This window comes from Eucalyptus grandis, chromosome 10, assembly GCF_016545825.1.
Source record: "Eucalyptus grandis isolate ANBG69807.140 chromosome 10, ASM1654582v1, whole genome shotgun sequence".
NCBI classification, from domain to species: domain Eukaryota; kingdom Viridiplantae; phylum Streptophyta; class Magnoliopsida; order Myrtales; family Myrtaceae; genus Eucalyptus; species Eucalyptus grandis.
Genome location: NC_052621.1, coordinates 31,175,594 through 31,319,772, shown reverse-complemented (window position 1 = coordinate 31,319,772; position 144,179 = coordinate 31,175,594). Strand labels below are relative to the sequence as shown.

At 40.3% G+C, this 144,179-nt stretch overlaps 1 protein-coding gene, 1 long non-coding RNA gene, 1 other non-coding gene and 3 pseudogenes across 3 annotated transcripts; all 6 read right to left on the bottom strand.

Annotated features, from left to right (window-relative positions):
* Positions 1 to 5,205: 5,205 nt before the first annotated feature.
* On the bottom strand, positions 5,206 to 20,027 carry LOC104429496. The gene is made up of 31 exons (XR_005546788.1): positions 19,956 to 20,027; positions 19,844 to 19,882; positions 18,595 to 18,921; positions 18,392 to 18,475; positions 17,193 to 17,281; positions 16,934 to 17,109; positions 16,545 to 16,664; positions 16,371 to 16,454; positions 12,707 to 12,778; positions 12,452 to 12,565; positions 12,038 to 12,138; positions 11,844 to 11,937; positions 11,339 to 11,506; positions 11,153 to 11,242; positions 10,914 to 10,979; positions 10,784 to 10,840; positions 10,462 to 10,685; positions 9,983 to 10,118; positions 8,948 to 9,016; positions 8,766 to 8,825; positions 8,543 to 8,614; positions 7,788 to 7,835; positions 7,466 to 7,585; positions 7,005 to 7,070; positions 6,745 to 6,857; positions 6,572 to 6,653; positions 6,387 to 6,497; positions 6,219 to 6,314; positions 6,088 to 6,135; positions 5,672 to 5,740; positions 5,206 to 5,549 (listed from the first exon to the last, which is right to left on the bottom strand). It is a non-coding gene; the product is annotated as an alpha-mannosidase (transcript).
* A 61,047-nt stretch (positions 20,028 to 81,074) lies between these two features.
* LOC120289026 lies at positions 81,075 to 81,360 on the bottom strand. Its single transcript, XR_005546964.1, has 3 exons — positions 81,340 to 81,360; positions 81,169 to 81,264; positions 81,075 to 81,091 (listed from the first exon to the last, which is right to left on the bottom strand). It is a non-coding gene; the product is annotated as an uncharacterized LOC120289026 (long non-coding RNA).
* A 3-nt stretch (positions 81,361 to 81,363) lies between these two features.
* On the bottom strand, positions 81,364 to 86,924 carry LOC104429495 (annotated as a pseudogene).
* A 3,992-nt stretch (positions 86,925 to 90,916) lies between these two features.
* LOC104423988 lies at positions 90,917 to 101,082 on the bottom strand (annotated as a pseudogene).
* Positions 101,083 to 102,371: 1,289 nt separating this feature from the next.
* LOC104423986 (alpha-mannosidase) lies at positions 102,372 to 121,847 on the bottom strand. Its single transcript, XM_039303887.1, is given in 30 exon segments — positions 102,372 to 102,705; positions 102,816 to 102,884; positions 103,231 to 103,278; positions 103,356 to 103,451; positions 103,527 to 103,637; positions 103,717 to 103,807; positions 103,899 to 104,011; positions 104,159 to 104,224; positions 104,643 to 104,762; positions 114,312 to 114,359; positions 115,039 to 115,110; positions 115,261 to 115,320; positions 115,443 to 115,511; positions 116,492 to 116,556; positions 116,559 to 116,624; positions 117,039 to 117,258; positions 117,350 to 117,406; positions 117,479 to 117,544; positions 117,718 to 117,807; positions 117,906 to 118,073; positions 118,411 to 118,504; positions 118,602 to 118,702; positions 118,983 to 119,096; positions 119,238 to 119,309; positions 119,400 to 119,483; positions 119,569 to 119,688; positions 119,963 to 120,137; positions 120,221 to 120,309; positions 121,398 to 121,481; positions 121,602 to 121,847. Coding segments are annotated over 30 exon segments (3,030 nt in total). The 5' UTR covers positions 121,815 to 121,847; the 3' UTR covers positions 102,372 to 102,516.
* Positions 121,848 to 123,273: 1,426 nt separating this feature from the next.
* Positions 123,274 to 136,085, bottom strand: LOC108955633 (annotated as a pseudogene).
* Between the last annotated feature and the right edge of the window lie 8,094 nt (positions 136,086 to 144,179).

Below are 144,179 nucleotides of genomic sequence, written 5' to 3'. Positions count from 1 at the left end.
AATGTCGGCAAATTTGCACCTGCAAATTCAAGAAACAGAGCATGAGATCAAAAAGCCAAGTCGAAAGCACCTAAAATTTTTGGAGCGTTAAACTCAGAACCAACTGCAATTTATGTGATTTTGAGAGGAAAACAAAAAGGCCAAGGCAAAAGACTCTCTTACTGAGAAGATCAAAAGGAGGAACAACAGAGCTGCTGCGAAGATTCTGAGTGAAGCCATTGGGTTAATGAATCTAAGAATGAGGAACCGAATCGAAATTTTGGATACCACGCTCGAACACCTTTTTCCTAGTGGGGTCATAGGAAAAAGGAGTTTGAGCAAAAAACTGAATTTACCGAATACCAAATGCCACAGCTTTCCTATAGCCCCGCCCAACGCAGACCCTGTATAAATAGCTAGCCCCCCTCTCTTCATTGTCACCCTTCCACTCCAAGTCCTCGCTCTCTCTCTCTCTCTCTCTCTCCCCCTTCTCTCTTTCCCTCTCTGCTTGTGAAACGAGCATTTTGCTAGCGAGCGAGGAAGAGAGAATTGACTCGAGCAAGAGTGGTATCCAGAAATTCAATTCGGTTCCTCGTTCTTAGATTCGTTAACCCAATGGCTTCACTCAAAATCTTCGCAGCAGCTCTGTTGTTCCTCCTTTTGATCTTCTCGGTAAGAGTCTTTTGTCTTGGCCTTTTTGTTTTCCTCTCAAAATCACATAAATTGCGGTTGGTTCTAAGTTTAACGCTCCAAAAATTTTAGGTGCTTTCGGCTTGGCTTTTTGATCTCATGCTCTGTTTCTTGAATTTGCAGGTGCAAATTCGCCGATGTTCACCATACGAGTCGATGTGTGCAGCTTCACAATCTGGCCAAGGATTCTCTCCGACACTGGAGAGATTTTATGTCTTTCGTTTTCCTTTAGAAATCGAACTTCTGTCCTTCGTTTCGGTGCTGAATGCTGTCAACCCAATATTATTCGATTGTTTCTATGGTGAGAATTCATGTAAGCATCTCACATGTCACTCCCCAACCATGACGGGGCATTTTCCTTTAGCGCAATGTTTTTTCCTCCTTCCTTTTTTCGCATCTTTCTTTGGTTTCTCTATTCACCCTCTGGTTGCCTAGCATGGCGGAGATCTTGGACTTCTGTCGGCTGTACTGCTACCTCACCACCTAAGGCTAAAGTTGTCAATGCCCGCCTCCTTGTCCAGCAATTGCCTGATGCCCCGCCTCGCGTCACCGTGGAAACGAGATCATGTCCACCGCAGTCATGGCCCCGATGCGTGGACTCTCCGAGGTTGGCACAGAAAGGGTGGTCGACACACTGCATGCTGTCATGGGCGTCTTGGTCTTGGCTTGCCACAACGCCGTTGATCTTGTCGCCTCCTCATTTGAAAGCCTCCATCGCTGGGTTCCTACTTTTTCTTTGGCTCTGGTCTCTCTCTTCTTTCTTTTGTCTTTGTGGTTTTCGGTCATTTGGGTTTTGCCTTGGATCGTTTCTTGTGCTGATCTCTGGTTCTAGGGCTCCAATCCTTCTTTTCTTGTCAAATAGACATTTCATTCGTTAGTCAAAATTATCTAGTATGGCCTACATAGAGGCTTCAATATGAAACACAACCCCGAGAGCGAGACCTAAATTTGAAAACCGGATCAATGGAGCACTGCCAGTGATGAGCAAATGCCTCGACCCGCAAGAATTGATTTGTCACATTAACAAGGCGATAAGTCACCTCTAAATATCAGCCATTGCCACATTTACTTGGGTTGATTTGTGGGGTCTTGGTGACTTTGATCACGTCGCGACTTCGGTGTGTGTTGATTTGTTATGCCAGTGGATGACAAGCATGCACTACACGGTTCGGCGCATGTCAATTCATTTCGCCTTAAAGCTTCGCCCTTCCAACCTTTGCAACCAAATGTAAACTGGCACTGCAAGGACAATATCTTTCTGATGGAGTGTCGTTTGCTTCTAATTGATCTCCTTCTGCTGCCTTATTGTCCGTCTTTAGCCCAAAAAGCATCAGCCATGTTATTCGACAGAGAATAAGATACTTCGAGACTATTCTTTTCACTAGAAGCTCAAATTGTTGGGAGAACCAAACTTCTCCAAAGACCAAGGAACAAATCGGTGGTTTCACTCCCTAAACCTCTGTTATTCCAGAGAACATGGCCAAAGGCGATCCCGACTTTTTACCTCTGAGAGATGCCGCCTCCTGTCCCAAGCACGCAAAGATTGGCATTGCACGGCCTCTCCTGCCCTGCCAGATTGTCCCTGTCGCACGACAACCCCTTGTTGGGAAAAAGAAAAGAATATTCGTGGAGAAGGCCCGGATAATTTTTCCCCGTACTATTTCTGTGAAAATTAAATAGGATAAAATATTAAATGAAAGCAGTAAAGATGAATAGTAAATAACACTAGAATTTTTAATGTGGAAAAACCCTCCAAGGTGAAGGGAAAAGTCACAAGATCATGGAAAAACCTCCAAGGTGAAGGGAAAAACCTTCAAGATGAAGGGAAAAATCACATCCACTTCAAGGAATACAACTTCACCGGAAGAAAAAAACTGTAGCGGACTGGAAGAAAAAAATTTGTTTCTTCCGCTACGCTGCTGTGATATTCTTGCTTTTATATATTCTTTTCCGTTGAGGAGGACTCCTATTTATAGGAGCAAATGCAATTCCAATTGAAATTGTATGATATGAAAATCATGTAGGTTTATCTCCTAATCTGTCATGATTTTGTATTTATGAGAAAATCACTTTGATTTCTTTTTCAATGTACCTTGATTTTTTGGATGTGGAAGATCATGTTAATTAATCTTCCGATCTCTTTTGATATTTTTTTCTTTTTTGCTCATATTTTTTTTTTTTTTTTTTATAACTTTTACACACTTACTACCATACATATTTTACTACAAATATACATAATTGCGTTGGCCTCTCCAATTGAAAGTGACCTACTCAACACCCCTGCATCTGAGCCATTTATGGAAGTAACCTCGTCATGGTTCAAAAAGAACATGGACAAACCTTTGTGCGAAACTGATGTGCACATGTGATCACGGGAGCTCAAGGAAGGAGGAGGAGGAGGAAAAAGAAGAGCACATAAATGTTAGCTTTATGATCCGCTCCACTACCAAATTCAAAGATACGAATATCACAGGAATTTGCAAACAAACAGAATTTGCAAACAAATTTGATTGTGCTATCGAGCAATTAGACCTACTATAGCATTAAAGGATGCTGCTGCACTCTCAAACTCCCTAAATTACAGGCTACATTGACTTGACTCCAAAGGATGGGATGCCCTCCTCGCAAAGAGAGAACTTGTGCAAGAGTAGAAAACCTTGCCTCGTGAATGTAAACTCTAGATCGTCAAGAGTTATTCCAGAATGTCTATATCATTCTTCATTCATCAAGAACCCAAGATTTGCATTGTGTATCTAACCAAGCAACTGACATTTGCCGTGATATTGACAAGCACAATACAAACAAATAAAGTTCGAATCAGAATTGGGATACAACCTAATATCGATGCTTTTTAGAGGGATTGAGCCCTTATATTTAATAATGGACTTCCAAGCATCACCCAAACTTTCCCTTGTCACTGTAAGGTGAAAAATCCATGTTAGCAAAGACATAATAATAAAAAAAAAAAAACCGATCGGATCAAAGACACCTAAGTAATAAATCTGATCGATTAATGACTTAGTGCAAGATAAGGGTCTTGAAAAGTCAAAGGTGGAAAGAAAACATAAATAAAAGAAGTTTGAAAAGTCAAAAGAAAAAATATAGAAGAGACCACCGAGATAAAAGAAAGAAAGAGAAAAGACGGAGAGCAACTCGGGAAAGAAAAGGGAAAGAAGGAAGAAGAAGAAGAAAGGTGAATGAAGGGGGATTTGGGGCCCCCTCGGGCGGGGGAGGGATGGTCGGGGGGTTTTTACATTTGCACACTATGGGGACCTTGTCAAGTTGATTCAACTTCGCATCGCTTTGATAAGCATTTGTGTCTAATCGGGTAGTCTTTGGAATTTGGTTGCATATATGAAGTTTTGTGAAAATCGAGCGTGAAGTTTGATTTTGTAATTGTTAAGTTATGAAATTTCTTGGAAATGGTGAATTGTGGTGTTGCTAAGTCATGGGGTTTGGCGGTCGTTGATTTGAAGCGATGGTTTGGTTGGAGCAAAATTTTAGCATTTCGTGTGCGAGTTCGGGTTGTGTTTAGGTTTGAATAATCGCTTCGGATCAATAATTTGTTATCACGTGGGAGTTATTTTGTTAGCGTTTAAGCTTAGTTTAGATGAGCCGTAGTTAAGATAGCGTTTTGCTTATTGTTTTGATGCTACTTCTTGCTTATAAGATAAGACCATAAGTATGTTGATTCAAGTGAGTTTTATTGTTTAGTTTGGGACATATCCAAGTGAATGGTGTAATCTCTTTTTTGAGTTTGTAAAAATTATCATCTGAAAATACTATGGATTATATATATTATGAATTACAAAATGACATTATTATTGCATAAAAAGTCGGATTGAGTATTTACTACCTATTAGAACTTGTGAATGGTTTGAGAATGCTTTTAAGAAGAATATTGTGAAAGGAGTATCTTTATTATTGTGTTACGAATTGGGACACTTGGCCCTCTGGAGTGCTAAAAGTTGGCACAAAGGGATACTTAAATACCAAAAGTTACGAAAGTGACATTTAAGTGCCAAAATTGGAGCAAAATGGATCATTTAAGCGCCAATCCGGCCAAAATACTAACGTGGGCAATTTCTGGCGAAGTAGGTGCAAAATGGTGTCGTTTTGCATGCTAATGCGGCTAAACAGTGTCAAAATGACGTCGTTTGGTGGTGACGTGGTAAATAATTAAATTTTGAAAAAATAATTAATTAATTAACTTAAAAAAGGGGGAGGAGGAGGGAGGCAGCCGGCGGTGAGGGCTCACTGGAAAGGTGGGGGAGTGTCGGTCGGGGCCACCGCCCGCTGGGGCGAGGGCCAGCGACCGTCGCATGATGGAACCTGGAGATGGGCACCCTTTGTGCGGTCTGAAAGCGGAGAAGAAAACTGCAGTTGAAGAACATGATCATGTACATTTGAACTGGCGATCCCGTGGGCAAGTAATCGCTGAAGGTTGTTTGCTACTGACCAAGTAAATAATCTTCAAAACTCGGTAAGAAACTTGCGAAGGCTGTTGTCCGATTACTTTTGTAAGCTAGGAAGCAATTGAAGTACCGTTCTTCTTCATTAATACTATAAGTGCACTTGTTAAGGAAGGCCAAGAAAACTGCACTTAATGGTCTCCTCTTGAGCTAAATGGTTACCCTCTGGGCATGTATGAAGTTAATCGATTAGATAAAAAGTGACATTATGTACAATGCTTAGAATTTCAGCAAGAAAGTGCGAATTTCCATGGGACCAAGCTCGACAATGAGATCTAAGACGTCCACTGGGCCGCCTCTTAAGGGCGTCGGTTCTGCTGCTGCTTCCCCTTCGACTTTCCATGTCATCCGCTTCATTTCAGACTTCTCTTGGTTTGCAGACAGGCTCATTTCTTTTACTTCCCTTATCTGAAGTCAGTGATCACATATATCAATCACCAAATCATGTCATCAGTGTGACAAAACTACTTCGTCTGGTTGGCACATACTAAGAAGAGCAACGACATTGGAGCAGTAAAAGCTTTACATACCGTTCTTCCTGCGAACATCCTCTTCAGCTCGACTTTAGCCAAGGTCGAATATTCTGCATCTTCACCAGCCTAGATATTTTCACAAGCATAACGATGGAAATGAATAATACTGCGGTATACATCAATCGCCTCTCTTTGAGTGAAGACAGACAAAATCAATTATGAGTGTGTCAAATTGATGGAAAGTGTGGTAGTGAGTGAATAGCCTAAAAGAAATGGTTTTGTCAATCCAAGAGGCGATGCCTGCATTGTTGGACTACAGTCTCCTGTGGGTTTGTGAAGATCCTTAATTCTGTTGATTCCAGATCACGCGTGGACTTTCATATAATAGCCCCAATGACATCGCATTCAAATGAAATAGACTGATGAAGCTCTTTCTTTTTGGGCAAAAAGGGCAAATGAAGTCCCTTTCTCACCTCATAAAGATGTGCGAGACGTAGAAGTGCACTTCCATCATCCAATTCCTGCGAAACAGAGAGGTCAGTTAATCCCAAAAGGAAGGGGAGAGGAAGAGAGAGGGAGAGTATCTGAGATAACACTCAATTACCTGCAGAGTGATCAAAGCGACATTCTGAGGTAAACTGTAACTCGAATCCATCGCAGTCGCACTGGTAACATAAGAACCTGTCCATTCCTCCATCTTCTGCAGGGTCATTCAAAGCTCAGGTAAAGGCTTAAGCATGGACCCAAAAAAGCTAAGGCACTCAATCCCTACCTCATGTGCAAAAGCCAAAACTAAAGGCGAGTACACTTCTTGGCCAATAGTCCGACGCCAGCGAGCTCCGGTCCCGGGTTTGTTGATGCCTATGTAGTAGTGTCCTCGTACCTGGTCATACAACATCGCTTGGAAAAAATGAACGAGGAAAAACAGTTCTTCGTCCACAGATAAATGCAATGTACCGTTAGTCCTTTGCATGTGCTATTTGAAATGCACACCGTCTCGTTGGGAGGTCCAACCACACCTGTGTTATAGGGTATTTTCCTGGTGCACAAAGCAAGAGAAGTTAAAAGATTTGTAACACGAAGAAAGGAAGTAATGATATGGGGTGGAACACAGAAATGAGGTGCCAGACCTGTGAAGCATCAACTCTATTTGCCCATCTTCGATACTGGCTCCTCCAGCAGCACGATCCACTAAGACGGAGAATTCGGTTTTGTTGTCCATGGTGAAAATCCCAAGATTAATCTGATGGCATAGTGTTGGAGGAGAAGATCATGTTTAGGGCACAAACATATTCATGAGTCCAGGCTATAGGTTGATGACATTTCATCTATTCAAGGACCATATTATCGCTCGCAAGCATTTGCTATATCATTAAATTAAGGAACTTACTGGATAGTAATTTCCTGAAACAGGTTGGGTAACAGTGAGGGACCAATCTGGTCTATAATCTCGCACCTACAATAACGATTGTAAGCTTTCTGCATCAGCCTGGGACCATTGACGAGCAATCAAGATGGCTGTTGTATGAATAAACACTGTGACTAGAAGAGAATAATATGTTGTACGTCATTTCGGCTAAGATGTAACTTAGTGGATAATGAGAATGCAGATTCCAGGGACCATCTTTCAAACCAACTTTTCTTTTAAATGACATCTGAAATTTGAAATACTCGAAGAACATCATAAATTTATAACACTAGGGTAGTGTTTCTTAGGGGAGTGAGTTGAAAAACAATAGTAAGTCTAGCAAACTTTGCACTCCCCCTGCTTATACCAATATTCAGATTATCAGTCATGAATGTTATAAGGAAAGGTGGCATCCAATGAAAATCTAGGGTTTCGGAATTTACCCGTTTTATGAAATCCCTTCCATTAGAATCGGTGTAGAAGGTCTTCTCTGTGGCCATATTTGCCGTCATTTGTGTTATCACCTCCTTCCCAACTCCATCATCTGTTGGAATTGGTCAAATCTTCAAAGTTCAAAGCAAGAAGTCTTAGGAGAATTTCTTGGAGTTTTAAGAGGCTGATACTACGGAGACAGTAGTGACAATAAATCCATTGACTTTGCATGCAAAGCATGGAAAATCCAATCAAATGTTTTGTTGCATTACTCCGTCATCTGTAGAATATCACAGTTTACAAAAGAAAGAAAAATAGGGAAGGGCAGCTCACTGTAAATTCAACATCAGCATGCTCTTTATCCTTGTGTAATCTTGTGACCTAGTAAGGTAAATCAAGGTAAAGTCAGATGTCTAAAAACCAAGCCAGTTGACTCATGTGATGCCATTATGCTGGTCCAGATCTTCATAAGAAGCACTTCATTAGCGGCAGTTCATACCCAGTGAAAGAGTATATCAGTAGTGTCATGGTTTCTTGCACCAACTGTTCTGGAATGAAATTAGTTATTTGACATACTGAATCTAAATTTGCAATAAAAATGGGGCATAATAGAAGTAAATCAATTTCCATTTCTCTGACATCAAATCAAAACCCTTATAATAGTTTGTTTGCTAAGGGAGCAACGATGTTCGAGTACAAGACCAAACTTAATTACTGGATATCATCACTTGGATCAAACTTAAAAACTTAAGCTACTAATGGGAATGTCCAACATGCAATGAACAGGTCCCCTTTTTTTTTTTTTTTTTTTTTTTTTTTTTCTAGTTCTAGGATTCTGGTTAAATGAATGACATTTCCGATTAGTAGCTTAGCTATTCAAGCCAAATGTTAACTACTATGCTTCAGTCTAACTCTATGTTAAAACATCTACATTCTGGACATTTTTGGGTCCTTCAAGTATCTTGAGTTCTGTAAGCTGATGGGAACCAAAACCCATAGGTTCTAAAAAAGACAGTAAGGAAACAGGTAAGCAAATCATCAGGATAAGAAGAATAATGTGCTTGGACTTAATTTATAAGACAAATAACCTGATAGATCCATGAACTGAACTGCTGATGCACTTCATCAACTAGTGGTCCCCGAACAACCTTCAGGGGCACCTGCAAGGGTTGAAATGGGGGACAAACTTTTATGTGTCCAATCTTGTTGTTAAAATAGATTTAATGTACAATATCACTGAATGCAAGGTATTATTTAATGTTCCAAGAGTGAGCTGGAGTAGGCACAGCTGAGTAATGACAGGCTGCTTACTTTTCTTGAAACAATAGTTGGATGAGCCCCATTTGGACGGAAGATATACAAATTAGAAGCCTGCAATAAAAGAACTCTGCTGATCACTTGCAGCTATTTATCTACCATTCCTTGGTTTGTGCTGTGAAAAGGTCCACATTCCGGTCTGCATAGTATCATAAATCAAGCACAGAAAGATTTACCGGAGAATCATCTGTACCGCCGATGCTTGAGGAATAGTAGAGATAGCTTTGCTGTACTGGTACATCAACCTGGTAAATTTGAGTTGAATAACTAAACATTCTATGTAGTGAATTTGGCATAGCCACACAGTAGCATGTAAGAAACCATTGTGAATGCTCTGTAACGCAATCGAATAAGTAAAAGTGATGAAGGAGACAGAGTGTTATATAACGCAGGACATTGAATCCTTGTCAAACCCTGAAGAAAAGCTAATGTCATTATATGAATCAAAACATTTAAATTTTAGGAGAAGTTATCATTGTTTCGCTTTAGCCACTATAAATGGGCACTTTCTATTTGCTGATAGATTATATGACCCTTCAACCTAGAATTACACTTTCTTCTTAAGTCCTCAGAGGACAAAGAGGTGCTGGGAACATTGTAATATGAGAGATATTAAGAAAGTAGGTTCAGATGCCAACCAAATGAGATCCAATCCAAGAAGCAAAAGAAAGGCAGAATATTGAGATGAGATAGTGCTCTAAACAGAAAAGACGGATACAGCTGATCCTCAATGGAAAATGAAGATATAATAGGTACATCAAGCGTCCAAAAGTTATTACTTGGAAGACGTGATTGAAGCTAGAGAGCTGAAACAGCCAAGTTGCATTCCAGAATCCATTTCATCATAATAACTTGTTTGGATACCAGAAGATGTGTTTGTCAATAAGCAACGACAGCGGTGTGCATGTAAATTTTAGATTTCAGAGAAACTGGTGAGTGAGACATTCATAAACATACTTTTCGCAATACACAAAATAGGCCTTTTCTTAGAGCCAGTTACTTCGGCTTGTACAAAATCTTTGTAAAGAACAAGTTTTTGCTACAGAAAAGTCTCGAGTATGATTCTGGTCCAAAGAACTTTGAAGAAGTGGATGAGATTGATAATTTCAATGGATTTTATGCATGCACAGTGAAAAGGTAATAGAACAGTGAACACACTCTGGAACAAAATCTCGTTGCTATACAAAAACTGTAGCTTTCTCTAGACTCACCCCAGTTTTAGAATTGAACATCCGGACAAGTTGCCCGGAGGTTGACGAAAATAGCATCTTCAGATCACCTGGTCCAACTTCTATGGTATCATTCTGTGGATTGCCCAGTGTTGAAAGGAAACTAGTTTTACTTTCCCTGCATCATTTTGAAGCCCAAATGAGGGAAAGTAAAATTAACTGAGTCGACGTGGCCCTCTGACGACTTCAGAGCTGTGTCAAATTAATCGTCCTGATTGGTTTTACGGCCTTAGAACCATGCACTTCGAATGGATTCTGAATAGTTTTGGAGAACGTCTAGGCTCATCTCCATTCCTCCATGATGCAGTTCGGGCCATGCAGATTCTTAAGGTTTTGAATTTTGACTCATTATTCATTGTGCTTCCTGTTCACGTAATCTACTCTAGCAAGCCTTGGCAGATTATAAATATCAATCTCAGAGGCTTGAATGATTGTTGTCGAGAATCAAGTATGTCAAATACCAACCTTCTGTAGCTGCTTTAGAAATGAAGTATGTGTTCCAACCCAGCGGTGGTAATGAAACTTGAAATACAAGCCAGTACTTAGGGATCTGCTGTGGCGATAATCCCAAGTAGGCTTTCACATAGAAGTTCCTCAAGTTGATTGTGACATTATCCAAATTGATAAGTTGCGCTTCGACGGTATGTCCAGAAGAGTCACGGATGACGAAATTTGAATCAGTAACCTAGTGGACATTGTCATTGCCACATTATATCGAGGGGCAATTATTATTCTGTTGATGCATAAACTATTGGCACAACAGGAAAGAAGTAAAATACTCACGGGGATCCTTAAAATATCAGTTCGATTCCATCCAAGCGAATTATATGCTAGCACAACCTGATAAAGAAATTTTTTATTAGAACGTGCATATTTCTTTGAAGAATATACAGCATAAAACCCAAAAACTTACCAGACTCTTTCCGTCTGGAATATCTTCCTCTGTTGCTGGGCAGAAACTTATATTGAGTAAAGGGCACTGTAAAAAACGTGACGTAAGCAAGAGATGAATACAGGTCATCTTGAGCAAGTGAAACATTTAGTCTTTGGACAAAATTTAAGTCCCAATGAACCGACTAGCTTATATGATGGTTTGAAGAATGTTTACAAATCCTTTTTGTCGGAAATTGTAGGAATTGAATTAAAACTTACCTGGCTAAAGTTCAAAATAGGCAATGAGCACTGACCTCCTGGTTTCTTACTAACTAGGCAGGAGAGAGCATCATCAACAACAGCTTCTGCCTAATTGATTTTAGAACAAAGGCATATAGAGATTAAATGAGAGTTGGGAACAAAGAATCCTGAAAGGGCAAATTCAATGGGACTTCATTTTCTGACCTCAGAAGCTCCAATAGCTAGGCGCTTCTCATAATCATTGGTTGTGTGCTGTTTGGCAGTACCGGTGAGAGCATCGTGATGTTGCACTAATCCTAGGGCATCTCCGAGCCTGTAAGTGCTAGGACCACTGGACCTGCGCCCCACAAGAAATTCAAGTTGGCGCGCTGCCTATATAGACAAAAGAGAGCACAGTCATGGTGATGTTTAATGGTGCTATACTTAGTACATATGTGGGATAGATGATATTTGTCATAGAAGGAAGGGGGGAAAACACAATATCTTCTCAGATGTTCGTTTGAAGAATTAACCCTGCCCATGGCACATAAATAATTCCAAGACATCGCAGTTCATCCCTTTAGAAACTTAAGTTACATAGTTGTAAGCACGCATTGAATCCAAAATAATTTAAGTCATGAGCATTCTACTTGGCTTACAAAAGCGCAACAACATGAAGAGATATACTGTGTTCTGTTATGGTATGAGCTCCAATAAAGAGAAACAATACCAAATAGTATCCACTAAGCATCCTAACATATCCTTTCAGGGCTGGCCGGCTAGTAAAAAAGCCAGTCCAGTAGGCATCTTTTCTATCTGCATACCTGTACACAGGGGCAAGTGTCGGTCATATATCAAGTCGATGGTGTTTGAAATAGATATATCACATAAAGGCAACTGAGATGGGTAAAAAGAGATAGTTACGGTAAGTAATCGTCAGTTTTCAAAGGCCATGATACATTTGCTGCATTTTTGGCATCCATGTAAATAGATGGTGTAGAGTATAATGCATTCACCCGGCCATCCTGAGAGAGAAGAAATATCAGGAACAGGAAAAGAAAATTATGGCAAGTGCATTGGAAAAAAAAAAAGGAGAAGAAAGGGGCAAAAACATATCTCTACTCTCCAGAGTAAGCTTAGAAAGTGTCATTTTAAACGAAGTGTTATTTCAGACTAATTGTAGATCCTTTTATATTACATCTCAGAGAAAAAGATACCGGTGGAAGTCTCCAGATTATCTGTGACTGGAAATGAGCTTTGCCAAACTTCAAGTGTTTTGATGCATAAACACTCTCGTTTCACAATCATAAAAGCAAATAGTAAAGCAGGTAGTTTTACCTTGTTAACATAATGAATGAATTTGTCCATCTGCTTGAACCAAGACTCAGCGTACTGGTACACAAAATCATCACCCATGGTCCACATAATGTGATTTGTTCTTGTAACATTTGCCTGTTCATTGGGAAAAATGAGTTCCTGTATTTGTACCTCAATGATGTTTATTCGAATATAATTATTTGACAATGGTCAGTTTCGGTCTGAGACAAACCAAGATACAACAAACCTGTTGTCTGCAAAAAGCTAAGAATATACCTGTGTCATTGCAGCACCAATAAAATCATTCACTCTTTTTTCGACATTGTAGTCATATAGGAGATTATTGTCACACCCCGGACCCCGAGCGCGTGCCCATCCCTATCTGGTCGATAAAAATTTACGACTTCCCAGGACGAGTCGCCGACCCTTTCCATTTTATTGCACATGCGGAAGCGAAAAGAAATCCCCACGACGGTAATCATCTCGGGATAGAAAGGTAGGATAATAGATTCACAAACAAACATGCTTTTATATATACACTGAGTCATGCACAAAGGTCTCTCGGCCAAAAGACTACAAAAGGCGGCCTTCCAAAAAGAAGCGGTCCTAACTGACCTACGCTTCCAATCACCTCCTCTCAGCTCCAGGTCCTCCACTCGACGACCTTGAAAATGTTGTCCCACAACGGGGTGAGATATCATCTCAGCAAGTCTAAGCTCTAAACCCCAATTAGGAGGGAAATACGCCAAGAAGCGTCATAAGCACGCAATCATACAATCAAGGAGACTTACCTCGTCTCAGATCCACCCTGCAGGTCAGTACAATTTATCTCACAGATAACACGAGAGTATGAGCAACAAATAAGCTCCAGAAATTGAAACGCCACACTCAATTAATCATGCGTTCTTAGATTTGATCTCGGCATATAGTACGGCCTACTCTCAGTTCGGCGGTCTTCTGGCATTGCCAGGCATCGTCTCACCTCATTGAGCACGGCAACGTCTCTTTATCAGACGGCTTTCCCGAAGGAGCATAGGGTCCGGAATCAAGCTGCACCGGCTTCCCGTTGTCCAGGGGTATCCCAAATAGGGATAACGTCCAGCTTAACAGCCGGGACGATTTCTCATAACCATCACACGATCACTCAAATATGGCCCGGGGCACCGTACATTGCACTCAAATGCTTCAATTAAAATGGTGAGCACGGCCTTTTCTTATTAGAAATTCACATGAAATTACTCGTGTGTGGGTACACGGTCAACTTGATCCGAAAAATTGATATTCATTCTTTTTAAAAACCCACTATTTCATATAGTACTAAAAACTATTTTCGGTGTCAAAACCCGACACTTGGGATTTTCTGAATAAATATTGGAAATTCACAATTTTTGGAATTAAATACCAAAGTCAAATCAACACTCAATTTGCATAATTTAACATTCAATTGCAGAAATTAACCACACCATTGCAATCAGCACGAAATTCCGGTCAGAGACTATCTCGGCCTAATTTCCGGAAAAATAATTAATAATTAAATAATTACTGAAATTAATTAAATAAATCAATTTAAACTCTACAAATAATAACCTAGGCCAAAATCATTAAATTAATAACCAATACGGACTCGGAGAAATTCCCGAACCCTTCTAGATAAACAGTACAATTTATTTAGGCCTTAGCTAAATCATGCTAACCACCTAACATGCTCAATTAAATAATTTAATTTCTAATTTAATCTAACTAACCACCTAATTCCTAATAAAATAAATCTAACACCCCTTAAACGTTATTAACCTACTAAGCGAGTTTAGAGTATAAACTCACCGGTTAATTGCGGAAACCGGTTCACCGCGACAACGACGCGACGGCGGCCGAAACCTTAATTTTCGGCGGCGTCGACGAACTCTCGGACCGGGCCTAAAACGGGCCCAACAAATCTCAACCCAAATCTGAGATTTGTTTCCAACTTGGGCTGGGCTTCACTTGATTCGCGGGCTGAACTTCGGTGGACTTGGGCTTCAATTAACGCGGGCTTGGAAAGGCTGAGTTGAGCTTGAATTCAAGTGGGCCTTAAGCTTGCAATGGAATTGGGCCTGAGCCTGAATCATTTGGGCTTTGCTGGGTTAAACAAAATGGGCTTCTCTGGTTTCTTGGACGGGCCCAACTGCTGGGCCGTGAAATCCACTGGACTGAGCGCTGCCAACCGAAGCAGAAACGGAGCTGCAGGTCTTCGGGGCTTGCTGGCTTAGCTGGCGTCGAGCTGAAGGTGACGCTGGCGAAGACACAAACGAAAGATGGAGCAGGGAAGCAGCTGGCGGTGGAGTCTTCGAGCGGATGAAGTCCACGGCGTTAATGGGCTGAAGAAATCGAGCAAAGGGACTTCGGTGGTGGTGAGTCACGGACGGTGGCAGCTTCTGCCGTGAGCTGCTTCAAGGAGTTTCGGTGGGGTGTGGCTTCGGTTGCTGCACCCGGTGGTCAACTAAGGAGAGGGAGAGCTTGGGTTGTTGACCGATGATGGGGGCTTCGCTGGCGAGCTGGTGGAGAAGACGCGAGGAGGGGCAGAAAACGTGGACTGCTGCGGTCAGTTAAGGGAAAGATGAACTGATTTGTTGACTCACGTGCTGGCGTCGATGGAAGCAGATGGAGAAGCAGCTTCGGCCACTTGTTGGAGTCAACACACGGGCAGCTTGCTCGTGTCTTCCATTGACTGTGGGTGCTGGAACTTGCTGGCCAACACTCGGTAGAAGGAAGCAGGGCTCGCGGACGTGGAGAACAAGAGATGGTGGGAATGGCAGAGAGCGTGGGAAGGGAGCTTCGACAAAAACGAAAGAAAGAAAAGGACAGATGCAATCGGTCTTCAGCTCATCGCACGAAGGGAGAGAGGCGGTGGAGAGGCGTGTGAAGGAAGCCAAGGAGGGGCCCAATTTTGACAAACCTTAGCCATTCCATTAATTGGATGTCCCCTATTACTTTCCAATCAATTATCCACCAAAATAACTCAATTTAAGTGCAAAATTCCATCCCCAATTATTGATCCGAATTTCACTAATTTTTAGGATAAATTCCTTCACTCAATTTCCCAAATTGAGGTCAATCTTGATGAAGAAAAATCGAACGATTTTCTATAAATTCGTCGCTCCATGGGCTTGGCTTAAGTCAATTTCCATCAATTTGGGCCCCCATCCGAATTTTCCGTGATTTTCCGTAACGTCCGAATCAATTTTCCGCAAAAATCCCGGAATCTCTGAAAATTCCTCGGAGAGTGAGTCGACGTTCCTAAAATAGCTTGTGACACCTCAGAATTTTCAATTTCTGAAATCGGGTTCAAATTTGCGGTTATTTTCAATCCGGTGCGCTTTTAGCGTGATCTAGTCTACCGGATAACTTTTAGGAATTTTTGGTGCAATTGACCTGTGATCGATTTATCTCGAGTCACAAAGTACATCTTCGACCCATTAGCAACTCTCAGTTGTCGTGAAAATCTCGAGGTTTGATTACGGACAGGGTACCAAAACGACGAAAATCAATTTAGTGTCGATCGATGAGAATTTTTCAATCAAGTGGAATCACCCACAATTTGATCACATATCTCGGTCGAATCGACCTATCTTTGATTTACGATCGATCTCGACAGTGCCATAATGACCCTTGCAGATCAACACGGTTGAGCGATCGATTCTTGGTCGAATTCTCAAGTCCAATTGCATTTAGATTCCTAATTGTTTCCCCGGATAGTCCGGTTATCTCGTGAATGATCAGCTCGAGAGAATAGCACTATTAGCGTTTCGATGAAAGGCCCGATTTATTTAATCGAAAACAAGTTATGAAAATTCAGGCTGTCACAATTATTATCCTGCAGTTTGAATATCTCAAATGTGAATTTGTCTGCCACAAAAAAGAAGCTTGAAAGTGATTAATTTGGTTGAATAACAGCACACACCTGAACAGGCTCAAAATCATTAGACACTTCAAAATTAAAACCTTCCGGTGGACTATAGTGAACGGGAAATGCATTTGCAAAAATCTACAAAGGCACAGACAAGCACATGATATTAATCTTTGGGGTGAAGTAACCAAGGAAAATGAAGGTAATGAGGTTGAGTCTGTTTCAAACCTGAGATGAGGAACCAAATGTTTTAGACCCACGCCATATAACCTCGAGAGATTTATCATTCTTGCGATTCGCTCTGTCTTGATAGTCAATCCTCGCAAAATGCATTGAATCAAATCCAATCTGCAAAAATGGTGATGATCCTTTGATAGGAAATACAACTCAAAGCATGGAAAATTTATTGGGAAAAAGACCATGCCGAGCAACTCTTTTTTCATTTAATGACATAGAAAGTTAGACAACATGATACTTCTCAAAGTCTAATATGGTTGCATCATAGTGTGCAGACATCAAAAACAAAAATAAAATAACTCAGAGCTACACTTAAGACTGATTGGAAGGTGAAAACAGAAAAGGTCGACATGGAGAAAACCTTAGATAGAATCTTCTACCTCAGCTCCAAGTAGGTAAGCTTGCATGGCAGAATGTCCAAATGGATCAATTTGCCATCCAACTCGAGGGAACTTTGTTGAATTGTGACTTTATCAGGCCATGACCCAGAGTTGTTTGGTCAATCATGTCGATGTAATGAGTTGTTGCCTCGTCATGCATACACCATCCGCCATTTCTGCAAATTGCCAACATTACTGTCAGGGCAGTAATAGTGCATAAATTGCCATAGACCCCGTTAAATGCTTACTGCCTGCATACATGAATTCAAATTGGCCAGCATTCACAAGTTTCCTCACTTGCTCTTGTGTTTCTGGACTTTGCTCTAACCACCATCTTTGGAAGAAAGCCTATCAAGTCATGAAATTCGTTAGTTACTCTATCAAGTTAAACTCGTTTGTAAGTGGACAGTGGAGGGAATGAGTGAAGGCCTGACATGAAGAAGCTACAGCATAAGAACAACTGTTTGTTCACTGAAATTACAATTGTTTAACAATCGTGAGCAAAAATTAGTGAGGTACACTTTAAAAGAAGTAGAAGTTGGCTATGATCTGCATCTATCAAGATAAACAAGTATTACAAAGTGCATTATCTTACAAGCATAGCAAAGTATACAATTTCTTGATAAGTTAAATCTATTTTGGTTAAATCACATTTTTCTCTACTCTCTTTTTCCTTTTTGGCCTCAATTGAGGGTAATAGAAGAGGACTCTGAGAATAAGCAATTAAGGGGCATGAACTGACGCTGATAAGATTAAGAGAACCAGTATGCAAGTCCACAAGAATATAAATGCAAAAGTTGTGTAAAGATTGCATAGTCTTAGGCATCAAATTTTTCTTCTGTGTTTAGATTATTGAATGCCAGTTGTCTTTACTGCAGAATAACAATCAATATTCACGGAGAAAAAATGGTAACAGGTACTATCAAATGTAGTGTTCATGAAGCATAAAAGACAGGAAGCATGTGGCTACATAATCTCAAAGGTTCATCTTGCCGAAGTACATCTTCATTTTGCAACATGAAATTAGAAACGAGAATCATGTAATGGCCATTTTCAAGTTAAGTGGGACTGTAATGGTGAACTTCAATATCTTCTGTCCAGTGTGTCTTGGTGGCATGCCTGGAGGTTCAGTTGCTCTTCTAATGCAATTGTATTGCACCATTGCACAAAGATTTTGACTTCGTTATAGGCCAAACCGGTCAGTGTCTTCAGGTCATGCATAATGGATTTGCGGATTTGTCAACCATAAATATGAAAAGGATTAATATCACGAATGCCAATTGGATTGAAGTTTGACCACAATGCTTTAGACCAGCGGAGTCGAGCTGATCAACTAGATTCAAGCCTGAGAAATTGACTGATTGCAGAGAACTCAAAGACATGGTTTGTAGCTGATCAAAACAGAAACGAGCCTTCAGATATATGCATCAGAGACAGTCTAAAATTAACAGAATATACCATCTCGGCGAACACAAACTTCCTGTTGGGATCTCGCGCCAACGCTTTGATGACGGAATCAAGCACATTCTCAACGCAAGCACCCTGAACAACCAGTAACACACATAAGAACATTTTGCCATTCACATCACTGCATCATTATATATCAACTGAACAGTATAGCCGAATTTCACTCTGCTGTTCGAACCCAAAAATTTAAGGACCTGGATGGAGTTATTTGAGCCAACATAGTACTGATCGATGGTCTTCAACCATCCGACGTCATCGTGGGAATGTGGGACCAAATGCACGTTCAACTTTCCTTCGACAGCCCCAGCAACAGTGTTGTACTTCACGTAAGCTCCATCCACTCCTCCATACAACCATGCGACCTCCAAAATCACAATCACAAAACAAGAAGCCACAAGAGTACCCATTTCAGCAACCCCAACTACTCTCTCTTTCTCTCTCTCAGTGACTGTTGCCTTGAAACGATTGATAAATGGTGAACTCACCCAAAGGTTGGACCAATGATTGAGTGATGGGTGGATCTCCGCCGGTTATATTGGACTTTAATGGACGGCCTGTAATTCATAGCGGTGTGTGTAGGATATTGACTCTTGACTGTGATTTGGCACAGATTCTGACCAAGTCTTTTTGCTTCATTCTCTCTTTCTATTAGTTAGAAGTGCAGAGATACTTCCTTTGTGTTGGTGCAATCATTCAATAATTCAGCAAAAAGACTTGGTCAAAGTAAGAATTAAAACCCAGTGAGGCCAAAGTAAGAATTATGCCCCGGATTCACTTGTTTACGCAAACGAAACGAAAAAAAAGAAAAAAGAAAAAAGAAAAAAGAAAAAAGAAAAAACGATCTTTTTCGATAAAAATGATTGTGTCCGGTCCAGTTATGATGGTCAGACTTCCTCTTTATAAACCTCGGCAAAGATCGAACACGTACTCATCGAACTTCATCTCTATCTATATGCAAGTCGGACCGCACTTTTCAACAAAAGAAAAAAGCAATCGTCCCGGGTATTCGACATGCTCGTAAAGGTGATCTTCTATAATTTCAGACAAGGGTGTTGAGATATGCGAAGTGCGATCTGACAAAAACCAGTATAACAGTACTAAAACAAGCATCTCCATTGAAAAGAAGTGGTCGCTGTGGGGACTTCGTCCAAGGCCAAAAGACGGGACGAAGCAGGCCAAGGATGACAAAACGAAAGAGACAACTGGCAAGGGACGTTCGTTGAGACATTTGTCTGTTTCTTTTCGGAGCGGGATGAGGATACTGACTGACGCTCGTTGAGATTTTTCGCCATGGTCACTTCTGAACGTTGCTCGCTTATCTTGAATATTTTTTTTTTCACTGATAATCAGTCTGTCCATTATATTAATTTTCTTCACTGATTTTAGCCTCTCTAATTTTGTTTCTTATTATTTTTTTTTTTAAAAGATGAATAGAACCCTTACCTTGGCAACATCGCTGTAATTCGGCAGCTTGAACACACACTGACATCGAACATGAGATGTTCCTAGGTAAGTTAATATGTTCATTTTCTTAATCTCTCACAACTAATGCAACCTGGAGATGGGCACTCCTAGGGTAGTCCAAAGCAGAGAAGAGAACTGCCAGGAAGGACACAGTTCTGTACATTTGAACTGGCGATCATCTGGGCGAGTACTCATTAAAGATTAACGTTGGACGAGTGCTCGCTGAGAAACTTGTGAAGGCCATTGTCCGATTGCTTTAATAAACTAAGCAAGTAATTGAACTACCATTCTTCTTCATTGATACTGTAAGTGCACCAGTAAGGAAAGCCAAAAAAAACCTGCACTTATTGGTTTTATCTTGAGCTAAATGGTACCCTTTTGGGGCACTGGATAAACATCTTTATGAAAAAAAGTGTTTGAAAGAGACTTTGGAAGTTAATTGATTACATAAAACGAGGCATAACGGACAATGCCTAGAATATGAGCAAGAAAGTACGAATTTCCGGCGGGAGCGAATCCGACGGCCTCGAGGATTTCAGCTTAACGACGTAATGGCGGCTATGCCCTGGCGAGGTTTAGGCGTCTGAACAGAAGAGCATCCGACAAGAGATTTCGCGGGCTCCTCCACGTGTCGGGATCCGGACCGTCCAAGAGCTTTTTTGGGGGGCGGGGGGAATCCGACGGCCCCGGAGGATTTCAGCTGAACCGGGAGGGTCCCATCTCCCCTACAAATTCATCTCATTACCTCCCTCATTTCCTCTCAAAAATCGTTGGCAAAAGATTAATTCATTCTATGTTACTTAGAAAAGCACTCTGTCCTCGTCCTGATCCTCGGCTCGGACATGCGCGATCATGGCATTCTGTTGGCCCACAGGGTCTGCGGATCACGCGGATCTGGCTCATCGTTAAACAACGGGCCGTGCACCTTCCAGTGAATCCAAATCCAATCGCGCTGTTCGTTCCGACCCATTGTTTTTCCCGCAAACCCAGTGGGCCTCGTCCAAACCCATCGCCACGATAGGTGGTCGGGCTTTGAACTCGAGCATGATTTTTTTTTTCATTTTTTTAAAAGGACTAGGACATTAAGGGGATAACTTCTTCTATCTTCTATCTTCTTTTCGCCACAAGAAAAGAAATCTCGGGCGCGCGAAAGGGGGAATGGCGGTGTCACTCCCGGGCTTCGCCACCGTGACGACTCTGCTTTCCGGCGAGCTCTCGTGTGCGGGAGTGAACATCCCTCGCGCACGCTTCCTCCACGGCGGATGCCCGTGGAAGATGGCCGCGTTCCGTAGCTCCAACTCGATGCAGACCCACCGCGTGATTCCTTTTGCGTATGGCAAAGAGGTCGGGCAATTGCTGGACAAGGAGGCGGGCAACGACTAGAAGTCCAAGATCTCCGCCATGCTAGGAAAACAGAGGGTGAACAGAGAAACCAAAGAAAGATGCGAAAAAGGAAAGAGGAAAAACATTGTCCTGAAGGAAAATGCCCCGTCATGGTTGGGGAGTGACGTGTGAGATGTAGCGCTCACTGGCTGGCCAGCGAGTTGAGACCCTATTTGAGACAGACTTACTCAACAATTTCAAAAACCATTTATTTAGAACTTAGAATCCCCACATATGCTTATATGACTTGTCACTGTAGAAACAATTGAATAATGTTGGGCTGATAGAATTCAGCACCGAAACAAAGTACATAAGTTCGATTTTTAAAGGGAAACGAAAGACAAAAAATCTCTCCGGTGCCGGAGAGAAGCCCTGGCCAAATCGTATAGCTTCCCATGTTGACTCGTATGTTGAATGTTGGCGAATTTACACCTGCAAATTCAAGAAACAAAGCATGAGATCAAAATCTCAAGCTAAAAGCATCTAAAATTTTTGGAGCGTTAAATAAAATGGCTAAGAAAAAAGACTCCCTTTTAACACTTGAACTTACCCGGGACCGAGAAGATCAGGAAGAGGAACAAGAGAGCTCCTGTGAAGATTTTGACTGAAGACATTGCGTTAAAGAACCCATTCGAAATTTAAAATAAAATGGTATTGAGAGGATGAACTTTTCTGAGAAATATAGAATGAATAAATCTTCTGCCAAAGATTAATGAATTTATAGGGAGATGTGACCCTCCCGGTTCAGCTGAAATCCTCCGGGGCCGTCGGATTCGTCAAAAAAAAAAAAAAAAAAAATAGAGGCCTGTGGACGGTCAGGATCTCGACACGTGGAGGACGTCGCGAGGTCCAGAAATGGGGAAGGAGTGAGATGAATTTAAAGGGGAGATGGGACCCGTCTGCTTAATCTGAAATCCTCCGGGGCCGTCGGATTCGTCTTCCCGAAAAATGTAAAAGCCTGTGGACGGTCGGGATCGCGAGGTCCTCCATGTCGGGATCCCGACCATCCACCGTCCACAGTTTTTATTTCTTTTTCGGGAAGACGAATCCGATGGCCCCGGAGGATTTCAGCTTAAGCGCGCGGGTCCCATCTCCCTATAAATTCATCTCATTCCTTTTCCCATTTCCGGACACGCGCTTTTATTTTTTTCCCTGGAGGGTTTCAGCTTAACCGGGCGGCACTTCCCTATATATTTTATCTCATTCCTTCTCCATTTCTGGACCTCGTGAGGTCCTCCACGTGTCGGGATCCCGACCGTGCACAACTTTTATTTCTTTTTCCGGCGGGAGCGTATCCAACGGCCTCGAGGATTTCAGCTTAACGACGTAATGGCGGCTATGCCCTGGCGAGGTTTAGGCGTCTGAACAGAAGAGCATCCGGAAAGAGATTTCGCGAGCTCCTCCACGTGTCGGGATCCGGACCGTCCACAGGCTTTTTTGGGGGGTGGGGGTGTGGGGATTCCAACGGCCCCGGAGGATTTCAGCTGAACCGGGAGGGTCCCATCTCCCCTACAAATTCATCTCATTACCTCCCTCATTTCCTCTCAAAAATCGTTGGCAGAAGATTAATTCATTCTATGTTACTCAGAAAAGCACTCTGTCCTCGCCCCGATCCACGGACTCGGACACGCGCGATCCTACGCATGGCATTCTGTTGGCCCACAGGGTCTGCGGATCATGCGGATCTGGCCCACCGTTAAACAACGGGCCTTGCACCTTCCAGCGAATCCAAATCCAATCGCGCCTTTCGTTCCGACCCATTGTTTTTCCCGCAAACCCAGTGGGCCTCGTCCAAACCCATCGCCACGATAGGTGGTTGGGCTTTGAACTCGAGCATGATTTTTTTTTTCATTTTTTAAAAAGGGCCAGGACATTCAGGGGATAACTTCTTCTATCTTCTGTCTTCTTTTCGCCACGAGAAAAAAAATCTCGGGCGCACGAAAGGGGGAATGGCGGTGTCACTCCCGGGCTCCGCCACCGTGACGACTCTGCTTTTCGGTGAGCTCTCGCGTGCGGGAGTGAACATCCCTCGCGCACGCTTCCTCCACGGCAGATGCCCGTGGAAGATGGCCGCGTTCCGTAGCTCCAACTCGATGCAGACCCACCGCGTGATTCCTTTTGCGTATGGCAAAGAGGTCGGGCAATTGCTGGACAAGGAGGCGGGCAACGACTAGAAGTCCAAGATCTTTGCCATGCTAGGCAAACAGAGGGTGAACAGAGAAACCAAAGAAAGATGCGAAAAAAGGAAGGAGGAAAAAACATTGCTTTGAAGGAAAATGCCCCGTCATGGTTGGGGAGTGACGTGTGAGATGTAAGTGCTCACTGGCTGGCCAGCGAGTTGAGACCCTATTGGAGACAGACTTACTCAACAATTCAAAAATCATTTATTTAGAACTTAGAATCCTCACATATGCTTATATGACTTGCCACTGTAGAAACAATTGAATAATGTTGGGCTGATAGAATTCAGCATCGAAACAAAGTACAAAAGTTCGATTTTTAAAGGGAAACGAAAGACAAGAAATCTCTCCGGTGCCGGAGAGAAGCCCTGGCCAAATCGTATAGCTTCCCATGTTGACTCGTATATTGAATGTTGGTGAATTTACACCTGCAAATTCAAGAAACAAAGCATGAGATCAAAATCTCAAGCCGAAAGCATCTAAAATTTTTGGAGCGTTAAATAAAATGGCTAAGACAAAAGACTCCCTTTTAACACTTGAACTTACCCGTGACCGAGAAGATCAGGAAGAGGAACAAGAGAGCTCCTGTGAAGATTTTGACTGAAGACATTGCGTTAAAGAACCCATTCGAAATTTAAAATAAAATTGTATTGAGGATGAACTTTTCTGAGAAATATAGAATGAATAAATCTTCTGCCAAAGATTAATGAATTTATAGGGGAGATGTGACCCTCCCGGTTCAGCTGAAATCCTCCGGGGCCGTCGGATTCGTCCCAAAAAAAAAAAAAATAGAGGCCTGTGGACGGTCAAGATCCCGACACGTGGAGGACGTCGCGAGGTCCAGAAATGGGGAAGGAGTGAGATGAATTTAAAGGGGAGATGGGACCCGCCTTCTTAATCTGAAATCCTCCGGGGCCGTCGGATTCGTCTTCCCGAAAAAAAGTAAAAGCCTGTGGACGGTCGGGATCCCGAAACGTGGAGGACCATCTTCACGGCCCCGGAGGATTTCAGCTTAACCATGTAATGGCTTCTATAAAGAGCGTCCGAAAAGAGACATCGCGAGGTCATCTTCACGGCCCCGGAGGATTTCAGCTTGACCATGTAATGGCTTCTATAAAGAGCGTCCGAAAAGAGACATCGCGAGGTCCTCCACGTCGGGATCCCGACCATCCACTGTCCACAGTTTTTATTTCTTTTTCGGGAAGACGAATCCGACGGCCCCGGAGGATTTCAGCTTAAGCGCGTGGGTCCCATCTCCCCTATAGATTCATCTCATTCCTTTTCCCATTTCCGGACACACGCTTTTATTTTTTTCCCCGGAGGGTTTCAGCTTAACCGGGCGGCACCTCCCCTATAAATTTTATCTCATTCCTTCTCCATTTCCGGACCTCGTGAGGTCCTCCACGTGTCGGGATCCCGACCGTGCACACGCTTTTATTTCTTTTTCCGGCGGGAGCGAATCCGACGACCTCGAGGATTTCAGCTTAACGGCGTAATGGCGGCTATGCCCTGGCGAGGTTTAGGCGTCTGAATAGAAGAGCATCTTAAAAGGGCCAGGACATTCAGGGGATAACTTCTTCTATCTTCTGTCTTCTTTTCGCCACAAGAAAAAAAATCTCGGGCGCGCGAAAGGGGGAATGGCGGTGTCACTCCCGGGCTCTGCCACCGTGACGACTCTGCTTTTCGGCGAGCTCTCGCGTGCGGGAGTGAACATCCCTCGCGCACGCTTCCTCCACAGCGGATGCCCGTGGAAGATGGCCGCGTTCCGTAGCTCCAACTCGATGTAGACCCACCGCGTGATTCCTTTTGCGTATGGCAAAGAGGTCGGGCAATTGCTGGACAAGGAGGCGGGCAACGACTAGAAGTCCAAGATCTCCGCCATGCTAGGCAAACAGAGGGTGAACAGAGAAACCAAAGAAAGAAGCGAAAAAAGGAAGGAGGAAAAAACATTGCCCTGAAGGAAAATGCCCCGTCATGGTTGGGGAGTGACGTGTGAGATGTAAGCGCTCACTGGCTGGCCAGCGAGTTGAGACCCTATTTGAGACAGACTTACTCAACAATTTCAAAAACCATTTATTTAGAACTTAGAATCCTCACATATGCTTACATGACTTGCCACTGTAGAAACAATTGAATTATGTTGGGCTGATAGAATTCAGCACCGAAACAAAGTATAGAAGTTCGATTTTTAAAGGGAAACGAAAGACAAAAAATCTCTCCGGTGCCGGAGAGAAGCCCTAGCCAAATCGTATAGCTTCCCATGTTGACTCGTATGTTGAATGTTGGTGAATTTACACCTGCAAATTCAAGTAACAAAGCATGAGATCAAAATCTCAAGCCGAAAGCATCTAAAATTTTTGGAGCGTTAAATAAGATGGCTAAGACAAAAGACTCCCTTTTAACACTTGAACTTGTCCGGGACCGAGAAGATCAAGAAGAGGAACAAGAGAGCTCCTGTGAAGATTTTGACTGAAGACATTGCGTTAAAGAACTCATTCGAAATTTAAAATAAAATGGTATTGAGGATGAACTTTTCTGAGAAATATAGAATGAATAAATCTTCTGCCAAAGATTAATGAATTTATAGGGGAGATGTGACCCTCCCGGTTCAGCTGAAATCCTCCGGGGCCGTCGGATTCGTCCCAAAAAAAAAAAATAGAGGCCTGTGGACGGTCAGGATCTCGACACGTGGAGGACCTCGCGAGGTCCAGAAATGGGGAAGGAGTGAGATGAATTTAAAGGGGAGATGGGACCCGCCTGCTTAATCTGAAATCCTCCGGGCCGTCGGATTCGTCTTCCCGAAAAAATGTAAAAGCCTGTGGACGGTCGGGATCCCGAAACGTGGAGGACCATCTTCACGGCCCCGGAGGATTTCAGCTTAACCATATAATGGCTTCTATAAAGAGCATCTGGAAAGAGACATCGCGAGGTCATCTTCACGGCCCCGGAGGATTTCAGCTTAACCATGTAATGGCTTCTATAAAGAGCGTCCGAAAAGAGACATCGCGAGGTCCTCCACGTCGGGATCCCGACCGTCCACCGTCCACAGTTTTTATTTCTTTTCGGGAAGACGAATCCACGGCCCCGGAGGATTTCAGCTTAAGCGCGCGGGTCCCATCTCCCCTATAAATTCATCTCATTCCTTATCCCATTACCGGACACGCGCTTTTATTTTTTTCCCCGGAGGGTTTCAACTTAATCGGGCGGCACCTCCCCTATAAATTTTATCTCATTCTTTCTCCATTTTTGGACCTCGTGAGGTCCTCCACGTGTCGGGATCTCGACCGTGCACACGCTTTTATTTCTTTTTCCAGCGGGAGCGAATCCGATGGCCTCGAGGATTTTAGCTTAACGACGTAATGGCGGCTATGCCCTGGCGAGGTTTAGGCGTCTAAACAGAAGAGCATCCGGAAAGAGATTTCGTGGGCTCCTCCACGTGTCGGGATCCAGACCGTCCACAGGCTTTTTGGGGGGTGGGGGGAATCCGACGGCCCCGGAAGATTTCAGCTGAACCGGGAGGGTCCCATCTCCCCTACAAATTCATCTCATTACCTCCCTCATTTCCTCTCAAAAATCGTTGGCAGAAGATTAATTCATTCTATGTTACTCAGAAAAGCACTCTGTCCTCGTCCTGATCCTGGACTCGAACACGCGCGATCCTACGCATGGCATTCTGTTGGCCCACAGGGTCTGCGGATCACGCGGATCTGGCCCACTATTAAACAACGGGCCTTGCACCTTCTAGCGAATCCAAATCCAATCGCACCGTTCGTTCCGACCCATTGTTTTTCCCGCAAACCTAGTGAGCCTCGTCCAAACCCATCGCCACGATAGGTGGTCGGGCTTTGAACTCGAGCATGATTTTTTTTTCATTTTTTTAAAAGGGCCAGGACATTAAGGGGATAACTTCTTCTATCTTCTGTCTTCTTTTCGCCACAAGAAAAAAAATCTCGGGCGCGCGAAAGGGGGAATGGCGGTGTCACTCCCGGGCTCCGCCACCGTGTCGACTCTGCTTTCCGGCGAGCTCTTGCGTGTGGGAGTGAACATCCCTCGCGCACGCTTTCTCCAGGGCGGATACCCGTGGAAGATGGCCACGTTCCGTAGCTCCAACTCGATGCAGACCCACCGCGTGATTCCTTTTGCATATGGCAAAGAGGTTGCGCCCACCCCCCGGTCTCTCCCTCCGCGCTCGCTCAACGCATCTTAGCACGGTCGGTGCTGTGCGATTTGGGGTTCTGAGGGGGATTCTTGGTTTTGTTGGAGCTTTGCAGGTCGTTCAACCTCCGAATGACCCTGGCCCGTCTCGAGCTTGAGCTTCAACCCCAAGGCCAATCCCTTTTGTTCCCTTTTCTTTTTGTTTTTGTTTTTTTTTTCTTTGGCTTTGGTTTTTGTGGCAAGATGAAGGGATATGATTTATTCTTGCTCCCCAAATTGGAATGAAGGGCGTGCTCTCTAAGTTAAGACAATAAGTCAAAGGGTATTGAATGACCAACTTCTTCCCCAAGTTTTCCTCTTTTTTCCATCATTTGTCTCACTATTTGGACGAATTTTCCTCCATCACTCTCCCTCATCTCATACCCATTTCTCTCTCTTTTCCCCCTTGATATTTTTCATTTTTCACCCCACTCAATTTTTCCTTTTTCTTTCTTTTGTCTGCCCCGGGGGGACCCCCGGGTCAGTTTCTTTCTCCATCCGAGTAATAAAGAAACAATTACATTGTATTATTACCCGCAAGCACTTCTTTTCTACAGAAAAATTAATCAAGTTTGACCAAGAGAAATTGTAGATCGCACCTGAATTGCGGGGGGCTTTGGGGCCACTGATTGGTCAGCTTCCTCAGGGACTTGTCCTCGGGGTCTTCATTGGAACCATCCACCGAGTACACCAGGGAGTCAGAATCACCAGCGAGTCTGCGTGAGGGCGAAATGTCATGTTGACTGTTGACTGTCTTAAAAGCAAATAAACATTAGGAACACCCGAGCTCGTCCTCATGGACATCGTTGTCCTAAAGCGATGCACATCTCGGACCGCGGACCGTACTTCTGGCCCAGATCCACAAGAGTAATAATGCATTCTATCAATGGCGATTGTGGCACCATGAATTCTATCAAAATAATGCACAAAATTCATTGAAGCACACCTCCTCATGAAGGATCAGGGTAGGAGGCTTGGGTAAAAAGAAGAAGCTTTTCTCGAGTGGGTACAGGACTCCATCTTCAGCTTTCAGTGATGATTTAACTGCATAACCATCTTTCGACCCAAAAAAAAAAAAAAAAAAAACTGCATAACCATCTTGAGAACTACGAAATTTTCTGCGCATTCGGAGATGACCACCGATCTGGTTCCTGAAGATGGACGGGAAGTCGATGCTTTGGGAAGGGCCGATGGTCGAGGTAATTCTTCTTCTGCAAGTGTGAATCTCAACTTGGTGAGCTGTTCACCAACTTCAGAAAGATAGAACGGTAACCGAAGGCATTTTAGCAGGTATTCATACAATCAGTTCATAGCAGATGCCTGGAGAACTAATCTGTCACTCGCCAGGCCTGTACTTGATGCTAATATATAAGCACACACGAGTTTCAGCTGTTTGATCAATATGGGCACCAATTTTTGGCGGCAGCAGTCTTATATCCTCAAGCCTTGTTGCTTGCTGCGGTGCTCGTGTATCCTCAAGCCTCATCGCTCCCAAGAGAGTATTTGAAAAGTCGCACTTGTGGAATAACACAAACTTCTTCTCATCTTTCAAAAAAAAAAAAAAAGAAGCCGGGATCCCGACACGTCTATATATACTCCTCTCTTTGTGAAGTATCAAAGGCTGGACAAGTCTAAAAGGCAGGATTCTCGCATTTGCATCGATTTCCGTGCATGGATATACATATATATATATATATATATATATATATATATATATATATATAAATGGTCTTGTAGTTTCTCCCACTAAAATTGCACTCTTCAAAACCAAGATTAGATTCTTAGGTCATTACATTCATTTAAATACTATAACCCCCATTGAAAGATCAATCTCTTTTACCGATAAATTCCCGATGAGATTAAAGACAAAACTCAATTACAAAGGTTTTGGGTAGTCTCAATTATATTTTAGATTTCTTTCCCAATATAAATATCTTTTGTAAACCTTTACACCAAAGGTTACGTAAGGATCCTCCACTGGAGTCCATGACATTGTATATATATATATATATGCAGGCAAAAGATCGCTTCAAGTGCCATAACTTACGAAAGTGATATTTAAGTACCACATTTTAAGAAAAGTGAGACACCTGACTGCCATCTCAGGCGAAGCCGACCAAAAATCATACATGACAATTAAATATTAATATTTCTCACTAAGGTGGCTCGCCGGAAAGCTGACTCAGCTCTAATTCATTCAAAACGACGTTGTTTCTATAGTTGGCCAAAATAGTGTTCTTAAATCGGTCAAAACGACGTCATTTTGGCATAATTTGAATTTTAATATAATATAAAAATTAATTAAATTAAATTTAAAACATAATAATGATGATAATAATAATAATAATAATAATAATAATAATAATAATAATAATAATAATAATAATAATAATAATAATAATAATAATAATAATAATTTATATTTAAAAAAAAAAGGAGAGGAGGAGGAAGGTAGCTGGCGGCTAAAAGTTGAGCTCTCTTTGCCATCGCCTCCCGGTGACGGAGGGGGAGATGGCGGCGGTGGTGGCAAGGGTTAAGCCCTCGGCCATCGGCTGCCTCCCTCCTCCCCCTTTTCCTCCTCCTCAACCACCGGCTGCCTCCCCCTCCTTATTCCCCCTTGCCCGAGATCCGACAAGGGTCGGCGGCCCTTGGCCTAGCCGAGCGAGGGGTGTCGACTCTCGCTCGATTTGGGCGAGGGCCACAACCCTTGGCCCAAATCGGGGTGAGGGCTCACGGGCCCTCGCCGCTAGTCGGCCGAGGTCGTTGGCCTTTGGCCGGGGCCCGACCGACCCTCCCTCCTCCGTCACCGGGCCTTGCCGGCAATCATTGCCTCATTTTAATTTTTTTTTAATATTTGTATATTTTTTTAATAAATATTTTAAATAAATTTAATTTATTTAATTTATATTAATTTTTTACCATGTCGCACCAAAACAACGTCGTTTTGCACTTGCTTCACTGAAAAATTGACACGTTAGTGTTTGGCTAGATTTTGGCCGGATTGGCACTTAAATGATCCATTTTGCTTCGATTTTGACACTAAAGTATTACTTTCGTAAGTGATGGCACTTAAGTATCCATTTGTGCCAAGTTATGACACTCCAGGGGTCCGCACGTTTATATATGTGCGGGATCGCGATTTGCCTCCATCACCTTTTGAATTCTTCTTGATATGAAATAGTTCATTTTTATGAATTGATTTGGTTAATTTAATAAGTCACGATTCGCCTCCAGCACCTTTTGATTTCTTCTTGATATGAAATAGTTCGTTTTTATGAATTGATTTGGTTAATTTAATAAAATAAAATAGAAAAAAACGACGCACTAAAAGTTGAATTTCATTAAAAAGTTTATCGATTACTTTCATTTAAACGCACTGGCCGTTGTTATATACAAGATCTATATATTGGAAATTAGGTATTTCTTCGAGAAACATATTCAGCAAGCGTCTCTTGATAGACTCTTGAAAATTACTATATCCACGTATATAATAGTTAAGTTTGCTCGAATCGATAGAAACCGATAATTTTGTGGAATTATTAAGTCAAAAAAGTTGAAGCCATCCCCGGCCCCGTGCTAGGGACGAGAGGGGGGGGGGGGAATCGATGTAAATGCGAGAAACCTGCCTTCTAGACTTTTCCAGCCTTTTATGCTTCACAAAGAGAGAAGTAAACCACTGGGGCATACCCAGTAACCAACCTTCCAACATGAAAATGGGAGGTGGGGACAATTTAGTTTTAGGAGTGGGTTTTGACTTTCATGCCCTACAAGAAGGTAGGACCAAAGTCTAAGAGTGAGTGTTAGAGTATGAATAAAGTATAACCGACCAAGAAAAAAGAGAGAGAAGTAAATTGGGAAACCAGATCCTTCTTTTCTTGTCAAATAGACATTTCATTCATTAGTCAAAATTATAGAGCCTGCATAGAGGCTTCAATACAAAACACAAATCTGAAAGCTAGACGTAAAATTGTAAAACTGGATCAACAGAGCACCGCCAATGATGAGCAAATGCCTCGACCCACCAGAACTGATTTGTCACATTAACAAATCGATAAATCACCTCTAAATATGAACAATCACCACATTTACTTGAGTTTATGATTCTCAATTTATGGGGTCTCTGGTGACTTTGATCATGTTGCGACTTCAATGTGTGTTGATTCGTTCTACCAGTAGACAACGAGCATGCACTACATAGTTCAGCGCGTCCCTTCATTTTGCCTTAAAGCTTTGCTCTTCCAAATATTGCAACCAAATGGAATTCGCCCATGGAAAGTACCAAGACTGAAATAGGCACTACAAGGACAGTGTTTTTCAGATGGATAGTCGTTTGCTTCTCATCAATCTCCTTAAGCTGCCTCATTGTCCGTCTGTCTTTAGCCCAAAAAGCATTACCTTGTCTTGTCGTTCGACAAGGTATAAGATACTTTGCGACTATACTTTTCACCAGGAGCTCAAATTGTTGGGAGAACCAAACTTCTCCCAAGACTGAGGAACAAATCGGCGGTTTCACTCCCTAAACCTTCGTTATTCCAAAGAACACGGCCAAAGGCCATCCCAACTTACTTATTATGTTGGAAAATATGGTTTCGAATTAGGTTAAATAATTAAGTCGGATCTTTGGAGTAATCAAGTTGGAATTTAAGGCATGCTATTACATTCGAAACCGTATTTTCCAACAAATTTAAGGATTTATTTGCCCCACGATGTTGCTAATGGTTATCGGAAAATTTCCTCTAGAATACAATAAAGTCTTAAATGAGAATACTAGATAGCAATTCTAGTATTTCTCCAAGGTCTCTCATGAGAAACAATTGGAAATAATGACTATAGTTTCTTTCGAAAGAAAAACGAAAAAATGGAAGAAGATGTTAATTTGATCTTAAAATAAAAGTACTTATATCTGTCTTTTGAATAGAGGCAATTCTTCAAAATGTTGCAAAAAAAAAAAAAAAAAAAAAAAAAAAAAAAAGGAAACCTTTCAGGAAAAGTTGTAAAATGAACAAGTACATCTCAAAGGTTACGTCGAAAAGATATAAAAAATTGAAATTAAATAATAAATAAATAAATAATCGTAATTTTCGTGAACAATCGCACTGTTTCAACAAGATTTATAGTTAATTTTTAGAGAAATGAATCCGATTTTCTTTTTTTTAATAAATAAAAACAATGATCGTCGGTTAGTGCCAAATTTTGCCCACGTGCGCACTCACACCTCTTTCAACGTGGGACAATGCACCTCTTCATTTGTTTTATAAACAAACTACCAACAATCCTCCACTTTTGTTTGTAAAACAAAAATTAGAAAATAAAATGTTAGGAATATACAACCAAAATTTTTTGTGAGATTAATATACATATATAAAGGCCTCTTTCGAGTTAAACCTCTACTTAGTGCAAGTATCTCAAAACTCTATCAAAGTGACAAATAACTCGACTTTAAACTTATGCTGTTATATAATAGAATTGGACATATCGCACATACACTAACCTCTTGTTTCAGCGAGAAGTTTTATATTACTTCGCATTATTATGACCTTGTGCTTGATCCTATTTCATGAGTTCTCTAGAAAGCAATCCTAACTTTTGTAAGAAGCGGCACTACTTCCAAACTCATATAAGTGAATTATCTACTATGTGTTTCCGTTACTATCAACATATTACAAGTTTGTACTATACTTCATTAAGAATTCAATTAAACTTACAAAACATAACAAACGATATTGACTTCTCATATCGGGGCTACGTCAGTATCAAATAATCACATTCAATAACTTGTTTTTACCCATTAAACCTTGTAACTAGTGATGTTCTAGAAAAAGGTCGGGTTACCATTATTGGTGATTTCAATTAAAGGGTTTCAACCCCATTTCTTGTAAGGTCATTATTACCATGTGTCTTAGTAAACCCTTCGTTAGATGATCAACGAGATTATTATTTGACCTCACATAGACAATTGTTATGGTATCGTCTTTAATTAATTATCTCACATATTCATGTCTTAGACTAATATGTCTAGACTTAATAAGTGCTACTATAGGCTCTTGCCAAAGTAGCTTGACTATCACAGTTGATAGAAATAGGAGGCATAACACTAAGCTATAATTTGATATCCAACAACAAATTCATAGTCCATTCAGCCTCTTTCCCAATTACAGCTAAAGCAACGATTCAAATTTCATAGTTGAGTGAATTATGCACATTTATTTCTTGCTCGCCCAAGAAACAACACATTTACGTAATGTATCTTTCTAATACAGCCGAATAATTATTATAGAACAATTACAATAACAAAAAATTATAATAATAGCTTTTCAATGTTCAATATTTGGATTACTAGTATATCTACTCAATTTGTTCACAGGAAAAGTAATATTAGGTCTGGTACAATGCATTACATACATTAAAAACCCTATAGCACTCGCACATTCAAGTTGTTCTACCGCTCTACTAGTATTATAATTTAATTTAATGCTGGACTCAAATGAAGTACTCATTTCTTTAAAACCAAGATAATTATATTATTCAACATCTTTTCCATGGAATCACTTTGACTCAAAAAATAACCTCCACTATTTAATACATAAGATAGTACTTACTTCATCCATAAGAGAAAAATCATAATGGTCAAGATCAATAGGGCTATACCAGGAAAGGAGCATGCAGCTTTCTATGCGACCAACGCCCATCTCTTGTGATCACAAGGTGTCGAACATCAAAGTAACCAACAATTATACCGAGAAACATGTAGAGGAACAACATACCTGTGATAAGCGTCCCGGCAAAAACAAGGGACATGAACCCGAGCATAACAAACAATATGGTTATACTGCCTTTCCAAGGCCTTGGTGTCCTTTGAAATCAATAGTGTAAAAGCATTTTGAAATGGTTAGCAGAATAGAATCAGATGTCTAGTTGACCAAAGTTATGCATGCATGTGCTGGAAACTCAGAGCGGCCTCATGAGGAGACATGGGGCACCCTCCTTGCAGACGGCGCGCCACGCCATCTATCTCCTTCTCCTTCCAATGCTTGACATCATACCTCATAATCCAAAGCTCCTCCATCTCCTTTGCATATGTAAGAGCTTCGTAATTGGCTCGACATCTGAGTCACAGGGGTTGCTTCACATCATATTTGGGCGGTGGGGACTCGACAATCTCGATGTCGTCTTTCAGAACCTCTATGAAATGCTTCCAGTCGACTATATCTTTGAAGTCACTGGGATCGGTCCAAAACGATTTGTGATCGAGAGAAGGAAGAACCAGAGTGGCATTCATGATCTTTGCGATCGCAACCATGTCGCAGATTCCTGTCCTCATCTGAGTCAAACCCCCATTAGCATGAACTAACGGGTAACACTGGTTTTCGCATCCGTTCTTATTCGATTCTTCGGCCGAGTGACGCACTTGTAGTAGTTGTCACTGTTTGGCTTCATCCAAATTTCTGGAGTTAACAATGTCTTCGAAATGCGCTGTGGCTTATATTCACCGTCACCGCCATTACCACTGCCACTGTTCTCGGCGACGTAGCTGCTGAAGAGCGACACCTTGAGGAAGACCGAGAACACGGTGAGCAGGATCAGGCCCGCGAACACCTTGCGCCCAACATGCCGTCGTGATTGCACCCCGTGCGTTGCCCACGCGGCGGCATCCTCGATCCTGAGCGCCCTTTTTCTTGCACTTGATCTCATGATTCAGAGTCTCAGCATCCTCGATGTCGTTTTTATCATATGCGATGCCGTCTCATGTGATATCTCCACGATGGATTTCGCATCGTGAGTAAGAGCCTCGTTCATCACCTTTTGCTCCGGGAAATTAGCATCATAATTCAAGACTCCGCCATCTTGTCCTTATGACAGAACCAAAAATGGACAGATAAAAAAGAAAAGAAAAGAGAGAGACAGAGAAAATTCAAGAGAAAAGAGAGAGCCTGTAGATCTCTTTCATGCAGAGGGCACCGGCATTGTGATTGTAAATCTCGTAAATAGCATTTATCAGAACCTTCCACGAGTGATCGGCGTACTTCGGATCCACAAACACCTCCTTGAATGCGATTATTTGCCGATTGCTCATCTTACCCACCCAGAAACTTACAATCACGACCCGAAACGGAAGTTTCCGTGTGCTAATCTCGGCGAAGGTAAGGAAAGAGCCAGACCCAATTGCGAGACTGGATGAAGACTTGGAATCACTGAAAGCAAACGATGCAGAGTCGAACACAGGCGAGAGAAGAGCATGCTTCAATAGACCGATTCGATGAAGAGATGTGGTGTTCTATGTGCACAACGTTGTCCTTAACTTCAATGTTGATGATTGCTAAATCACCGGCTCGGAATGTGTTGCTGTCCAAGCAGGCTGTCCTATTTCTTGGGGTTGACACGTGAGGGCCGTTAGAGAGAAGAGAGAGCCACGACTGCCACCATAAGTGGGGATGAATGCCATAATGACCAGAGAGAGATTTGTCCATGGAACGAAGAAGAGGGCTCCATTTGCATTTTGCACATCCTTTGCTTAACCTACCATCAATCACATCCTTAACTCTACTGTGGGGGCAAATAAATCCTTAAAAAAAGTGATAACACCTCTCAAAATCCGACTTGATTACTCTAAAAATCCAACTTCATTGTTTTACTCAATTCGAAATCATATACATATAATGCCACCCCTCATGTCCCAGGCATGTAGAGATTGGCATTGCACGGCCTCTCCTACCCTGCCAAATTGTCCCTGTTGTAGGACAACCCTGCATCTGAGCCATTTAGGGAACTAAGCTCGTCATGGTTAAAAAAGAACATGGACACATCTTTATGCGAAAATCATATGTGCATGTCCGAGAGCACAGAAAATGTTAGCTTCATGATCCGCTTTCAATGAGGTCTACTACCAAATTCAAAGAGAGGAATATCATAGGAATTGCAAACAAATTTGATTGTGCTATCGGAGCAATACCTACTATAGCGTTACAGGATGTTGTTGCACTCTCAAACTCCCTAAATTACTGGCTACATTAACTTTACATCTAAAAAGATGGGATGCCCCAGTTGCAAGGTGAAAACTTTTCCAAGACTAGAAAACCTCACCCCATGAATGTAAACTCTAGATCATCAAAAGTTATTCCGGAATGTCTACATCATTCTTCATTCATCAAGAACCCATGGTTTGCATTGTGTATCTAATCAAGCAACTGTCATTCGCCATGAAATCGACGAGCACAACACAAACAAGTCTATAGGCTAAAGGATTCCAATATCAGTTGAACAAAAGTGGGCTATCCAAATTTTCACGATCAGGACGGCCCTGAAAATCAATTGCCAGGACCGAACAGGAAAAGATCAAAAGTCTCCAAATTACATGAATGCCCAACTGTCATTTGTTTGGTAAATTGAGTCCAAGCACACATTGCTCCTGCTTATCCCTATGAGGCTATGATTTCCTCGGCTGTTTCTCTTTCTTTTCAAGAACCTATGGGTTTTAGTTCCCGTACTTAGTGTTGGAGGTTTGTTTGTAAAAACAAACTGAGTGTTTTTTACTTGTCCCATATAGGAAAAGTGGGAGGAAGTGGGTCTATTTAAAAGTGTAGAATTTCCTTTGAATGACCAAAGGAATGATTGGGTGGGGTTAGGCCCCACCAAACCCGCGTGCGGGTGCGCGATTATTTGGCGCACTCTTGCGCGCCTGCGGTTTAATTAGCACTAATCCCTTCAATTTTATTTTATTTTTTCTTCTTTATTTTATTTTCTTTCATATGGTTATTTTATTTAAGTTCTAAAGGTTGTTTTTTTCCTTTTGAGAATTTTCGGAATTATTAAAAAATAATAATAATAAATTCGAAATTTTATTTATTTATTAAAAAATTATTATTATTCCGAATTTTGTTTGTGTCTTTTCAAGACAACCTTTGGAAAAGATACTTGTTTAGTTTGCAACTTTTCCCGAAGAGTTGTAATTGTTCGGATGTTCAACTACTTCCGATCGGACGCCTTTGTTCATTTGGGCGAATTTCGAAAGGACATGTTTGTTCAATTTTCACGAAGAGTTGCCTTTGTTTAAAGAGTGTCTTATATATATTTGTCAAATTTCGGAAGAAAGAGTGAGTGATCATTTTATTCCTTTTGAGCTTTCTTTCTAAAAACGACAGCCATTTTTTCTAATTGTTTCCTAGAGAGACCCTGGAGAATTACTAGAATTGCTAACTAGTATTCTCATTAGAGATTTTGTTGTATCCTGGAGGAAATTTGCCGGTGACCATTTGCAACTTTGTGGGGCAAATAAATCCTTAAAGAAAGTGATATTACGCCTCAAAGTCCGACTTGAGTATTCTAAATATCCGTCTTCATTGTTCTACCCAATTCGAAGCCATATTTTCCCAACACTTAGGACCCAAAGATGTCCAGAATGTAGGTACGTCAAGAAGGAGTTAAGACTGAAGCATTGTAGTCAAACATTTGGCTTGAATAGCTAAGCTACTAATCAGAAGTGTCATTCATTTAACCAGAAGTTGGGACAGTCACATTGATTACTTAAGTTTTCAAGTTCGATCCGAGTTTAGGTTTGCTTTTGTACTCTGAACAGAGTTGCCCCCGGGGGGGTGGGAATGGGTAACTTACTTCTATGATGCCCCCCTTTTATTGCTAATTTAGATCAAGTACGTCGATTAACCAGCTTCATTCCCAAACACTCGGAGCAAGAAAGCATGACATTCTTGATTAACCCTTTTTGCCCCATCGGGTACGAATTGCCGCTACTCAAGCGCTATATTTTATGATATTTTGGACCGGCACAAAGGGAACGCATGAGACAAAAGGCTTGTGTCTCAGACATTTTATTTACCTTTTCACTTTTTCTGGTCATGAGAACAAACAAGGACAAAGAGCAGGCTGATGTTGAATTCGCAGTGAATTGCCCTTCTCTTTATCTGTTGCCTTGGTAAACTATGCTTTTTAACATGCGATAGAATTGGTAAATTTAGTAACAAAACAGTTGATTGAATTTCCAATGCTTTGCATGCAAAGTCGATCGGTTTATCATCCCGAATGTCCATGTAGCGAAGATTTAATCTCCAGTCTCCAATAAAATCCTCCTAAGACTTCTTCCTTTGAACTTTGAGGATAGGACCAATTCCGATGGATGATAGAGTTGGAAAAGGGGGAAAAGCATAAAGTCTATTGCATTGGTACTAATTCAATCATAAAATTTTCAATTAGAAATTACTGACATGGATGTCAACAGGCCCACGTGGCACGGCTAGCGTATATATGGGCGTTTTTAGATTTCTTTTGATATTTTATTAGTTTAAAAAAAATTCTTTTTTTTTCCTACTCTTTTTCCTTTGGATTGTGGCCAGCATCGGCCATGGCTAGCGACTGGCCATAAGCAAGGACCGGTGAAGGCCGGGCATGACCCTCGTAACCTAGGCAAGGGGGGCCCTCACCAAATTTGGAAAGGGCTAGACCCTCACCGCCTGGGTGTGAGGGAGGCCCTCGCTAGATTTGGTGAGGGCGACAAGGGCGACCCTTGCCCAGGCGATGAGGGTCGAGCCCTCACCAGATCCTGTGAGGGCTGCCCTCACCCAAGCAAAGAGGGTCAAGCCCTAGCCGCGAGGGCTGTGACTCCCTTGTTAGCCCTTGCCTGTGACTGGTACTGGCCACAATCACAAAGGAAAAAGAATAGGAAAAAAATAAAAAAATAAAAAATAAAAAAAGGAAAATTTTTCAAAAAAAAATAAAAATGAAAAAATATTTAAAATTGTCAATGTCTATGCCGGTCGTGCCACGTTGGACTATAGTGTCCTTGTCACTGATTTCCGATCTAAATTGATCGAATGGACTAAATTGATATAAATGTGAAAAGATTTATGACTAAATTGGTTCAATTAAAATATTTATGATTGAATTGGTACTAATGTAATAAGTTTAAGACTTTTTTGATATTTTTTCTATTGGAAAGGAGGTGATAACACAAATCACTGGCTAATATGGCCATGGAGCAGACCTTCTACACTGCTTCCAATGGAAAGGATTTCATAAAACGAGTAAATTCCAAAAACTACATTTCCTTTAGATGCTGTCTTTGCTTATCTCTTGAAATTATCAACGTTCTCTACAGATGATCCCAATATTAGTTACTAGCAGATGGAGTGCGAGGTTTCCTAGACTTATCATTGTTTGCGAATTCTCTCCACTCAGCAACATCTATCAAGTTGTTCAGGCGGAATTTCGCCGGTGACAAAATATTTTTTATTGAAAGTTGTTCTTCGATTTTTATTAAAAGAGACGGGTTCTGTGACAACTCCAAATAAGAAATATTCATGAGAATGAGAGAATCAACAACTTCACTTTAGATAAAACTACACAAACACAAACCATGTTAGAATTTAATCGATGTCAAGGTTTGGTGATGCAAGCCTAGGGTAGGCTTTCTCAAACAATAGGATCGGGAGAGTGACTTGCACACGGGAAACAGGACGAACAGGAATTTCAGCACTGCACGAGCTCAGGAGAACAGTCGTATCTTTGTCGATACAGATCGGATTGATCTGATTCCAAAGCCAAATGAACAAAGAATTCTGGATCTACAATTTCTCTATTTTGGGTTTTCTGAAATAAGCACTGTAGGATAGTCGAAATTGGGTTGGAAGTAACAAACAGAATAGGAAAAGATAGAAACTCTGTTGGTTGCTCTTCTAGGCCTCCAAGGAAGTTGAGGGGGCACCGATTCTTCTAGATCGATGACTGCAACTCTTCAAGGATGCAGATTTCGAAAGCTCCGACTCTTCAAGGACGGAGTGAAAACTCTTCTCGGTTTTCAAGGTATGAACTCTACAAGGTTCATGATACTTGCTTCAAGCAAAGCTTTTCATTCATCAAAAGTCGTCTGTCTTCTACAAGGAATTGGATGGCTTATATCATCAAAGAGATAAAGATAGAGCATTGAAACTAGGAGAAATAAAGGAGCATTGAAACTATAAACTAGTAAAAGAGAATGGAAACTATAAGCTAGTAAAAGCGTCACGCGAGCTCCCAAGGTGTCTTTCAAGCTTCCGGAATGGACTCAAGATATCGTTACGGCTTCTCGGTTTCGTCGAGTTTGAATGCGGACCGATCTTCTTGGTCGAGAGAGTTGGTCTTCAATGCGGGCTGCATCATTTGACAAGCAAAATAATGACAAACAAACCAAACGTAAACCAACTTTGCCCAAATTTAATCGATGGCAAAACTTGAGAATGCAAAGACATCACGACGGAATTTAATTGACGTTATTACACTAGGATAAGATACATGCCAAAAATTTAATTGACAACGCGGATTTGATAGCTATAGCTAAGAAACATGTTGGAATTTAATTGATCATGCGAATTTGGAAAATAAAATTGTAGCGTAGGAAAGTAAACATACTGAAATAGACAGTATGTTTGCTTGATTTGAGTGGAGGCTCTATAGTGGATCACTGGTGGTATTTATAATGATCGTGTGGTAATTGCCTTCAGAGGTTTCTAGCGGTTGCATTCTCCTCAAGCGGTTTCCATCAATTGTTTCTGCATTCCTCTGCTTTTGAAAGTCTTGTATCCATGATCCCTTGTCTTTATTCTCGAGCGGCTGTTCTTTTGAACTTGCCGCCGGATGTGACGACCACGATGGGGCGGTGTGCTCAAGGTTGGAGGTTGTGGCTGGTTGGGCGAAGGAGACGGTTTTACATCTGGCGACGGAAGAGCCCGGTCGCGAGTGACGATAATCAAGGGGTGGCTTGGCCATGGACCATGGAATCCAGATCTAGCAACGGACAAGATGGCCGTGAACGACAATAAAGAATGCGGCTCTATTTGCGAGTCACGACGAGGACGGAGGGATGGCTCGACCATGGACCTCTCGATCTGCCAATCGACGACTGCAGATGGTGGAGGAAAGGAGAGAGAAAAAAGGAAGGCCGACTTCTCATATTTTATTTTTGTTTGGTCTGGTCACCACTTCGGAAACTTATGTTAATTTTTAGTTGGGTTGTGCTACGTTAGTGAATGCCCTGTCAGCCTATGGTATTATGCTGCCACCGAATACTTTCTCTGTCATACGAAACCATGCTGAGCAACTCTGTTTTTCCATTCAGGGACATAGAAAGGTAGACAAATGATACTTCTCAAAATCTAATGGCTGCATCATAGTGCGCGGACATCAAACCAAAAAATTACTCTGAGCTACATTCAAGACGGATTGGAATGAAAGGTGGACAGAGAAATTGGTCAGTTATGTCGATGTAATGAGTTGTTGCCTCGTCATGCATAGAAAAGGAAAGAGACAAATCGCGAGAGACGTTCGTTGGGACATTTGTATGTTTCTTTTCGGACCGGACAAGGATACCGATTGATATATTGATACCTGACAAAGCAAATGTCAAACAAGACAATTATCGCATTTTAAAAAAATCCGATACTCCTTAAACTATTGGAAAAATTAAAAGTTTCTTCATTATTTTTGGTATTATCTCCCTACACATTTAACTTTTTGTCTCGATGAGGCCTGAATAGAGATTTAAATGTTTGGGCACCACGGGAATTGAATCATGTGAAATTACATGAGCAAATTCTAAGTTAAAAATGAAATTCCTTCTAGTTATATTTGGGCCCAAATCCTTTCAAAAGCACCAATTTTAGGCCCTGTCCTAATTTTAGCTCAAAACTTCTTCTTTGTCTCATAAAAAAATACCGACTTCAGTCGTTAGCTAAATCCAACTCCTGTCAAGTTTCCAACCAATGATGAGACTCAACCGACGTGTCATTCCATATGTACATCTCTCTCTCCCTTCATGAGTTGGAGCGGCCATGGTTTATGTGATGAGGAGGATGAAGTGAAATAAGGGAAAGAAACGAAGAAAAATATACAGACGACACTTCTGGTCTTTAACAGCATCATCGAACAGAAAAGTGGCCAGGTTTGATAATCGAGTGAAAGTTGGTATTTTTATGTCAAACAAACAAGGTTCGGATTTTTAATCCGACCTAAACTCGATGCTTTTAAAGGGATTGAGCCCTTGATGATGGACTTCCATACATCACCTAAACTTTCCCTCCTCACAGTAAGCTGAAAAATCCCTGTTAGCAAAGACACAAGAAAAAAGGAAAAAGAAAAAAAGCGATTAGATCAAAGACACTTTAAGTAAGAACTCTGATCGATGCATGACTGAGAGCGTAAGATATGGGTTTTGAAAAGTCAAAGGGTGGAAAAAAGACACGCACTAGATAAAAGGAAGAAAGAGGGAAGACGGAGAGCAACTCGGGAATAAAAGAAAAAGGGTGGCGGAAATAAGGAAATGAGAAGAAGAAATAGGAAGAAGAAGAACGGGGTTTTACGTGTGCGCGACACGGGGACCTCACCAAGTTGATTTAACTTGGCATCGTGATGCCCATAAGTATTTGTCTCCCTTGTTCGTCCAATCAGGGTAATTTTTGAAATTATGTCGTAAATTTGAAGTTTTGAGAAAATCGAGTGCGAATTAGTATTTTTGAGTCGTCAAGCTATGGAATTTATTGGGAATGCTGGATAGTGGTGTTGTAGAGACATGGGGTTTGACAGTCGTTGATTTGAAGCAATGATTTGATCAAAACAAAATGTTAGGTTTTCGCGTGAGAGTTCGCATTGTGCTTAGGTTTGAATAATCTAAGACCGAGAATTTGGTTTTGTTGTCCATGGTCAAAATTCCGAGATTAATCAGACGGCATGGCGTAGAAGAGAGGATCATTTTTAGGTGGAAAATATGTTCATTTTTAGGTGGAAAATTTATACAGGGTCTGCGTTGCGCGGGGCTACAGGAAGATTAGTAAAAAAACTCATCGTCAGGTGCTGAATTTACGAAAGAGCCCGAGTCAGGTGCTGAATTTATGAAATTCGAGTCGTAAATTCAGGTTTTCGGCACAATTGTCCGCTGATCATGAGCTTTTTTACGAATCTTCCTGTAGCCCCGCGCAACGCAGACCCTGTATAAATTGCAACCCCCCGCCCTCTGTTCACCTTCACCCTTCCACTCTGAGTCCTCGCACTCTCTCTCTCTCTCTCTCTCTTCCCTCTCTGCTTGCTTGTGAAACGAGCATTTTGCTAGCGAGCAAGGAAGAGAGAATAGACTCGAGCAAATGTGGTATCCAGAATTTCGATTCGGTTCCTTGTTCTTAGATTCGTTAACCCAATGGCTTCACTCAAAATATTCGCAGCAGCTCTGTTGTTACTCCTTTTGATCTTCTCGGACCATGGTAAGTTCAAGTGTTAAAAGAGAGTCTTTTGGCTTGACCTTTTTGTTTTCCTCTCAAAATCACATAAATTGCAGTTGGTTCTAAGTTTAACGCTCCAAAAATTTTAGATTCTTTTGGCTTGGGTTTTTGATCTCATGCTCTGTTTCTTGAATTTACAGGTGCAAATTCGCCGATGTTCACCATACGAGTCAACGTGTGTAGCTTCACGGTCTGGCCAAGGATTCTCTCCGGCGCTGGAGAGATTTTATGTCTTTCGTTTCGCTTTAGAAATTGAACTTCTGTCCTTCGTTTCGGTGCTGAATGCTGTCAACCCAATGTTATTCGATTGTTTCTACAGTGGGAATTCATCCAAGTGCTATGTGAGGATTCTAAGTGGAGTCATTGTTCCAAATAAATGGTCTTTGAAGTTGTTGAGTAAGTCTGTCTCAAATAGGGTCCCAACTCGTCGGCCGGCCGGTGAGTGCTTGCATCTCACATGTCACTCCCCAACCATGACGGGGGCATTTTCCTATAGGGCAATGTTTTTTCCTCCTTCCTTTTTTCGCGTCTTTCTTTGATTTCTCTGTTCAGCCTTTGGTGGCCTAGTGATGGTCTTTGTGATGGGCCTAAGTAGGCCCGTCCGCCCATGTTGGGCCTAAAAGCCCAGCCCACAAGATAAGGGCCCATGGATGATAGTGTGCGTTGAAGGGTTGAGATATGAAGATGTGTTATGTTGAGGGGTTATGACTTTTGGGGGAACGTATTATGTTGAAGAGTTACGTCTCTTGGAGGAGACGTATTTAAGAGAAAAAAAAGAAAAGAGAGGAACGTAACTTTTCAACGTATGTAAGTTTTTCCCCTCTCTCCCTCCAAAAAGCCTAAGAACAGTACTCCAAAAGAGACGGAATTTTCTCCCCTTCAAGGCGATAGTACATCATCAAATAGAACATGATCAATTTTTTTTCCTCAAAACAACGTTGGTGTTTAATCTGTGGCAAATAAGATACGTTTGATTTTGTGATGTGCTTTTCGATCAGTGATACATGTGTTTTTTGGACTCGTCTTCCGCATTCATTTTAGGGGTTCGATTTAGTGTCGAATACGTTTTAGGGAATCCGTTATTCCCAACACCTAGCATGGCGGAGATCTTGGACTTCTGACGGCCGCAGCTGCTACCTCGTCGCCTAAGGCTAAAGTCGTCGTTGCCCGCCTCCTTGTCCAGCAATTGCCTGATGCCCCGCCTCGTGTCACCATGGACTTGCTCCGCTTGAATGAGATCATGTCCACCGCAGTCATGGCCCTGATGGGTGGACTCTCCTAGGTTGGCACAGAAGGGGAGGTCAACACACTGCATGCCGCTGTGGGCGTCTTGGTTTTGGCCTGCCACAGCGCCGTTGATCTTGTTGCCTCCTCCTTTGAGAGCCTCCCTCGCTGGGTTTCTACTTTCTCTTCTTTCTTGTCTTTGTGGTTTTCGGTCATTTGGGTTTTGCTTTGGATCGTTTGTACTGATCTCTGGTTCTGGGGCTTCAGATACTTCTTTTCTTGTCAAATAAACATTTTACTCATTGGTCAAAATTATCCAGTATAGCCTGCATGGAGGATTCGATACGAAACACAACCCCAAAAGCGAGACCTAAATTTGAAAACCGGATCAACAGAGCACGGCCGGTGATGAGCAAACGCTTCAACCCACCAAAACTGATTTGTCACGTTAACAAAGTGAAAATCACCTCTAAATATCAACAATCACCACATGTACTCGGGTTTATAATTCTCGATTTATGGGCTTTCTGGTGGTTTTGATCACGTCGCGACTTCAGTGTGTGTTAATTTGTTTTGCCAGTAGACAACAAGCATGCACTACACAGTTCAGCACGCATCGATTCATTTCTCCTTAAAGCTTTGCCCTTCCAACCATCGCAACCTACTGGAATTCGCCCATGGAAACTACCAAGACTGAAACAGGCACTGTAAGGACAGTGTCTTTAGGATGTTGTGCCGTTTGCTTCTCATCGATCTCCTTAAGCTGCCTCATTGTCTGTCTGTCTTTGGCCCAAAAAGCATTACCTCACTCTTCCTCTTCCTCAGGAGCTAAAACGATGGCGATCCTCTGCTCTGCGTGTGACCAGCGCCAAAATCTAATCACGGCGTTCTAAGTAAATTCATGCTTCTTACTTTAATATACTGATAAAGATACACCTCAACAGTGTATTGGCCTATTAGCTCAGTTGGTTAGAGCGTTGTGCTAATAACTATAATTATTAAAATTTTCTTTTTAATGCAGACATCTGGAGTTTTTATTGCCCCTACCTGCGTTGAAAGCTTTTTGACAGCATTCTCACTGTCAAACTTGAGCTGTTCCTAGAGTTCCAAGAGCCATGATGCGCTCTGTTCATATTCTGATCTCGGAAAGCAATCATATTGAACGATCGCGCAGGCGGGTTTTAAGGACAGGTTGTGGAAATGGTCAGTGGAGAGATCATTAGTCTAGCGTGACCGGTTCAAACAAAGCTTAGCTTCCGCGCTCGCGTTAGTTTTAGGGGTCGTTAGGTACATTACTTAATGTCTAGCATATGATGAAACCTGGAGATGGGCACCCTTTGTGCGGCCTTAAAGCAGAGAAGAAAACTGCAGTTGAAGAACACGATTATGTACATTTGAACTGGCGATCACGTGGGCAAGTAATCGCTGAAGGTTATTTGCTACTGACCAAGTAAATAATCTTCAAAGAGTACTCGCTAAGAAACTTGCAAAGGCTGTTGTCCGATTACTTTTGTAAGCTAGGAAGCAATTGAAGTACCGTTCTTCTTCATTAATACTATAAGTGCACTTGTTAAGGAAAGCCAAGAAAACTGCACTTAATGGTTTCCTCTTGAGCTGAATGGTTACCCTCTGGGCATGAATGAAATTAATTGATTACATGAAATCCCACTGTAGATACAATTGAATCATATTGTCTTGACAGCATTTTGCACCGACATAAAAGACAGAAATTTGATTTCCAATGCGAAATGAAAGACATACAATATGATTCAATATGAAGTAGGAAAAAAAATTGCCCCCATCATGGTTGGTTGGGGAGTGACATGTGAGATGCTAAGTGGTCACCGTCCAGCCAACAAGTTGGGACTCTATTTAAGACAGACAGTCGACAACTTCAAAGACCATTTTTTTTCTAAGAATGACTCCACTTGAAATCCCCACATAGCACTTGGATGGTTACATGAAATCCCATTGTAGAAACAATCGAATAATATTGTCTTGAAAGCATTCCACCGAAACGAAAGACAGAAATTTGATTTCTAATGCGAAATGAAAGACATACAATCTCTCGGCACCGAAGAGAATCCCTGGCCAAACCATGAAGCTGCACAAGTTGACTCGTATGGTCAACGTCACTGAATTTGCACCTGCACTTGGATACTCGAGCGTGGCATCCAGAATTTCGATTCGATTCCTCATTCAGCGACGTTGACCATACGAGTCAACTTGTGCAGCTTCACGGTCTGGCCAGGGATTCTCTCCGGTGCCGGAGAGATTGTATGTCTTTCATTTCGCATTAGAAATCAAATTTCTGTCTTTCGTTTCAGTGCGGAATGCTTTCAAGACAATATTATTCGATTGTTTCTACAATGGGATTTCATGTAACCATCCAAGTGCTATGTGTGGAGTTATTCTTCGAAAAAAATGGTCTTTGAAGTCGTCGACTATCTGTCTTAAATAGGTCCCAATGACCGGACGACAACCACCTAGCATCTCAAATGTCACTCCCCCACCAAGATGGGGGCAATTTTTTTCCTACTTCCTTTGTTTCCGTCTTTCTTTGGTTTCTCTGTGCACCCTCTGGTTGCCTAGCATGGCGGAGATCTTGGACTTTTGTCGGCGGCAGCTGCCACCTCGCCGCCTCAGGCTAAAGTCGCCATTGCCCGCCTCCTTGTCCAGCAATTGCTCGATGCCCTGCCTTGGTCACCGTGGACTTGCTTCGCTTGAACGAGATCATATCCACCGCGGTCATGGCCCCGACAGGTGGACTCTCCAAGGTTGCCACAGAAGGGGTGGTCGACACCCTGCGTCTTGGCCCGCCACAACGCCGTTGATCTTGTAACTTTTCTTTGACAGGTGGTCGTTTGCTTCTAATCGATCTCCTTCTACTGCCTTATTGTCCGTCTTTAGCCCAAAAAGCATTACCATGTTATTGGACAGAGAATAAGATACTTCGAGACTATTCTTTTCACTAGAAGCTCAAATTGTTGGGAGAACCAAACTTCTCCCAAGACCAAGGAACAAATCGGTGGTTTCACTCCCTAAACCTCTGTTATTCCAGAGAACATGGCCAAAGGCGATCCCGACTTTTTACCCTCGAGAGATGTCGCCTCCTGTCCCAAGCACGCAGAGATTGGCATTGCACGGCCTCTCCTGCCCTGCCAGATTGTCCCGTCGCAGGACAACCCCTTGTTGGGAAAAAGAAAAGAATATTCGTGGAGAAGGCCCGGATAATTTTTCCCGTTACTATTTCTGTGAAAATTAAATAGGATAAAATATTAAATGAAAGCAGTAAAGATGAATAGTAAATAACACTAGAATTTTTAACGTGAAAAACCCTCCAAGGTGAAGGGAAAAACCTCCAAGGTGAAGGGAAAAGCCACGAGATCATGGAAAAACCTCCTGGGTGAAGGGAAAAACCAAGTCAAGGGAAAAACCTTCAGGGTGAAGGGAAAAATCACGAGATCGTAGTCCACTTCAAGGAATACAACTTCACCGGAAGAAAAAAACTGTTTTTTTCGCTACGTGCTATGATATTCTTGCTTTTGTATATTCTTTTCCGTTGATGAGGACTCCTATTTATAGGAGCAAATGCAATTCCAATTGAAATTGTACGATATGAAAATCATGTAGATTTATCTCCTAATCTCTCGTGATTTTGTATTTATGAGAAAATCACTTTGATTTCTTTTTCAATGTCCCTTAATTTTTGGATGTGGAAGATCATGTTAATTAATCTTCCGATCTCTTTTGATATTTTTTTTCTTTTTTTGCTCTTTTTTTTATTATTATTATAACTTGTACACACTTACTACCATACATATTTTACTACAAATATACATGATTGTGTTGGCCTCTCCAATTGAAATTGACCTACTCAACACCCCTGCATCTGAGCCATTTATGGAAGTAACCTTGTCATGGTTCAAAAAGAACATGGACAAACCTTTGCGCGAAACTAATGTGCACATGTCTGAGAGCACATAAATGTTAGCTTTATGATCCGCTTTCAATGAGGTCTACTACCAAATTCAAAGATACGAATATCACAGGAATTTGCAAACAAATTTGATTGTGCTATCGGAGCAATTAGACCTACTATAGCATTAAAGGATGCTGCTGCACTCTCAAACTCCCTAAATTACAGGCTACATTGACTTGACTCCAAAGGATGGGATGCCCTCCTCGCAAAGAGAGGACTTGTGCAAGAGTAGAAAAGCTCGCCCCGTGAATGTAAACTCTAGATCATCAAGAGTTATTCCAGAATGTCTATATCATTCTTCATTCATCAAGAACCCAAGATTTGCATTTGTGTATCTAACCAAGCAGCTGGCATTCACCTTGATATTGACAAGCACAACATGAACAAACAAAGTTCGAATCAGAATTGGGATACAACCTAATATCGTTGTTTTTTAGAGGAATTGAGCCCTTATATTTAATAATGGACTTCCAAGCATCACCCAAACTTTTCCCTTGTCAATGTAAGGTGAAAAATCCCTATTAGCAAAGACAAAAAAAGAAAAAAAAAAAGAAAAAAAACCGATCATATCAAATACACCTAAGTAATAAATCTGATCGATTAATGACTGAGTTCAAGATAGGGTCTTGAAAAGTCAAAGGTGAAAAGAAAACATAAATAAAAGAAGTTTGAAAAGTCAAAGAAAAAATATAGAAGAGACCACCGAGAAAAGAAAGAAAGAGAGAAGACGGAGAGCAACTCGGGAAAGAAAAGGGAAAGAAGGGAAGAAGAAGAAGAAATGTGAATGAAGGGGATTTGGGGGCCTCCACGAGCCTGGGGAGAGGGACGGTCGGGGGTTTTTACATGTGCACACCATGGGGACCTTGTCAAGTTGATTCAACTTCACATCGCTTTGATAAGCGTTTGTGTCTAATCGGGTAGTCTTTGGAATTAGGTTGCATATATGAAGTTTTGTGAAAATCAAGCGTGAAGTTTGATTTTTAATTGTTAAGTTATGAAATTTCTTGGGAATGGTGAATTGTGGTGTTGCAAAGTCATGGGGTTTGGCGGTTGTTGATTTGAAGCAATGGTTTGGTTGGAGCAAAATTTTAGCATTTCGTGTGCGAGTTCGGGTTGTGTTTAGGTTTGAATAATTGCTTCGGATCAACAATTTGTTATCACATGGGAGTTATTTTGTTAGTGTTTAAGCTTAGTTTAGATGAGCTGTAGTTAAGATAGTGTTTTGCTTATTGTTTTGATGCTACTTCTTGCTTATAAGATAAGACCATAAGTATGTTGATTCAAGTGAGTTTTATTGTTTGGTTTGGGACATATCCAAGTGAATGGTGTAATTTCTTTTTTGAGTTTGTAAAAATTATCATCTGAAAATACTATGGATTATATATATATATATATATATATATTATGAATTATAAAATGACATTATTATTGCATAAAAAGTCGGATTGAGTAGTTACTACCTATTAGAACTTGTGAATGGTTTGAGAATGCTTTTAAGAAAAATATTGTGAAAGGAGTATCTTTATTATTGTGTTACGAATTGGGACACCTAGACCTCTGAAGTGCTAAAAGTTAGCACAAAGGGACACCTAAGTGCCAAAAGTTACGAAAGTGATACTTAAGTGCCAAAATCAGAATAAAATGGATTATTTAAATGCCAATTCGGCCAAAATGCTAACGTGCGCAATTTTCGGCGAAGTAAGTGCAAAACGGCATCGTTAGTGCAAAACAACATCGTTTTGCATACTGATGCGGCTAAACAATGTCAAAATGATGTCGTTTTGGTGGTGACGTGGTAAATAATTAATATAATAATTAATTAAATTAAATTTAAAAAAAAAAAAAAAAATAACTTTAAAAAGTGTTTGGAAGGGGGGGGAGGAGGGAGGTAGCCGCGGTGAGGACTTGTCGGAAAGGTGGGGAGTGTCGGCCGGGGCTGTCGCCCGTTGGGGCGAGGACCGGCAACCGTCGCCAAATCTGGGGAGGGTCGTGACCTTTGCCCCAAATCTAGGTGAGGGCATGTAGGCCCTCGCTGCCGGTTAGGGTTGGGGTCATCGGCCGTCGGCCGGGCTCGGTAGCCTCGGCCAACACTTCGCCACCTTTTTGGCAATGCCTCCCTCCTCCTGTCCCTCCCCCTTTTCTAAAATAATTAATTAATTTTTTAAATTTTAATTTAATTAATTATTATATTAAAATTCGAATTATACTAAAACGACGTCATTTTTGTGTGGGGTTTGCCGAGTTAGCCTTCTGGCAAGCCACATAAGCGAAAAAAATTAATAAAAAATTGCCACGTAGGATTTCTGTCGAGGTTTACCGGATGTGGCACTCAAGTGTCACATTTTTCATAAAAGGTGGCACTTGAGTGTCCATTTCGCAAATTTTGGCATTTAAGTATTCATTTGTGCTAACTTTTGACACTTGGGGCATTCTTTTGCCTACAAATTGGTCTACACAATTAGTTAATAATGATTTGAGAAACCTTTTACAAAGGCATTTTGAAATATTGAGAGTTTATAAAATGAACTTCGAAACGTTATGAAAAATGTCTTGTGAAGTGTATTTTATTTGATTAAATGAATAATGAAAAGTTATATGATTGGTTTATGAAATACATTGTGAATAATAAGATTGATTATGGATTGAATTTCTAGATATTAGAGGATGTGAGTTTGGTACTCAATATCATTGTGAACCTATTGAGGAACTTATGTGTATGTATACCAAGTTTAGAATCTCCTTTTAGACCAAGCCACTAACTTTGTAAGTAGAGATTTTGCTAGAGGGAATCTTGGTTATTTTGTCACCAAGCATTGTGTCGTGATCATAATTTGATATTGAGCAAAGATTGATCGATGGATGTAACATTGATGTGCATTTTCATATGAGATGGACCAATGGAATAGATTATTAATGTATAATATGAGATTAACCAATGAAATAGACAATTGGTATGTGACTTGATGAGATTGATCAATGGATTTTATTATTGATATATGTTATGATATTATTGATTTAACACGTGTTTTGGGTAGAAGTACAGTGCAAGTGCCAAAACTTGACATTTGAGGACACTTAAGTGTCAAAAGTTATGAAAGATACATATAAATGCCACTTTCTTTGAAAAATGGAATATTTAAGCACTAACTTTGGTGAAGGATGTCGAAAATCCCACATGGTATTTTTTTAATAATATAACTCGCCTACATGACTTGCCAAAGAGCTGAGCAAAGAAAACCCAAAATAACACCGTTCTGCCTCTTATTTGAATTGTGATATAATTATTAATTAAATTAAATTAAAAATGAAATTAAGAAAAGGGGGAGATTGCATAATGGCAAGGGTCCCCTTTTTTATATTTAGTTTTAAATTTAATTTAATTAACATTTTTATTAAAATTCAAATCTGAGGAAAAACAACGTTGTTTTTTTTTTTTTTGCTTATCTAGTCACATTAGTCTGCAAAAAATGTGATTTTCAGTTTATCTAGCTAGGTCAGCATGCAAAACAACGTCGTTTTGTACTTGTCTCGTTGGAAAAATGCTACATCACTATTTCGACCGGATTTTTTTTTTTTGATGACTCGAGAACCCCCATACAGCTGGTAGTCGGCGAGGTAAACCCGGGAGGACGCTAGCGGAGGACCCACCACCCCGACATTCGTGTAAGATACCAAATGCCTCCACTGGGTTTCGAACCCCTCACCTTTGGAGAATGATCAATAGAGCTCTTATCCAGCGGAGCCACCATGGCTAGTGGTTATTTATTTATTTTTTGACTGGATTTTCTAATCATTGGCACTTAACTAATCTATTTTGCTTTGATTTTGACATTTAAGTTTATATTTCCAAACTTTTGACACTTAAAGGTGCGAATGATAAAAATTTTTGCTAGAAAGGGCCTGTTTGATAATACTTCTGAGAACAATGATTATATTATTTTGTTCTAGAGAATAAAAATCCATTTTTTTATTCTCAGGAATAGATTTGGAATAGAATTAAGAAGCAGAAAAAAAAATCACTTCTTATTTTCGAAAATAATTCCTAATATCAAGTCTATTTTTTTTCTTGTCCCTTCTATTTTCTTCTCTTTCCTTTTCTTCTTCTTTCTTTTGACCGATCATCGACAATGGACGTGGCTAGCGACTGAGCAAACAAGGGCTGATGACCTCGTCGAAGCATCGCTAGCCCTCAGTGATGCCAAGCCATGACGAGGATCGTCGACCAAGGGCTGGGCGAGGTCGACCTTGCCTATATCTGGCGAGGCTAAGCTCACCTAGCCATCGGGAAGGCTCGGCCTTGCCTTGGTGAGGGTCAGCCTTGCCTACTGACACGGGGTTTAGCCTCGCCTGGCTATCGGTGAGGCTCGACCTCATTTAGATTTGGCGAGACCGAGCCTCGCGGTGGCCAAGTGAGCCTTCGGTGAGTTCGCCAAACCTTGCCCAATTGTCATCGATCATCGCCATGGTTGGCGACCAGCCATAAAGAAGGAGGAAGAAGAAGAGAAAATGTAAACGGAAAAGGAGAAAAATAAGAAAAATGTAATAAAAATATTTAAAAACTAAGAAGAAAAAAATTAAAAATCCTACCAAATGTATTTCTATATCGGAAATAGAAATTTTGTGCAATTACCAAATATGTTTTTTTACTCATAAATTGTTCTCAAGAACAGAATTAGAAAAGATTATTTTTGATAAAAAAATATTTTTGTGAATAGAATGGTTACCAAACGTGTTCAAATTGATTTATGTAAGAGAAATATATTTTTCTTTCTATTTCTAGATGAGTTTTTGAGAAAAATTCATGTTCAATAACAATGCAATTTTTTTTTTCTTGGGATAGAACTTTATTTGATAACAACACAAAATTTCTCTCTTAGGTGCAGTGGCCAACAATCGACGACGGTGGGTGACCGACTAGTAGAGAGGACAAGCGATGAAAATAGTTTTTTTATTTCTTACTTATATTCCAGAAATAGAGAAATAAAAAAAATTTACTTCTAATTTCTATTTCAAACCTAATTCTGGAATATAAATCTATTTCAAAAATAAAAAAAAATGAAATAGTTTTATCAAATGGAATTCTATTCCAAAAACAAATCTAGAATAGAAAAGTTATTTCGGAACAAAAATTTTGGTTTGTCATGCACTACCTAAGTGTCCTCTCATCCTAAGTAGTTTTGATATTCTAGTTATCTGCACCTAGTGTTTTCTGCTATGTATATAGTTATGTTAAAGCGATATAACTCATTTATATTTTATACATGTATTATATACTAAAATTGAGATAAATGAGTTTTGTTATTAATTTGTAAAGTGCATGTGGATGCTTGATCTGTTTAGAAGATATGCATACTACTCACTAAGTTGTGGTTGCTCACCTCTCTTTTTGCCTATCTTCTCAGGTTCCTTGTTTAGTGGCCATAATGGCCAGATTTACTAGAAACCTAAAAGATTGGTGGAATATCTAAATTTTTGGAAGCTAGTCTTTAGTTTGAGATTCCGTCCTTTAAGTGGAAGGGCAGCCATGTCATTACCCAATCCCCAGGATTTAGGGTGTGACAAAGAGTCTAAGCCTTCATTATCTTCACAAGATATCAGTGGACACATCTCATGGCAACTCACATAGATTTTGAGCTTAATTAGGTCAGGAGAAAGACATCAAGGAATTTTCTCCTAGCAGAAACAAAAATGAGTACCAGATGATCCTCTACCCTGCCTATCACCTCTGCAACATACGAGAAAATCATCGAGACCTGTTGTAGGACTTTTACCATAGTAAATTAGATCATTTTGTAAAATAAGGTTCGGACAATCAGCCCGCAAAGTACTGTGGATAGCAATGACCATGCTCCCAGAGTAATTTCAACTAGCTCCATATGCACATTACAGGCTGCAACCCTAGAGTACTATATAGGTCGTTTTTTTACAATGCCGAGGCCCTTGAGAAAAACAAAAATGCAACGCATCTCCCAAAAGTGTTTTACCAAACATATTTCCCCCAAAGACCTAGAGCAAAACTGAACCAAATAGTGCCTATATCCCATAGATGGCGGCGAAATTCCGCTTCTTATAAAACTGATTTAGGGCTAAACCAGAAATTAGGGAACCGGGCGGAGATCATGTTCCGTAAGATTTCAGCAGCCTCATACTTCTCTATCTGGAGAAATTTTGTAATATTTGGTTGGTGGGGCCCAAAAGAAGAAAAAGAAAGATAAGTTGAAAAGTCAATAAAGTAAAAAGGAGAGGGGAGGGGGAACTCGGCTAAAAGGGCATTGAGAGCTCCCTCGACCAAAAAGGAGAGAAGAAGAAGAAGAAGAAGGGGAAAAGAGGAAAGGGGTTTTGGCATGTGCATGCCACGGATGCCTCACCCAGCCGACTCAACTTTATAACGCAGCACCCGGATCGTGAGATTGAAGGATCAAATAACACATGTTATTTGATTTTGGGGCATCCCCAGATGAATAGTACTAAGTTCTTCTTTGGTTTTGTGAAACTCAAGTACTAAGGTAAGATTAATAAACATATACTTGTGTAGCGAAGTGATTATCTATTTATTGTATAAAGATGGATATATTACTCGGTAATTTTGAGTTATTGTGGGATGATTCGACAAATCTGTGACATCCTGAAATTCGACCTCGTTTCGATAAAGTGAAATGGGCATTTCGTCAATGTGCCTATGGTCCTTTTTCTCTGAGCTGATCACTCACGAGTTAACTAACTTATTGGGTGAAGCCGTTAAGGGATGTATCCGCGATAAAATCCCTAAAAGCTACCTAATTGGTTGGATTGGACTAAAAATGACGTCTGATCGATTATAACCAAGAAATTGAATTCGATTTCGGGAATTGAATATTCGAGCGTGTCACAATTCATTTTTAGGATCCTGTCTCATCATCTATCAAATTATTGATGAGTCCGAAATTTTAGGAAAGAAATTATCGGAGGAAAAATTAAAGATCGGAAGAAATTAAAAAAGAGAAAGGGAAAATAATATAAGTAATTTGAATAGTAGGATTTTTACTATTTGATTACTTTTTTATTTTCCTTTTTCTCCCCATTTCTTTTTCTTTCTCTCTCTCTCCTTCTCTCTCTTTTTCTTTTCCCTCGTGCGGTTCTTTCCCCCCACCCCCCCCACCGACGGAATGCCCTGCTGTCTTCCTTCTTCTTTTTCTTCTTTGACTAGTCAACCCTTATCTTCTCTCTCTCTCTCCCTCTTCTTCTTCTCCTTTCCCTGCGTTCGTGCGAAGAGAACTAGAAGTTGAAGAAGAGCAGACGACAAAGCAGCTCGCCGAAGACCGCCGCTCGCTCACCACTCGTCTAGCACGCCCGCGCATGCCCGCACATCCACCGCTCGCCGCCATGCACCGCGTGCTCCGCCACCACCCAGGCGTCCTCCCTCGTGCGACCTCACCCCTGCTCTGCCTCTGTCCCGCCCGATCCAGCCACCTTCGGCCACCACCCGGTGTCCCCCTTGCCCTCCGCCGGCCTCCCCTCGCCGCCCTAGCCACCGGACGAGCTTCGTGCAGCCAAGAATAGTGGCTGGAAAAATGGGTTTCCAGCCCTGTTCAAGGCCATTTTGGGCCGTTTCCGGGCTCCAAACCCGAGCCGTGCTTTGGGGTTTATCGTTCCTCGCGCCGTCCCCGTCGGATTGATCCGATTTACGCGCGATTCGATGAGTAATCTCACTAATCCATGATTAGTTGGCTAATTATGCTTAAGGTTGGTTTAGTTTTAATTAATTATGTTTAGGTTGTTATATTAGAATAAATTAGCAATTATTAGTCAATTGTGATGCGATTTAGATAAATTGATTGTGCAATTAGCAAGTAGACGTGGTCTACTAATTATTGGAAGTGCCTCGGGATTTTCCCCGACCCTTAATGGGCTTCAATTAGGCGTTTCGGGCCTAAGTGGAATTTTTGGTATTTAAATATTAATTTTCGGAATTAAATTAATTAATTATTTTTTTTTGAAAATTCAATAGTGATGACCAGTGACCAGAATGCTATACCGATGACCGTGGCAAAGTCCGTTTATTTAATTGGGCTTTATTTTAAGCTAAATTGAATTTCTTGTATTTAAATATTATTTTTTGAAATTAATTATTTAATTATTTATTTTTCGGAAATTCAACTTGGATGGCTAGTGGCCAAATTTTTATGCTGATGATCGTGGTGCAGCCCATTTATTTAATTGGGCTTTAATTTGAGCTCAATTGGATTTATTGTAATTAATTATTAATTTTCGAAATTAATTAATTAATTATTTATTTTTCGGAAATTAAAGTTGGGTTAGTCGACGACCGAAATTTCATGATGATCGTCGTGGTGAAGTCCTTTTTTAATAGAGCTTTATTTTGTGTTGAATTGAATTATTTGCGAAAGATGGAAATTATTCTTTAATTGGAAAATCATTAGTTATTAATTGAAAAATAATTAGGCATCATTGATAATATCAAAACTATTTGAGCGGACTGCAGAAAATGTGGGAGTTATGAAAAGGAAAATATTATATTTTGGCTAAGGCCAGCCGTGTGCTCATGCATGATATTTTATCGGGTATTTTTAATACAAAGAAATTTGGCCAAGACATTATTTGAATTGAGGAATTTAAATGCGAGGCAATGTCATTGGGCTGTGAGGGATTAATCGTGTGTTGGTTTATCGTTGAAGCAAGATGATTATTGGAACTGGATGTGATGTGTGTTGTGTTAAGGGAAGCCAATGAGTCATGAGCAGGTAAAGGACTAAGAACTACATGATAGCGAGATTTTATGTGAGTTACCTCTAGCGCCTTATACCATTGCTTATTGTAGTCAAGGGCTAAGTATTACATGGCGACCTGAGCTGCATGGGAATTACCTCTAGCGCCTTGCAGTATTGTAATGCATAGTGAAGGGCTAAGTGCTACGTCTCGTGTGAGTTACCTCTAGCGCCTTATACTATTGCTTTTATAGTGAAGGATTAAGTACTACACGATAGCGAGACTTCGTGTGAGTTATCTCTAGTGCCTTATACTATTGTTATTTGTGGTCAAGGACTAAGTGCCGCACGATGACTAGACTTCGTGTTGGGGTCACCTCTAGTGCCTTGAGCCTATATATGAGTGGGAATGTTGAATCGGTATGTTGAGTCTAATTATCGAGTATAGATGGAATCACGGATATGATTTGATTTGTTTGTCATGAATTGACTGATTGGAACTGAATTGGCCGGGGAAGGGTCATCGTTGACATGTAATCGACTAGGTCGATTGATCATTGTTTTGATCTGATGTTGTGAATTGCTTGATTGAATGGAAATAACCATGAGTGGTCTTGTCGACGTGTAATTGATTGGGTCGATTTGATCGATGCTTCGATCAGTGATGTGATTGCTTGGGTGTCTATTTGAACTGTGCTAATATGCAGGTGGAATCTGAGACCAAGGTAAGTCATCTGCCCTGTGCATGTATAGGCAGCCTATAGTATAATGGTTTACTAATCGGGCTTAGTGGGGTAGAACTTGCTGAGACGTAGTCTCATCCCGGTTTGGGGACAACATTTCAGGATCTCGATGAGGAGCCGAGGAGGAGGAACCGAGGAGGGGATTTTGGAAGAAGAAGATAATACCGAGAGAGATCTTAAGTACGCCCTTGATGTGCTGAGATTCTATCTTCTTTTGAGATCTCCATTTTGATGTAACTAGAGATAGAGTAAAAAGTTGTGAAGTATTATGGTTTGTGTTTTGTATAAAAGTTTGGTTATAAGTTTCAATCTGAAAAATATGGCCCTGCTTTTCTATCCCATTGTTTTATTGTCTGGGGATTTATAATTGCTTCCGCATGTGCTTAATAAATGAAAGGGTCAGCGATATATAGTCCTGGGATATCGCATATTAAAATCAACCAAGAGAAGGATGTGTGCATGCCCGAGGATCGGGGCGTGGCAAAATCTCTCTTGAAGGGTTATGTATGATGTTTTGGTATAATTGATTTATGTGATTATGTGATGACTATTGAAAGATGATATGTGTCGTGCTAAGGAAATCAAATAAGTTGTGAACATGTAAATGACGTGCTACACGATAACAAAATTTCGTGTGAATCACCTCCAGGCCTTAAAGTTAAGGGTTAAGTGTTACATGATGACTCGAGTCACATGGGAGCCACCTCTAGGGCCTTGCACTATTGACATGCATAGTAAAAGGCTAAGTACTACACGATAACGTAATTTTGTGGGAGCCACCTCTAGGGCCTTGAGTTTGGATATTAAGCGTGGAATGAACCATCGATATGAGATAGAATGAGTCCAATTATAGAATCAAAATTGGTGATGCTTGTTTTGTTATTATGGATGAATGAGAAATTTTGTTATTTGATATAGTTAAGTTGAGGTAACATATAACGCATTTTGTTCAAGCAAGTTATTATATTTTTGTTTGGCGATAATGAGCCATGTCTTGAGTTTTAAGGACGTGCGGACCCCTCAAGTGCCTTAACTTTGCCCAAAGGGACACTTAAGTGTCATAACTTACGAAAGGTACACTTAAGTGCCAAAATCGGAGCAAAAGGGATCACTTGAGTGCCAATCCGACCAAAATCCGGCCAAATTGCATACATGGCATTTTCCGGCGATTTTCAGCGACTTCTTTTACTGATGTGGCAAATGTTTTTTTTTTTTTTAAAAAGCCGATGTGGACGACAAAAATGATGTCGTCCATCCACATTGTGCGATGACCTAACCGCCGTTCCTCCCCATCCGCGTTGACAGTCGATCTCAGGCCCTCCTCTCCGTCGCCGTTCACGCCCATAGCTGGTCATCGGTCGCCGTCGTCAGTCGCCGCTGTTGGTCGCCATTGCCGCTCACCGCTTACCATCGTTGGTCGTCGTCACCGCTCACCATCATTGCTCGCCTGTGTTCGACCCCCTTCTCCCCCTCCCCGTGATGAAATTAGGGCTCGATTATTTAATTAGGGCTCGCTCGATTATTTAATTAGGTTGGCTGACCTAAACGCCGTTCCTCGCTGTCCGCGTTCACAGTAGATCACAGGCCTTTCTCTCCGTCGCCGTTCACGCCTAAAGCTGGTCATCGGTCGCCGTCGTCAGTCGCCATAGTTGGTCGTCGTCGCCGCTCACCGCTCACCATCCTTGGTCGTCGTCACCGCTCACAATTGTCGGTCATCCAGGTTTGGCCCCTTCTCCCCCTCCGCTGTGATGAAATTAGGGCTCGATTATTTAATTAGGGCTCAATTATTTTATTACAGCTCCGATGGAATTTGTGTTGATATACTTCAACCGAAACTTGCCGACATTACACAAAGAGACCAGATTTCTCATTATTTTGGTGAATTTGTCTTTCAAGCCAATGTCAGAGTATGTGATTGTTAACTGTCTATGCATCTCCTTAAGAGCATCCTAGTAAAGCACGTGACTAATGCCATTATGAGAAAAAAAAATTAAGTTCTTGAACCACCCTGCTTGTGAGAGTATATAGGGTATGTCCTTGAACCACCCTGTTTGTGAGACTGTATAGGGTATGTCCTTGAACCACCTTGTTGTGATTGTTGTATAGGGTATGTTTATCAATCCAAAACCCTATTGTGATTGCTGTATAGGGTATGTTTATCAATCCAAAATCCTGAATAAGAACATAATCCTGTTGTGATTTGATTAAGTTGATGTCAGAGTATGCTATGTTTTGATTTGCTTAAGTTAATGTACATTCTCTCACATCGCACGTTTAGTACGTAGACATGCTTGGGCTGTGATTGCTGTGTGGGGACCTGTTTTTGGTTAATATTTTAAGGGAAGGAAGACAAATAATTAAAGTGTCGACCTCTTTTTCTTTTTTTTTGGCTGTCATGTAGGGGCATATTGTCAGTGTGGGGACCTCTATTTACTAAAGTCCATGAGAGTGGGGGGACTCCCATGTGCAATTGTCTAGTGGTCCCAAAAACTAATTATTATTTTTCTTGTTCTTGGTGCAGTAATGGTGCATGAGAAGGATTATGTATTTGTTATAGTTTGCTACAATGGGGAATTTGTGATTGGGGAGGATGAGTGGGAGTATGAGGGTGGAAATGAGGGCACCATCTTTGTGGATATAAAGAAGGCATCTATATAGGATTTCTTAGGGATATAAATACTTATTTGCCTTGTAAAGTTAGGAAGGCTCTGCTGTATTGTATCCCCGGGAAAGACTTAAGAGAGGGTTTGAGATGCTTAGAAGATGATAATGGTCTTAGGGATGTTCTATGCCATTATCTTCATGGTGAAGAGGTAAAATATTTGTTGAGTACAATAGTGAAAGTGAGGATGAAGATGATGATGGAGAGAGCGCCGGAGTAGGACAAGAAGGAGATGGTATTCAAGGTAGTACTGACGTTAGGGTCGAAGGAGGGCTGGATAGATATGATGGACATGAGAGAAGCGCAGATATAGTTCACCAAAGTGATGATGACATAGGTGATGTCACAATCTCTGGATTAGATTGGGAAGTAGCTGAATCAACTGATGATGATGATGGAGGGTTGCCTGCTGAAAATTTTATAAGTGATGACGACGAGGAGGAGCTTGTACAATCAAGAATATAGCGAAGGGATTTTTTAACAGCTAAGTTTGCAGCTTTGCAAGTAGCCGAGGAAGTTTCAAACAGACCCGAAGGCCCTACAGATGTCTTTGTGTGGCGAGAGACCGACTATGAAGAAAGCGTCGAGAATGCTACTTCCCGGGATGAGCTTGAAGAAGATGAAGGACCTGTGCATAAAAGGAAAAGGAAAATTAAGTTTCCTTCTTATGATCCATCCGTTGCCTCTCCCACTTTGTCGGTAGGCATGAAATTTCATGATGCTAAACAATTTAGGGAAGCTATACTGAAGATCTCCATTGCTTCACAAAGGAACATTGACTTCATTAGAAACACTAAGACCTTTGTAAGAGCTAGGTGTTCGCAGCAAAATTGTCCATGGAAGATCTATGGCGCATTTGTTAAGAAAACTAGATCTATCCATATTAGAGCCTACCAAGAGGAACATACTTGTTCCATTAATTTTGAGAATAAAAGGGTAACAAGTGCATGGTTATCGAAGCAATTCTTTGAATTGATTAGGCGATGCCTCGAGATGAATACTACTCGGTTCGGGATGCTGGTGAAGGAGCAGGTAGGCATCAATATATCTAGGAATCAATGTAAAAGATCGAAGCAAAAGGTGATGAAGATACTCATTGGTCGACGGTGAATATGGACAGTTGTGGGACTATGCTTGGGAGTGTAGGTTGCAAAATCTCGGAAGTAGAGTGTATCTCGAGGTTGTGGAGAGACCACTTCTCGATATTGGGATGAAGTTCGATAAATTCTATGTTTGTTTTGATGCATGCAAACGAGGTTTTTATCTGGGTAGACGGATTATAGGATTGGACGGGTGTTTTTGAAGGGCTTGTGCAAGGGAGAATTGCTGGCCGCAATTGGAAGAGATGCAAACAACCAAATGTTTCCCCTGGCTTGGGCTGTTATGAAGGTAGAGAACAAGGACAATTGGTCCTGGTTCCTAAAAAATTTGATGACTCGATTTGGAGATAACAAATGGGGCGGTGGTGGGCATTCATGAGCGACCAACAAAAGGTAATGTTTGCTTTTTAAAATATTAACATACTTGTTTGTTTTTTGATATCAACATGTCATTTCCTTATATTTTTTTATATTTTCAATTATTGCGGGGACTTGTTCCAAAGAATAGCTGAGCTGTTGCCTTATGCTGAACATCGAATGTGTGCGCGACACATATACGCAAATTGGGCAAAGACCTATAAAGGGGACAAATTGCAGTCGCAATTTTGGCAGCTAGCAAAGAGCACGAATATGGCCGACTTTAGGATGGCCAAAGAAAAGATGCTTCAATTGACAAAGGATGGTTATAAGCACTGTTCCAAACAGACCCGAAGCATTGGTGTAGGGCGTTCTTCAGCGAGGAATTCAAGTGCGATAACATTGATAACAACATCTGCGAAGCATTCAATGGGAGGATAATAGATGCTAGATGTAAACCAATTATCTCGATGCTTGAAGAATACGGCTTTTGGTCATGACTCGGCTGCACAGACAAAGAGATGACACGCAAAGTGGACTAAGCAATATGGTCATAGGATTGCTAAGAAATTGGATGACAACTTGGCTGCAAGTAGGTATTGTCATCCCATTTGGAATGGGGATGAAGGATATGAGATAATGAAGGGTTCCGATAAGTATGTTGTCCATTTAGGTATGATGAAGTGTTCATGTAGAGCATGGCAACTCAGTGAATTCCTTGTGCACATGCCATATGTGCAATTCAATTGAAGGGCCACAACACAGAAGACTACCTTGATGATTGGTACAAAAAATCGAAATATCTTGCTTCATATCAATTCATGTTGCAGCCAATTAGAAGTAGCAAGTTCTGGGAGCCAACAGATCGCGAAGCACCTCAACCTTTGCCACTAAAGAAGAGAATGGGAAGACCAAAGAAAAAAAGAAAAATGACGGAGGGAGAGGACTCATGTCACCATAGGATGAATATGATGGGTGTACCGATAAAGTGCTCTTTTTGCCACATAGCAGGGCACAATATTAAGGGTTGTCAATTAAAGAAGCAGCAGGAACAATTGAGGCCAGCCGAAGGGCCTAGTGAAGGGACAGTTGGAGAAAGAGAAACAGAAAGGCGAAGTGAGTCGACTATTCTTCAGTCGACGACAATAAACCCAGTAAGTCATGACAATTATGTTTATGTTGCTTTATGGTTTGTTATGAATATGTACATAGATATAAGTGACATGTATGTAATGTTTTTGTCTTTGTCAGGTCACGGTGACACGTGAAGAATTGGCCGAAGCCCCTGCTATACCTGAAAATGAAGGGCCTGTTCAAAGAACCGAAGGTGGAAGACAGCCAGCTGCAAGATTGGCTAAAACAACTTGAGGGCCAGTTAAGTCGACTGTTCTTCAGCAGCAACAGAGAAAAAAATACCCGGTCAGTTAAATGATTTGAGTTTACTTTTCATTTACATTCTAATATGGCCTGATGTTATATTTATGATGTCCTTTGCATTTTTCTTAGGTTCGAAGAAGACAAGCTAGAGCTCAGCTGCTAATAGAGGGCCTAACTAAAGGGCCACCACAAGATCCATCACCAAGGTCATCACAAAGGCCACTAGAAGGGTCATCACAAGGGCCACCACCAAAGCCTACCGAAGGTGTCACTGAAGCTGAAGGCGTAACTAGAAAAACAACCAGAAGAAAGCCAAAGCCAAATCAAGAGCCACCTATAAGAAGGCCATCTACAAGACGCCTAGCTGAAGAATTGGCCGAAGAAGTCCCTTCTGTAGCTGAACAGCCACAAGAGCCGAAAAAATCACATGCGAGAAGAAGAGGCAACCAATCACAAGTACCTGAAAGTGACGCTCCCCTTCGAACAAGAGGGGGCTCTTGGGAAGAGGCTTAAACAATATGGTTATGGCCTTTATACGAGATGACCATGCGGGAACAGTTATTCTTAATGTAAGTTTTATAAGCTGCATTTAATTTAATTTATAGTGCAAACTTTTGTTGATAATTGAGTTTTCTTTTTGAAGCACGGGAGAAGTTCGAGGTTCTTATCTCTCAAGGCCGAACTCAAGAATCAACGGCCGCGCCAACAAAGAAGAAGACATTGCTGCGCCAACAAGAAAGAAGAGTGAGAAGAACCCAGTGCGGGTCCATCCGAGAATCGGTTCGGCCTACAAGGTTGCAGCTCCTTCGAATTAGTTCGGCCTAGGACAATGCAACTCCATCGAGACTCAACGCATCCCAAGACAGCTGAAGAAGAAGTCTCACGTCCAGTTAGAAAAAGTGCAAGGATTATGAATCAAGTGCAAAGTCCATCAAAACGAGCATGAACATGAGGCATTGTGCATATTGATTGATGAAATGGGATGTGATATGGTTTGTGGCGCTGAAGAGTCAGTTGTAAACATCTGTAGATGTTTTTTTTTTTTTATAATAGTTTGTCATTGAGTTAGTTGAGTTTGTGAGACTTCGAGTCATTGAGTTTGTGAGACAGATGTTCAAAATCAATAGAACAATCGTTGTTGCTTATCATTTTTGGCATGCCTTTTTCTTTTCTCTTTTTTGATTTTGTTTTTCTTTTACTTATTGCTACTTCGGTGGTGGATATGTGGTGGTGACCGGGGTGCTCGTGTGGCTGGTGGTGGCGGCTAGTGAAGCTGGGTGGTGGATATGTGGTGGTGTGGGGTGCTTTGTGTGGTGGTGGTGGCTGGTGGTGAAAAGCCCGGTGGTGGTGGGTTGGGTTGGAGGTTTTTTTTGGTGCAAGATGTATGTGCAATATGCATAGCTTGCACTAGGTAGTGCCAGTGCAAGCTGGTGTAAGACACCTTACACTTGCAACTTATGCAGCAACATACCACCAGCATAGTGGTGGCTGGTGGCTCAAATGGATGCTTGGGATGCTGGTGGTGATGATGGTGGAGATGGTGGCCGGTGGTGAGCGGTGGTGGTGGCCGGAAGTAGCCGATGTGTACAAAAAAATGCCACTTAACTGTTCACATTCTTAAAAACCTAGCACTTAAGTGTTCACTTTTAACAACAAGTGACACTCAAGTGATCCTTTTTAATAATAACTTGATACTTAAATGACTCTTTGTCTATCACGACTGGCACTTAAGTGATCACTAGATACAACTTATAGTACTCCAGTAATCACTCATGTATGTTATATGTATATGGTGGTTTGCAGCAAAACAGAAGCTCGTTGGTTTACACATTTCTTTGTTGATTTACATTCAATTCAAGTAAAAATAGTCACCACAACACATCGACCTAATATACATTCCATCATCGCTGATTTATATTTGAGAATAAGCAAAAATTGTTGAAATCATTCATTCATTCAATCAAAACAAGTACATTTCCCGACACATTTACAACTATGGCGATTGAAGAAACTTCTTCTCATCTTCCGATCCTTTACATTTCATCTATGTATATGGTGGTTTGCAACAAAACAGAAGTCTGCTGGTTTACACATTTCTTTGTTGATTTACATTCAATTCAAGTAAAAATAGTCACCACAACACATCGACCTAATATACATTCCATCATCGCTGATTTATATTTGAGAATAAGCAAAAATTGTTGAAATCATTCATTCATTCAATCAAAACAAGTAAATTTCCCGACACATTTACAACTATGGCGAGTTGAAGAAACTTCTTCTCATCTTCCAGTCCTTTACATTTCATCTATGTATATGGTGGTTTGCAGCAAAACAGAAGAAGCTCTTCTTGGTTTACACATTTCTTTGTTGATTTACATTCAATTCAAGTAAAAATAGTCACCACAACACATCGACCTAATATACATTCCATCATCGCTGATTTATATTTGAGAATAAGCAAAAATTGTTGAAATCATTCATTCATTCAATCAAAACAAGTAAATTTCCCGACACATTTACAACTATGGCAGTTGAAGAAACTTCTTCTCATCTTCCAGTCCTTTACATTTCATCTATGTATATGGTGGTTTGCAGCAAAACAGAGAAGCTGCTGGTTTACACATTTGCTGTTGATTTACATTCAATTCAAGTAAAAATAGTCACCACAACACATCGACCTAATATACATTCCATCATCGCTGATTTATATTTGAGAATAAGCAAAAATTGTTGAAATCATTCATTCATTCAATCAAAACAAGTAAATTTCCCGACACATTTACAACTATGGCGATTGAAGAAACTTCTTCTCATCTTCCAGTCCTTTACATTTCATCTATGTATATGGTGGTTTGCAGCAAAACGAGAGAAGCTGCTGGTTTACACATTTCTGTTGATTTACATTCAATTCAAGTAAAAATAGTCACCACAACACATCGACCTAATATACATTCCATCATCGCTGATTTATATTTGAGAATAAGCAAAAATTGTTGAAATCATTCATTCATTCAATCAAAACAAGTACATTTCCCGACACATTTACAACTATGGCAGTTGAAGAAACTTCTTCTCATCTTCCAGTCCTTTACATTTCATCTATGTATATGGTGGTTTGCAACAAAACAGAGAAGCTGCTGGTTTACACATTTGCTGTTGATTTACATTCAATTGAAGTAAAAATAGTCACCACAACACATCGACCTAATATACATTCCATCATCGCTGATTTATATTTGAGAATAAGCAAAAATTGTTGAAATCATTCATTCATTCAATCAAAACAAGTAAATTTCCCGACACATTTACAACTATGGCAGTTGAAGAAACTTCTTCTCATCTTCCGATCCTTTACATTTCATCTATGTATATGGTGGTTTGCAGCAAAAAGAGAAGCTGCTTTGGTTTACACATTTGCTGTTGATTTACATTCAATTCAAGTAAAAATAGTCACCACAACACATCGACCTAATATACATTCCATCATCGCTGATTTATATTTGAGAATAAGCAAAAATTGTTGAAATCATTCATTCATTCAATCAAAACAAGTAAATTTCCCGACACATTTACAACTATGGAGTTGAAGAAACTTCTTCTCATCTTCCGATCCTTTACATTTCATCTATGTATATGGTGGTTTGCAGCAAAACAGAGAAGTCTGGTTTACACATTTGCTGTTGATTTACATTCAATTCAAGTAAAAATAGTCACCACAACACATCGACCTAATATACATTCCATCATCGCTGATTTATATTTGAGAATAAGCAAAAATTGTTGAAATCATTCATTCATTCAATCAAAACAAGTAAATTTCCCGACACATTTACAACTATGGCAGTTGAAGAAACTTCTTCTCATCTTCCAGTCCTTTACATTTCATCTATGTATATGGTGGTTTGCAGCAAAAGAGAAGCTGCTGGTTTACACATTTGCTGTTGATTTACATTCAATTCAAGTAAAAATAGTCACCACAACACATCGACCTAATATACATTCCATCATCGCTGATTTATATTTGAGAATAAGCAAAAATTGTTGAAATCATTCATTCATTCAATCAAAACAAGTACATTTCCCGACACATTTACAACTATGGCAGTTGAAGAAACTTCTTCTCATCTTCCAAGTCCTTTACATTTCATCTATGTATATGGTGGTTTGCAACAAAAAAACAGAAGCTGCTGGTTTACACATTTGCTGTTGATTTACATTCAATTCAAGTAAAAATAGTCACCACAACACATCGACCTAATATACATTCCATCATCGCTGATTTATATTTGAGAATAAGCAAAAATTGTTGAAATCATTCATTCATTCAATCAAAACAAGTAAATTTCCGACACATTTACAACTATGGCGAGTTGAAGAAACTTCTTCTCATCTTCCAGTCCTTTACATTTCATCTATGTATATGGTGGTTTGCAGCAAAACAGAAGCCGCTGGTTTACACATTTGCTGTTGATTTACATTCAATTCAAGTAAAAATAGTCACCACAACACATCGACCTAATATACATTCCATCATCGCTGATTTATATTTGAGAATAAGTAAAAATTGTTGAAATCATTCATTCATTCAATCAAAACAAGTAAATTTCCCGACACATTTACAACTATGGCAGTTGAAGAAACTTCTTCTCATCTTCCGATCCTTTACATTTCATCTATGTATATGGTGGTTTGCAGCAAAACAGAAGTCAGCTGGTTTACACATTTGCTGTTGATTTACATTCAATTCAAGTAAAAATAGTCACCACAACACATCGACCTAATATACATTCCATCATCGCTGATTTATATTTGAGAATAAGCAAAAATTGTTGAAATCATTCATTCATTCAATCAAAACAAGTAAATTTCCCGACACATTTACAACTATGGCAGTTGAAGAAACTTCTTCTCATCTTCCAGTCCTTTACATTTCATCTATGTATATGGTGGTTTGCAGCAAAACAGAGCTTTTTGGTTTACACATTTCTTTGTTGATTTACATTCAATTCAAGTAAAAATAGTCACCACAACACATCGACCTAATATACATTCCATCATCGCTGATTTATATTTGAGAATAAGCAAAAATTGTTGAAATCATTCATTCATTCAATCAAAACAAGTACATTTCCCGACACATTTACAACTATGGCAGTTGAAGAAACTTCTTCTCATCTTCCAGTCCTTTACATTTCATCTATGTATATGGTGGTTTGCAACAAAACAGAGAAGTCTGGTTTACACATTTGCTTTGTTGATTTACATTCAATTGAAGTAAAAATAGTCACCACAACACATCGACCTAATATACATTCCATCATCGCTGATTTATATTTGAGAATAAGCAAAAATTGTTGAAATCATTCATTCATTCAATCAAAACAAGTAAATTTCCCGACACATTTACAACTATGGCGGTTGAAGAAACTTCTTCTCATCTTCCAGTCCTTTACATTTCATCTATGTATATGGTGGTTTGCAGCAAAACAGAGAAGCTGCTGGTTTACACATTTGCTGTTGATTTACATTCAATTCAAGTAAAAATAGTCACCACAACACATCGACCTAATATACATTCCATCATCGCTGATTTATATTTGAGAATAAGCAAAAATTGTTGAAATCATTCATTCATTCAATCAAAACAAGTAAATTTCCCGACACATTTACAACTATGGCAGTTGAAGAAACTTCTTCTCATCTTCCGATCCTTTACATTTCATCTATGTATATGGTGGTTTGCAAAAAACGAAGAATTGCCGGTTTACACATTTCTTTGTTGATTTACATTCAATTGAAGTAAAAATAGTCACCACAACACATCGACCTAATATACATTCCATCATCGCTGATTTATATTTGAGAATAAGCAAAAATTGTTGAAATCATTCATTCATTCAATCAAAACAAGTAAATTTCCCGACACATTTACAACTATGGCGATTGAAGAAACTTCTTCTCATCTTCCAGTCCTTTACATTTCATCTATGTATATGGTGGTTTGCAAAAAAAAGAGAAGTATTTGGTTTACACATTTGCTGTTGATTTACATTCAATTCAAGTAAAAATAGTCACCACAACACATCGACCTAATATACATTCCATCATCGCCGATTTATATTTGAGAATAAGCAAAAATTGTTGAAATCATTCATTCATTCAATCAAAACAAGTACATTTCCCGACACATTTACAACTATGGCGGTTGAAGAAACTTCTTCTCATCTTCCAGTCCTTTACATTTCATCTATGTATATGGTGGTTTGCAACAAAACGAGAAGTTGGTTTTACACATTTGCTGTTGATTTACATTCAATTGAAGTAAAAATAGTCACCACAACACATCGACCTAATATACATTCCATCATCGCTGATTTATATTTGAGAATAAGCAAAAATTGTTGAAATCATTCATTCATTCAATCAAAACAAGTAAATTTCCCGACACATTTACAACTATGGCAGTTGAAGAAACTTCTTCTCATCTTCCAGTCCTTTACATTTCATCTATGTATATGGTGGTTTGCAGCAAAACAGAAGTCTTGGTTTACACATTTCTTTGTTGATTTACATTCAATTCAAGTAAAAATAGTCACCACAACACATCGACCTAATATACATTCCATCATCGCTGATTTATATTTGAGAATAAGCAAAAATTGTTGAAATCATTCATTCATTCAATCAAAACAAGTAAATTCCCGACACATTTACAACTATGGCGAGTTGAAGAAACTTCTTCTCATCTTCCAGTCCTTTACATTTCATCTATGTATATGGTGGTTTGCAGCAAAACAGAAGCTGCTGGTTTACACATTTCTTTGTTGATTTACATTCAATTCAAGTAAAAATAGTCACCACAACACATCGACCTAATATACATTCCATCATCGCTGATTTATATTTGAGAATAAGCAAAAATTGTTGAAATCATTCATTCATTCAATCAAAACAAGTAAATTTCCCGACACATTTACAACTATGGCAGTTGAAGAAACTTCTTCTCATCTTCCGATCCTTTACATTTCATCTATGTATATGGTGGTTTGCAGCAAAAAAGAGAAGTCTTTGGTTTACACATTTTGTTGATTTACATTCAATTCAAGTAAAAATAGTCACCACAACACATCGACCTAATATACATTCCATCATCGCTGATTTATATTTGAGAATAAGCAAAAATTGTTGAAATCATTCATTCATTCAATCAAAACAAGTAAATTTCCCGACACATTTACAACTATGGCAAGTTGAAGAAACTTCTTCTCATCTTCCATCCTTTACATTTCATCTATGTATATGGTGGTTTGCAGCAAAACAGAAGCTGCTGGTTTACACATTTGCTGTTGATTTACATTCAATTCAAGTAAAAATAGTCACCACAACACATCGACCTAATATACATTCCATCATCGCTGATTTATATTTGAGAATAAGCAAAAATTGTTGAAATCATTCATTCATTCAATCAAAACAAGTACATTTCCCGACACATTTACAACTATGGCAGTTGAAGAAACTTCTTCTCATCTTCCAGTCCTTTACATTTCATCATAAAGTAGGATAGACAAAGAAACAACAATACAATAAACGCTTGGTAACACTTCCGTTCAATTTTCATTTTTGAAACTTCGTTCTTCAAATGGTTGACAGAAGATGCTTGAGCTTGAGCTTGCATTGAATCAACATCGTCCAAGTCGTCCACAAGCGTAGATGGAGGTTGATGACATCCATCAAGTAGGTCCATTATCACCTCGTGGCTCGGTGAGAGAATTTCGTATCGACCCATTTGAAGTATTTGCACTTCGAGCCTTCTCTGTATCGGGCACATCCATAGAATCTTCTCCCCGGATTCGTTTGAGTCCATGATGTTCTTCTTGGACTTGGTAACCCACAGAAACATAAATGCTCGCCTTCTCCTTCGCTTCGGCGAGAGAAATTTGAGCCGCTGCTGAAAGTCTTGCTCTCCATTTCCAATATTCGGTGGTAGAATTTGGGGCAAATCGAATTAGGGCGCAGGATTAGGGATCCAGCGCTTCAATAGCATTTTGAAATCTTCTATTCTTACTTCTTCTCTATGTATAGGACTTGGATCTGAGTCCATTTGTGATAAAGAACTAGAGGAAGATGTAGATCTTCTATGTAAACTCATACTTTAAGATCGGAACTATTCCTTCTTGTAACCGTTACTGAGCTAAACCAACGGTCTAACATGACCACTCGGGGACTTACGGCTGGACCACTGTAGAAACAAGAAGGATGCCAACGAATGGCTCTCGATCCGAGAGTATGTTTTTACAAAGACTATCTATACTTTCCTCCTGGCTCTGATACCATAAAGGGAATTTAATTCTGAAGACAACAAACAAATCAGAGAATGGTTCTTCAAAACCTTTGCTGACAAAGCGAAAGAAGTCAAACAAAAATATTACGACTACATATACGAATATGAAGTCCATATATTCTTCTTTGATTGGTTAGAAGAACAATTCCTTGAACCAAAAGAAATACTTGTTTTAGATCATCATTATAAGTGGAAACTTGATAATGGTGAAACCATAGAATCTAATCATCCACCCCTTAGAAGAATAAAAATACAACATGGAGAAAGTGAGGATACAGCTACTCCTTTTAGGCTTCCAGATCAAGGAGACTCTCTTTATACTCACAAAGTCATTGAACAAAACAATTACACTAATCAACATTTGGCGACCATAGGAAAACAGTTGAATAGAATAGAATCCACCATTCAGAATCCTACTCAACTAGTCACACCACAAGTAGACACTTTCAAAAAACCCATTTTCAAAGCCTTTGAATTCCCAAAAAACCTTAGCCCGGAGTTTGCTAAAGCCATAGAACAAAAGAAAAAACTCTTAGGAAAAGCAAAGCTAGAACCTACTCCTATTATAGACACCCCTAAATTCCAGAATCTTATCATTAAAGACACCCCGACCAACCCACTATCGGTACATTGACCAAACAACTGGGTGACTCGATAATGAATCGGTCCCCGAGATTAACGAGACTCAACGGAGACAACCTCGAAGCTTTATTACGGTAGGGCTACTCCACCTGATATTGCCCAAGAAGAGTCATCACAAAAATACAAAATAAATACTCTCGATGCCATTTATGAATGGAATATAGATGGTGTTGCCGAAAGCAATATCATGAATATTCTTAATAACATGGTCATGCTTGCCAATGCCTACAAAACCCAGCAAGATGTTTGATCATGCTGTTGCTAATCTTTTAGTAGCCGGGTTTCTTGGACAACTAAAAGGTTGGTGGGATAATTATTTGACTGATGAACAAAGAATACAGATATTAACTGCCTATAAAATAGATGATTTTGGTCAACGCATGGATGATGACCAAGGACATCTCATCCAAGATGCGGTGAATACTCTTATATATTCCATTTCACAACACTTCGTAGGAGACCCTTCACATATTAGAGATAGGAATCAAGACCTCTTATCCAATATGCGTTGCAAATCCTTAGGAAGGTTTAGAGAATACAAAGAACTTTTCCTTCAAAGGGTTCTCATCGACCCGATTGCAATCAACCCTTTTGGAAAGAAAAATTCTTAGCAGGTTTACCCCAAATTATAGGTGATCAAGTTAGGGATAAAATTAGAGAAGAATACAATGGCTAAATACCTTATGATCTTCTTTCTTATGGTTAAATAATCTCTTATGTTTACCATCAAGGAACACAAATGTGTAATACTATCAAATTACAAAGACAGCTCAAGGAAGAACAATCTCTCACCAATAGAAGTCTAGGAGATTTTTGTGCTCAATACGACCCTTCTTATAATGAAAAAACAAAACCAAAATGTAAGGGAACTTGTCATTCTGAGAAAGAAACAAAGAAACACCACAACAAATCTCAATCTCGTAGAAATAAACAAAGACACCAGAATAACTCTAACAGACCTCATAATGATAGAAATTTTTTTAAAGACATCAAATGCTATTCCTGTGGTAAAAAAGGTCATATTTCAAAATACTGTAGGATTAATAAAAAATTAAATGAACTCTCTCTTGATGACAATACTCTTAACCAGTTAAACAACATATTCATAGAAAATGGTGATACTTCTTCTGATGAACTTCTTGAGGAAGACGGTCTTCAGATTAATGAAATAGATTCCTCTTATGATTCTGATTATGAAGACGCCTCTCCTGAAAAACCCATTCCGGAAATAAACATGTTAACAAAAGAGGAAGAATTTCTCCTTAGCACTGCTGATAAGATTACTGACCCAGAAGCCAAGAAAGAATACTTAGACAGACTTCATTCTTCCCTAAACATTACCTCCAAACCCAATACTTCTTACAATTTAAAAGACATCTTGAATAGAAACAAAAAACCTCGGTCTAGACCCGTTAATATAAATGACCTCCAAAATGAAATAAAACAACAAAAATTAGAAATTCAAGCCTTGAAAGCAACACGTTAGATATGAAAAAGAGATTTCGATATAAAATCTCTCGTCATAAAAGAAAAACAAAATTAGAAGATCAAAACGAAATCACCAATACATCGATATTCAGATCCAGCCTTCCTTATGTTATTAACAGAAATAACATCTAGAAAATGGATAATAAATATTATGATAAAAATCAACAATGAGTTTATTATTGAAACAACAGCACTCTTTGATACGGAGAGCTGACCTCAATTGTATCAAGGAAGGCCTCGTTCCAACAATATACTTTGATAAAACATCCGAATCCTTAAAATCAGCCTCGGGGAGACAAACTAAATATACAATACAAGTTACCCGAAGCCCTAATAATAAAAGACCAAATGTCTTATAAAACATCTTTTCTTTTAGTTAAAAACATGAGGCAACAGGTTATCCTTGGAACACCTTTTATACAATTAATACAACCCTTTACAGTTACCAACGAAGGTATTGAAACCCATGCTCTAAATAGAAAAATCACTTTCAATTTCATAACAAAACCACAAAAGAGAAGCTTAAATATTTTACAAGAACATTCTATTTCAGAAATAAATTGCCTTATAAAAGACAAAGAAAATCAACTTGAGTTCTTAAAAGAAGATTTAGAATTCAAAAGAATAGAAGAAAATCTTATAAAACCAAACATCATAGAGAAAATAGCTTCCCTACAAAAACACATAGAGAAAACTATATGTTCTACTCTACCCAATGCCTTTTGGGAAAGAAAAAAGCATATCGTTGATTTACCTTATGAACATGACTTTTCTGAAAACAAAATACCTACCAAAGCTCACCCAACACAAATGAATCAAGAAGTTTTAAAATACTGTCAAACAGAAATACAAGATCTCTTAGATAAAAAAACTTATAAGAAAAAGCCAATCACCTTGGAGTTGTTCTGCTTTTTATGTCAATAAAAATGCTGAACTTGAAAGAGGAGTTCCCAGATTAGTCATTAATTATAAACCTCTTAATACAGCCCTTAGATGGATAAGATACCCTATACCTAATAAAAAAGATTTGTTAAACAGACTTTGTAGATCAAAAATATTTTCAAAATTTGACATGAAATCAGGATTTTGGCAAATACAAATTAGTGATAAGGATAAATACAAGACAGCCTTTACAGTCCCTTTTGGCCAATATGAATGGAATGTTATGCCATTCGGCCTTAAAAATGCCCCTTCAGAATTCCAAAGAATTATGAATGAGATTTTCAATCCATATTCAGAATACATCATAGTTTATATAGATGATGTTCTAGTATTTTCTTCCAATATAGAACAACATTTCAAACATTTATCTACTTTCATAAAAATAATAATACAAAATGGTCTTGTAGTTTCTCATTGCACTCTTCAAAACAAAGATTAGATTTTTAGGCCATTACATTCATTTAAATACTATAACCCCATTGAAAGATCAATCTCTTTTACCGATAAATTCCCGATGAGATTAAAGACAAAACTCAATTACAAAGGTTTTGGGTAGTCTCAATTATATTTTAGATTTCTTTCCCAATATAAATATCCTTTGTAAACCTTTACACCAAAGGTTACGTAAGGATCCTCCACCTCGGACCTCTGTCCATACGGACATTGTCAAACAAATCAAAAGGCATGTAAAAGATATACCATGCTTACACCTTGACCCTTCCACTTTCAAAATAGTTGAAACCGATGCCTCGGTAATTAGGATATGGTGGTATTCTCAAGCAAGTCAATAACAACAAAGAACAAGTTGTTCAGTTCATTTCAAAACATTGGAATTCCACTCAACAAAATTATTCGACAATCAAAAAAGAAATACTTGCTATAGTTCTATCTATATCAAAATTCCAAGGAGATTTATTAAATCAAAAATTCCTCTTGAGGATTGATTGCAAATCAGCCAAAGACGTTTTACAAAAAGACGTTTTAAACATTGCATCAAAACAAATTTTTGCCGATGACAAGCCATACTTTCAAAAGTATTCGATTTTGACATTGAATTTATAAATGGTTCTTCAAATTCATTACCTGATTTTCTCACAAGAGAATTTTTACAGGAGATACAATCATGCCAAGATCCAAAAAAGACAAAGATAAAGGCAAAGGCAAAGCCACTTTGCCGAACCCTCCAATACACCACCAAAGCCAAAAGGCTTAATATCCGTCAAGACATGACTCCAAATGGCAGAAAACAACCAAACATTCTTACAGCAAACACCTTTGACAACAGAACCCATATCATTCGAACCTATGCTAGCCCTTAATCAATTAGCCAACATACTACCAAAAGAAACAATATTGTTACTTGCCCAGTCTTTACGTAACGTAAAGAAAGAGCCATCCAAGTGCCATAGAGGTAAGTAACAATCCTCCCCGCTTGCTACACAAAAACAAGCGGAATACAAAAGAATTCGAGTGAGGTGGTTATTAGGCCTCGGGCAACCCCTCTTTCTCAAAGATCAAAAATTTTTCCCAAAACATCTTTTCAAAAATATTGACTGTGGAAGACGGATTCTTCGATGAAGATCCAATCAAATTTGCAAAAAACATATTTCCAAAAAATTGGCTTTTCAAACCTCACAATACAAACAAAACCCTTGCTTATTATGAGCAAATTTTAGTGGAAACAGAATCGGCAAGGTTCACTCACTTTGCTGATAAAAACAATACGAAAATATCATTTATTCCACTATATCCATCGGTAAAGTCATACACCCCTCACACTCGGGAGCCTCACCCCATACACCTAGAAAATTCCAAACCAGACTTATCCAAAGCCTGCCATACTCCTCCTCATATACATATTGGGACTACCAACAAGCTTGGTGGAACGTCTTCTTCAGACAGAATACAAATTTCCAACACTCCTGGTTATTATTCTTCAAAGACAACTTCCCAAGACAAAGTTTACCAAACGGTTTGACTCCGGTGGGATCTCTTTGGTCCTTTGGAAATAATATTACACCCCACAGTCAAACAAGGATACAAGATTTTCAGTGAACAATTCATACCAACACCTCATGATATAAGGTTCCCATGCCTTATGCATTTCTTTATAATATTCAGAATTTCTTGGGTAACACTGGAATTTGAATACAATACATCCAATAAACCAGGTGTACCAGTACTTGTCCGAAAATACAAAACAAAATGGTGGGATGGATTCAGATTTCTTGATCAAGGATCCGAAGCTGCGGTTAAAACATGGCTAAATAGCCAGAAAACACAAATAATCGCATCTCCATCAAATACTTCGTTCTTACAGGAAAAATCCATGGCAAGTGCAGCACTCGCTGCAGTCCAGAACAGAGAGGAATACTGTAACATCCTCAGGACAATGCTAACGGAAGCGGAAGAATCACAATGTGGATCTTCCAAATCTCAAGACAGTCAAGACGGATCCTCCCAGTCACATCACAGTGGAAACACTAATGAAGACGACTGCTACGGGATCAATCTGGACAGAGATTAACTCAAGACATCACATGCCAACACTATTACGAACGGCGCAAAGGCTATACACCGTAGCGTAATAGACATACACTGTTCATATGCTTGTTCACTATTCACTATTCACTTTACATTGTTCACTCAGTACTGTTCACTTTACATTGTTCAGCACTGTAGCACCCACTATAAATACACCCTCTCAACATAGAAGAAGGGGCTCGAAAATTTTCCAGATTTCTCTCTTCTTCTTCTCCCTCTCTCACTTGTAACCGATCACCCCTTCCATCTCCATCCTCATCTCTTCCATCTCCAAGCTCTCTTACCTTGTATCCCCTGGTTTCAAAGTAAGTTAGTTTTCACATACATAGTTTTATACAGGGTTACCAACTTACATGATAGTTGGTTAACCATTTCTTGTAATACACATCAATACTCCCTGGAGTGCGGATTACCGCCCTAGTGGATGACTTGATGTTTTAAGTTTCTGCATCTTTCAATACATGTAATTTCAGCTTTTCAGCTTTATTTAATACAAGTTCAGACCACCTTCATGGTTGGTTTTTGTTTATGCATACTCTTACTTTATATCTTATATATTGCTTTCGGTCTTTACATTATTTTTAATTCTCGCGATTTTATTTAAGTCATTTACTTTCCTGTTCTTATACATCATTCTCCTTTTAGATACATCTCTATTTTTATATAGATCTGTTAGTCTTTGATACTTCTTTCTTCTCTCATATAGTACTCCGATCTTAACCCTTTATGGTATATATATATATAAATTGATATTAGGTTATTGGTTGTGTTTGAGGCTGCGTCCTTCGTGTGGAAGGACGGCCGTGTCATCCCTATTCTTTGTAGTTTTAGGGTGTGACAAATTTAATACATTACGACTTGCTGGATGAGCAACTTAGTAAAAGAGTATATGTTAGAACAATTAAGATACAACCTCCATCTTATATGGCAATATATCCAGAAACTCTACTTCAGATGACCATGGACTATAGAGCTTGGAAACATCTTGCTTGTCAAGTCTAGCTGTACTGGAGCTCAACGATTTCACCTGTGGCGTTGGTGTTTGCTGGAGAATGGAAGGGCTCTTTCTTTACAGACGCAGGCAGTTCAGAAATGTCTGAACAATTCCAACAAATAGAAAGATAAGAATGAGATGGAAATTCGCCGTTCCAGAAGCAAATTGACCATGTCCCTGTTCGGGTCCAGGCAAAAATCTTATGGTGGAGAAGCAGTCAGTCGCACTACACTCTAGAATCTATGGTACCTTCATCAGATGCAGCCTCAAATCACAAGGTCGGATAGTTTCCTGGCGCAGGCCATGACGGACTTATGAGTACTGATCGAGCACATTTGCAGCCGCCTGCTTCTTCTCTTTGACCTGATATCTTTTCTGGGTTTCGCATGTGCTATGACGTCGGGAGAACAAGACGAGACCTTTTGATTGGACAAGGCCTAAAACCCCTCAAGATGAATAGAACCCTGAAATCCAGGAAACAGCCCCTTACCTAGGCAACATCGCCGTAATTTTTCAGCTTGAACACACACTGATATCGAATTTGCAGTGCTTGGTCGAACGACTTGCAGACAACATTGAAAGGGCAAAGAAAAGGAGAGGAATACAAATTACGCTTGCATTTGCAACGTAAAACGAAGGACAATCACATGAGATTAGAGAAGAACTGAGTAATTAGTAAAATGACACTCTTCTTTCACGGCAGAAAGTACGAGCGATCATCTTCCTCTTCCTCAGAAGCTAAAAGATGGTTTCTGATAATGCCAATCAAGATGGAAATCACGTTCCTGAATAGATTATGAACGAATTTTGTCACCTTGATGATGACCAGAGTCATGCAAACATTTGGAGTTTTCTATTGCCCCTGCCCTGGGTCAGAAAGATTTTGACACTCACACCATCAAACATGAGATGTTCCTAGGTAAGTTAAAATGTTCATTTCCTTGATCTCTCGCAATTAATGCAACCTGGAGATGGGCACTCTTTGGGTAGTCCAAAGCAGAGAAGAAGAGAACTGCCAGGAAGGACACAGTTCTGTACATTTGAACTGGCGATCATCTGGGCGAGTACTCATTAAAGATTAATGTTGGACAAGTGCTCACTGAGAAACTTGTGAAGGCCGTTGTCAGATTGCTTTAATAAACTAAGCAAGTAATTGAACTACCATTCTTCTTCATTGATACTGTAAGTGCACCAGTAAGGAAAGCCAAAAAAAAACTGCACTTATTGGTTTCATCTTGAGCTAAATCGTACCGATTTGGGGCACTGGATAAAAATCTTTATGAAAAAAAAAAATGTTTGAAGGAGACTTTGAAAGTTAATTGATTACATAGAATGAGGCATAATGGACAATGCCTAGAATATGGGCAAGGAAGTAAAATTCCCATCGGACTGAGCTCAACAACGAGATCTAAGACATTGACAGGGCCCCCTCTTAAAGTGGTCGGTTCCGCTGTGGCTTCCCCTTCAACTTTCCATGTCATCCGCTTCATTTCAGACTTCTCTTGGTTCGCAGACAGACTCATTTCCTTTAGTTCCTTTATCTGTAGTCATGACCATATATATCAATGTTCATCAGTATGAGAAAGTACTTCGTGGTTGGCAGGCACTAAGGAGAGCCTCGGCATTAGTGTAGTAAAAGCTTTATGTACCGTTCTTCTGGCGAACATCTACTTCAGATCGACTTTAGCCAAGGTCAAATATTCAGCATCTTCACTAGGCTAGATATTTTCACAAAAAGAAAGATGGAAATGAACATGATATGGTATATATCAATCACCTCTCTTTTGATTGAAGTAGGAAAAAATGACTTGTGAGAGTGTCCAATTGATGGAAAGTGCGTCAGTAAGTGAATAGCCTGATGGAATTAGTTTAGTCAATCCAAGAAGCAATGCCTCCATAGTTAGATTACGGTCGTGGGTTTGCAAAGATTCATATTTCTGTTGATTCTAGGTCTCACATGGAGTTTTTATCACAGCACCAACGACATTGGATTCAAATGAAATGGATTGACAAAGCTCTTTTTTTTTTTTTTTTGGGGGCTAAAAGGGAAAATGATTCTCACCTCATAAAGATGTGCAAGACGTAGTGGTGCACTTCCATCATCCAACTCCTGCAAAAGAGAAAGGTCGATTAATCTCACAGGGGAAAGGAGGGAGGGAGAGATTATTTGAGACAAATCTGAATAACCTGCAGAGTGATCAAAGCAACATTCTGAGGTAAACTGTAACTTGAATTCATAGTAATCGCAATGGTAACATGAGAAGCTGTCCAGTCCTCCATCTTCTGCAGGGTCATTATCTTTTGCTCAGATAAAAACTTAAGCATAGACCTCAAAAAACTAATGCATTCAATCTCCACCTCATGTGCAAAAGCCAGAACAAAAGGTGAGTACACTTGTTGGCAGTTGTCCGTTGCCAGCGAGCTCCTGTCCCCTGTTTGTTGATGCCTATGTAGTGGTGTCCTCGTATCTGAAAATACATCACTTGGAAAAATGAACGAAGAGAAACAATTGGTTGTCCACAGAGAATTTCTGGCGACGTAACACACCATTAGTCCTTTGCACGTACTGTTATTTGCAATGCACACCATCTCGTCGAGAGCTTCCCCCACTCCTCTGCTGTCATCTTTTTAAGTATTCGCCTGGTGCATGAAGCAAGAGAAGGTAAAAGATTTCAACGCGAAGAAAGGAAGGACTCACATGGGGCAGAGCACGGAAAGGATGCGCCGAACCTGTGAAGCATCAACTCTATTTGCCCGTCTTTGATACTGGGTCCCCCAACCGCACGATCCACTAGGACCGAGAATTCGGTTTTGTTGTCCGTGGTGAAAATTCCAAGATTAATCTGAGGGCATAGTGTAGGAGTGAGGATCATTTTTTAGGGGAAAAATATATTCAGGAATTTACGCTATAGGTTGATATAATTTCATATGTTCAAGCACCGTATTGTTACTCGCAGTCGTTTAGTAAATCGTTATATTTAAAGAACTTACTGGATAGTAATTTCCAGCAACAGGTTGCGTAACAGTGAGGGACCGATCTGGTCTATAATCTTGCACCTGCATGAACCATAGTAAGCTATTTTGCGTCAGACTAGGACAAGTGATGAACGAGCAAGATGGCTGTTGTCTGACTTTACGCCGTGACTGGAAGAATATGTTGCACATCATTTCGCTGAAGATGTAGTTCAGTTGATGATGAATATGCAAATTCCAGCTAATATCATTTGATGTTAAGTGAACCAACTTTTCTTTGAAACGACCTTTGAAATGTGAAATTTCTGAAGAACATCACAAGCAATAACTAAACACTAGGATAGATGTTACTTAGTAGAGAGAGTTCGCATATGATAATAAGTCTAGCAAATCTCGCTCTCCATCTGCTAGTACTAATATTGAGATCATCTGTTGAGAATGTTGATAATTTTGAGAGATAAACAAAGGCGTCATCTAAAGGAAATGTAGGTTTCAGAGTTTACCCCCTTTATGAAATCCCTTCCATTAAAATCAGTGTAGAAGGTCTTCTCCGTGGCCATATTTGCCGTCATTTGCATTATCACCTCCTTTCCAACTCCATCATGTGTTGGAATTGGTCCTATCTTTAAAGTTCGAAGGAAGAAGTCTTAAGGAGGATTTTCTTGGAGACTGAAGATTAAATCTTTAATACGTAGACATTAGTGACGATAAATCGATGGACTTTGCATGCAAAGCATTGGAAATCCAATCAACTGTTTTATTGCTAAATCTACTAATTCTGTCATACGTTAAAAATCTTAGTTTACAAGGCAACAAATATAGAGAAGGTTGACTCACTGTGAATTCGACATCAGCATGCTCTGTCCTTGTATAATCTCGTGACCTGATTAATTTTAAAAAGAAAAAGAGATGTATGAGAATCAAGTCATTTATCTCATGTGTTCCCTTTGAGCCAGTCCAAAACATCATAAGATATAGCACTTCAGTAGCAGCAATGCATACCAGATGGGGCAAAAAGGGTTTCTCGAGAATGTCATGATAGCTTGCTCCAAGTGTTTTGGAATGAAGTTGGTCAATTGACATACTTGATCTAAATTAGCAATCAAGAAGGGGATATTATAGAAGTAAATTACTGTCCTGTTCTCTAACATCAAAATCAAAATCCTCATAATCGCTTGTTTACTAAGGTAGCAACCTTCAGACCTGAGCAGGTCCTTAAAAGGTTTAAGGAGGAAACAAGCGGGAGAACCGCCCTGGGGTGGGAGACCCCGCACTGTCCTCCGTATTCCCTTTCTATCGGGAAGATAAAGATAAACAAAGAATTAGGGGACCCTGCGGTGGGGAAGGTAGACTCCATGTCAGGGTATGCTTGCATGCCCTAACTACTGGGTAGGCTGGTATAGTAGCCACTCGTGCCTGGAGTGAGTAGGGGTGGATGAAAGGCTCACTGCAAACTTAAACTCAGATCAAACTTGAAAACTTGAGCAATTAACGTGAATGTCCAACAAACAATAAGCAAGTAGCATTTTTTCTGCATCAAGGATTCTGGTTAAATGAATGACATTTCTGATCAGTAGGTTAGCTATTCAAGCAAAATATTAACTACAATGCTTCAGTCTAGGTCTTTGCTGAAATATCTACATTCTGGACTTCTTTGGGTCCTTCAAGTATCTTGAGTTCCGTAAGCCCATGGCAACTAAAACCCGTAGGTTCTTGAAAAGAAAGAGAAACAGCCAGGCAAATCGTAGGGATAAGCAAGAACAATGTGTGCTTGGAGTTAATTTATCAAACAAGTGACCTGGTAGATCCATGAACTGAGTTGTTGATGCACTTCATCGACTAGTGGTCCCCGAACAACCTTCAGGGGTACCTGTGAGAGTAAAAATAGGCCATGAACTCTTATCTGTCCTATCTTGTTGTTAGGAAAGATTTAGTATATGACATCATCGAATTAATAGTATTAGTTAATGTTCCAAGAGTTACTTAGAGCATGCACAGCTGAGTAATACAGGCTGCTTACTTCTCTCGAAACAATAGTTGGAACAGCCCTATCTGGGCGGAAGATGTACGCACCAGAAGCCTGCAATAAAAGAACCCTGCTGAGCACTTGCAGTCATCTATCTAGCATTCCTGGGCTTGTGGTGTGAATAGGTCTAAATACCCATCTACATTGTGTCACAAATCAACCACAGAAAGAGCTACCTGAGAATCATCTGTATTGCTGATACTTGAGGCATAGTAGAGAGCTTTGTTGTACAGGTACATCAACCTGGTAAATGTGAGTCAGTCAACTAAATGCTATGCAGTGAATTTGGCATAGCTTCATAGTAGCATAGAAGAAACCCTTGTGATTGCACTGGAAGGTGATCCAATAGGTTAAGTAACGGAAGGACAAGAAGTGTTACATAGTAGAATATTCAATTCTTGTCAAATCCTGAAAAAACTAACGTTATTTTATTAATGGAAACGTCTAAGTTTTAGGAGAAATCCTCATCAAACTAGAATTACACATTCATCTCAAATCGTAGGAGGACCTTGAGGTGCTCTTACAACTTGAGACATACTCACAAAGTAGGTTAAGATGCCAACCACGAGACCCAATCCAAGAAGCAAAAGAAAAGGCAGAATGTGGAGATGAGAGTGCTGTAAACAGAGAAGATTGATTCAGCTGACCCTCACTTGACATTGAAGATATTACAGGTACATCATTCAATTGAGCAACCAAAATTATTATTAGGAAGTGTGATCGAAGCTAGGAAGCTGAAGCAGCCAAGTTGCATTCCAGAACTCATTTTAATCCTTGTAACTTGTTTGGTAATCGATGTGTTCGTCAAGGAGCTACACATTTCAATATCAGTTGAACAAAGTGAAAACTTTTCCAAGACTAAAAAACCTCACCCCTGTGAATGTAAACTCTAGATCATCCAAAGTTATTCCAGAATGTCTATATCATTCTTCATTCATCAAGAACCCACGATTTGCATTGTGTATCTAATCAAACAACTGTCATTCGCCACGAAACCGACGAGCACAACACAAACAAGTCCATAGGCTAAAGGATTTTGATATCAGTTGAACAAAAGTGGGCTATCCAAATTGTCACGATCAGGACGGCCCTGAAAATCAATTGCAAGGACCGAACAGGAAAAGATCAAAAGTCTCCAAATTACATGAATGCCCAACTGTCATTTGTTTGGTAAATTGAGTCCAAGCACACATTACTCCTGCTTATCCCTATGAGGCTATGATTTCCTCGGCAGTTTCTCTTTCTTTTCAAGAACCTATGGATTTTATATAATCCCTATGGGTTTTATATAATCCGAGGTTGGAGGTGATGGATGGAGACAGCATAAAATGCCTCATTTTTACATATGAACAGTACTTCCCTTTATGTAATTTGGATGAAAGTGAGGTTGGAGGTGATGGATGGAGACAGCATAAAATGCCCCATTTTTACATATGAACAGTACTCCCTTTATGTAATTTGGAATAGCATGAGGTTGGAGGTGATGGATGGAGACAGCATAAAATGCCCCATTTTTACATATGAACGTACTCCCTTTATGTAATTTGGAATAGCGTGAGGTTGGAGGTCAAACGGGGCTTTTTATACCGTCTCCATCCATCACCGACGTCTCTATCCATCAGTATCACCGACGTCTCTATCCATCACCGACGGGCCTTTTTATGCCATCTCCATTTATCACCTCCAACCTCACGCTAGTCCAAATTACATAAATGGAGTACTGTTCATACGTAAAAATGGGGCATTTTATGCCGTCTCCATCCATCCAACCTCACTTTCATCCTCTTCCCATTTCCACAAAAAGCTCTAAACCTGTTTCTCTTCCCTAAGCTACTTGCCAATCTCTCTCTCTCTCTCTTAATAGCTAGCCCATGTGATTTCATCCTCTTCCGCCATGTCAACCTGTATAAATAGCTAGCCCCACCCCCTCTTCACCTTCGCCCTTCCACTCCGAGTCCTCGCACTCTTTCTTTCTCTCCCCGCTTCTCTCTTTCCCTCTCTGCTTGTGAAACGAGCATTTTGCTAGCGAGCTCATTCTTGGCTTTGTTATCTGGATGGCTTCACCCAGAATCTCGACAGTTGCTTTGCTGTTCATCTTCTTGGTCACTGGTACGTTCAAGTGTTAAAAGAGCCTTCTTTTGTCATGGTCTTTTTGTTTTCCTCTCAAAATCACATAAATTTCAGTTTTCAAAAATTTTAGGTGCTTTCAGCTCGGGTTTGATCTCATGCTTGTTTCTTGAATTTGCAGGTGTAAATTCAGCAAGGTTAACCATACGGGTCAACTTGTGCAGCTTGATGGTCTGGCCAGGATTCTCTCCGGTGCCGGAGAGATTGTATGCCTTTCATTTCGCATTAGAAATCTAATTTCTGTCTTTCGATTTGAAGCGGAATGCTGTCAAGACAATATTATTTGATTGTCTCTACAGTGGGATTTCATGTAACCATCCAAGTGCTATGTAAGGATCATTCTTCGAATAAAATGGTCTTTGAAGTCGTCGACTGTCTGTCTTAAATAGGGTCCCCACTCGCTGGCCGGACGGCGACCATTTAGCATCTCACATGTCACTCCCCGACCATGGGGGCAATTTTTTTCCTACTTCCTTTCTTTCCGTCTTTCTTTGGTTTCTCTGTGCACCCTCTGGTTGCCTAGCATGGCGGAGATCTTGGACTTCTGTTGGCGGCAGCTGCCAACTTGCCACCTAAGGCTAAAGTCGTCATTGCCCGCCTCCTTGTCCAGCAATTGCCCGATGCCCCGCCTTGGGTCACCACGGACTTGCTCCGCTTGAACGAGATCATGTCCACCGAGGTCATGGCTCCGACGGGCGGACTCTCCGAGGTTGGCATAGAAGGGGTGGACGACACACTGCATGCCGTCGCGGGCATCTTGGTCTTGGCCCGCCACAACGCCGTTGATCTTGTCACCTCCTCCTTTGAGAGCCTCCATCGCTGGTCTCTCTCTTCTTTCTTTTGTCTTTGTGGTTTTCGGTCATTTGGGTTTTACCCTGGATTGTTTCTTGTGCTGATCTCTGGTTCTAGGGCTCCAGATCCTTCTTTTCTTGTCAAACAGACATTTCATTCATTAGTCAAAATTATCCAGTATGGCCTGCATAGAGGCTTCAATACGAAACACAACCCCGAAAGCGAGACCTAAATTTGAAAACCGGATCAACGGAGCATTGCCAATGATGAGCAAATGCCTCGACCCGCAAGAACTGATTTGTCACATTAACGAGGCGATAAGTCACCTCTAAATATCAACTATCACCACATTTACTCGGGTTTATAATTCTCGATTTGTGGGGTCTCCGGTGACTTTGATCACGTCGCGACTTCAGTGTGTGTTGATTCGTTCTGCCAGTAGACGACAAGCATGCACTACACGGTTCGGCGCATGTCGATTCATTTCGCCTTAAAGCTTCGCCCTTCCAACTGTTTTTTCGCTACGTTGCTATGATATTCTTGCTTTTTGTATATTTTTTTCCTGTTGAGGAGGACTCCTATTTATAGGAGCAAATGCAATTCCAATTGAAATTGTACGATATGAAAATGATGTAGATTTATCTCCTAATCTCTCGTGATTTTGTATTTATGAGAAAATCACTTTGATTTATTTTTCAATGTCCCTTGTTTTTTTGGATGTGGAAGATCATGTTAATTAATCTTCCGATCTCTTTTGATATTTTTTTTTCTTTTTTTTGCTCTTTTTTTTTTTAACTTTTACACACTTACTACCATACATATTTTACTACAAATATACATAATTGCATTGGCCTCTCCAATTGAAAGTGACCTACTCAACACCCCGCATCATCTCGAGCCATTTATGGAAGTAACCTCGTCATGGTTCAAAAAGGAACATGGACAAACATTTGCGCAAAATCGATGTGCACATGTCCGAGAGCACAAAATGTTAGCTTTATGATCCGCTTTCAATGAGGTCCACTACCAAATTCAAAGATACGAATATCATAGGAATTTGCAAACAAATTTGATTGTGCTATCGGAGCAATTAGACCTACTATAGCATTAAAGGATGCTGCTGCACTCTCAAACTCCCTAAATTACAGGCTACATTGACTTGACTCCAAAGGATGGGATGCCCTCCTCACAAAAAGAGAACTTGTGCAAGAGTAGAAAACCTCGCCCCGTGAATGTAAACTCTAGATCATCAAGAGTTATTCTAGAATGTCTATATCATTCTTCATTCATCAAGAACCCAAGATTTGCATTGTGTATCTAACCAAGCAACTGACATTTGCCGTGATATTGACAAGCACAACACAAACAAATAAAGTTCGAATAAGAATTGGGATACAACCTAATATCGATGCTTTTTAGAGGAATTGAGCCCTTATATTTAATAATAGACTTCCAAGCATCACCCAAACTTTCCCTTGTCACTGTAAGGTGAAAATCCCTGTTAGCAAAGAAAAAAAAAAAAAAAAAAAAAACGATCGGATCAAAGACACCTAAGTAATAAATCTGATCGATTAATGACTGAGTGCAAGATAAGGGTCTTGAAAAGTCAAAGGTGGAAAGAAAACATAAATAAAAGAAGTTTGAAAAGTCAAAAGAAAAAATATAGAAGAGACCACCGAGATAAAAGAAAGAAAGAGAGAAGACGGAGAGCAACTCGGGAAAGAAAGGGAAAGAAGGGAAGAAGAAGAAGAAAGGTGAAGAAGGGGATTTGGGGGCCCCCGCGGGCCTAGGGGGAGGGACGGTTGTGGGGCTTTTACATGTGCCATTATGGGTCCCTCATCAAGTTGATTCAACTTTGCATTGCTTTGATATGCGTTTGTGTCTAATCGGGTAGTCTTTTGAATTAGGTTGCATATATGAAGTTTTGTGAAAATCGAGCGTGAAGTTTGATTTTTAATTGTTAAGTTATGAAATTTCTTGGGAATGGTGAATTGTAGCGTTGCATTATCAAAAAAGTCTTAAACTTATTACAATTGTGTCAATTCAGTCATAAACTTTTTTTTTCCAATTTAGTCCTAAATCTTTTATAATTGTACCAATTCAGTTTATTTGGCCATAATTGGCCAGCCGGCGCTGACGTGGATGCCGGCGGGAGACAGCCAGCCGATAAGGCAATTTTTAATATTTTTTGAATTTTTAAACATTTTAAATATTTTTAAAATTTTTAAAATTCTTTTTTTTCCTCTTTCTCCTTCCTTTGGCCGGCGAGGTCTCGCCGACCTCGCCGACCACTAGCGAGGCTTACCCCGCCGGAGCCGGAGGCGGGGCGAGGCGAGGCCCCGCCAAATCTGGTGAGGTCAGCCTCACCGGCCACTAGCAAGGGCGAGGACCCACCGGATCCACGAGTCGGCCCTCACCAAGGCCGGGCGAGGCTGTTGTCACCAAGGGTTGTGGTGGAGGCGGAGAGGGAGACGATGAGGAGGCGGCGGAGGTGGCGGAGCGGCTGCGAAGAGGCAAAGGGCGATGCGGTTGTGGTGGTGGTGGCGGGAGAGCGAGGTGGGGGCGGAGATACGTGTACGAGTGTGGGGACGATGGCGACACGACAACAACAACGGGGATGTCGGGTTTCTCTAGCGTTGGAGCAACGCCCCATCTCCGCAGGCGCCGCCGCCTTCTCCTCCTCCTCCTCCTCCTCGTCCTCTCCCTCCCTACCTCCGTCGCAGCCCTTGGCGACGGCAGCCTTGCCCAGCCTTGGCGAGGGCCGACTTGCCGGATCTGGTGGGGCCTCGCCCCGCCTCGCCTCGCCAAAAATCTAAAAAAATATTTAAAAATATTAAAAAATATTGAAAAATTGCCTCACCGGTCGATTGTCCCTCGCCGACATCCACATCAATGCCGGCCAACCAATTTTAGTTGAATGGACTAAATTGACACAATTATAAAAGGTTTAGAATTAAATTGAATGGACTGAATTGGCACAATTACAATAGATTTAGGATTTTTTTGGTAATTCTCTCTAGGGTCACGGGGTTTGGCAATCATTGATTTGAATTAATGGTTTGGTTGGAGCAAAATTTTAGCATTTCGTGTGCGAGTTCGGGTTGTATTTAGGTTTGAATAATCGCTTTGGATCAACAATTTGTTATTGCGTGGGAGTTATTTTGTTAGCGTTGAAGCTTAGTTTAGATGAGCAGTAGTTAAGATAGCATTTTGCTTGGTTTCGATGCTCCTTCTTGCTTATAAGATAAGACCATAAGTATGTTGATTCAAGTGAGTTTTATTGTTTGGTTTGGGACATCTCCAAGTGAATGGTGTAATCTCTTTTTTGAGTTTGTAAAACTTATTATCTGAAATACTATGGATTATATATATTATGAATTACAAAATGACATTATTATTGCATAAAAAGTCAGATCGAGTATTTACTACCTATTAGAACTTTAGAATGGTTTGAGAATGCTTTTGAGAAAAATATTGTGAAAAGAGTATCTTTATTATTGTGTTACAAATTGGGACACCCGGACCTATGGAGTGCTAAAAGTTGGCACAAAAGGACAAGTGACACTTAAGTGCTAAAATCGGAATAAAATGGATCATTTAAGTGTCAATCGGGACAAGTGACACTTAAGTGCTAACTGTGAGCAATTTCTGGCAAAGTAAGTGCAAAACAACGTCCTTAGTGAAAACGACGTTGTTTTGCATGCCAATGCGGCTAAACAATGTCAAAATGACGTCGTTTTGGTGGTGACGTGGTAAATAATTAATATAATAATTAATTAATTAATTAACTTTAAAAAGGGGAGGGGAGAGGAGGAGGATGGAAGGGAGGCAGCTGGTGGTCTGAAAGCGGAGAAGAAAACTGCAGTTGAAGAACATGATTATGTACATTTGAACTGGCGATCCCGTGGGCAATTAATCGGGTTGTTTGCTACTGACCAAGTAAATAATCTTCAAAGAGTACTCGGTAAGAAACTTGCGAAGGCTGTTGTCCGATTACTTTTGTTAGCTAGGAAGCAATTGAAGTACCGTTCTTCTTCATTAATACTATAAGTGCACTTGTTAAGGAAGGCCAAGAAAACTGCACTTAATGGTCTCCTCTTGAGCTAAATGGTTACCCTCTGGGCATGTATGAAGTTAATCGATTAGATAAAAAGTGACATTATGTACAATGCCTAGAATTTCAGCAAGAAAGTGCGAATTTCCATGGGACCAAGCTCGACAATGAGATCTAAGACGTCCACTGGGCCGCCTCTTAAGGGGTCGGTTCTGCTGCTGCTTCCCCTTCGACTTTCCATGTCATCCGCTTCATTTCAGACTTCTCTTGGTTTGCAGACAGGCTCATTTCTTTTACTTCCCTTATCTGAAGTCAGTGATCACATATATCAATTACCAAATCATGTCATCAGTGTGACAAAACTACTTCGTCTAGCTGGCACATACTAAGAAGAGCAACGACAATGGAGCAGTAAAAGCTTTACGTACCGTTCTTCCTGCGAACATCCTCTTCAGCTCTACTTTAGCCAAGGTCGAATATTCTGCATCTTCACCAACCTAGATATTTTCACAAGCATGACGATGGAAATGAATAACACTATGGGGTATACATCAATCACCTCTCTTTGAGTGAAAACGGACAAAATCACTTAATGAGTGTGTCAAATTGATGGAAAGTGTGGTAGTGAGTGAATAGCCTAAAAGAAATGGTTTTGTCAATCCAAGAGGCGATGCCTCCATTGTTGGACTACAGTCTCCTGTGGGTTTGTGAAGATCCTTAATTCTGTTGATTCCAGATCACGCGTGGACATTCATATAATAGCCCCAGTGACATCGCATTCAAATGAAATAGACTGACGAAGCTCTTTCTTTTTGGGCAAAAAGGGCAAATGAAGTTCTTTTCTCACCTCATAAAGATGTGCGAGACGTAGAAGTGCACTTCCATCATCCAATTCCTGCGAAACAGAGAGGTCAGTTAATCCCAAAAGGAAGGGGAGAGGAAGAGAGAGGGAGAGTATCTGAGATAAACTCAATTACCTGCAGAGTGATCAAAGCGACATTCTGAGGTAAACTGTAACTCGAATCCATCGCAGTCGCACTGGTAACATAAGAACCTGTCCATTCCTCCATCTTCTGCAGGGTCATTCAAAGCTCAGGTAAAGGCTTAAGCATGGACCCAAAAAGCTAATGCACTCAATCCCTACCTCATGTGCAAAAGTCAAAACTAAAGGCGAGTACACTTCTTGGCCAATAGTCCGACGCCAGTGAGCTCCGGCCCGGGTTTGTTGATGCCTATGTAGTAGTGTCCTCGTACCTGGTCATACAACATCGCTTGGGAAAAATGAACGAGGAAAAACAGTTCTTCGTCCACAGATAAATGCAATGTACCGTTAGTCCTTTGCATGTGCTATTTGAAATGCACACCGTCTCGTTGGGAGGTCCAACCACACCTGTGTTATAGGGTATTTTCCTGGTGCACAAAGCAAGAGAAGTTAAAAGACTTGTAACACGAAGAAAGGAAGTAATGATATGGGGTGGAACACAGAAATGAGGTGCCACACCTGTGAAGCATCAACTCTATTTGCCCATCTTCGATACTGGCTCCTCCAGCAGCACGATCCACTAAGACCGAGAATTCGGTTTTGTTGTCCATGGTGAAAATCCCAAGATTAATCTGATGGCATAGTGTTGGAGGAGAAGATCATGTTTAGGGGACAAACATATTCATGAGTCCAGGCTATAGGTTGATGACGTTTCATCTATTCAAGGACCATATTATCACTCGCAAGCATTTGCTATATCATTAAATTAAGGAACTTACTGGATAGTAGTTTCCTGAAACAGGTTGGGTAACAGTGAGGGACCAATCTGGTCTATAATCTCGCACCTACAATAACGATTGCAAGCTTTCTGCATCAGCCTGGGACCATTGACGAGCAAGCAAGATGGCTGTTGTATGAATAAACACTGACTAGAAGAGAATAATATGTTGTACATCATTTTGGCTAAGATGTAACTTAGTGGATAATGGGAATGCAGATTCCAGGGACCATCTTTCAAACCAACTTTTCTTTTAAATGACATCTGAAATTTGAAATACTCGAAGAACATCATAAATTTATAACACTAGGGTAGATGTTTCTTAGGGGAGTGAGTTAAAAAACAGTAGTAAGTCTAGCAAAGTTTGCACTCCTCCTGCTTATACCAATATTCAGATTATCAGTCATGAATGTTATAAGGAAAGGTGGCATCCAATGAAAATCTAGGGTTTCGGAATTTACCCGTTTTATGAAATCACTTCCATTAGAATCGGTGTAGAAGGTCTTCTCTGTGGCCATATTTGCCGTCATTTGTGTTATCACCTCCTTCCCAACTCCATCATCTGTTGGAATTGGTCCAATCTTCAAAGTTCAAAGCAAGAAGTCTTAGGAGAATTTCTTGGAGTTTGAAGAGGCTGATACTACGGAGACAGTAGTGACAATAAATCCATTGACTTTGCATGCAAAGCATGGAAAATCCAATCAAATGGTTTGTTGCATTGCTCCGTCATCTGTAGAATATCACAGTTTACAAAGAAAGAAAAATAGGGAAGGGCAGCTCACTGTAAATTCAACATCAGCATGCTCTTTATCCTTGTGTAATCTTGTGACCTAGTAAGGTAAATCAAGGTAAAGTCAGATGTCTAAAAATCAAGCCAGTTGACTCATGTGATGCCATTATGCTGGTCCAGATCTTCATAAGAAGCACTTCATTAGCGGCAGTTCATACCCAGTGGGCCAAAAGAGTATATCAATAGTGTCATGGTTTCTTGCACCACCTGTTCTGAAATGAAATTATTTATTTGACATACTGAATCTAAATTTGCAATAAAAATGGGGCATAATAGAAGTAAATTAATTTCCAGTTCTCTGACATCAAATCAAAACCCTTATAATAGTTTGTTTGCTAAGGGAGCAACGATGTTCGAGTACAAGACCAAACTTAATTACTGGATATCATCACTTGGATCAAACTTAAAAACTTAAGCTACTAATGGGAATGTCCAACATGCAATGAACAGGTCCTCTTTTTTTTTTTTTTTTTTTTTTTTTTTCTAGTTCTAGGATTCTGGTTAAATGAACAACATTTCCGATTAGTAGCTTAGCTATTCAAACCAAATGTTAACTACTATGCTTCAGTCTAACTCTATGTTAAAATATCTACATTCTGGACATTTTTGGGTCCTTCAAGTATCTTGAGTTCTGTAAGCTGATGGGAACCAAAACCCATAGGTTCTAAAAAAGACAGTAAGGGAAACAGGTAAGCAAATCATCAGGATAAGAAGAATAATGTGCTTGGACTTAATTTATCAGACAAATAACCTGATAGATCCATGAACTGAACTGCTGATGCACTTCATCAACTAGTGGTCCCGAACAACCTTCAGGGGCACCTGCAAGGGTTGAAATGGGGGACAAACTTTTATGTGTCCAATCTTGTTGTTAAAATAGATTTAATGTACAATATCACTGAATGCAAGGTATTATTTAATGTTCCAAGAGTGAGCTGGAGTAGGCACAGCTGAGTAATGACAGGCTGCTTACTTTTCTTGAAACAATAGTTGGATGAGCCCCATTTGGACGGAAGATATACAAATTAGAAGCCTGCAATAAAAAACTCTGCTGATCATTTGCAGCTATTTATCTACCATTCCTTGGTTTGTGCTGTGAAAAGGTCCACATTCCGGTCTGCATAGTATCATAAATCAAGCACAGAAAGATTTACCGGAGAATCATCTGTACCGCCGATGCTTGAGGAATAGTAGAGATAGCTTTGCTGTACTGGTACATCAACCTGGTAAATTTGAGTTGAATAACTAAACATTCTATGTAGTGAATTTGGCATAGCCACACAGTAGCATGTAAGAAACCATTGTGAATGCTCTGTAACGCAATCAAATAAGTAAAAGTGATGAAGGAGACAGAGTGTTATATAACGCAGGACATTGAATCCTTGTCAAACCCTGAAGAAAAGCTAATGTCATTATATGAATCAAAACATTTAAATTTTAGGAGAAGTTCTCATCATTGTTTTGCTTTAGCCACTATAAATGGGCACTTTCTATTTGCTGATAGATTACATGACCCTTCAACCTAGAATTACACTTTCTTCTTAAGTCCTCAGAGGACAAAGAGGTGCTGGGAACATTGTAATATGAGAGATATTAAGAAAGTAGGTTCAGATGCCAACCAAATGAGATCCAATCCAAGAAGCAAAAGAAAGGCAGAATATTGAGATGAGATAGTGCTCTAAACAGAAAAGACGGATACAGCTGATCCTCAATGGAAAATGAAGATATAATAGGTACATCAAGCGTCCAAAAGTTATTATTTGGAAGACGTGATTGAAGCTAGAGAGCTGAAACAGCCAAGTTGCATTCCAGAATCCATTTCATCATAATAACTTGTTTGGATACCAGAAGATGTGTTTGTCAATAAGCAACGAAAGTGGTGTGCATGTAAATTTTAGATTTCAGAGAAACTGGTGAGTGAGATATTCATAAACATACTTTTCGCAGTACACAAAATAGGCCTTTTCTTAGAGCCAGTTACTTTGGCTTGTACAAAATCTTTGTAAAGAACAAGTTTTTGCTACAGAAAAGTCTCGAGTATGATTCTGGTCCAAAGAACTTTGAAGAAGTGGATGAGATTGATAATTTCAATGGATTTTATGCATGCACAGTGAAAAGGTAATAGAACAGTGAACACACTCTGGAACAAAATCTCGTTGCTAAACAAAAATTTGTAGCTTTCTCTAGACTCACCCCAGTTTTAGAATTGAACATCCGGACAAGTTGCCCGGAGGTTGACGAAAATAGCATCTTCAGATCACCTGGTCCAACTTCTATGGTATCATTCTGTGGATCGCCCAGTGTTGAAAGGAAACTAGTTTTACTTTCCCCTGCATCATTTTGAAGCCCAAATGAGGGAAAGTAAAATTAACTGAGTCGACGTGGCCCTCTGACGACTTCAAAGCTGTGTCAAATTAATCGTGCTGATTGGTTTTACGGCCTCAGAACCATGCACTTCGAATGGATTCTGAATAGTTTTGGAGAACGTCTAGGCTCATCTCCATTCCTCCATGATGCAGTTCGGGCCATGCAGATTCCTAAGGTTTTGAATTTTGACTCATTATTCATTGTGCTTCCTGTTCACGTAATCTACTCTAGCAAGCCTTGGCAGATGATATAAATATCAATCTCAGAGGCTTGAATGATTGTTGTCGAGAATCAAGTATGTCAAATACCAACCTTCTGTAGCTGCTTTAGAAATGAAGTATGTGTTCCAACCCAGCGGTGGTAATGAAACTTGAAATACAAGCCAGTACTTAGGGATCTGCTGTGGCGATAATCCCAAGTAGGCTTTCACATAGAAGTTCCTCAAGTTGATTGTGACATTATCCAAATCGATAAGTTGCGCTTCGACGGTATGTCCGGAAGAGTCACGGATGACGAAATTTGAATCAGTAACCTAGTGGACATTGTCATTGCCACATTATATTGAGGGGCAATTATTATTCTGTTGATGCATAAACTATTGGCACAACAGGAAAGAAGTAAAATACTCACGGGGATCCTTAAAATATCAGTTCGATTTTCCATCCAAGCGAATTATATGCTAGCACAACCTGATAAAGAAATTTTTTATTAGAACGTGCATATTTCTTTGAAGAATATACAGCATAAAACCCAAAAACTTACCAGACTCTTTCCGTCTGGAATATCTTCCTCTGTTGCTGGGCAGAAACTTATATTGAGTAAAGGGCACTGTAAAAAACGTGACGTAAGCAAGAGATGAATACAGGTCATCTTTAGTCTTTGGACAAAATTTAAGTCCCGATGAACCGACTAGCTTATATGATAGTTTGAAGAATGTTTACAAATCCTTTTTGTCGGAAATTGTAGGAATTGAGTTAAAACTTACCTGGTTAAAGTTCAAAACAGGCAATGAGCACTGACCTCCTGGTTTCTTACTAACTAGGCAGGAGAGAGCATTATCAACAACAGCTTCTGCCTAATTGATTTTAGAACAAAGGCATATAGAGATTAAATGAGAGTTCGGAACAAAGAATCCTGAAAGGGAAAATTCAATGGGACTTCATTTTCCGACCTCAGAAGCTCCAATAGCTAGGCGCTTCTCATAATCATTGGTTGTGTGCTGTTTGGCAGTACCGGTGAGAGCATCGTGATGTTGCACTAATCCTAGGGCATCTCCGAGCCTGTAAGTGCTAGGACCACTGGACCTGCGCCCCACAAGAAATTCAAGTTGGCGCGCTGCCTATATAGACAAAAGAGAGCACAGTCATGGTGATGTTTAATGGTGCTATACTTAGTACATATGTGGGATAGATGATATTTATCATAGAAGGAAGGGGGGAAAACACAATATCTTCTCAGACGTTCGTTTGAAGAATTAACCCTGCCCATGGCACATAAATAATTCAAGACATCACAGTTCATCCCTTTAGAAACTTAAGTTACATAGTTGTAAGCACGCATTGAATACAAAATAATTTAAGTCTGAGCATTCTACTTGGCTTACAAAAGCGCAACAACATGAAGAGATATACTGTGTTCTGTTATGGTATGAGCTTCAATAAAGAGAAACAATACCAAATAGTATCCACTAAGCATCCTAACATATCCTTTCAGGGCTGGCCGGCTAGTAAAAAAGCCAGTCCAGTAGGCATCTTTTCTATCTGCATACCTGTACACAGGGGCAAGTGTCAGTCATATATCAAGTCGATGGTGTTTGAAATAGATATATCACATAAAGGCAACTGAGATGGGTAAAAAAGAGATAGTTACGGTAAGTAATCGTCAGTTTTCAAAGGCCATGATACATTTGCTGCATTTTTGGCATCCATGTAAATAGATGGTGTAGAGTATAATGCATTCACCCGGCCATCCTGAGAGAGAAGAAATATCAGGAACAGGAAAAGAAAATTATGGCAAGTGCATTGGAAAAAAAAAAGGAGAAGAAAGGGGCAAAAACATATCTCTACTCTCCAGAGTAAGCTTAGAAAGTGTCATTTTAAACCAAGTGTTATTTCAGATTAATTGTAGATCCTTTTATATTACATCTCAGAGAAAAAGATACGGGTGGAAGTCTCCAGATTATCTGTGACTGGAAATGAGCTTTGCCAAACTTCAAGTGTTTTGATGCATAAACACTCGCATTTCACAATCATAAAAGCAAATAGTAAAGCAGGTAGTTTTACCTTGTTAACATAATGAATGAATTTGTCCATCTGCTTGAACCAAGACTCAGCGTACTGGTACACAAAATCATCACCCATGGTCCACATAATGTGATTTGTTCTTGTAACATTTGCCTGTTCATTGGGAAAAATGAGTTCCTGTATATGTACCTCAATGATGTTTATTCAAATATAATTATTTGATAATGGTCAGTTTCCATCTGAGACAAACCAAGATACAACAAACCTGTTGTCTGCAAAAAGCTAAGAATATACCTGTGTCATTGCAGCACCAATAAAATCATTCACTCTTTTTTCGACATTGTAGTCATACAGGAGATTATTATCCTGCAGTTTGAATATCTCAAATGTGAATCTGTCTGCCACAAAAAAGAAGCTTGAAAGTGATTAATTTGGTTGAATAACAGCACACACCTGAACAGGCTCAAAATCATTAGACACTTCAAAATTAAAACCTTCCGGTGGACTATAGTGAACGGGAAATGCATTTGCAAAAATCTACAAAGGCACAGACAAGCACATGATATTAATCTTTGGGGTGAAGTAACCAAGGAAAATGAAGGTAATGAGGTTGCTTCTGTTTCAAACCTGAGATGAGGAACCAAATGTTTCTAGACCCACGCCATATAACCTCGAGAGATTTATCATTCTTGCGATTCGCTCTGTCTTGATAGTCAATCCTCGCAAAATGCATTGAATCAAATCCAATCTGCAAAAATGGTGATGATCCTTTAATAGGAAATACAACTCAAAGCATGGAAAATTTATTGGGAAAAATACCATGCTGAGCAACTCTTTTTTCATTTAATGACATAGAAAGTTAGACAACATGATACTTCTCAAAGTCTAATGGTTGCATCATAGTGTGCAGACATCAAAACAAAAAAAAAAAAAAAAAAAACTCAGAGCTACACTTAAGACTGATTGGAAGGTGAAAACAGAAAAGGTCGACATTGAGAAAACCTTAGATAGAATCTTCTACCTCAGCTCCAAGTAGGTAAGCTTGCACGGCAGAATGTCCAAATGGATCAATTTGCCATCCAACTCGAGGAACTTTGTTGAATTGTGACTTTATCAGGCCATGACCCAGAGTTGTTTGGTCAATCATGTCGATGTAATGAGTTGTTGCCTCGTCATGCATACACCATCCGCCATTTCTGCAAATTGCCAACATTACTGTCAGGGCAGTAATGGTGCAGAAATTGCCATAGACCCCGTTAAATGCTTACTGACTGCATACATGAATTCAAATTGGCCAGCATTCACAAGTTTCCTCATTTGCTCTTGTGTTTCTGGACTTTGCTCTAACCACCATCTTTGGAAGAAAGCCTATTAAGTCATGAAATTCGTTAGTTACTCTATCAAGTTAAACTCGTTTGTAAGTGGACAGTGGAGGGAATGAGTGAAGGCCTGACGTGAAGAAGCAACAGCATAAGAACAACTGTTTGTTCACTGAAATTACGATTGTTTAACAATCGTGAGCAAAAATTAGTGAGGTACACTTTAAAAGAAGTAGAAGTTGGCTATGATCTGCATCTATCAAGATAAACAAGTATTACAAAGTGCATTATCTTACAAGCATAGCAAAGTATACAATTTCTTGATAAGTTAAATCTATTTTGGTTAAATCACAGTTTTCTCTACTCTCTTTTTCCTTTTTGGCCTCAATTGAGGGTAATAGAAGAGGACTCTGAGAATAAGCAATTAAGGTGCATGAACTGACGCTGATAAGATTAAGAGAACCAGTATGCAAGTCCACAAGAAGATGAATGCAAAAGTTGTGTAAAGATTGCATAGTCTTAGGCATCAAATTTTTCTTCTGTGTTCAGATTATTGAATGCCAGTTGTCTTTACTGCAGAATAACAATCAATATTCACGGGAAAAATGGTAACAGGTACTATCAAATGTAGTGTTCATGAAGCATAAAAGACAGGAAGCATGTGGCTACATAATCTCAAAGGTTCATCTTGCCGAAGTACATCTTCATTTTGCAACATGAAATTAAAAACGAGAATCATGTAATGGCCATTTTCAAGTTAAGTGGGACTGTAATGCTGAACTTCAATATCTTCTGTCCAGTGTGTCTTGGTGGCATGCCTGGAGGTTCAGTTGCTCTTCTAATGCAATTGTATTGCACCATTGCACAAAGATTTTGACTTCGTTATAGGCCAAACCGGTCAGTGTCTTCAGGTCATGCATAATGGATTTGCGGATTTGTCAATCATAACTATGAAAAGGATTAATATCACGATGCCAATTGGATTGAAGTTTGACCACAATGCTTTAGACCAGCGGAGTCGAGCTGATCAACTAGATTCAAACCTGAGAAATTGACTGATTGCAGAGAACTCAAAAACATGGTTTGAAGCTGATCAAAACAGAAACGAGCCTTCAGATATATGCATCAGAGACAGTCTAAAATTAACAGAATATACCATCTCGGCGAACACAAACTTCCTGTTGGGATCTCGCGCCAACGCTTTGATGACGGAATCAAGCACATTCTCAACGCAAGCACCCTGAACAACCAGTAACACACATAAGAACATTTTGCCATTCACATCACTGCATCATTATATATCAACTGAACAGTATAGCCGAATTTCACTCTGCTGTTCGAACCCAAAAATTTAAGGACCTGGATGGAGTTATTTGAGCCAACATAGTACTGATCGATGGTCTTCAACCATCCGACGTCATCGTGGGAGTGTGGGACCAAGTGCACGTTCAACTTCCCTTCCACAACCCCAGCAACAGTGTTGTACTTCACGTAAGCTCCATCCACTCCTCCATACAACCATGCGACCTCCAAAATCACAATCACAAAACAAGAAGCCACAAGAGTACCCATTTCAGCAACCCCAACTACTCTCTCTTTCTCTCTCTCAGTGACTGTTGACTTGATACGATTGATAAATGGTGAACTCACCAAAAGGTTGGACCAATGATTGAGTGATGGGTGGATCTCCGCCGGTTATATTGGACTTTAATGGACGGCCTGTAATTCATAGCGGTGTGTGTAGGATATTGACTCTTGACTGTGATTTGGCACAGATTCTGACCAAGTCTTTTTGCTTCATTCTCTCTTTCTATTAGTTAGAAGTGCAAGATACTTCCTTTGTGTTGGTGCAATAATTCAATAATTCAGCAAAAAGACTTGGGTAATTAAAATCCAGTGAGGCCAAAGTAAGAATTATGCCCCAGATTCACTTGTTTACGCAAACGAAACGAAAAAAAAAGAAAAAAGAAAAAAGAAAAAACGATCTTTTTCGATAAAAATGATTGTGTCCGGTCCAGTTATGATGGTCAGACTTCCTCTTTATAAACCTCGGCAAAGATCGAACACGTACTCATCGAACTTCATCTCTATCTATATGCAAGTCGGACCGCACTTTTCAACGAAAGAAAAAAGCAATCGTCCCGGGTATTCGACATGCTCGTAAAGGTGATCTTCTATAATTTCAGACAAGGGGTGTTGAGATATGCGAAGTGCGATCTGACAAAAACCAGTATAACAGTACTAAAGCAAGCATCTCCATTGAAAAGAAGTGGTCGCTGTGGGGACTTCGTCCAAGGCCAAAAGACGGGACGAAGCAGGCCAAGGAAGACAAAACGAAAGAGACAACTGGCAAGGGACGTCCGTTGAGACATTTGTCTGTTTCTTTTCGGAGCGGGACGAGGATACTGACTGACGCTTGTTGAGATTTTTCGCCATGGTCACTTGTGAACGTTGCTCGCTTATCTTGAATATTTTTTTTTTTCACTGATAATCAGTCTGTCCATTATATTAATTTTCTTCACTGATTTTAGCCTCTCTAGTTTTGTTTCATATTATTATTATTTTTAAAAGATGAATAGAACCCTTACCTTGGCAACATCGCTGTAATTCTTCAGCTTGAACACACTGACATCGAACCTGAGATGTTCCTAGGTAAGTTAATATGTTCATTTTCTTAATCTCTCACAACTAATGCAACCTGGAGATGGGCACTCCTAGGGTAGTCCAAAGCAGAGAAGAGAACTACCAGGAAGGACACAGTTCTGTACATTTGAACTGGCAATCATCTGGGCGAGTACTCATTAAAGATTAACGTTGGACGAGTGCTCGCTGAGAAACTTGTGAAGGCCGTTGTCCGATTGCTTTAATAAACTAAGCAAGTAATTGAACTACCATTCTTCTTCATTGATACTGTAAGTGCACCAGTAAGGAAAGCCAAAAAAAAAAAAACTGCACTTATTGGTTTTATCTTGAGCTAAATGGTACCCTTTTGGGGCACTGGATAAACATCTTTATGAAAAAAAGTGTTTGAAAGAGACTTTGGAAGTTAATTGATTACATAAAACGAGGCATAACGGACAATGCCTAGAATATGAGCAAGAAAGTACGAATTTCCATGGGACCGAGCTCAACAACGAGATCTGAGACATTGACAGGGCCCCCTCTTAAAGGGGTCGGTTCCGCTGTGGCTTCCCCTTCAACTTTCCATGCCATCCGCTTCATTTCAGACTTCTCTTGGTTTGCAGACAGGCTCATTTCCTTTACTTCCTTTATCTGTAGTCATGACCATATTTATCAATGTCCATCAGTATGAGACAGTAATTCATGCGGTTGGCAGACACTAAGAAGAGCCTCGGCATTAGTGCAGTAAAAGCTTTACATACCGTTCTTCCAGCAAACATCTTCTTCAGATCGACTTTAGCCAAGGTCGAATATTCAGCATCTTCACCAGGCTAGATATATTCACAACAAGAAAGATGGAAATGAATACAATATGGTATATATCAATCACCTCTCTTTTGATTGAAGTAGGAAAAAATGACTTGTGAGAGTGTCGAATTGATGGAAAGTGCGGCAGTAAGTGAATAGCCTGATAGAGTTAGTTTAGTCAATCCAAGAAGCAATGCCTCCATAGTTAGATTACAGTCTCTCGTGGGTTTGCAAAGATTCATATTTCTGTTGATTCTAGGTCTCACATGGAGTTTTTATCACAGCACCAACGACATTGGATTCAAATGAAGTGGATTGACAAATCTTTTTTTTTTTTTTTTTTTGTGCTAAAAGGAAAATGATTCTCACCTCATAAAGATGTGCAAGACGTAGTAGTGCACTTCCATCATCCAACTCCTGCAAAAGAGAAAGGTCGATTAATCTCACAGGGGAGGGGAGGGAGGGAGAGAGTATTTTAGACAAATCTGAATAACCTGCAGAGTGATCAAAGCAACATTCTGAGGTAAACTGTAACTTGAATCCATAGTAGTCGCAATGGTAACATGAGAAGCTGTCCAGTCCTCCATCTTCTGCAGGGTCATTATCTTTTGCTCAGGTAAAGGCTTAAGCATAGACCTCAAAAAACTAAGGCATTCAATCCCCACCTCATGTGCAAAAGCCAGAACTAAAGGTGAGTACACTTGTTGGCCAGTTGTCCGTCGCCAGCGAGCTCCTGTCCCTCTTTTGTTGATGCCTATGTAGTAGTGTCCTCGTATCTGAAAATACATCACTTGGAAAAATGAACGAAGAGAAACAATTGGTTGTCCACAGAGAACTTCTGGCGACGTAACGCACCGTCAGTCCTTTGCACGTACTGTTATTTGCAATGCACACCCTCTCGTCGAGAGCTTCCTCCACTCCTCTGCTGTCATCTTTAAGTATTCGCCTGGTGCATGAAGCAAGAGAAGGTAAAAGATTTCTAATGCAAAGAAAGGAAGGACTCATATGGGGCGGAGCACAGAAAGGACGTGCTGAACCTGTGAAGCATCAACTCTATTTGCCCGTCTTTGATACTGGCTCCCCCAACCGCACGATCCACTAAGACTGAGAATTCGGTTTTGTTGTCCGTGGTGAAAATTCCAAGATTAATCTGACGGCATAGTGTAGGAGAGAGGATCATTTTTAGGGGGAAAATATATTCTGGAGTCTATGCTATAGGTTGATATAATTTCATATGTTCAAGCACCGCATTGTTACTCGCAGTCATTTAGTAAATCATTATATTTAAAGAGCTTACTGGATAGTAATTTCCTGCAACAGGTTGCGTAACAGTGAGGGACCAATCTGGTCTATAATCTCGCACCTGCATGAACCATAGTAAGCTATTTCGGGTCAGAGTAGGACAAGCGATGAATTTAGCAAGATGGCTGTTGTCTGACTTTACGCCATGACTGGAAGAATAGTTGCACATCATTTCGCTGAAGATGCAGTTCAGTTGATGATGAAAATGAAAATTCCAGCTAATGTCATTTGATGTTAAGTGAACCAATTTTCTTTGAAACGACCTTTGAAATGTGAAATTTCTGAAGAACATCACAAGCTATAACTAAACACTCGGATAGATGGTGCTTAGTAGAGAGAGTTCGCATATGATAATAAGTCTAGCAAATCTCGCTCTCCATCTGCTAGTACTAGTATTGAGATCATCTGTTGAGAATGTTGATAATTTTGAGAGAGAAACAAAGGCGGCATCTAAAGGAAATGTAGGTTTCAGAGTTTACCCGTTTTATGAAATCCCTTCCATTAGAATCAGTGTAGAAGGTCTTCTCCGTGGCCATATTTGCCGTCATTTGTGTTATCACCTCCTTTCCAACTCCATCATCTGTTGGAATTGGTCCTATCTTTAAAGTTCGAAGGAAGAAGTCTTAGGAGGATTTTCTTGGAGACTGAAGGTTAAATCTTTAATATGTAGACATTAGTGACGGTAAATCAATGGACTTTGCATGCAAAGCATTGGAAATCCAATCAACTGTTTTGTTGCTAAATCTATTAATTCTGTCGTACGTTAAATGTCACGCCCCGATCCTCAGGCACGTGCACATCCTTCTATTTGGTCGATTTTATAATGCGATATCCCAGGACACTGTATCGCCGACCCTTTCATTTATTAAGCACATGCGGAAGCAGTTATAAATCCCCAGACAATAAAACGATGGGATAGAAAAGCAGGGCCATATTTTTCATATTGAAAATTATAACCAAACTTTTATACAAAACAAAAACCACTTCAAAACTATTCACATCAAAATGGAGATCTCAAAAGAAGATAGGATCTCAATCCATCCATGCCATCCTCAAGGCCCATCTCGGTATTATCTTCTTCTTTCAAAATCCTTCCCTTCAAGTTTCACCTCCAAGATCTCCTTCCCGAGACTTCTCCTCCTCGGCTCCTTATCGGGTCTGAAATGTTTTTCCCCAAGCGGGATGAGACTACGTCTCGGCGAGTTCTACCCCACTAAGCCCAATTAGTAAACCACTATACTATAGGCTGCCTAAACACGCACGGGCGGAAGGACGTACCTTAGCATCGATCCACACCGCAAGTCGGTACAATTCATAATAGACACTCAAACAATCATATCACCGATCGAAGCATCGATCTAATCGACCATCGATTACAAGCCAACAAGACCACTCACGGTCATTTCCATTCGATCAATCAATCCACGACATCAAATCAAAGCAATGATCAATCGACCTCGTCGATTACATGTCAGACGGACCATTCTAGGTAAATTCGATTATTCCATCTCAATCATCAATTACGAACTACGGTCCTCAGATCACATCTTAAGCAAAGGTGGAAGACACAGTCCACCACTCGACAACATTCAATATTCAATGGCTTTACGGTCCCACTCGACCACTTGCAAGATTCAATGGCTTTACGGTCCCACTCGACCACTTGCAAGATTCAATGGTTTCTCAATGAAATAATTAACCACAACCATTTAGGAATATATCATAAATTCCACATTCAATTTAATTTGGCACAATTCAAAGCTCAAATAAATAAACAGACTGCACCACTACAATCAGCATGAGATTTCGGTCGTCGGCCATCTCAATCTTAATTTCCGAAAAATAATTAATTATTAATTAATTTCGAAAATTAATTATTAAACATTAAAAATTCCGTTTAGCTCAAAATAAGGCCCAATTAAATAAACGGACTTCACCACGGTCATCAGCATAATTTTCGGTCACGGGCCATCCCAGTTGAATTTTCGGAAAATAATTAATTAATTAATAAATTTCGAAAATTAAATAATTAGTATTAAAAATTCGATTTAACTCAATTTAAAGCCCAATTAAATAAACGGACTTCACCACGGTCACCAGCATAATTTTCCGGTCACAAACCATCTCCCTTGAATTTTCGGAAAATAAATAATTATTTAATTTAATTCCGAAAATTAATATTTAAATGCCCAAAAATCTCACTTAGGCCTGAATTGCCAAATTAAAGCCCAATTAGGGGTCGGAAAATTCCGAGATACTTCCAATAAATAGTAGACCACGTCTACTTGTTAATTGCACAATCAATTTATCTAAATCACATCACAATTGACTAATAATTGCTAATTTATTCTAATCTAACAACCTAAACATAATTAATTAAAACTAAACCAACCTTAAGCATAATTAGCCAACTAATCCAGGATTAGTGAGATTACTCACCAAATCGCGCGCAAATCGGATCAATCCGACGGCGGCGACGCGAGGAACACTTCTTCCCAAAGCGGGCCTCGGGTTCGAGGCTCGGAACGCCCAAAATGGCCCACGAACAAGTGGATACCCACTCAGTGGGTTTGCTGGTTCGGCCACAAAACAGCAAGAAGAGAGAGGGTTGGGGCGGCAAGAGGTCGGGAGAGCGAGGTGGTGGCTTGGCGAGGCGGCGGTGGCCACGGTGGCGGAGGTGGGCCGGATCGTGGCCGAACAGTAGCCGAGAGGATGGGCGGCATTTGGATCGCGCGGGGAGCACGCCTGGCGCGAGGGATGGCGGCGAAACGCGCTTTGCTGCGTTGTGCGGGCGCGTCGCGAGCGGTTCGGCTCCGGTGCGACGGCGGGACGGGCGACGGTGGTCCTCGGCATTTCTTTGCTCTTCTTTGCTTGGTTTTGGTCACAGTTCGCACAAAGAAGAATGAAGAAGAAGAAAAGAAGGTCACGTGGGGGAGAAGAGAGAGGAGAGAAGAAGAGATAAGGTTGAATGGTCAAGGGAGAGAGAAAGAGAGAGTTGGCGTGGGGAGGGGATTCGCACGAGAGAAAAGAGAGGGATGGAGAGAGAAAAGAGAGAGAGAAAAGAAGAGAGAGAGAGAGAAAAGAAATAAAATAATATAACACCACATGGTCTTATTTTTTCTTTTCTTTTCTTTCTCTTTCCCTTTCTATTTTCTTTTGGTCTTCGATTTTCCTCAGATAATTTCTTTATTGAAATTTCGGACCGTCAATAAATTGACGAGCGATGAGACAGATTCTATTTATCCAGTCAAATTAAAACCCGAAAATCTGGATGTCACAATTCTTCCCCTCTTATAAAAATTTCGTCCTCGAAATTTAAACCTTTATCAATCCATAAACGAAAGGTGAGGGTATTGCCGTCTCATCGAGTCTCACTTTTCCACGCCGATCATCTTTGTACACAAATTCTGCTCTTTCTGAACCAACAACTGAACTGAGCTTCTCACATAAGACATTATGTCATCCACATCTGATCTCTTTTTCTCGACTCCCTAATAAACCTTCGAACCTCAACAATTCAAAATTTCGACGGTTCTTAGCGGTCATTACTCGACACGATCGACAGCGCAAACACCGATTTTGAGCCGACTCGGACTTGCGATTTTCTAATTTCGATCTCATCTCAACCGATTGAAATCTGTACACTCGCTTTGCAGCGATTAAAAAGAAACTATCGGCGGTCTGCTTTGGCCCCGGAAATCTCTGGTCAAGATCTGATATAACTCGGGCACTGATCTTGGCAACTGCAATCACTGACTACTGTACTGTCTTTGGCCTAAAATCTTCTTCACTTTCTTTTTACCACTGAAATTCTGTACCCTCTGCTATACACTGCTTAATAAAGAATCCTCTGAAAACTCTGCCAAATTTATAATATCTGATTTAGATTCGAAATATAACTCATCCTCGACACTCCATGCCGGTGAATTATCTGATGCACACACACTTCAGTATATCCATTCTGTGACATGACAGAATCTTCAATTTCTGAAGTCGAACTTAGATTGGCGGTTAATTTCACTCCGACACGCTTTTAGTGTGACCTAGGCTACCGGGTAGTGTTCAGAGCTTTTTAGGACAAATGACCCGTGGTCGATTTTCTTCGAGCCACAATGAACCCACTCGACACATTGGCGACTCTCGATTGTCGTGAAAATCTCAAAGGTTCAAATACGAACACAGGGTACCAAAACGATAGAAACATCAAATTAGTAGGTCGATGAGAATTTTCCAATTTAGTGGAGTCACCCACGATCGGTCATTCATCTCGGTCGAGCCGATCTATTTACGATTTCAAATCGATTTTATATCGTGCCGCAATGATCTCTAAAGATGAGCACGGTCGAGAAGTCGATCCATGGTCGAATTCTCAAGTCTATTTGCCTTAAGGTCCTTAATAACTCACCCGGCTAGTCTAGTTATCTCATGAGTGGCCAACTCAGAGAAAAACACTGTAATCGTGTCGATGAAATGCCCAATTTATCTAATCGAAATCAGAGCCCGAAATCTGAATGTTATACGCTCAAAACAAGATATGTTCGTACTGTACCAAAGGGGACCAACTCCATCTATCGATCAACCACTATTCTTAAATGGTATCAGTAATCCCCTGAATCCTTAGTAAGCCATATATTTCCATTTCCACTTGGGACTCTCGAGTGATGCTAAAATCTTCGGATTTGCATTGCGAACTTCCACTTACCGACACCTTTGACACTTGCAACACAGCCAGCGATATCTATCTTCATATCGATCTACCAATTTAGCTGACGTCGATCTGATTACTTGCCCCATCTGGTCAAAACTGCAATACTATAGCGAACTTCTGACAAAATCTTTTCCCTGAGTGCTACACTGTCAGGTGCACTCAATTCCTCATGGAACCCGAACGTTCCATCCTCAGAAGTTTCAAAGTTAGATTCTTTCTTGCCAGTATCCTCTTATAAGATATCCTGAACATCTCTGTCTGTCAACTAGGCACCGATTCTAACTTGAACATTTGGTTCAATTTTGAGGGCGGCTATAAAATTTAAAAAGGTAGCCTACCTCAAATTTGAAAACCAAATTTCGAACCCTTTTTAAGTAAAGTTTATACTTTAGCCAGCCTATGTATAATCGAAGACTCTCGCTCAACACATAAATTACTTCTTTCATCCTCCCAAGATAATACCAGATAACATCATTATAGTTACGCCAAAATTCGATTCACGACTTTGTTTCATGTTCAACTTGTTGGGTCTCAGCGGCGGGACGGTTATACAACAATCTTCTCATGTTGTATCAATACATACCCAGTCGTTGGCAAGACACATCACTAAAGATTTCATGCTTTCCAGAGCCAAATGAAAAGTTTAGCACAAGTACGGTAGCCTGATCTTACTGAAGCTCTGGAAACTATTCTCGTACTTGTCTATGCCAATGAATTTCTCTTCTTTCTCAAGAGTTCAAGCCCATGATGATACCGATGCTGAAAATTCTTTCACAAACCTTCCGTAGTAATCTGTCAAATCCCCACAACTTCTGATCTCTGACATTGATGTCGGTCTCGGTCCATTAACAATTGATTCGATCTTGGCTGGGTCCATGAAGATTCCTTTACCTATAACCACACGACCATTCTTAGGGGCATCTCGTGATTCTCAACACTTAATGAACACCCTATAATGTCGCTACACCACACGATCACCGTTGATCTAGATATTCTTTGAACACTCGATTTGTCAAATCTATGATGGCGGGCTGGAGCGTTCGTCAAATCGAGATGGCTTTACATTATTCTCACAAGGACAAAAATCAAGTGCGAAATGCCGTCTTCAGTATAACCTCCTTCCTGGTTCTCAACTGACAATAACCTGTCCTCAAGTCGATCCTTGAAGACATCCACACTCTTTATAACAAATCGCCCAATTTGTCGATCTTTGACACTGAACGCTTATCTTTGATTGTCACTTGATTGGGTCGACTATAGTTGATGCATAATTGCAACGAACCATCTTTCTTTCTCTTTTCACAAAACTGATGATCCCTAAAGTGATGCAATGATATGCATGAATTCATCATTCATCAATCCTCACATCTGAACCATTGGTTCTATCAATTCAAACAACAACAACCGGTAAGGACTTTTAGAGAATGGTTTAGTTCCAGATGTTAACTTGATCGTAATTCTATCTCTTTCTCTGGCAACGGTTTGACCACTTTTCTTGCAACACTTCCAAGAATTCTTGGACTGCGAGGAGTTCTCAATTTTTAATTCTTCAATCTGTCTTATCTAAGATCATTGCCCACTAATCTCGATAATTTACGTCGACAACCAGGTTACCTCAAGTGACGAGATCAAAGAAGTCAAGGACCCTTCTCAACTCTCAGTAAAACTCGGTACTTCTACATGCTCCTGGAATAAGCTGGGTTACTCTACCATAACAATTCATCACCATAAAATGCTCAAGAACCAATTCTTTCTACACTTGACGAATAAGTTATACACCAATGACCAATCAAGTATAACTCTAGTCAATGGTTCTTTCCTACGGCCTTAACAAACAACTAAAATTCCACACTTGTAATCCCAACATTCTCGGCACTATTCGATAAAATCACCTCAAAACATTCTTTCATTGAATAAGGCATAGTCGGTTCCGTTCTGTTCCTTTTGCCATCTTCTTTGGCATTCTAACAAGATGTGCTGAGTGTTGGTGTTCTTCTTAAACCCCAACTGATAGTCCCTCACTTGATGGCCGTGCTCAATACCATCAAAGCATGTTCTAGCCATTCTCGAACATAGGATTAATCCATGCATTCCTTCCATACTATCGGCATTCACCTAGTAAGTCTTCTACCTCCTGTCCTCAAAATACATGAGACTGATCCATACCATCTTCCATGTAACATATCTTCCACGGAACAACATGTTCCATTTGTCTGAATACTGACTTGACTATGCCGCCCTTCCTATTGGGTGGAATAGAATACTTTTCTCTCGACCTCGGTCTTTCCTCTGACCGATTTCCATTTCTGCCTGAACTGAATCTGTACTTTGACTTGGAAGCGATGGCTTGATCCCAGATCATATCCCCACTCTGGATCTCAACAGGTGAAGCGACAACGGCGATTACACCACTGACGGTGGTTCGATCCTGAGCCTCATGGCTTATCTAATTTCCAAGGAACACTAGCATCAAAACGATCCTATCGAACTTAGGATCATTCAACGCTACTACACTAGTACCAACCTGCGGTGGTACTCTTACACTCGAGCTGGCCAGAGCCAACACTCTGCCACAACCACCTCGGGTACCGACATTTGTCAGTGCTTTATCCCGAGTCACAGAGGACATTGTCCTCTTACTAGGAGTTCTTAGCTCCTACTCGCTCATGGTTCAGTCTTTACACTGAAACCCGTCTTCCACATCCACACTGGATTAGAAGATGAGCGATCCTCACACGACAATCAATTCTAGCATCCAGCTAACACAGACATGCACCAGTATGAATTTAAAGGCCTTTCTTACTAACTATCCCATGGTCAACGCTCCTTATCACTCCAATCTTCAACTTCGCTCGATACCACTTAAACGAGGATGTCACGCCCCGATCCTCGGGCACGTGCACATCCTTCTATTTGGTCGATTTTATAATGCGATATCCCGGGACACTAGTATCGCCGACCCTTTCATTTATTAAGCACATGCGGAAGCGATTATAAATCCCAGGACAATAAAACGATGGGATAGAAAAGCGGGGCCATATTTTTCATATTGAAAATTATAACCAAACTTTTATACAAAACAAAAACCACTTCAAAACTATTCACATCAAAATGGAGATCTCAAAAGAAGATAGGATCTCAATCCATCCATGCCATCCTCAAGGCCCATCTCGGTATTATCTTCTTCTTTCAAAATCCTTCCCTTCAAGTTTCACCTCCAAGATCTCCTTCCAGACTTCTCCTCCTCGGCTCCTTATCGGGTCTGAAATGTTTTTCCCCAAGCGGGATGAGACTACGTCTCAGCGAGTTCTACCCCACTAAGCCCAATTAGTAAACCACTATACTATAGGCTGCCTAAACACGCACAGGGCAGAGGACGTACCTTAGCATCAGATCCCACCTGCAAGTCAGTACAATTCATAATAGACACTCAAACAATCATATCACCGATCGAAGCATCGATCTAATCGACCCAGTCGATTACAAGCCAACAAGACCACTCACGGTCATTTCCATTCAGTCAATCAATCCACGACATCAAATCAAAGCAATGATCAATCGACCTCGTCGATTACATGTTAGACGGACCATTCTAGGTAAATTCGATTATTCCATCTCAATCATCAATTACGAACTACGGTCCTCAGATCACATCTTAAGCAAAGGTGGAAGACACAGTCCACCACTCGACAACATTCAATATTCAATGGCTTTACGGTCCCACTCGACCACTTGCAAGATTCATGGCTTTACGGTCCCACTCGACCACTTGCAAGATTCAATGGTTTCTCAATGAAATAATTAACCACAACCATTTAGGAATATATCATAAATTCCACATTCAATTTAATTTGGCACAATTCAAAGCTCAAATAAATAAACAGACTGCACCACTACAATCAGCATGAGATTTCGGTCGTCGGCCATCTCAATCTTAATTTCCGAAAAATAATTAATTATTAATTAATTTCGAAAATTAATTATTAAACATTAAAAATTCCGTTTAGCTCAAAATAAGGCCCAATTAAATAAACGGACTTCACCACGGTCATCAGCATAATTTTCCGGTCACGGGCCATCCCGATTGAATTTTCGGAAAATAATTAATTAATTAATAAATTTCGAAAATTAAATAATTAGTATTAAAAATTCGATTTAACTCAATTTAAAGCCCAATTAAATAAACGGACTTCACCACGGTCACCAGCATAATTTTCCGGTCACAAACCATCTCCCTTGAATTTTCGGAAAATAAATAATTATTTAATTTAATTCCGAAAATTAATATTTAAATGCCCAAAAAAATCTCACTTAGGCCTGAATTGCCAAATTAAAGCCCAATTAGGGGTCGGAAAATTCCCGAGATACTTCCAATAAATAGTAGACCACGTCTACTTGTTAATTGCACAATCAATTTATCTAAATCACATCACAATTGACTAATAATTGCTAATTTATTCTAATCTAACAACCTAAACATAATTAATTAAAACTAAACCAACCTTAAGCATAATTAGCCAACTAATCCAGGATTAGTGAGATTACTCACCAAATCGCGCGCAAATCGGATCAATCCGACGGCGGCGACGCGAGGAACACTTCTTCCCAAAGCGGGCCTCGGGTTCGAGGCTCGGAAACGGCCCAAAATGGCCCACGAACAGCTGGATACCCACTCCGTGGGTTTGCTGGTTCGGCCACAAAACAGCAAGAAAAGAGAGGGTTGGGGGCGGCAAGAGGTCGGGAGAGCAGGTGGTGGCTTGGCGAGGCCGAGCGGTGGCCCACGGTGGCCGGAGGTGGCTGGATCGTGGCCGAACAGAGCTGGACAGAGGATGGGCAGCAGCTGGATCGCGCGGGGGAGCACGCCTGGGCGCGAGGGATGGCCGGCGAAACGCGCTGCGTTGTGCGGGCGGCGTCGCGAGCGGTTCGGCTCCGGTGCGACGGCGGGACGGGCGACGGTGGTCCTCGGCGAGCTGCTGCTCTTCTTGCTGGTTTTGGTCTGGTTCGCACAAAGAAGAATGAAGAAGAAGAAGAAGGTCACGTGGGGAGAAGAGAGAGGAGAGAGAAGAAGAGATAAGGTTGAATGGTCAAAGGGAGAGAGAAAGAGAGAGTTGGCGTGGGGAGGGGATTCGCACGAGAGAAAAGAGAGGGATGGAGAGAGAAAAAGAGAGAAAAGAAAGAGAGAGAGAGAAAGAAATAAAATAATATAACACCACATGGTCTTATTTTTTTCTTTTCTTTTCTTTTCTCTTTCCCTTTCTATTTTCTTTTGGTCTTCGATTTTCCTCCGATAATTTCTTTATTGAAATTTCGGACCCGTCAATAAATTGACGAGCGATGAGACAGGATTCTATTTATCCAGGTCAAATTAAACCCGAAAATCTGGATGTCACATTAAAAATCTTAGTTTACAAGGCAACGAATATAGAGAAGTGTGACTCACTGTGAATTCGACATCAGCCTGCTCTTTGTCCTTGTATAATCTCGTGACCTGATTAAGTAAAAAGGAAAAATGAGATGTATGAGAATCAAGTCATTCGTCTCATGTGTTCCCTTTGAGCCAGGCCGAAACATCATAAGATATAGCACTTCATCAGCAGCAATGCACACCAGATGAGGCAAAAAGGGTTTCTCGAGAAGGTCATGATAGCTTGCTCCTAGTGTTTTGGAATGAAGTTGGTCAATTGACATACTTGATCTAAATTAGCAATCAAGAAGGGGATATTATAGAAGTAAATTACCATCCTGTTCTCTACCATCAAAATCAAAATCCTCATAATTTCTTGTTTACTAAGGTAGCAACCTTGTTCGGAGTACAAAAGCAAACTTATACTCGGATCGAACTTGAAAACTTAAGCAATTAATGTGAATGTCCAACATACAATAAGCAAGTAGCATTTTTTCTGTGTCAAGGATTCTGGTTAAATGAATGACTCTTCTGATCAGTAGGTTAGCTATTCAAGCCAAATGTTAACTACAATGCTTCAGTCTAGGTCTTTGTTGAAATATCTACATTCTGGACTTCTTTGGGTCCTTCAAGTATCTTGAGTTCCGTAAGCCCATGGCAACTAAAACCCATAGGTTCTTGAAAAGAAAGAGAAACAGCCAAGCAAATCATAGGAATAAGCAAGAACAATGTGTGCTTGTTGTTAATTTATCAAACAAGTGACCTGGTAGATCCATGAACTGAACTGTTGATGCACTTCATCAACTAGTGGACCCCGAACAACCTTCAGGGGTACCTGTGAGAGTTGAAATAGGTCATGAACTCTTATCTGTCCTATCTTGTTGTTAGGAAAGATCTAATATGTGACATCATCGAATGGATAGTATTAGTTAATGTTCCAAGAGTTACTTAGAGCATGCACAGCTGAGTAATACAGGCTGCTTACTTCTCTCGAAACAATTGTTGGAAGAGCCCTATCTGGGCGGAAGATGTATGCACCAGAAGCCTGCAATAAAAAAACTCTGCTGAGCACTTGCAGTCATCTATCTACCATTCCTGGGCTTGTGCTGTGAATAGGTCTAGATACCCGTCTACATTGTGTCACAAATCAACCGCAGAAAGAGCTACCTGAGAATCATCTGTATCGCCGATACTTGAGGCATAGTAGAGATAGCTTTGCTGTACTGGTACATCAACCTGGTAAATGTGAGTCAGTCAACTAAATGCTATGCAGTGAATTTGGCATAGCTTCATAGTAGCATATAAGAAACCCTTGTGATTGCACTGGAAGGTGACCCAATAGGTCAAGTAACAGAAGGACAAGAAGTGTTACATAGTAGAACATTCAATTCTTGTCAAATCCTGAAGAAAAGCTAATGTTATTTTATTAATGGAAACGTCTAAGTTTTAGGAGAAATCCTCATCAAACTAGAATTACACATTCATCTCAAAACGTAGGAGGGCCTTGAGATGCTCTTACAACTTGAGACATACTCACAAAGAAGGTTAAGATGCCAAGCACAAGACCCAATCCAAGAAGCAAAAGAAAAGGCAGAAAGTAGAGATGAGAATGCTGTAAACAGAGAAGATTGATTCAGCTGATCCTCACTTGACATTGAAGATATAACAGGTACATCATTCAATTGAGCATCCAAAATTATTATTAGGAAGACGTGGTCGAAGCTAGGAAGCTGAAGCAGCCAAGTTGCATTCCAGAACTCATTTTAATCGTTGTAACTTGTTTGGTAATCGATGTGTTCATCAAGGAGCAACACATTTCAAGAGAAATTGGTGAATGAAAGTTGAAATATTCAACATAGAAGTTTGTAGAATTTCAAGAGCTCAGCACTTTCAGTTATCCTTTTGCAGTTACAATCAATTTTATCTATCTAGCAATCCTACTGAGCACAGTCATCTATTTTGGCAATACGAAAATGGCCCTTTTCTTAGACAAAGTTTTATTGGGGTTGTACAAGTAATTTGGAAAGAGCACTTTTTTTCTACAAAAATGTCACTAATTTGGATTTGGTCAAAAGAACTTTGAAGAAGTGAATAAGATGAGATTGACAATTTCAATGGAATTATCCATGCATGGTGAAATGATAACGGAAAAGTGAACACACTTTGGAAGAAAATCTCATTGCTAAACAAAAATCAATGACACTGACTTGACTCACCCCAGTTTTAGAGTTTAATATCCGGACAAGTTGCCCCGAGGTTGACGAAAATAGCATCTTCAGATCCCTGGTCCAACTTCTAAGGTATCATTCTGTGGATTGCTCAGTGTAGAAAGGACAGTAGTTTCATGCCCTGCATCATTTTGAAGCCCAGCTAAGGAAAGTAGATTTAAACGTGTCTGCATGGCTTACTAACAACTATGAAGCTGTGTCGAATTGATTGTGCTGATCGGTTTTACGGCCTCAGACACATGCACTTCTAATTGACTTGGAATAGTTTTGGAGCTTGTCTAGGCTCATCGCCACTTCTACATGACGCATTTTACCTCATGCTGATTGTTATGGGTTTGAATTTTGGAGCGAGTCTAGGCTCATTTTCACTCCTCCATAATGCATATTACCTCATGCTGATTGTTATGGGTTTGAACTTTGACTCGTCATTTGTTCTACTTCCTGTTCATGAAATCTACGCTAGCAAGCCACATCAGGTGACATAAGTATCAATCTCAGAGGCTTGAATACGAGAATCAAGTATGTAAATGCCAACCTTCTGTAGCTGCTTTAGAAATGAAGTATGTGCTCCAACCCAATGGCGGTAATGAAACTTGAAATATAAGCCAGTACTTTGGGACCTGCTGTGGTGATAATCCCAAGTAGGCTTTCACATAGAAGTTCCTCAAGTTGATTGTAACACTATCCAAATTGATAAATTGCGCTTCAATGGTATTTCCAGAAGAGTCATGGACGACCAAATCTGAATCAGTAACCTGGTAGACATTTTCTTTGCCAAATTATATCCAGAAGCAATTATCAATCTCCTAATGCTTAAACTATTGGTGCAAAGAAGTAAATACTCACTGGGATCCTTACGATATCAGTTCGATTCCATCCAAGCGAATTATATGCTACCACAACCTGATAAAGAAATTTCAATGAGAATATACACGTTTCTTTAAAGAATTCATAGCATATAACCCAAAAAGTTACCAGACTCTTTCCGTCTGGAATATCTTCCTCTGTTGCTGGGCAGAAACTTATATTGAGTAATTGGCACTGTAAAAACAGTGATGTAAACCAAAGATGAATACAGGTCATCTTGAGTAAGGGAAACATTTGGTCTCTAGACAAAATTTAAGCTCCAATGAACTGACTCGCTTATATGATAGTTTGAAGGACATCTCTAAATCCTTCTGGCTGGAACCTGTAGGAATTAGATTAAAACGTACCTGGCTAAAGGTCAAAGCAGGTGATGAGCACTGACCTCCTGGTTTCTTACCAACTAGGCAGGAGAGAGCATTATCGACAACAGCTGCTGCCTAATCGATTTTAGAAGAAAGAGCATTCAGAGATTAAATTGAGAATTGAGAACAAGGAACCCCAAAAGGGAAAATTTAACGGGACTTTATTTTCCGACCTCAAAAGCTCCAATAGCTAGGCGCTTCTCATAATCATTGGTTGTGTGCTGTTTAGCAGTACCAGTGAGAGCATCATGATGTTGCACTAATCCTAAGGCATCTCCAAGCCTGGAAGTGCTAGGACCATTGGACCTGCGCCCCACAAGAAATTCAAGCTGGCGGGCTGCCTAAATTGACAAAAGAGAGCACAATCATGGCAATGTTTAATGGTGCTATACTCAGTACATTTATGGGATAGATGATATTTATCATAAAAGGAAGGGGGGAAAACACAATATCTCCTCAGATGTTCAATTGAAAAATCAACACTGCCCATGGCACATAAGCAATTCGAAGATATCGCAACTCATCCCTCCAGAAACCTAAATTACATAGATGTAAGAAAACACTGAAGACAAAATAATTTTAGTTGTGAGTATTCTACTCAGCTTACAATAACACAGCAACAGGAAGAGAAATACTGTGTTCTGATATAGTATGATCACCACTAAAGAAAAACAATACCAGATAGTATCCACTAAGCATCCTAGCATATCGTTTCAGGGCTGGCCGGCTAGTAAAGTAACCAGTCCAGTAGGCATCTTTTCTATCTGCATACCTGTACAAAGAAGCGTCAGTCATATATCTTGTCGATGGTGATTGGAATAGATATATCACATAGAGGCAACTGAGATGGGTAAAAGAGAGATAGTTACGGTAAGTAATCATCAGTTTTCAAAGGCCATGATACATTTGCTGCATTTTTGGCATCGACGTAAATAGATGGTGTAGAGTATAATGCATTCACCCGACCGTCCTGAGAGAGAAGAAATATCAGGAACAGGAAAAGAAAAGGGAAAAAGCATATCTCTCCTCCAGAGTAAGCTTAGAAAGTGTTATATTAAACTAACTGTAGATCCTTTGGTGTTACATCTCAAAGAAAAAGATACTGGTGAAAGTACCACAGCCTTGACACATAGGGAAGTCTCCAGATTATTGGTGACTCGATATAATATTTGCAAAACTTCAAGTGTTTTGAAGCATAAACACTCACATACTGCAATCATAAAAGCAAATAGTAGATTAGGTAGTTTTACCTTGTTAACATAATGAATGAGTTTGTCCATCTGCTTGAACCAAGACTCAGCATACTGGTACACAAAATCATCACCCATGGTCCACATAATGTGATTTGTTCTTGTAACATTTGCCTGTTCATTGGGAAAAATGAGTTCCTATATGTGTACCTCAGTGATGTTTATTCACATATAATTACTTGACGATGGTCAGTCTTGGTCTGAGACAATCCAAGATACAACAGAGCTGTTGTCTGCGAAAAGCTAAGAGCATACCTGTGTCATTGCAGCACTAATAAAATCATTCACTCTTTTTTCGACATTGTAGTCATATAGGAGAGTATTATCCTGCAGTTTGAATATCTCAATTGTGAATCTGTCTGCCAGAAGAAAAGAAAAGCTTGAAAGTGGTCAATTTGGTTGAATAACAGAACGCACCTGAACAGGCTCAAAATCATTAGACACTTCAAAATTAAAACCTTCCGGTGGACTATAGTCAATGGGAAATGTATTTGTGAAAATCTACAAGGGCACAGACAAGTGCATGATATTAATGAGGTGAAGTAACCAAGAAAATGAAGGTAATAAGGTTGCTTCTATTTCGAACCTGAGATGAGGAACCAAACGTTTTAGACCCACGCCATATAACCTCAAGAGATTTATCATTTTTGCGAGTCGCTCTGTCTTGATAATCAATCCTCGCAAAATGCAAGGAATCAAATCCAACCTGCAAAAATGGTGGTGGTCCTTTTATAGGAAATACAACACAAAGCATGGAAAATTTATTAGGAAAAAAACCATAGGGAGAAACTTTTGTATGTATATATATATAATTTAAGGACAAAGAAAGTCGGACGACATGATATTTCTCAAAGTCTAATGGTTGTATCATAGTGTGCAGACATCAAAACAAAAAATAACTCAGAGCTACACTTTAGACTGATTGGAAGGTGATAACAGAAAAGGTCAACATTGAGAAAACCTTAGATAGAATCTTCTACCTCAGCTCCGAGAAGGTAAGCTTGCACAGCAGAATGTCCAAACGGATCAATTTGCCATCCAACTCGAGGAACTTTGTCAAATTGTGACTTTATCAGGCCATGACCCAGAGTTGTTTGGTCAATCATGTCGATGTAATGAGCTGTTGCCTCATCATGCATACACCATCCACCATTTCTGCAAATTGCCAAAATTGCTGTCAGGACAGTAATAGTGCAGAAATTGCCATAGACCCATTTAAATGCTTGCTGGCTGCATACATGAATTCAAATTGGCCAGCATCCACAAGTTTCCTCACTTGTTCTTGTGTTTCTGGACTTTGCTCTAACCACCACCTTTGGAAGAAAGCCTATCATTTCATGAAATTCATTAGTTACTGGATCAATCTAAGCTTGTTTAGAAGTGGACAGCGGGGGGAATGAGCAAAGGCCTGAAGTGAAGAAGCTATAGCATAAGAACAGCTGTTTGTTCACAGAAATTAACAATCGTGAACAAAAAATTAGTGAGGTACACTTCAAAAAAAGCAGAAGTTGGCTATGATCCATATCTATCAAGATAAACAAGTATCACAAAGTGCATTGTCTTACAAGCATACCAAAGCATACAATTTCCAACATAAATATTTGATAATTTACATTTATTTTGGTTAAATCACAGTTTATCTGCTCTCTTTTTTTCATTTTATGCCTCAATTGAGGGCAACAGAAGAGGGCTCTGAGAATAAGCAAATAAGGGGAATAAACTGACGGTGATATTAAGAGAACCAGTATGCAAGTCCATGAAAATATAAATGCAAAAGGTGAGTAATGACTGTAGAGTCCAAGGCATCAAATCTTTCTTCTTTGTTTAGATTATTGAATACCAGATGTCTTTACTGCAGAACAACAACCAATATTCACAGGAAAAAAATGGTAACAGGTACTATCAAATGTAGTATTCTAAGCATAGAAGAAGGGAAGCATGTGGCTATATAATCCCAAAGGTTCATCTTGCCAAAATACGTCTTTGTAATGACATGAAACGAAAAATGAGAATCATGTAATGGCCATTTTCATGTTAAGTGCGTCTGTAATGCTGACATCTTGGTGACATGCCTGGAAGTTCAGTTACTCTTCTAATGCAATTTTATTGCACCATGGCCCAAAGATTTTAACTTGGATAAAGGCCAAACCGGTCAGTATCTTCTCGTCAACCATAATGGATTTGCAGATTTGCTGATTACAGATATGAATAGGATTAATATCGTGATGGTCAATTGGATTGAAGTTAGAACACAATGCTTTAGACCAGCAGAGTCAAGCTGATCAACTAGATTCAAGCCTGAGATAGCAAAATTGACTGATTGCAGAAAACTCAAAAACATGGTTTGAAGATGATCAAAACAAAAAGAAGCCTTCAGAGATATGCATCAGAGAGTCTAAAATTGACAGAATTTACCATCTCGGCAAACACAAACTTCCTGTTGGGATCTCGCGCCAATGCTTTGACAACGGAATCAAGTACATTTTCAACGCAAGCACCCTGAACAACCAATAACGCACATAAAAACATTTTCCCATTTACATAAACTGCAGAATTATATATCAACCGAACAGTATAGCGAAAATTCACTATGCTCTTCGATCCCAAATATTTAAGGACCTGGATGGAGTTGTTTGAGCCAACATAGTACTGGTCGATGGTCTTCAACCATCCGACATCATCATGGGAATGCGGGACCAAATGCACATTCAACTTCCCTTCCACAACCCCGGCACCAGTATTGTACTTCACGTAGGCTCCATCCACTCCTCCATACAACCATACGATCTCCAAAATCACAATCACAAAAAGAGAAGCCACAAGAGTACCCATTTCAGCAGCAAAACTACGCACACACCCTCACAATCCCCCTCTCTCTCTCACACACACACAGAGTGACTGTTGAGTTGATGCAATTGATAAATGGTGAACTCACCAAAAAGTTGGACCAATGATTGAGTGGTGCGCGGATCTTAGCCATTTACATCGGACGTTAGTGGACGGCCTGTAATTTGTGGGGTGTGTGTAGGATATCGACTCTTGACTGTGATCTGGCACAGATGCTGCCATGGAACTCCATCAAAGTCCACAGCCTTTGCTTCATTCTCTCTTCCTATTAGTTAGAAGTGCAAACATTCGTCCTTTGTGTTGGTGCAATCATTCCATAGTTGAGCACATCGGGTAACTAGAACCCAGTGAGGCCAAAGTAAGAATTATGCGGCGGTTTCACTTGTTTATGTAAATGAAAAAATAAACATAAAAATCGATCTTTTTCAATAAAATGATTGTGTCCGGTTATGATGGTCAGGCTTCTTCTTTATCAACCCCGGCAAAGATCGAGCATGTACTCATCGAACTTCATTTCTATCTATATGCAAGTCAGACCGCACTTTTCAAATAAATAAAAGAAAGAAAGAAAAAAAATCGTCCCGGGTAATGGATAAAGGGCTCGTGGGATTCGATGTGATCCTAAAGGGGATCTTCAATAATTTTCGGACAAGAGGGTGTTGAATATGCGGAAGTTTATTCTGACAAAAACAAGAATAACAGTAATAAAACGAGCATCTCATTGAAAAGAAGTGGTTGTGGGGACTTCATCCGAGGCCAAGAAAACGGACGAAGCGTGGCCAAGGAAGAGAAGAGGAAAGAGACAAATCGCGAGTGACGTTCGTTGAGACATTTGTCTGTTTCTTTCCGGATCGGGACGAGGATATTGACCGACACTCGTTGAGATTTTTCTCCATGGTCACACTTGTGAACATTGCTCACTTATCTGAATTTTGTTTTTCACTAATGATTCAGTCGTCTCTTATATGAATTTTCTTCACTGATTTCGGCATTTCTAGTTTTGTTTGTTTCTTTTTTGAAAAAAAAAAGATGAATAGAACCCCGAAATCCAGGGAATAGCCCCTTACCCAAGCAACATCGCTGTAATTTTTCAGCTTGAAAACACACTGACATCGAACATGAGATGTTCTTAGGTCAGTGTATATGTTCATTTTCTTAATCTCGCATAACTGATGCAACCTGGAGATGGCACTCTTCACGTAGTCCAAAGTGGAGAAGATACTGCCACTGAAGGACACAGTTCCGTACATTTGAACTGGCGATCATCCGGCGAGTACTCATTAAAGACTAATCTTTGACAAGTACTCGCTAAGAAAACTTGTGAAGGCTGTTGTCCAATTGATTTAATAAACTACGCAAGTAATTAAATTACGATTCTTCTTCATTGATGCTGGAAGTGCACTTGTTAGGAAAGCCAAAAAAACCTGAAATTATTGGTTCCATCTTGAGCTAAATGGTACCCTTTCCGGGCACTGGTTAACATCTTTATGAAGAAAATGTATGAAAGAGATTCTGGAAGTTAATTGATTACATGAAACGAGACATTACATACAATGCTTAGAATTTGAGCAAGAAAGTACGAATTTCCATGGGACCAAGCTCGACAATGAGATCCGAGACATTGACAGGGCCCCTTCTTAAAGGCATCAGTTCCTCCACGACTTCCTCTTCAACTTTCCATGTCATCTGCTTCATTTCAGACTTCTCTTGGTTTGCAGACAGACTCATTTCCTTCACTTCCTTTATCTGTAGTCATAACCTTATATATCAATGTCCATTATTACGAGACAGTACTTCGTGTGTGTCACAAAACTGATTAGAGAACCCGCAGCAAGTAGAAAGAGAGAAAGAAGGAAGAGAGAAGAAATAGAGAGGAGGAGAAAGAGAACGTAAAAGAAAGAAAGAGAGGGCTGTAGTTTTCTGTAGTCACAGAAACCCTACACCCATTGTATTTATATTGAATATAAATTGTCTATAACAATAATATCCTTATGTAAGTAAAAAAGGAAATAAAACTCTAATAATAAAGGAAACTTAATAAAGTAACTTAACACTCCCCCTCAAGCTAGAGCATATAGGTCACCCATGCCCAGCTTGGAACAACCAGCAACAAAAGCAGGACGAAATAATGCTTTGGTAAACATATCAGCAAATTGATCTCTAGAGGCAACGTAAGGAGTAGCAACCAACTTCTGCTTCACAACATCACAAACAAAGTGACAGTCAACTTCTATATGCTTAGTTCGCTCTTGAAAAACAGGATTCCCAGCAATATAAATGGCTGCTTGATTATCACACATCATGTCAATAGGTTGATTAATAGAAAATCCAAGCTCCTGGAGAAGAGATTTCAACCACAACAATTCAGCCACAGTATGTGTCATAGCACGATATTCAGCCTCTGCACTAGACCTGGCAATGGTAGTCTATTTCTTGCTTCTCCAAGTAACCAAATTACCACCAATAAAAGTGCAATACCCAGTTATAGACCGTCGATCATATGTTGACCTAGCCCAATCAGCATCAGAATAGCTAGCCAAAGTGGAAGAACCATTAGATTTATAAATTAGTTCCTTACCAGGAGAGCTTTTAAGATATCGAAGAATGCGACATACAACATCCCAATGAGCTTTCTTAGGTGACTCCATAAACTGACTCACCACGCCAACAGCAAAAGAAATATCGGGACGTGTAACAGTAAGATAAATTAGTTTCCCAACTAGACACCGATATTGATGCTTGTCTTCAATTTCTTTTCCATCATCAACTCCAAACTTTTGATTTGGATCCATAGGAGTATCAACTAGCTTGGAAGCTAGCGTACCTGTCTCAGACAAAAGATCAAGAACATACTTTCGCTGAGACAAATTAATACCTTTTTTACTTCGTAAAACTTCGATTCCCAGAAAATATCTAAGATGTCCCAAGTCTTTAATTTGAAATTGCTGCTGAAGAAAGGACTTAATCTCAGAAATGCCAATCATATCACTACCAGAGACAATTATATCATCCACATATACCACAAGAATGACTACCCCCAATTCCTTCTTGCGAACAAAAATAGAATGATCGGAATAACATTGGTGGAAACCACATCTGGAAATCACCGAACTGAATTTTTCAAACCATGCTCTTGGAGACTGTTTCAACCCATAAATGGCCTTATGTAGCCGACATACTTTACTACGATTCTCCCCCTGAGCAACATACCCAGGAGGTTGCTCCATATATATACTTCTTCAGACAAATCACCATAAAGAAAAGCATTCTTGACATCTAATTGATATAAGCTGGGCCATCCTGGACTTGAACCAGAGACCTCGCCCGTGAAATAAATCATCGCACCTCCGGTCCAACCAATTGGGAGATTGAAATTCACAGCAAGAGAAATAATAACACGAACAGAGTTGAGACGTGCCACAGGGGAAAAAGTCTCAAAATAATCCACTCCATAAGTTTGAGTAAAACCTTTAGCAACGAGTCGAGCTTTAAGACACTCGATTGAGCCATCCGGATTGTACTTGATAGTGTACACCCAACGACACTTCACCACATCTTTCCCAAGGGGAAGATCAACCAATGACCACGTTTGGCAAGAGACTAGAGCTTCCATTTCCACATCCATAGCTTTCTTCCACTCAAGGTGAGACAAAGCCTCAGTGGTAGAAGTAGGAATTGTGTGAGTTTGTAATGATAGAGCAAAGTCATGTAATGGAGAAGGAAGATGTGAGAGAGACACATAATGCTCAATAGGGTAAGTCAAAGAGGATTTTTGTGTGCAAGACCAAGTACCTTTGCAAAGGGCAATAGGAAGATCGTATGGACCAGGAGACAAGGAGGAAGATTGATTGGAGGGCATTGAAGAGCTGGAGACTGATGGTGCCGTAGACTGCTTTCGCCGATGATACACTTGCAAGGGAGGAGATACTAGAGACGGACTAACAGAATCTAGGGGGATTTGTTGTGGGATAGGAGGATCAGCTAAAATGTCAGTTGAAAACTCTTTACCCTCAGTAGAATAGTATGGTGTGCCCTCGAAAAAAGTAACATCAGCACTAACATATTGAGTATAAGTTGTAGGATCATAACACCGATATCCCTTCTGTGTACGTGAATACCCGAGAAAAATACATTTAGTAGCACGAGGAGATAGTTTATCAAAACCGGAACGTAGGTTATGAACAAAACAGACACACCCAAAGACGCGGGGTGAGAGAGAATAACGGCTTGTCAGGAAATGCAACACTGATTGGTGACTGATGATTGAGGACAGTGGAAGGCATACGATTTATGAGGTAACATGCGGTAAGGACAGCATCACTCCAAAATGATTTTGGCACATTCATATGAAATAAGAGTGAACAAGCAACTTCTAGAAGGTGACGGTATTTTCTCTTGGCCACACCATTCTGGTGAGGGGTATAAGTACAACTTGTTTGATGTATAATGCCAAGATTAGAACAAAACAAAGAAATTGATTTATGTGTATATTCTAGAGCATTATCTGTTCGCAAAATTTTAAGGGATGTATTAAACTGATTAGTAACCTCACGATGAAATAATTGAAAAACATGTAAAAATTCAGAGCGGTCATGAAGCATATAGAGCCATGTTAAACGAGAATAATCATCCACAAAAGTAACGAAGTACTTAAAACCATTTCTACTAGCAATACGGGAAGGTCCCAGATGTCCGAATGAACAAGTTCAAGTAAAGTAGATGCACGAGAATCATTACGACTAGGAAAGGAACTATGATGATGTTTCCCAAGTTCACAAGCCTCACACTCAAGAGTAGAAATTGATTTACACTCGGGAATTATTTGTTGTAACTTAAATAAAGATAAATGCCCTAAACGAGAATGCCATAATAGGGGGTAATAGAACTAGCAGCTAAACCATTGGCGTCAGCAGTGGAGACACCATTGAGATAGTAGAGTCCATCACATTCATGCCCTTCACCAATCATCTTCTTTGTCTGAAGGTCCTGAAAAATGCAATGAGATGGATAAAATGTAACTGAACAACTAAGAGCTTTAGTTAATTGACTAACAAATAACAAATTTAAAGGAAGTTGGGGAACATGTAAAACAGAGGACAAAGATAAGGAAGATGTAAGTGAAACAGTCCCTGATCCAACCACTTGAGTCGATGAACCATTAGCTAAAATAACTTCGGATGAAGGACTAGAATTAGTGTGGGAAGAAAATAGTTCTTGCTTACTCGTCATATGACTAGAAGCCCCCGAGTTAATGACCCAAGAGGTGTTAGGAGACAAAGTAGAGAAAGCGGCCATGTTACCTGTATGTGCAAGAGTAGCAGTGGATGAGAAATTGGAAGCCTCTAGTTGTTGGACATGTTTGATGAGTTGTGCAACCATATCATCTCGAGCCGTAGACTCAGAAGAACTACCCCCAGCTGGGAGAGATGGGTTCATGTCACTGTAAGACATTCCGAGCACTCCCTTCAGACACAGCAGTATTTGCAATAACTAATCGTTGAGCCCACTCAGGCTTGCCATGCTTGGCCCAACAAGTGTCAACAATATGACCGAATTTGCCGCAGTGTATACACTGACGGCTATCTCGATCGGAACTTTGTCCACTACGTCCACCACCACGACTACGACCTCCCCGAAACCACGACCTCTATTGGAAAATCCACCACGACCACGACCACCACTACCAGCCACAAATGCTGAATTGTCTTTAGATGAAGTAGAAGACGGAGGGACAATGCGCTGAATTCGACAAAATGCTTCATTCATAGAAGGAACTCTCTCTCCAAAGCAAGAAGCGACTCTTCACAGGCTGTAAGTTAGCATTCAAGCCAGATAAAAATTTGGCCACTTGAAATTCAGCTCGTTGTGTTTTTAGTCTCTCAAGATAAGTAGTGATGGGCTGATAAAGATTGAGTTCTTCCCACATACCTTTCAAAGCACTATAATATTCTCCAAGAGACTTGTCTCCCCGTTTAAAATTAAAGATCTTCTCATATAGTTCATAAACTCTGGACATATTTTTGTCTTGTGAGTAACTCTCCATAAGATCATCCCACACTCCCTTAGCAGTTGTGTGGAACATGACATTAGCAGCGATGGATGGTTCCATGCTATTCCATAACCACACCAGAAGTGTATCATTCTCTCTCATCCAACCACTATAGTCTCTAGAATTTTCAGCAGGAGAGTCTGTGGTAAGATAATGAAGTTTCCCTTTGGCATTAATATAGACCTTCACAGCTTGGGCCCATAACAAGTAATTGGAGGATCCATTTAATTTAATAGTGGTAATTTGAACGTTGACACTATATGTAGGAGCCTTAGTATCACTTATGATGATAATCTCAATATAAGTATATCTACCACTAATCAAGAAGGCTGAAACTTTAGTGCAAGTAACAAAGCAGCAATGCTAATGTATAATCAAATGTAATTGGCTCCATCAATTAACCAAAGGGATGCTGAAAACTCATAAATAGAGACCGTTGTATAGAAGAAAATATCTTACCAGAAATCTCAATTCAAATAATTATATGTTTGATGGAAAACCAGCAAGACCAGTCAACCATAATCAATAGAATACTATGATTCTTGAATCCGCTGATCAGCAAGTGTTGTATCCATGTTCATAAACCGAACCTGATGAATCCGATTCTGATCTCATATGTATCGAGACTTGAAGAGAAAACAGATAAAAATTGCAGCTTTAGGTGGCTACGCACCAAAGAAGAAGTAGGGTTACTAGGGGACTCTCAAACCAGCAATATGATTAAGTAATCAGATAGTTAGACCCGCTCTGATACCATGTCACAAAACTGATTAGAGAACCCATAACAAGTAGAAAGAGAGAAAGAAGGAAGAGAGAAGAAATAGAGAGGAGGAGAAAGAGAATGTAAAAGAAAGAAAGAAAGAGAGGGCTGTAGTTTTCTGTAGTCACAGAAACCCTACACCCATTGTACTTATATTGAATATAAATTGTATATAACAATAATATCCTTATGTAAGTAAAAAGGAAATAAAACTCTAATAATAAAGGAAACTTAATAAAGTAACTTAACAGTGTGGTTGGCGGACACTAAGAAGAGCCTCGGCATTAGTGCAGTAAAAGCTTTACTTAACGTTCTTCTAGTGAACATCTTCTTCAGCTCGACTTCAGCCAAGGTCGAATATTTGGCATCTTCACCGGACTAGATATATTCACAACAAGAAAGATGGAAATGAATATGATATGGTATATATCAATCACCTCTTTTTTGATTGAAGTACTAAAAAATGACTCATGAGAGTGTCGAACTGATGGAAAGTGCGGCAGCAAGTGAATAGCCTGATAGAGTTAGTTTAGTCAATCCAAGAAGCAATGCCTCCATAGTTAGACTACATTCTTTTGTGGGTTTGCGAAGATTCATAGTTCTGTTGATTCTAGATCTCACATGAAGTTTTTATGACAGCCCCAACGACATCGCATTCAAATGACATGGATCGACAAAGCTCTTTCTTTTTGGGCTAAAAGGGTAAATGAAGTTCTTTTCTCACCTCATAAAGATGTGCGAGACGTAGTAGTGCACTTCCATCATACAACTCCTGCAAAAGAGAAAGGTCAATTAATCTCACAGAGGGAGGGAGGGAGGGAGTATATGAGGTAAATCTGAATAACGTGGAGAGTGATTAAAGCGACATTCTGAGGTAAACTGTAACTTAAATACATAGTAGTTGCAATGGTAACATGAGAAGCTGTCCTCCATCTTCTGCAGGGTCATTATCTATTGCTCAGTTAAAGGCTTAAGCTAGACCACAGTAAACTAATGCATTCAATCCCTACCTCGTGTGCAAAAGCCAGAACTAAAACTGAGTACACTTCTTGGCCAGTGGTCTGTCGCGAGCCAGCTCCTGCCATGGTTTGTTGATGTCTATGTAGTACTGTCCTCTTACCTGAAAATACAGGTGCCTATGTAGTGGTGTCCTCTTACCTGAAAATACATCACTTGTAAAAAAGAACGAAGAGAAACAATTGGTTGTCCACAGAGAACTTCTGGTGACTTAATGCACTGTTAGTCCTTTGCACGTACTATTCTTTGCAATGTGCACCATCTTGTTGAGAGGTTCCCCCATTCCTTTGCTGTCATCTTTAAGTATTTGCCCGGTGCATGAAGCAATAGAAGGCAAAAGCTCTAACGCAAAGAAAGGAAGGTCTCATACAGGGCAGAGCATGGAAAGGACATGCTGAACCTGTGAAGCATCAACTCTCTTTGCCCGTCTTTGATATTAGCTCCCCCAACCGTACAATCCACTATGACAGAGAATTCGGTTTCGTTGTCTGTGGTGAAAATTCCGAGGTTAATCCGACGGCATAGCATAGGAGAGAGGATCATTTTTAGGGGAAAAATATGTTCATGAGCCTATGCTATAGGTTGATAGAATTGATACGTTCATGCACCATATTGTTACTCGCAGTCATTTGGTAATTATTAAATTTAAAAAATTTACTGGATAGTAATTTCCTGCAACAGGTTGAGTAACAGTGAGGGACCAATCTGGTCTATAATCTCGCGCCCGCACAAACCATAATAAGATATTTCATGTCAGCCTAAGACTAGTGATGAACGAGCAAGATGGCCGTTGTCTGACTTAACGCCGCGACTGGAAGTCTGTTACGCATCATTTTGCTGAAGATGTAGTTCAGTAATAATGACAATGCGAATTCCAGCTAACGTCATTTGATGTTAAGTGAACCAACTTTTCTTTGAAACGACCTCTGCGATGTGAAGCATTCAAAGAACATCATAAGCTATAACTTAACACTAGGATAGATGTTGCTTAGTAGAGAGAGTTTGCATACAATAATAAGTCTAGCAAACCTCGCTCTCCATCTTCTTGTACTAATATTGAGATCATCTGTCAAGAGATAAGCAAAGGTGGCATCCAAGGGGAATGTAGGTTTTGGAGTTTACCCGTTTTATGAAATCCCTTCCATTAGAATAGGTGTAGAAGGTCTGCTCCGTGGCCATAGTCTTGAGGAATTGGTCCTAGCTTCAAAGTTCAGAGGAAGAACTCTTAGGAGGATTTTCTTGGAGACTGGAGGTTAAATATTTACTACGTGGACATTAGGACAATAAACCGAATGACTTTGCATGCAAAGCATTGGAAATTCAATCGACTATTTTGTTGCTAAATTTACCAATTCTATCGCATGGTAAAAAGCATAGTTTCCCAAAGCAGCAGATAAAGAGAGGGGCAACTCACTGCGAATTCGACATCAGCCTGCTCTTTGTCCTTGTATAATCTCATGACCTGATAAAGTGAAAAAGTAAAATAAGATGTCCGAGAGACAAGCCATTTGTCTCGTGTTCCCCCCGAACCGGTTCCAAACATCATAAAATATAGCGCTTGATTAGCAGCATGAAGCAAAAAGGGGGATAAGAACGCTTCAAGTGTCAAAAGTTGGCACAAATGGACACTTAAAGTGTCAAAAGTTACGAAAAAGTACACTTAAGTGCCACATTCGAAGAAAAACGGATCACTTAAGTGCCACTCCGGCCAAAGTCCGGCCAAAAGGCTGACGTGGCATTTTTCCGACGAATTTCCGGCAAACCGGAGCCCAAAACGACGCTATTTTGCACGCTGACGTGGTCAAATAATGCAAAAACGGCGTCGTTTTGGGCCGATGTGATAAAAAATAATATAAAATTTAAATAAATTAAATTATTTAGTTAAAATATTAAAAAATAATAATTTTAAAATTAAATTTAGTTAAAATATTCAAAATAATAATTTTAAAATTAAATTCAGTTAAAATATTCAAAATAATAATTTTAAAATTAAATTTAGTTAAAATATTCAAAATAATAATTTTAAAATTAAAAAAATTAATAAAAAAGGGGGCGGCACCGTCGCCGGGAAGGGCCGGCGATGGAGGGGAAGGGTCGGCCGGGGTCACCGGCCCCTCCGGCGAGGGTCGGCGGCCCTCGCCGGCCAAGCCAAGGGCCGCCGCTCGTCGGGGTAACCCCCGGGCGCGGGCCCTGGCTCGGCCGGGCAGGGTCGCCGACCCTCGCCCGAATCCGGCGAGGGTGCGACCCTCACCCCGATCTGGGGTGAGGGCTCGCGCGCCCTCGCCGCCGGTCCGGCCGAGGTCGCCGGCCCGGCCCCCCCCTCCGTCGCCAACCCTTCCGGTGACGGCGAGGAGGCGGTGGTGGTGGGCGAGGGCAGCCACCGCCCCCTTTTTTATTAATTTTATTAATTTTAAAATTATTATTTTTTTAATATTTTAACTAAATTTAATTTTAAAATTATTATTTTTTAATATTTTAACTAAATCTAATTTAAAATTTAATTATTTAAATTTTAAATTATTTTTTATCACATCGCCCAAAACGACGCCGTTTTGCATTATTTGGCCACATCGGCGTGCAAAACGACGTCGTTTTGGGCTCGGTTCAACGGAAAAATACCACGTCGGCATTTAGGCCGGATTTCGGCTAAATTAGCACTCAAGTGATCCATTTTGCTCCGATTTTGACACTTAAGTGTACCTTTCGTAACTTTTGGCACTCCAGGGTATGCGTCCCGCAAAAAGGGTTTTTTCAAGAATGTCACGCTTTCTTGCTCCAAGTGTTTTGGAATGAAGTTGGATAATCGATTCACTTGATCTAAATTAGCAATAAAAAGGGGGCATCACAGAAGTAAATTACCCTCCGGTTCTCTATCGTCAAATCCAAATCCTCATAATTACTTGTTTACCAAGGTAGCAACTTTGTTCAGAGTACAATAGCAAACTTAAACTTGGATCGAACTTGAAAACTTAAGCAATTAATGTGACTGTCCCATCGTCTAGTTAAAAGAATTACACTTCTGATTAATAGCTTAGCTATTCAAGCCAATGTTAACTACGATGCTCCAGTCCTAACTCCTTGTTGAAATGTCTACACTCTGGACATCTTTGGGTCCTTCAAGTATCTTGAGTTCTGTCAGCCCACGGAAACTAAAACCCATAGGTTCTTCAAAAGAAAGAGGAACGGCCAAAGAAGTCATAGCCTCAACGGGATAAGCAGGAGCTGTAATAACCTCATCTCTTGTCCCACATCGCCTAGGGAGGAAGGTCTTGGTTAGCTTATATCGCCTAGGGAGGAAGGTCTTGGTTAGCTTATAAGCTTGGGTTCCTCTAATCTGTGTAACGCGTTTTAAAGCCGTGAGGGAAGAGACCGTGGCTGGGATGGCGGTTCGTCCGCGCCAGGGCGGGTGACCCAAAGCGGACAATATTACACAGTGGGGCCCGGGATGTTCAAGTGGTATCAGAGCCGACTCCCGACCGCGTGTGAGACCACAGCTCAAATGTTGTTCTGACGCCCGTGGGGCTACAGCGAGGACGCTGTTCTGTTAAGAGGTGGAGAGTGTAATAACCTCATCTCTTGTCCCACATCACCTAGGGAGGAAGGTCTTGGTTAGCTTATATCGCCTAGGGAGGAAGGTCTTGGTTAGTTTATAAGCTTGGGTTCTGACGCCCGTGGGGCTACAGCGAGGACGCTGTTCTGTTAAGAGGTGGAGAGTGTAATAACCTCATCTCTTGTCCCACATCGCCTAGGGAGAAAGGTCTTGGTTAGCTTATATCGCCTAGGGAGGAAGGTCTTGGTTAGCTTATAAGCTTGGGTTCCTCTAATAACGTAACGCGTTTTAAAGCCGTGAGGGAAGAGACCATGGCTGGGATGGCGGTTCGTCCGCGCCAGGGCGGGTGACCCAAAGCGGACAATATTACACAGTGGGGCCCGGGATGTTACAGGAGCAATGTGTGCTTGGACTCAATTTATCAACCAATTGATAGTTGAGCATTCATGTAATTTGGAGACTTTTGACCTTTTCTGTTCGATCTTTGCAATTGATTTTCAAGGCCTTCCTGATTATGAAAATTGGATAGCCCATTTTTGTTCAAATGATATTGGAATCCCTTAGCCTATGGTTTTGCTTGTGTTGTGCTCATCCGTATCATGGCAAATGCCAGTTGCTTGATTAGATACACAACGCAAATCTTGGGTTCTTGATGAATGAGAGTGATATTGACATTCTGGAATAACTCTTGATGATCTAGAGTTTACATTCATGGGGCGAGGTTTTCCACTCTTGCACAAGTTCTCTCTTTGCGATGAGGGCATCTCATCCTTTAGAGTCAAGTCAATGTAGCCTGTAATTTAGGGAGTTTGAGAGTGTAGCAGCATCCTTTAATGCTATAGTAGGTCTAACTGCTCCAATAATGCAATCAAATTTGTTTGCAAATTCCTGTGATATTCGTATCTTTGAATTTGGTAGTGGACCTCATTGAAAGCGGATCATAAAGCTAACATTTCTGTGCTCTCAGACATGCACACATCAGTTTCATGCAAAGGTGTGTCCATGTTCTGTTTGAACCATGACGAGGTTACTTCCATAAACGACTCAGATGCAAGGGTTGTCCTGTGACAGGGACAATCTGGCAGGGCAGGAGAGGCCGTGCAATGCCAATCTCTGCGTGCTTGGGACAGGAGGCGGCATCTATCAGAGGTAATAAGTCGGGATCGCCTTTGGTCGTGTTCTCTGGAATAACGAAGGTTTAGGGAGTGAAACCACTAATATGTCCCTTGGTCTTGGAAGAAGTTTGGTTCTCCCAACAATTTGAGCTCCTGGTGAAACGAATAGTCTCGAAGTATCTTATACTCTGTCAAATAGCATGGCACGGTGATGCATTTTGGCCTAAAGACGGACAATAAGGCAGCATAAGGAGAATGATTAGACGCAAACGACACTACATCCGAAAGACACTGTCCTTGCAGTGCCAGCTTCAGTCTTGGTACTTCCCATGGGCGAATTCCATTTGGTTGCAATGGTTGGAAGGGTGAAGCTATAAGACAAAACGAATCGACTCGTGCCAACTGTGTAGTGCGTACTTGTTTTCTACTGGCAGAACGAATCAACACACACTGAAGTCGTGACGTGATCAAAGTCACCAGAAACCCCATAAATCGAGAATTATAAACCCGAGTAAATGTGGTGATTTTTGATATTTAGAGGTGATTTATCGATTTGTTAACGTGACAAATCAGTTCTGGCGGGTCGAGGTGTTTGCTCATCACTGGCAGTGTTCTGTTGATCCGGTTTTCTAATTTACGTCTTGCTTTGGGATTTGTGTTTTGTATTGAAGCCTCGATGCGGGCTCTACTGGATAATTTTGACCAATGAATGAAATGTCTATTTGACAAGAAAAAAAGGATGTGGAGCCCCAGAACTAGAGATCAGTACAAGAAACGATCCATAGCCCGCCACAATGCCGTTGATCTTGTTGCCTCCTCCTTTGAGAGCCTCCATCGCTGGGTTTCTACTTCTTCTTTGGCTCTGGTCTTTCTCTTCTTCCTTTTGTCTTTGTGGTTTTCGGTCATATGGGTTTTGCTTTGGATTGTTTCTTGTACTGATCTATGGTTCTGGGGCTCGAGATCCGTTTTTTCTTGTCAAATAGACATTTCATTCATTGGTCAAAATTATCCAGTAGAGCCCGCATCGAGGCTTCAATACAAAACACAAATCCCAAAGCAAGACGTAAATTAGAAAACCGGATCAACAGAACACTGCCAGTGATGAGCAAACGCCTCGACCCGCCAGAACTGATTTGTCACGTTAACAAATCGATAAATCACCTCTAAATACCCCAAAATCACCACATTTACTCGGGTTTATAATTCTCGATTTATGGGGTTTCTGGTGACTTTGATCACGTCACGACTTCGGTGTCTATCGATTCCTTCTGCCAGTAGAAAACAAGCATGCACTACATGGTTTGGCACGCGTTGATTCGTTTTGCCTTAAAGCTTCGCTCTTCCAAGCATTGCAACCAAATGGAATTCGCCCATGGAAAGTACCGAGACTGAAACTGGCACTGCAAGGACAGTGTTCTTGCTTCTAATCGATCTCCTTATGCTGCCTTATTGTCCGTCTTTTAGCCCAAAAAGAATCACCGTGCCATGTTATTCGACAGAGAATAAGATATATTGAGACTATTCTTTTCACTAGAAGCTCAAATTGTTAGGAGAACCAAACTTCTCCCAAGACCAAGGAACAAATCGGTGGTTTCACTCCCTAAACCTCTGTTATTCCAGAGAACATGGCCAAAGGCAATCCCGACTTTTCACCTCTGATAGATGCCGCCTCCTGTCCCAAGCACACACAGAGATTGGCATTGAACGGCCTCTCCTGCCCTGCCAAATTGTCCCTATCGCAGGACAACCCCTGCATCTGAGCCATTTATGGAAGAAACCTCGTCATGGTTCAAAAAGAACATGGACTCACCTTTGCGCAAAACTGATGTGCACATGTCTGAGAGCACAGAAATGTCAGCTTTATGATCCGCTTTCAATGAGGTCCACTACGAAATTCAAAGATACGAATATCACAGGAATTTGCAAACAAATTTGATTGTGCTATCGGAGCAATTAGACCTACTATAGCATTAAAGGATGCTGCTGCACTCTCAAACTCCGTAAATTACATGCTACATTGACTTGACTCCAAAGGATGGGATGCCCTCATCGCAAAGAGAGAACTTGTGCAAGAGTAGAAAACCTAGCCCCATGAATGTAAACTCTAGATCTTCAAGAGTTATTCCAGAATGTCTATATCATTCTTCATTCATCAAGAACCCAAGATTTGCATTGTGTATCTAATCAAGCAATTGGCATTCGCCATGATACTAATGAGCACAGTACAAACAAACAAAGTTCGAATCAGAATTGGGATACAACCTAATATCGATGCTTTTTAGAGGAATTGAGCCCTTATATTTAATAATGGACTTCCAAGCATTACCCAAACTTTCCCTTGTCACAGTAAGGTGAAAAATCCCTGTTAGCAAAGAAAAAAAAAAAAAAAAAAAACGATCAGATCAAAGATGCCTAAGTAATAAATTTGACCGATTCATGACTGAGTGCAAGATAAGGGTCTTGAAAAGTCAAAGGTGGAAAGAAAACACAAATAAAAGAAGTTTGAAAAGTCAAAAGAAAAAGAATAGAAGAGACCACCGAGATAAAAGAAAGAAAGAGAAGACGGAGAGCAACTCGGGAAAGAAAGGGAAAGAAGGGAAGAAGAAGAAGAAGAAATGTGAAGAAGGGGATTTGGGGGTCCCGGCGGGCCTGGGGGAGGGAGGGGCAGGGTTTTTTTAACATGTGCATCCCTTCTATAAGTGTTTGTGTCCCTCACTGGTCTAATCGGGTAGTCTTTGAAATTAGGTTGCATATACGAAGTTTTGTGATAATCGAGCATGGAGTTCGATTTTTGAATTGTCAAGTTATGAAATTTCTTGAGAATGGTGAATTGTGGTGTTGTAGACGTGGGGTTTGGCGGCCCTTGATTTTAAGCAACGGTTTGGTCGGAGCAAAATTTTAGCATTTCATGTGCAAGTTTGGATTGTGTTTAGGTTTGAATAATCGCTTCAGATCAATAATTTTTTATCACGTGGGAGTTATTTTGTTACCATTTAAGCTTAGTTTAGATAAGCAGTAGTTAATATAGCATTTTGCTTGGTTTTAAAGCTACTTCTTGCTCATGTTGATTCAAGTGAATTTTATAGTTTAGTTTGGGACATATCCAAGTGAATGGTGCTATCTTTTTTTGAGTTTGTAAAACTCATTATTCGAAAATACTATGGATTATATAAATATATATTATGAATTATAAAATGGCATATTATTGCATAAAATGTCGGATCCGACATTTACACCGTCCTTGTGGCTTTGACCCTTTCTTTGAGATCCATGGGTTTTCTGTTGATTTGATCTGATTTCTGGCTCTCTTTTCCATTTTGTTCAACCGCCCAAGAGTAGAAGCTGCTATGGAAACATTATTCCTCGGCTGGGATTGGGAGAATCTCATGCTGTGCGACTTTTTCCTCTTGCTTTCGGGGGGGGAATTATTAATCAGAACCGGTTTGGACTGGACCTACCATATCTTGATTCTACACCCGAAAAAAACAAACAATTCTGTAGTTCCAATCGAGCGATGGATCGTGTGTTTTTCTTTAAAAAAATTATAAAAAAATGAAGAGTTGGTCTGGTCCGCCAGAATCTTCACAGGAGATTCCTAAAATTGTTATGGGTTTATTGCTATTTTAAAATATATATATTTATAAAATAGCAATAAACCCTAAAATTGTAATAACTCTGATATTTTTCAATTTTTTTAATTTTTTTTTGCTAAGTGGCCAGTTTTTTATTTTTGTGCTTAGCCCCGGATGGGCCAGGGTTTTGCTTTCTTGTACCTTGACCAAACCAAATCAGTTCGATCCGAGCTGCTCAAGCACGGTTCGAGGAGTTTTTTGGAGCTCGGCATCTAAAGGTCAAAAGGGTAAGTTTATTTTCCGTTCAAATGCCTATTTTATTTTATATGTTTTATCCACTTCATGAAGTCGATAACTTAATTCTTCGCGGTCTCAAGCAATTTGATTCTTTACTTCGAATATTCTATGCCTTCATGAGTTTTTAATTTTTCTTTTATATATGACCACATATTTCATAGCTGTGATTAAACTTATATTATTCGTTCTCTGAGGATGGGGAGGGCGCTCATGAAATCTCAGTCCTTTAATCACGTCCTCCACGTGTCGGGATCCCACCCGTCCGCCGGCCAACCTGATGGCCCCGGGAAAATTTCAACTCACTCATCGGCCTACCTGCCCGACAACCAATCGGGTCCTATCCCCCTCATAAAAGTCCGCCTTCAAAAATCGTTCGCAGAAGATTAATTCGTTCTACGTTTCTCAGAAAAGCTCATCCTTAGTACCATTGTATCTTGAATTTCGATTCGGTTCTCATTCTGTTTAACAATGCTGTTAAAGATCCGGAGTTTCGTCTATATATCTTTCTTGTTTCTTTCCCTTATTTCACTTCATCTTCTTCATCGCGAAGACCATGACTGCTCAAACTCATGAAGGGAGGGAGTGATGTAAAGATGGAATGACACGTCAGTTCAGTAGCATCATTGATTGGAAACTTGACAAGGGTTCGATTTGGCTAATGACTGAAGTCGGTATTTTTTTTTTATGAGACAAAAAAAAATTGAGCCAAAATCAGGACATGATCTAAAATTGGTGCTTTTTAAGGGATTTGGGCTCATATATAACTAAAAAGAATTTTTATTTTTAACAAAATTTGCTCATCTAATTTCACATGGTTCAATTTCCGTGGTGCCCAAATATTTAATTCTATATTCAGGCCTCATTGACACAAAAAGTTAAATGTGTAGGGAGATAATACCAAAAATAATGAAGAAACATTTAATTTTTTCAATAGTTTAAGGAGTATCGGATTTTTTTATATGCGATAATTGTCTTCATGCTTCTTCCCTTTTTGGCTTCACCTAATGTTTACCTTGAACCCAAAAACTCCAAAAAGAAAAACAAAAATTAAATAAAGAAACTCCACCCAGAGAGAGAGAGAGAGAGAGAGGGAAGCATCTAGAAAACTTCCTAGCCATGTCAAGTTCCTTGAAGAATGAACATTATTATATACATATACCAGCCGTTAACAAATGAAAAATTAGTGGTCACGTAGTTTTCTGATACGTAAACTTCTACAACTACTGGTACAGCTTGATGTCATGAAAAAATTAAGGTCACAGTTTTTGATACTTGGTTTCCTTGCTAGTTGTGGGTTCTGGCAATGCCTATATAATAAGATCTCCTCATGGTTAATGGCACACATCTCGTGCGCTTGCTCCAATTAGAAGAGCTCATCCTTACTTACTCCTATGATGCCCCCCTTTTTTTATTGCTAATTTAGATCAAGTAAGTCGATTAACCAACTTCATTCCCAAACACTCGGAGCAAGAAAGCATGACATTCTTGATTAACCCTTTTTGCCCCCATCGGGTACGAATTGCCGCTACTCAAGCGCTATATTTTATGATATTTTGGACCGGCACAAAAGGAACGCATGAGACAAATGGCTTGTTTCTCAGACATTTTATTTGCTTTTTCACTTTGTCTGGTCATGAGATCATACAAGGACAAAGAGCAGGCTGATGTTGAATTTTTGTTTGGTTTGGTCACCACTTCGGAGACTTATGTTAATTTTTAGTTGGGTTGTGCTACGTTAGTGAATGCCCTGTCAGACTATGGTATTATGCTGTTACCGAATACTTTCTCCGTCATACGAAACCATGCTGAGCAACTCCGTTTTTCCATTTAGGGACATAGAAAGGTAGACAAATGATACTTCTCAAAATCTAATGGCTGCATCATAGTGCGCGGACATCAAACCAAAAAATTACTCTGAGCTACATTCAAGACGGATTGGAATGAAAGGTGGACAGAGAAACTGGTCAGTCATGTCGATGTAATGAGTTGTTGCCTCGTCATGCATAGAAAAGGAAAGAGACAAATCGCGAGAGACGTTCGTTGGGACATTTGTATGTTTCTTTTCAGACCGGACAAGGATACCGATTGATATATTGATACCTGACAAAGCAAAAGTCAAACAAGACAATTATCGCATTTTAAAAAATCCGATACTCCTTAAACTATTGGAAAAATTAAAAGTTTCTTCATTATTTTTGGTATTATCTCCCTACACATTTAACTTTTTGTCTCGATGAGGCCTGAATAGAGATTTAAATGTTTGGGCACCACGGGAATTGAATCATGTGAAATTACATGAGCAAATTCTAAGTTAAAAATGAAATTCCTTCTAGTTATATTTGGGCCCAAATCCTTTCAAAAGCACCAATTTTAGGTCGTGTCCTAATTTTAGCTCAAAACTTCTTCTTTGTCTCATAAAAAAATACCGACTTCAGTCGTTAGCTAAATCCAACTCCTGTCAAGTTTCCAACCAATGATGAGACTCAACCGACGTGTCATTCCATATGTACATCTCTCTCTGCCTTCATGAGTTTGAGCGGCCATGGTTTATGTGATGAGGAGGATGAAGTGAAATAAGGGAAAGAAACGAAGAAAAATATACAGACGACACTTCTGGTCTTTAACAGCATCATCGAACAGAAAAGTGGCCAGGTTTGATAATCGAGTGAAAGTTGGTATTTTTATGTCAAACAAACAAGGTTCGGATTTTAATCCGACCTAAACTCGATGCTTTTTAAAGGGATTGAGCCCTTGATGATGGACTTCCATACATCACCTAAACTTTCCCTCCTCACAGTAAGCTGAAAAATCCCTGTTAGCAAAGACACAAGAAAAAGGAAAAAGAAAAAAAAGCGATTAGATCAAAGACACTTTAAGTAAGAACTCTGATCGATGCATGACTGAGAGCGTAAGATATGGGTTTTGAAAAGTCAAAGGGTGGAAAAAAGACACCCCCTAGATAAAGAAAGAGAGAGGGAAGACGGAGAGCAACTCGGGAATAAAAGAAAAAGGGTGGCGGAAATAAGGAAAGGAGAAGAAGAAATAGGAAGAAGAAGAACGGGGTTTTACGTGTGCGCGACACGGGGACCTCACCAAGTTGATTTAACTTGGCATCGTGATGCCCATAAGTATTTGTCTCCTTGTTCATCCAATCAGGGTAATTTTTGAAATTATGTCGTAAATTTGAAGTTTTGAGAAAATCGAGTGCGAATTAGTATTTTTGAGTCGTCAAGCTATGGAATTTATTGGGAATGCTGGATAGTGGTGTTGTAGAGACATGGGGTTTGACAGTTGTTGATTTGAAGCAATGGTTTGATCAAAATGAAATGTTAAGTTTTCGCGTGAGAGTTCGCATTGTGCTTAGGTTTGAATAATCTAAGACCGAGAATTTGGTTTTGTTGTCCATGGTCAAAATTCCGAGATTGATCAGACGGCATGGCGTAGAAGAGAGGAACATTTTTAGGTGGAAAATTTATACAGGGTCTGCGTTGCGCGGGGCTACAGGAAGATTAGTAAAAAAACTCATCGTCAGGTGCTGTATTTAAGAAAGAGCCTGAGTCAGGTGCTGAATTTATGAAATTCGAGTCGTAAATTCAGGTTTTCGGCACAATTGTCCGCTGATCATGAGCTTTTTATGAATCTTCCTGTAGCCCCGCGCAAAGCAGACCCTGTATAAATTGCAACCCCCCGCCCTCTGTTCACCTTCACCCTTCCACTCTGAGTCCTCTCTCTCTCTCTCTCTCTCTCTCTCTCTCTCTCTCTCTCTCTCTCTCTCTCTCTCTCTCTCTCTTTGCTTGCTTGTGAAACGAGCATTTTGCTAGCGAGCAAGGAAGAGAGAATAGACTCGAGCAAGTGTGGTATCTAGAATTTCGATTCGGTTCCTTGTTCTTAGATTCGTTAACCCAATGGCTTCACTCAGAATATTCGCAGCAGCTCTGTTGTTACTCCTTTTGATCTTCTCGGACCCTGGTAAGTTCAAGTGTTAAAAGAGAGTCTTTTGGCTTGACCTTTTGTTTTCCTCTCAAAATCACATAAATTGCAGTTGGTTCTAAGTTTAACGCTCCAAAAATTTTAGATTCTTTTGGCTTGGGTTTTGATCTCATGCTCTGTTTCTTGAATTTACAGGTGCAAATTCGCCGATGTTCACCATACGAGTCAACGTGTGTAGCTTCACAGTCTGGCCAAGGATTCTCTCTGGCGCTGGAGAGATTTTATGTCTTTCGTTTCGCTTTAGAAATTGAACTTATGTCCTTCGTTTCGGTGCTGAATGCTGTCAACCCAATGTTATTCGATTGTTTCTACAATGGGAATTCATCCAAGTGCTATGTGAGGATTCTAAGTGGAGTCATTGTTCCAAATAAATGGTCTTTGAAGTTGTTGAGTAAGTCTGTCTCAAATAGGGTCCCAACTCGTCGGCCGGCCGGTGAGTGCTTGCATCTCACATGTCACTCCCCAACCATGACGAGGGCATTTTCCTATAGGGAAATGTTTTTTCCTCCTTCCTTTTTTTGCGTCTTTCTTTGATTTCTCTGTTCAGCCTTTGGTGGCCTAGTGATGGTCTTTGTGATGGGCCTAAGTAGGCCCGTCCGCCCATGTTGGGCCTAAAAGCCCAGCCCACAAGATAAGGGCCCATAGATGATAGTGTGCGTTGAAGGGTTGAGATATGAAGATGTGTTATGTTGAAGGGTTATGACTTTTGGGGGAACGTATTATGTTGAAGAGTTACGTCTCTTGGAGGAGACGTATTTAAGAGAAAAAGAAAAGAAAAGAGAGGAACGTAACTTTTCAACGTATGTAAGTTTTTTCCCCTCTCTCTCCCTCCAAAAAGCCTAAGAACAGTACTCCAAAAGAGAAGGAATTTTCTCCCCTTCAAGGCGATAGTACATCATCGAATAGAACAGGATCAGTTTTTTTTCCTCAAAACAACGTTGGTGTTTAATCTGTGGCAAATAAGATACGTTTGATTTTGTGATGTGCTTTTCGATCAATGATACATGTGTTTTTTGGACTCGTTTTCCGCATTCATTTTAGGGGTTCGATTTAGTGTCGAATACGTTTTAGGGAATCCGTTATTCCCAACACCTAGCATGGCGGAGATCTTGGACTTCTGACGGCCGCAGCTGCTACCTCGTCGCCTAAGGCTAAAGTCGTCGTTGCCCGCCTCCTTGTCCAGCAATTGCCTGATGCCCTGCCTCGTGTCACCGTGGACTTGCTCCGCTTGAATGAGATCATGTCCACCGCAGTCATGGCCCTGATGGGTGGACTCTCCTAGGTTGGCACAGAAGGGGAGGTCGACACACTGCATGCCGCTGTGGGCATCTTGGTTTTGGCCCGCCACAACGCCGTTGATCTTGTCGCCTCCTCCTTTGAGAGCCTCCCTCGCTGGGTTTCTACTTTCTCTTCTTTCTTGTCTTTGTGGTTTTCGGTCATTTGGGTTTTGCTTTGGATCGTTTGTACTGATCTCTGGTTCTGGGGCTTCAGATACTTCTTTTCTTGTCAAATAAACATTTTACTCATTGGTCAAAATTATCCAGTATAGCCTGCATGGAGGATTCGATACAAAACACAACCCCAAAAGCGAGACCTAAATTTGAAAACCGGATCAACAGAGCACGGCCGGTAATGAGCAAACGCTTCAACCCACCAAAACTGATTTGTCACATTAACAAAGTGAAAATCACCTCTAAATATCAACAATCACCACATGTACTCGGGTTTATAATTCTCGATTTATGGGCTTTCTGGTGGTTTTGATCACGTCGCGACTTCAGTGTGTGTTAATTTGTTCTGCCAGTAGACAACAAGCATGCACTACACAGTTCAGCACGTATCGATTCATTTCTCCTTAAAGCTTTGCCCTTCCAACCATCGCAACCTACTGGAATTCGCCCATGGAAACTACCAAGACTGAAACAGGCACTGTAAGGACAGTGTCTTTAGGATGTTGTGCCGTTTGCTTCTCATCGATCTCCTTAAGCTGCCTCATTGTC